Here is a 144,179-nt window from a genome sequence, read left to right as displayed (position 1 = left end):
GTGATATGGGATATACTGGAGAGATGAACCCTTCATGGAGAGAGGATTAGGCTCACATGGCATTTCAAGTGGATACTCATAACCCTTGAGCTCACTGCAATAGCAACCAGATGTGGCTACAAAATTCTTCGAGTAGTACAATAGCTAGCAGAGTTAATTTTATGCAGTCCTGATTTGATGCTGCATCTTGACATTTGTTTACATTCCTCTAGACTGGGAATGGGGCCATACATGGTTTGTAAGTGTGTGGGTAAGTTTAGTATGTCATAGATTTGTGCATATTTTATGGTAGTATATGATAAAACAGACATCCACATGCATGTTATGGATTCACAACATTCCTAACTTTGTCTTAGAATTTCAGTATTTCTAGGCTACATGGTTAGTCTGCAAGTTTTCTCAAATATTGCAAATCTCCAACAATTTAAAAATTATATTTATTTTTTAAAATCCACATATAAGTGAACCCACATAGTTCAAACTCACGTTATTCAAAGGTTAACTGTATCATTAAATTAAACTTACCATAATGGAGACTAGTAAACAAACATTATTTATACATGTATGATTATCATTTCTTTTCTTTATACACATATGGTTTTCTAAGTAGAAACTAAACTTTAAAAATTACTAAAACCCCTGTGGTGATTTCTGCTTGTGGCACCTGGAAAAAGAAAACAAAACTAGAAACGCTGGATAAAATATCACAAACTTCTCTGTAGTGCATTGTCAAGTTCCCATTAAACTAAGGGGAAAATACAGAAGCCAAAATTTTTTTTCAAAACCTGGAAATCAGAATGATAAGCTTACTTTGAGGCTGTGGTTGTCCCGAGGAATTTGACAAAGTCTATAGCCTATGGCCTTGCATTTTAATGCTAATTATGAGGACAAGAGGCTAATTCTTGGGTCTTCCAAAAGAGAGGAATTAGACTTGAGATCTGCATACAAACCAGGGATCTATTACTATTTCAATACAACTGAAAATGTGGACCAGAAATATCCACTTGGGGTGCCTGGGTGGCTCAGTGGCTTAAAGCCTCTGCCTTCAGCTCAGGTCATGGTCCCAGGGTCCTTGGATTGAGCCCCACGTCATCGCATCATCGGGCCCTCTGCTCAGCGGGAAGCCTGCTTCCTCCTCCTCTCTCTCTCTCTCTCTCTGCCTGCATCTCCACCTACTTGAGATCTCTGTCAAATAAATAAATAAAATCTTAAAAAAAAAAAAAAAGAAATATCCACTTATCAGCAGAGAGGCTGCAGAAAGGCTCATCTGTCTTGGCCTAAGATCTAGGTTTTAAAAAAAGAGCAACAACAAAAAAACCCATTTCTAACACTTTTAAATGAGGCCTCCCTGAATGTAGGTTTGAGCGTCAAAATTATATTACCTATGTGGTTACAGAAAATTGAAATCATGAAACTAACTTGTGCCAGACAGGTAGTGTCACAGGCCCAAGGTATGTAGCAGGAGGAAAAAAACGTCCTCTTTGGAGTGAGTACCCTTGAACACTGGGAATTTTTCCCCATAAAACCCAGGCAAATGTAAACTTACAATCTGTATGACAAATACTGGGAAATAAGCATCAATAAGAATCCATCAACAGAATCAGCAAGCTAAAGAATCCTGTTACTGAAAATTTTAGATACTGCAATTTTGTTTATACAATTTAAATAAGACTTTTTATAATATTTGATGAAATAAAATAATCAAAAATACACTGGCAAGAAACAAGATGTTATATGAAAAGACTAAATAGATCATTTCCCTCAGGAAGGTTGCAGGGAGTGTGTCATCCTTCTCCATATGTTTATAATCCAACACACAATTAGTAGATAGAGATGTTCAGTAAGAGTTTGTGGTTGATATAGCTTTCCCAATATAGCCGAAGACAGAAGTTTGCAAGACAATTTATGAAAACAAAATTAAGAAGCAATCTATAGAGTATTGTTTTATTTAACTTACCTTGGTGGACTGCAGGATAGAACAACTATTTCAGAGTATTCAAACTTGATAAAGAAGACAAACTTACGCCTTTGTAGACATTGAGTGTTAATGAATACTATCTAGAAAAAGTTTTTGGATGGAAAAGCCATTTTAGGGCTCTAAGAATGGCAAGAGAAACCAAGAAGACAAAATGAGAAGAGTTTGACGATCAGAACAGTGACAGTCTGTGGCCTTTTGGCCTGGGACACTCCTTTCCTTCCTTCCTATCTTGACTGGTAAGAACTATAGCTTTATCAGCATAGCAGTGGCAACAATCCTAGCAGTTTTGCTGCCAGAGTGGGAGGCTCAGTTTTGGGCAGGGGTTACATTTGGTAGCTTTGTCAACTTGAAATGGAACACTCAATAGGAAATGAATGGGAAACACCTGCAACTGTGCAATTCCTAGACTGAAGTCCCAAGTTGTGAAAAGCAATCATGCAGAAATTAATGTGAGATTCTGGAAAGGTGAGAGCCATAGAGGTGCTGAGATAAGTTCTCTCTATCTACCTAGGTGGCTAGGAAACTACATACAGGAGCAATCCAGCAAAAAGTAAAAGGCAAGGGAGATGTGGGCATTGGCTCTGAAGTTGAATGTATTACCCAAACCACAAAGATATCTAAATGCATAGGATGGCAGCCTTATGAGCTTCAGGTGTTTGGATATAAGCTCTTTCCAAATCACCTCGCTAACCACTAACCTATGTAGACATGTAGGGGTAAACCCTAGGCAACCAGACTAGAACATAAAATAGAAAAATCAAAAATTAAAAAGAAATATCACTTGCACTGAGTGGGAGACAGACTTCGTGGTTTCATTCTAGGCAAGATATTCAAAACAAAACAATGAAAAAAAAAAAAAAAGAAAAGAACCCAGGACATTATTTTAAATGTCCAATTTTTAAACAAAAATTATGAGCCACCTAAAGAAACAGGGAAGTGTGACCTATCTTTAGCAAAAAAGATAGTCATGGAAATTCACTGGGCCAAGACATTGGATTTAGTAGAGAAACCTTTTAACAGTTTTTTGTACAGTAATTGTACTCAAAGAAAAGAAGATCCATGGAATCTATCTGAAAAAAATTTTTTTTAAAACCAGATAAAATGAACAATTTCAGGGCTCTGAAATTAAAATATAATGAATTGACTCAGTAAAAAAATAAAAAAATAAAAAAATAAAAAAATAAAAAAATTGACTCAGTAAAGAGGCAACCAAATGCCGAAGGAGAAATAGAAACCATAAAAAACACTAGAAATATAGCTGGGACGATAAAATTTTAAGACATGTGGGGTGACCCAATTGGGTGAAGGGTGCGGCACAGGTAGGTGGTAAAAGGCTTCACCCAAGACAGAACAAAGGAGATAGAAGCAGGTAGGACAGCAAAGTAGAGACTATCTACCAGGAGGCAGTGGTGGGGAGCTGTAGTTAATGGGGAGAAGGTGAAGAGGTATGGGAACATATGGAATTTTCCTTTTTGGTACCAGTGCAGAGTTATAAGTAGCCCATTGATTAGCTAGGGCTTGTGGATATTTTGAGGTGGGTCACCTAAGGGACCTATTTGCATTCAGCCTGGTAGTCACTGTGGGCCCTTTTTTTACCTTACCAGGATTTCCATTGCTCAAGCCTGTTACCTAAGAGTATCCTCTACAAGACAGAGAATTAATGAAATGTCCAAAATAAGTTTATCAGTAATTACTTTAAAATTTGCAAATGGATCTAACCTCCTAATCAAAACACCTAGCCTGGTGGAATGGATATAAAAACAAAATCCAACTATCTGCTGTCTACAAGTCTCACTTTATATCTAAGAATGGAGCTAAGTTGGAAATACAAGGATGACAAGGAAATTCATGCAAATAATAATCAAAAGAGATTAGGGGTAGCAATAATAAAATCAGACAAAGTAGACTAAGTCAAAAACTGTTACAAGAGACAAAGAAGAACATTATATGTTGATTAAAGAGTCAATTCACCAAGAAGCTATAACAATTATAAACATATATGCACCAAATATCAGAGCTCCAAAGTATACGAAGCAGACATTGACAGAATTTGAGGGAGAAATAAACAGCTGTACAATAACATAGGATACTTCAAAACCCCATTTACATTAATCAATAGAGCAACCAGAGAGAAGATAAATAAGGAAATAGAAGACATGAACACTATGGACCACCTGAACCTAACAAACATATACAGAGCACTCCACCCGAAAACAGCAGAATATACATATTTCTCTTCTGCACATATAACACCCTCCAGGATAGACCATAGATAAGGTCAGAAACAATTTTAATCCTTTACAAAGATTAATATCATACAAAGTATCATTTCTGATTACACTGGAATAAAACTAGAAATCAATAGCAGAGTTGCAAATATTTGGAAATTAAATATGTCACTCAATGGGTCAAAGAAAAAATCATACATGAAATTAGAAGCTATTTTGAGACAAAGGAAAATAAAAACCTATACCAAAACTTATAAGATGCAGCCAAAGCAGTTTTAAGAGGGAAATTTATAGTTGTTATGTTAACATAGATTATAGCAGGGAGAGAAAAAATTGATAACATATAATAAAGATTAGAGAAAACAGTGAAACCAAGACTTAGTTTTTCAAAAAGATCAACAAAACTGACAAACCTTTAGTCAAATTGACTAAGAAAAAAAGAGAAAAACTCAAATAACTAGAGCCAGAAATGAAAGTGAGGACATTTTAACGAATTATACAGGAATAACAAAGGATTATAAGAGAGTGCTATGAACTATTGTTCGCCATAAATTTATATAACTTACATGAAATGAACATATTCATTAAAAAAAAACAACCCTATAATCTACCAAGGCTGAATCATGAAGAAGTAGAAAATCGGAATAGACTTCCATATAAGAAGGAGATGGAATCTGTAATTTAAAGCCTCTTGGGGCACCTGGGTGGCTCAGTGGGTTAAGCCTCTGCCTTTGGTTCAGGTCGTGATCTCCGGGTCCTGGGGTCGAGCCCCACATTGGGCTCTCTGCTCAGACGGGAGCCTGCTTCCCCCTGTCTCTCTGCCTACTTGTGATTTCTCTCTCTATCAAATAAATAAATAAAATCTTAAAAAAATAAAAAATAAAGCCTCTCAACAAAAAAAAGTCTAGTTACCAGTTGGCTTCATCGGTAAAGTCTACCAAATATTTAAAGAAAAATTAACACCGAACCTTCTGTAATACCTCCAAAAGAATAGAAAATGAGGGAATGCTTCCTAACTCATTCTCTGACAGCATTATTCTGTAGAAGTAGTAGCCAAACAAAGACATTGTAAGAAAAATATATTTTTTAGTTTGGTGTAGTCCCACTTGTTTATTTTTGCTTTTGCTACTTGTGTTTTAGATGTTATGTTCAAAAACTTGTTGCCAAGACCAGAATCAAGGAAATTTCCCCTGTATTTTCTTCTAGGAGTTTTATGGTTTCAGGTCTTACATTTAAGTCTTTAGTCTATTTCAACTTAATTTTTGTGAGTGCTTTAGGATGGGGTCTAGTTTCATTCTTTTACTTGTGAATATTCATTTTTTTTTTCAGTACCGTTTTTTGAAGAGACTGTCTTCTCCACTGAGTATTCTTGGCTCCCTTGTCAAATATTAGTTGACAGTATATGCTTGAGATTATTTCTGGACTCTTGATCTGTTCTAGGTCTGTTTTTTATGCTAATACCTTACTGTTTTGATAACTATAACTTGGTAGTATACTTTAAATTGGAAGTGTGATACTTTCAGTATTAGTTCTTTTTTCTCAAGATTGCTTTGGTTATTTGGGATCTTTTGTGGTCCCACGCAATTTTAGGATTTTTCTTTTCTATCTGCAAAAGATCCTATTGGAATCTTGATTAAGAGTTGCGACAAGAATATGGGTGGTTTTGGGTAGTATGGAGATTTTAATAATATCAATATCGATTCTTCCAGTTATATAAACACACATTTATTTGTGTCTTTTCATTTCTTCCATGAGTGCTTTATAGTTTTCTGTGTACAGATCTTATAGACCCTTGGTTTATTTTTGATATTTTATTATTTTATAGTATTATAACGGGGATTATTTTATTTATTCCTTTTACACATAATTGTAGTTAGTGTATAGAAATGCTACTGATTTTTTATGTGATTTTTGTATTCTGAAATTCACTGAACTTGTTGATCATATTAAATAGTTTTTTAGTAGAATCTTCAGGATTTTCTCTATATAAAATTGTGTCAGCTGCAAACAAGGATAATTTTACTTCTTCCTTTATTAGTTGGATGACTTTTACTTCTTTTTATTGCTTGATTGCTCTGGGGACTTCCAGTGCTATGTTGAATAGGAATGGTGAGAGTGAACACCTTTGATGTGTTCTTGATCTTAGAGGAAAAGCTTTCAACCTTTTTCCATTGAGTATGATATTAACCATGAACTTGTCATATATGATCTTTATTATGTTGAGGTATGTTCTTCCAGTACCCAGTTTATTCAGAGTTTTTATCATTATTTGATTTTGAATTTTCTCAAAATTTTTTTGTTCCTATTAAGATGACCACATTATTTTTATTTTTAATTCTATGCATTAATATAATGAACTAAAAAGCTTTTGCACAGCAAAAGAAATAACAAAATGAAAAGACAACCTATGGATGGGAGAATATTTTGCAAACTACATATCTGATAAGGGTTTAATATTAAAATTATAAGGAATTTATATAACTCAACAGCCAAAAATTAAACGATCTTATTAAAAATGGGCAAAGGACCTAGCCAGAGATGAAACCTTTTTTATTTTTTAAATCTTTACTTCAACAACTAGCATTTCCTTACAAGCCCTAAGAAGCAACTACATCTTTCCTGACTAGCAAAAAACAATTATTTAGATATTTAAAAGTATGAATATTCACAGGATCCATCACATGACAAAATTTCACAGGTAAATTCCAAACTACAAAAAGCTTGAAGTATGGAGTCAGCCCCCTTAACCAAAATGAGAAAGAGTATGGCTGATACATAATTTACATTTTTATTAAAACTCATTTGAAACATGGCATTTCATTTATTTTTTGTAAATAACATTGTTCTATTGGCAAAAATATAAAGTTTGAAGCTGTGTCATTGGGTAAGTTACCCCAACCCTTGGACTTCTGGTCCTTCTACTAGAGATAAAACAATGCCTTGGTTCCATTGTTGTAAAGGGAGTTACTTCTTTGCAAGTATGAACTCTCTTTGCCTATGGAATCATGAGACAGCTCCATTGTCTGTCAAATGTGATGATGATGATAAAAAAAAAAAAAAGATTTATTTATTTATTTTAGAAAAAGATAGATAGAAAGTAGAAGCATGGGGGTGGGGGTTTGGGGGAAGAGGAAAGAGGGAATCTCACGTGGTTTCCCCAATGAATGTGGAGCCCAACACAGGACTGAATCCCATGACCCCAAGATCACAACCTGAGCTGAAACCAAGAGTCAAATACCCAACCAACTGAGCCACTCGGGCACCCCATGATGATGATGATTTTGATAATGATTGCATCATAAAGAAAGATAGGGTATTTCTGAATATTGACACTTAATTTTATTTATTTTATTTTTTTAAGATTTTATTTATGTATTTGACAGAGAGAGAGAGAGACAGCGAGAGGGGGAATACAAGCAGGGGGAGTCAGAAAGGGAGAAGCAGGCTTCCCTCTGACCAGGGAGCTGGATGTGGGGCTCAATCTCAGGACCCTGGATTCATGACCTGAGCCGAAGGTAGACGCTCAATGACTGAGCCACCCAGGCACCCCTTAAGTTATAAGTTTTAAGTTAACTTAAAACAGTTTTATTGTATATTGCTCAAGTGTTCTGTCAAAGAATGAACACACCGTTCATCATAACACTAACTTGGCCACAGTCAATGTTGCTCTTGCTGCATTACAGAAAAGCAGGTTTGACAATTTAACCAATTCGTTTTTTATTTATTCTTAACACAAGGCAGGCAGTGTCCCTATCATCTAGGGGTTCTTACAAAAATCATGACACAAACAAAACGTACACAGAAAGAAATACAAACAAGGCGGAATTTCAAGTACTAAGAAACAAGTCAGAGCATAGCCACCTGGTAAAAATAAATTAAATGAATTGTATTATGCGTAAGCATTTGTGTAAGAGGATTCTGTTTCTTGAAAAGTGTGAACTGCAAATCACAAAACAAGAGAAGGAAGGATAGTTCGGTGTTGCTTGTGAAAATGACCTGCTCATTTCAGATTTTCACTTACCATGCTACAGATAAGGGAAAAGAGGTGATTCTTTTTTTTTTTTTTTTTAAGATTTTATTTATTTATTTGACAGACAGAGATCACAAGCACCAAAGAGGCAGGCAGCGAGAGAGAGGGGGAAGCAGGCTCTCTGCTGAGCAGAGAGCCTGATGTGGGGCTCGATCTCAGGACCCTGAGATCATGATCCGAGCAGAAGGCAGAGGCTTTAACCCACTGAGCCACCCAGGCGCCCCAAAACAGGTGTTTCTTTACTGACACCTTGGAAGAGGCTTTTAGGATTGAAATAGAAAAATACTCTCAGCACAGAGTACATACAGTTTGAGGAAAAGCACTAGCACGGCATGGGAAAGACTGCACTAAACATCTATCTACTTTAAACTAATACAATTGTTTTTAACTGTGAACAAATATGACATTCCTTGAGTATACCACATCTGCTTGGTGGTGTTTTTTCTCCCTGAATGTAGTTATTTAATTACTAGCATGTTAGTAAATGATGCAAAGCATTCCAAGGTGCTCAGTTACAGAATCGAGCAACCCAGTAAGAATGCAAGGCAACTACTGGCTCTCAGAAAGTCATTATATGTATGCACAAGTGTGTATGTGTACAATAAGTAGACACATATATATTTCCATATATATATATATAATGAATGTGTATATATATGTATATGCCTGGGCTATGAAATTCATAGATTCATCCATTCATATATATATTATTATGTATATGAGAGAAGAAAATTATATCTAGACTCTTTCTTCCCCCTCACATTTTAGACACAGAGGAAGGAGCCAACTTGGCCTTATTGGAGTAATTTCTTGAGTTAGGACTTAGAGTAATAAGAGCTATAAAATATCCACACTGATATTTATCATTGATATCACTGATATTTATCATTTAGCACTGGCTTTCTGCCTTGGTACCACCTGATATTTTTGGTGTATGCCCCTTCACAGTGCTGTTACAGGGATCCAAACAAGACATGAGAACAGAGCTCTGCCAAAATATTTCTTGAATGTGTGTGACTCTCTAGTGAATAGTCACAATTACTGGTGCAAAACTTGTGAAAATGGTAAGTAAGCCACGGGCTGTGGCGATTGGAGCTGAGTTGAGTGGTGGTATCGCTGCTAAAAAGATCTGCCTTTTGGTTGGGTGATGGACATTGGGGAAGGTATGTGCTATGGTGTGTTGGGAAGTGTGTAAAACTGGCGATTCACAGACCTGTACCCCTAGGGCTAAAAATACATTATATGTTAATAAAAAATAAAGAATTAAAAAAAATATTAAGAAGAAAAATATTCAAAAAAGAATATTCATAAAAAATTTTAAAAATTTAAATAATAAAGGGAAAGAATATTCATGATCCCACCACCTGGAGAAATCCACTAGAAACACCTTAAAGGATAGCTTCTCATTTTTTCTGTGCAAAAATGTAAATATATTAGTATTTTATAAAGGTGTGATTATAACCTCCCCCCCCACCCCCGCAAAGAAAAAAGATCTGCCTTTTGGTTATCATGGGGGTTTCTCCAGCTTGTGTTTCGGTGATGTGGGAGTGGCTGCACCTTGTCTGAATTCAGGTAACCTCTCCTTGTTAGTGCTTTGGATTCAGGTGGTTCCATGGAAAAATATCTGTCCCTTACATTCAGAGAAAGCCATGTAGGTTCGGAGAGTGTCATGTTGGGAAACCACAGATACAATGGCAGCCCACATGCTTCTTTCATTGTGTGATAGAGGTAGGTGGAATTCAAAGACAATGGACCTTGTTGCAACACTTGATATATTTTTTAAAGATTTATTTATTTATTTTAGAGAGAGAGAGCAGGGGGAGGGACAGAGGGAGAGGGAGAGAGAGGATCCCAAGCAGACTCCCTGCTGAGCACAGAGCCCCACGTGGACCCAGAGATGGTGACTTGAGCCGAAATCCACATCTGGCTGCTTAACCGACTAAGCCACCCTGTAACACTTAATATTTAAACACCAATTTAAGCACTATTTGTGCTTCCTGAACAATCAAACCACGCATAACTGATATTAGCAGAATCTGGAAGAATTGAAGATTTGGTAACCTGAAGTTTATTTACATTTCAGAAGCTGTTTGGAATGTAAGTCAAGACCCTCATTTGAATAAATAAGTAAAAATAGATGACTACAAGAGACAAAACATTAGTGACACCATATGCACAGGGTCTGGTGTTGGGTACTCCAAAGCAACATCATAAGATGAATGAGAACTTCTTGCAACAATTACAGATCAGCTTGATGACTCAACTGAATTTGTAGCTGAGTCAGGGGTACGCGTTAGTGCCATAGGAAAGGAGAAAGGATGATTCTGTGAGTCATTACAACTAGCTGAAAGGGGAATCAACATATTCGCTCTCTTCAGAAAGTGTTTTTTTTTTTTTTTAATTAAGATACAACTTAGCATATAAGGATAGATTTTTACTGGCTGTGCTGGTTAAAAAAAAAAAAATTCAGATTAAGTGCCTACGGGGGAAAAATCGTTTTCATGAGCGTATATTATATCTTGTACCACCAAGAACCTGCCACAATGATTTTGCCTAGAAATTAAAAGACTTTCTTCTGTTGTTTTCAACAGTATGAACAGTATCAGAGGCAATGTTCAAAATGGTCATGCTGTTTCTGTGATTTTTGTGACATGTTTGCTACTGTATAGGGTGGACATTTGTGTTGGAAACCCCTACATGACCAAGAGCTGTTTTGTTTTCTTTTTTCGTAACCAATGGAACCAAGAATGGCCGGCTCTTCGTGCACAGCACCTGCTTACCTTGTTGGTCTCCCACTGCAAGTCCTTTCCCTCATTTCACACCACCTGGTCATTTCTCCACTCTGCCTTTCATCTGACCAGGCTGTACCATATAAAACTTCCACTAACTACCTGAAGGGAGGGCATCCCCTTCTGCGGCTAGCAAATAAATGGTTCTCTTTACTGCTCCAATTTGTGCTCTTGATTTCAAGATCTTTCTTCATTTCTGAGCACACTGTTCCTCTTTTCTATATAGAAATGAGGGGGAATTGCATGACCATAAGAATATACACATTCTTCAATTGAGGAGAGATGGCCTTGGGTTTATATAAGCAGGAGAAAAACAAGGGAATTTTAAATTAGCCCTTTAACTGAATCCACAGGTAGGGACACCTGGAACATGTCTGCTCATTTAGGTGTATTTTTTAGTCTTGTATTCTTTAGTTGACTGGCAGGTCGGCCCACTTTTGGTTTCATGTGCTGAATGCCCCTGCTAACTCAGAGAGAATTTGAACAGATGTTAGCGTCACTTTCTGTGATGCAAGAAGCAAGACTGTTTGAAAATGAACCTGGACTTCCTTCAGGTGGTCTGGACAAGGAGCTAGCTAGTGTGACAGGTTGGGGAGGGGTCTCTCCAAGCTAGAGGGGCTGCCTCAAAGATCAGCTTCTTTTGGGATGCATGGGATCTTTCCTACAGGACGGGAGGCACAGCAAATTTACAGGAGTCCCAGCTTCTGGGCAGCAGGCATTTCCAGGAAGTTCCTGCAAACTGCTGGCAATCATATCTGTGTAGTCTGAAATCCAAGATGTGTAGGTATCCTCACTAATCATGTTGCTTGCATGCTTGCCCTGTAAAGAGGGAGGCAATCAAGTAAGGAGACTGTCCTCAGGAATGCCAACCCACATAGAGTGTCTATGCCCTGAATGCTTTACTGTGGAATCATGTGGGTGAGGGTGTGTAGTTTTTCTTCTCTTAATTACACCAGTGGTGAGGTGGGCCTGATCTTCCTTGAAAATTTGAAAAAATATAGGATGCATATTAGCAGTGTGGATGTGTATGAACATAAAATACACAGGTCTGAAGCCTACAGGCAACTAATTTGTGTTCCCAAATTGCCTCCCTCCAGGTTACAAGCACAGTCTCTCCCTTGTAGGCACGTTGATGCCCTCTGGAAGCTGGAGTCATGAAGACAAGCTGTTGGGATGGTTCACCTTCCCAACAATATGGAATGATGTTGGCTGGGTTACAGAATAAATACATTACAAACATGAAGCAGAAGGGTGCTTTAGTGAGAGTCTCACCTTGAATTCAAAGAAGGCTACATTCCAGTGGACAGAGTGATCCTGAAAAGATGAGATGTAATGAACAAGAAGAACTAATTTGCCAACTGAATTCCACTGGAAACCCATAGTCAACATAGTCTCTTCCAGGTACATCCCATGTCTGCATTTTGTCTCTTATAACAAATTTTCCTGCCCAAGAATGGCTTTCATGTTTCACTTTGACATCATTTAAAGTACCGACTGACTTCGGTTTTAAAACCCTTGACATTTGCAATGCACTTTGACATATATTATTACTTAATGGCACCTGGAATAGTCTTGCAAAGACATTTAAACATTCCCATGTTGTCGTGGAGCAGACAGAGTCCCCTCTGCACTGCCTGCAGTATTAGAGTTTTGAGAGAGAGTGATGCTTACTCTGACACACGGGGGTGGAGTGGCCTCAGCTTAGATGGAGGTGTTCATTTCAACCAAGTATCCTCCCTTTCCCCTTACACTAGTGTACAACCAAGGCTTTCATTTGGTTTTATAAACCCTGCAATACAAAGATCAGCCACATGTTAACTCAAATCTTTGGGCAACAAAATCAATGGATTCAAAATTCAAAAGATTCTGCTCATGGATGCATCCATTCATTTACTTATTTGTCTGTCCATCCATCCATCCCTCTCCTTCCAGTAAATATTGCATGAGAGTCTACCATATGCTAGAGGTTTCAAAGGGACCATGGTAGTGTAACTGTGTTCATAAAGATGAAGTCCTGGGATGCCTGGATGCCTCAATCAGTTAAGCATCTGCCTGTGGCTCAGGTCATGGTCCCAGGGTCCTGGTATCAAGCCCTACATCAGGCTCTCTGCTCAGTGGGAGCCTGCTTCTCCCTCTGCCTGCCACTCCCCCTGCTTGTGCTCTCTTGGTCTTGCTTTTTCTCTCTCTCTCACAAAAAAAAAAAAAAAAAAAAAAAAAAAAGATGAAGTCCTAACAGGGGATACAGAGACAGTAAATAAAGATATGTTTCTTACACAGCTGGGTTTGTGGACTAAAACCATAGCTGCTGTACATATTATTACATAACAACAACAAAAAAATAAAGTCACAATTGTGATCAACAGGGGCATAGGGTACTGTGAGTATATATGAAATGAGGATGTAGTCTGGGATTAGGAAATTCCCAATTAAGGATGAGGGAATTGCTTGTGCAAAGTCTTCGAGGAGAGAAAAAGATTGACAAAAATACAAATAAAATCTGTATGGAGATATATATTTAGATAGATGATAGATAGATAGATACAGATATGGAGCTATAAATATACATATAAATTTTTTTTTCTTTTTTAAAGTAATCTCTATACCCAACATGGGTGTTGAACTCACAACTCTGAGATCAAGAGTTGCATGCTCCAACTGAGCCAATCAGGTGTCCATGTTTGGAGCATGATGAACTAAGTTATAAAGAGCTAAAACTTGGGGCGCCTGGGTGGCTCAGTGGGTTAAGCCTCTGCCTTTAGCTCAGGTCATGAACTCGGGGTCCTGGGATCGAGCCCCGCATTGGGCTCTCTGCTCAGCAGGGAGCCTGCTTCCCCCTCTCTCTCTGCCTGCCTCTCTGCCTACTTGTGATCTCTCTCTGTCAAATAAATAAATAAATAAATAAATAAATAAATAAAAATTAAAAAAAAAAGAGCTAAAACTTGAGAAGTGGACATGGACTCTCCTACAGGGACTTTTAGGACATGTAAAAATTTTACTCTTTACATTTATACCAATGGGCTACATATGAAGGGTTTTAAGCACGAAAGTGGTGTGATCAGTCATACTGTTCTTCACTTTCTCTTCTAAACTCTAGTTTTATTATTATAGGATTGTATTTTTTGGAAAGTGTAATACTGTCTCATAGTCAAACTTTAAAAGATATAAAAAACATTATACAGTGAAAAATCTCCCTTCCACTATATTTTCCTACCCTCTGGTGACCCCTACTAGAGGAAAACAATTTTTTGTATTTTCTTTGAATCCTTCCAGAGACACCATTAGTGTGGACTTAATTTGATAAAACTTTTTATTGTAGAAAATAGTAAGCATCTTTAAAAGTACTGATAACAGTATAATAAACCTCCATACACCCACTGTATAACTTTACCAGTTATCAAGTCACAGGCAATCTTGTATGTCTCTAATGTTACCTACTTTGCCAGCAACTCATACATTAATTTGAAACAAATTGCAGACATCATATAATTTTATCTATAAAGGTTTTAGAAAGCATCTCTAAAAGGACTTCTTTATAAAATAGAACATCAACCTGTGGAAAGAGCCAAGATGCCCTTCAACAGACAAATGGATAAAGAAGATACGGTCCATATATACAATGGAATATTACACCTCCATCAGAAAGGATGAATACCCAACTTTCCTTATCAACATGGACAGGACTGGAAGAGATTATGCTGAGTGAAATAAGTCAAGCAGAGAGAGTCAATTATCATATGGTTTTACTTACCTGTGGAGCGTAAGGAATAACACGGAGGACATTGGGAGATGGGGAGGAGAAGTGAGTAGGGGGAAATCAGAGGGGGAGACAAAGCATGAGAGACTGTGGACTCTGAGAAATAAACCGAGGGTTTTGAAAGGGAGAAGAGTGGGGGGATAGGTAAGCCTGGTGGTGGATATTTAAGGAGGGCACACATTGTACAGAGCACTGGATGTGGTGCATAAAAACGAATCTTGGAACACTGAAAAATAAAATTAAATAAAAAAAGTAGAACATCAACCTATAATCATACTCCAGAAAAATAAGTTATTACTGTAAAATTCCCAGTGTCTCAGTCTAAGTCACCCAAATTAGTGAACCCTAAGACAAAGATTTGGATGCCATTATAAACTACCTTGGAAGGTGATACCCAGAAGACTTTCCAAGGGGGAGGAAGTGGGCAAGTTGAGGAAATAGAAGTGAAAAAAATAGCATGTTAATGGAGAAGTGCTGTTGTGGGCAAGTGGGATCCAATCCCCTTGGAGACCCTTGGAGACCTGGTGTGGGGCACATGTCAGAATCATCCCACAGAAGGTCAAGGAGACTGGGTATTTATCCTCTGTCACATCTCACTGGTTGAGAGTTATGTCCTGGGACTTTTGGCCTGATTCTGAGGCCAGAAAATGTCATCAGAGAGATGCAGGAAGAGTCTGGCAGGCCCAAGAATCATTGCCTCTGACATCTGGAACAGACAGGGAATGTTCCTGTGGTGCAGTCAGCATTAGATAAATCACTCACTTGTCACAAATTCTACTCTTTGCTTATAGAACTGGGATCCAAACAAGTTCCATGCACTGTGACTAGCATATCCTTTAAGTGTCTTCTCCATCTTTCTTTTTTCTTGCATTTTTTTTTCTTCCTGATATAGAATTCAGTCATTTTTCCTGTAGAATTCATTGCAGACTGTTATGGAGGTTGTTATGTTATGGAGGTCATATATATAATGTTAACATGCTCTGTTCTCTGTCTCTCATGCACCCTGGTAATCATCATATTTAAGTTAGATTGTTTTTTTCCAGAATACTTTATATAGGTGGTGGGGTGTCCTTCCCATAAGGGGTACCTAATTTCCAGTTTTCTCTGTTGTTATGATAGTAGTAGTTATTGAAAATCACTAATTAGATGAATTAGTTCATTGGAGGTTATAGAAGGGTAATATTCCATCATTCTTTCTTCAATCATTACTGTGAATACTTCTATAAAGAGAAATCTGTCTTCATCAACTCTTTGGTTGCCCTAAGGTATCGTCGTCAAAGGTTTAATGCTTGGTTATTTTCTTCCATTTATGAGCTTTCAAAATAGTGAGACTTAATATTTTCCAAAGGTGATGACTGACTTTTTAGGTATAATTATGAACTTATGGATTTAAATAGTTTAATATTTTTCAAGCTGCTGTGGTCATTACCTTAATTGATGTTCAAATTGTCTCATCTTTGATCAGTGAGAACCTGTTTAAGTTGGTTCCTAAGTTCTTTTGGCACAGTGTAGTTGTGTCAGGTAACTCCCCTGCTTTCTGGTGTAGAAATGCTCATCCTGTTTCTTCCATAATCCTAATGCTTTCCCAGGTACCCTGTCTTTGATTATTCTGAGAAGACACATTTTTTTTCCTGGTAACACCTATGTCTTCAAAGACTCCTGGTTCTTCCCAGTTGGTGATGGCATATCAACACAATGACTGGGCAAAAGGGGTATTATTCATTATTTTTAGGTCTTCCTAGAGAACAAAACTGGAAAACATACATTTAAAAGACCCAAAATGCATTGTGAATTTATACTGATATTTCCATTTAAAAATCAAGACTAAAGAGATTTTACTTAGTATCAGGATTTTACTTATCCCATGCCCCAAATCTTAGTTCTCAGTAACATCAATGTAATTACTCATTTCGTTTATCTCATAGACACAACAGTCTCATAGCAATAATACAACATTACCACCAATAATATGATTACTGAAAACAGCTACATTTTTTCTTTTGTAATTTGTTTCCCTTGGGATCTATTCCACTGTGGACATGCAGCCAAATTATTCTGTTTTAGAGTCCCTTGAAATATTTCCTTTCTGACTGGCCATGCCAAAAATTGAATTACACAGTTATTATTTATTTCATTTTATTTTTTATTTCTAGGATCATTTTTTAAATTTACATTTTGTTTTATAATTATATAATGCATGTACGTGATTTCAAATTCTAATTTAGAAAACAAACTACAGTCAAAGAAGTTTGACTTGAGTTGTTGTTCCCTTTACCCTACCCCCCCATAGGTGTTCTTAACAATGTAAGCAAACGTACATATCACGTGTATATGTACACACACACACACATATTTATGCACACACACACATTGTATTCCCTTTCTCCCTTAGCTGAATCATAGCAAACCATACATACTTTTCTATGTTTCTGAGGATGCTGTTTTAATTGGAACTGAGACCATATTTAAGAAGACAACTTGTCAGTCCAGAGGCTCCTCTGTGATGAGAGCAGGGAATGTGTAGATGTGAGGTATCTGTGAAAAGGGAAATCCTTTACACTAGGAAATCCTAGTGAACATTTGTATTGTTTTATGGCTTTTCCTAAGGAAATTCTTAATTGCCATTTAAATGTTCTTCTTTGTTTGTGCTTGGTTTTGCCAGATAAAAATGTGTCTTTGACTTGCCTGGGTTAAAGATTATGGCTTTTGAACTCTTTTTTTCTTTTTTTAAAGGATTGCACTTATTTTTTTTTTTTTTTAAGATTTTATTTATTTGACAGACAGAGATCACAAGCAGGCAGAGAGGCAGGCAGAGAGAGGAAGGGAAGCAGGCTCCCCGCTGAGCAGAGAACCCGATTCAGGGCTCTATCCCAGGACCCCGAGATCATGACCTGAGCCGAAGGCAGAGGCTTAACCCACTGAGCCACCCAGGTGCCCTGGCCTTTGAATTCTGATAGAGTTTCACACAGGTTTTTGTTTTGTTTTGTTTTGTTTTTTTGTAAGAACAGGCTGCAAAATTCCCATTTGACACATGTGCCTTATGCTACATGCATACCTTGTGCTGGAAGACGTTGGCTTTCCAATGTATTAGCAATTTAGAAATACTGTTTGCTCCTTTGTTATTTTCAATTTAATGTACTACTTTTGCATTTAACAGAGTCAGTAATAAGTGAAGCAAGATTAGTCAATTTCACTATGGATTACTCTTCAATTTCAGTCAGTTTTCTCTTGCTGGCCCTCTGGAATTAGCATAATGAAGTAAGCTTTGGCATCGAGAGGAAAACAAAGACCATTTTGCAGGTTATATGTTCTTTGTTATTTTTAAAACACATTTTCTTTCAGTTGTTTCAGGAAAATTAGTGATCCCTTATTACTTCAGACAAAATGCAATTTCAGATTCTTTTTTCTTCACATCAAGTCTGGAAAATGGAGGTGGCATTAACTAGAGGAAGCAAGTACTTATGGATGAATTTATTGCTACAATAATAAACATTCTCAGAACCGGTGGGGGTGTGGGGGGAGAGGATCTAAGAAGAGGCCCTGGGATAGGTGTTTAAGGAGCTTCTGTGAGTAGGCGCTATGTAATGTGGAATTGGGCGGTCAGATTTTAATGTGTGAGTTGGTGCCCGGGAATGGGGGTGTGGACATTTTGTGAAGCCCTGTGTAAATTTAGAAATACACAAACCTTTTTTTAAATAACAGAATCAAAAAGTAATACTCTTATTAAATTCTCATTTCAAAAAATCAGAATCATTTCATCTAACATTACTTTAACAAAATTGAAACTATCAAAACCTGCAACATAAGAGACAAATAAATTAAGAGATAAATATCATTTGCTTAAAAAAAGAGTCTTTTTTGATTTCCCTTAAATAGTGAGCTTCCCTAATATTCTCAATTCACCAACATTTGACTTAGTGACATTTGACTTAGTGACAACATTATACAGAACAGTTAAGTGAAAGTAGGTATATTAATGATGATAATTTTTTATAGCTTTGTCCACATGAGATCATTGGTGACCTTGGGAAGTTAACTGCAAATATTTATGTGATAAGTAGAAAAGGGTGAGAAAGTGGAGAAAGTTGATATAATTTACTCAAGCTTTTATTACAATAATGTGTATTACACTTTTAAGAAGTCTGCATATATATTAAAAGGAAGTCAGGTGGTAATGTGAAGGGACAACAGAATCAAAGGACAGTTTTCTGATGAAATTTTACTATTGGAATGTAATTTCTCTTATTTCTAAACATTTTATTTTAAATTTTTATTTTGAATAAAAATTACATTTTTACAGGTAATATATTCATTTTGGTTAAAAAAAACAAAAACAAAAACCAGTGCACCTGGGCAGCTCAGTGGGTTAAGCTTCTGCCTTTGGCTCGGGTCATGGTCTCAGGATCCTGGGATTGAGCCCCTCATCGGGCTCGCTGCTCAGTGGGGAGCCTGCTTCCCCCTCTCTCTGCCTGCCTCTCTGCCTACTTGTGATCTCTCTCTCTCTCTCTGTCAAATAAATAAAATCTTAAAAAAAAAAATCAAACCAAGAGAAAAGTGTAATGTCAAGATGAGTCTCCATTTACTGGTTTTGCCAGTTGGCCTTTAATAGGCCACTACGTGAATCATATTCTTGAATCTCTTTCTTAATTTTTCTTTATGCAAATACAAGCTGGTATGAATATATGTTATCCATTGTGTTTACTGCTGTCAGTGGGCTCTTAGTGATGTAGTAGTGAAGGGTGGGGGAAGGGGGAGCATTCAGTAATGCTGTAGTCAGGGCTCAATCTTTTTTTTAGGGGGTGGAGGGGCAGAGGAAGAGGGAGAGAGAGAATCTTAAGCAGCCTCCATGCCCAGCGCAGAGCATACCCAGGCTCCATCTCACAACCCTGAGGTCATGACCTGAGCCAAAATCAAGAGTCCGATGTTCAACCAACTGAGCCACCCAGGTGTCCCAGGGCTCAGACTTTTAGTGAGCCCATGCCTTCCAAGTGTTTCTCAGGGTGTCTTCTCTTCCCCTGGGTAGTGGGGGATGGCTGGAGTGGCTTCATGTTGGGTATTTCCCTTCCCCCAAGTCAGTTAGGCTCCAGTTAGCTCATTTTTCCCAAGAGTAGGCTCCACTGTGTTTACTATTCGCTTTTTAAAAATTGTACATCCTCTGATATTTAAAAAGTTTGCATTTTCAGGTGATTACCATTATAATCATAACTATTAATTTCCTTTCCATGAGCATTAGAAAAATCAGTTGATGCCCTTCATGTACTCTCCATCCACCTTCCTTTCTCTTTCTCTCTTTTCTATATCCTCCTCCCTCAAAGTACTTTCCCTTCGTGTTCACCATGTAATTTGTAAACCTGCTTATATTTCTGTTATTTGACTTGCCAGTTTTCAGTGCTACCTCTTGCCTCTCGGCTACCAACAATGAGGCATTAGCAAATTTATTTTACAGGCACCCTCTAACTTGTGAATCTCTGTAAACTCCCTGAACATTGCAGTCTCTATTTGAGGGGACTAAAACTTTATCTAGCCTTTTGAAACCAAAACCACCTTGAACTACTGAGCTGGGCAAGGGCAGATGACTGAACACAAAGCATTACACCCACATTCTTGATAAAAGTTTGATACTGAAAAACCTGTTTTCCTAGTTACTGTCATAATGTACACAGAAAACCAATAAATGATAAAATGTCATTGGATCTTCTGGTCATAATTTTTGGAAACCAATTTGTGTATGTTTCCTAACACTTCTGCCATTTGCTAATAAAGGCTTTAAAAAAATTATTTATTTTAGAGAGAGTAGAGATGGGAGGAACAGAAGGGGAGGGAGGGAGACTCTAAAGCAGATTGTGTGCTGAATGTGGAGCCTGACGCAGGGCTCAATCCCAGGACCCCGCAAACACGACCCGAGCCGAAACCAAGAGTCTGTTGCCTAACTGACTCAGTCACCCAGGTGCCCCGATAATAAAGTCTTTTGGGATGCTACCCAAATCTGTGCTCTTGAATTGCAGTTCTAAGACCTAAAATAAAGGCTTCAGTTTTGTTTTAGTGGTTCCTCTTTTCTAGGTCTATATTCTTCTCTTCTTCTTTTTGAAAGCTGTTTTCTTTGTATGTTACCAAGCCATCTTGTATTTCCATATGATGCTGTTACCCTTACCCCCACACTTGTCTTAATTGTCGTTGTAGCAAAACATATTCATAGTTTATCCCGCAGCCTGTTGCTAAACTTTTCTGCAGTTATCTCTTCACTGAGTGAAATTCTTGAATCATTTCTTCAAGTAGAGCTTGTAGAAAAAGTATTCTTGGAATTTTTCCATTTTAAACTGCCTATAGCTATCATATATGGCTTTTAATATCTTATATGCTTAAAGGATAGCTTAGCTAGATATAAAATTTTGACTCATAATCTATGTGCCTTTTGTATTTTTTTTAAGTGCAACTTCACTGTCTTTCATCTTCTGGTGTTGGATGTTGTGGTAGAAAGACACGTCTGATGTTACCTTGATTATAGAGAAGTTTTTTCCTTTAGGACTTTTGTTTTGTTTTGTTTTACATCTGGAAGATTCTTTTATTATTCTTGACATTCAGTAACTTTACTAGCATTCATCATAGAGTTGACTATTCTTGTCCGTATTTTCTGGAACACAATGTAGGCTGACTTTCTCTACTTTTAGAAAAGTTTCTTGAATTACATTTTAAAACATTTGTTTCATTCTATTGCTTTTGTTGTTGGATTTTAAGGATTCCAAATATGAATATGTTTCTTGCACCTTTGCCTTTCTCCTTTACACTTCTTAGAAAGAGTTCATCCATTTTATTTCTTTTCTTTTATCATTTCTACTGTCCCCTTGGGGCTACTGATAGCCACAATAACTCTTCTGTGCTCTTTTCAACAATCTTCATTTGTGCTATCCTTTTGTCTTCTGTCTCTTCCTTCTCTGAGTGTTGTCAGCTCTTGTTTCATTTGTCTGCATTGCGTGGCCATTTCCCACATGCTCTTGTTTTCCTGCTTTGTGGTCCTCCCTCTTGCTGTGATTGCTTCATAACTCATTTTAATGGTGGGATCTTTGGCTAAATCTTCAGCTACAACTTGACAATATTTTTCCGGTGACTGTTCTCCTGTTGGAAAGTTTTACTGTTCCTTTACACATTTTTAATAGTAGTTTTGAATGGGTTCTGTGCCACTGTTCTTTTATGACTCAAGGTCAACTGGGTTAAAATTTTCCGGATCAGCTATTCGCAGGGAGGGACTGGGAAAGTGCGGGGCAAGGAAAAGGCCACACAACTCAAGCGTCTGTCTTCTGCTGCCAGAGGAACAGGCTGTTTACTGCAGCATGACACTTCTTTTTTTTTTAAAGATTTATTTATTTGACAGACAGAGATCACAAGGAGGCAGAGAGAGAGGAGGAAGCAGGCTTCCTGCTGAGCAGTGAGCCTGATGTGGGGCTCGATCCCAGGAGCCTGGGATCATGACCTGAGCTGAAGGTAGAGGCTTTAACCCACTGAGCCACTCAGGCACCCTAGCATGACACTTCTGTGTGCTTCTCTCTATGACTTGTGAATAGGCCTCCACCCTTTTCTGAAATTAATTTGGTCCAGGAGGGCTTCTGCTACCAAGCTCTGGGCTGGCAAGGGCTGTTTTCATGCGATGTATTTCAGGGGTATTTCACTAAATGCTTTCTTAATCAGCCACTTCTTGTCCATGCTTTGTTACCATTTTTCTTGCCATCTCTGTGCATTGAGTCTCCTGGATAATCCCTACCTCTGTTCTCAACATTCCTAGACAGCTTTTGGACCTTAGGATATGACCTTTATCTTAGGAATTATTTTTGCCAGGGCGTTCTGGGGACTCCCGCATTGAGGTACTTTCATTTCATTCATAGCTCACTGCTGCTCTTGATGCCAAATATCACACCAATTCCCTGACAACCCTGCCCCTGCCCTAGCAGCTTTCTCTATTCTTGTTTCATTTTAAACGGAGTGTGTGCATCTTTTTGTGGGCACTTATTTTTTTCATTATTTCTTTCTGTGTTTTCCTAGAGGACAAGGGGAAGATTCTGATTTAAATTCTTGCCATTACATACCAGGGTGCTCTTTATTTGTTAGCTTTTAGTTATTTTTACACATGAGGAGACTTGCACACAGAGAAAAACAAAAGGGAAAAAGCCAATGGAAAGCCACAAAATAGAATTGTGAAGAAAAAGAAATATGAAGACGTTCTCTAGAGACACAGTAGACTATAGTGTCAGTAACACAGAGAGATGTCTTGTTCTTCATGATAGGAGGAAAGAGAGCATAGTGCAACATTCAGGGGAACCCTGAGATGATGGGAAACAACGATGAGGTAAAACAGAGATGGAACCAGGAATTAAGGCTGGATGAGCTAGCATTTCTCAAATAGGTAAGGAATAAGAAGAAAGGCCACCCCTTGGGAGTTAGGGATGTGGAGATGACAGATACTGGGCATCCAAATACTACGAAAGGGGTGTAGAATCACCTGCTGTGGGCTATTAAAGGAAATAAGAGATGATAAATAAAATTTTTTCTGGATAGTACAGGCAGTCTAATTGAGTTGGGACAGATGAGTTAAGAGATAACAGAGAATACATTTTCATGACTTGTCTCTTCATGTTCAGCCACTAGGAGTTAAAAGATTGGGAGAGCACAGGATGGAAGGCTTAGGAATTGGTACAGAAATGAAAGAAGCTCGTGGGGTGATGAGAGATTCTACAATTTTCCACAAGGTGTACAGAAATGGTAACCACAAGGTCTGTGCCTGCTGATCACCCCAGCCTCTACCCGAGGCTCCCTCCCTCACACACAGGTCACCTCAGCTCTGTTCAGCCAGCCCTGCACCATGATAAGCAAGAAGGCTTAACACCAGGTAAGGACAAATTAACTTCTCTGCCTCTTTTTCATACTTATGAGCATCCACATAAATATTATCTAAAGTCTAAAATTCTGTGTAAGAGATTATGGCCAATAACATTCAATTCATTACTTAGTTAAGGGCTTTGATTTATCTCAATAGGAAAATCATTTCAGGTATATAAAAACCAGTTAAAACATGCTTCACCAAAATAATCACTTTTTTTGAGAGGCGTATTCTAGGCCTTTCCATTTTAGCTTGAATAAAGCCAAACTATTTTTGTGAGGGTGAATTTTTGTATATATCAATTTAGGTTGTCTTGTGTGTGTGTGCACACGGATATGTGTTTAAGTCAGAAATTCACTTTTAAAGATTTTATTTATTTATTTGAGAGAGACAGAGATAGTGAGAGAGAGCACGAGGAGGGAGGAGAGGGAGAAGCAGACTCCTGCTGAGCAGGGAGTTGATGCGGGGCTTCTTCTCAGAGCCCTGAGATCATGACAGATGCTTAACCGACTGAGCCACCCAGGCACCCCTTAAATCAGAAACTTCTAAGTAGTCTGTTTTTATTCACAGAAGCACACAAACCTTCATTTCCTAACGTGTATCTCAAATAAACTTGATGAAATCTTTACCTTGAAGTCCTAATATATCCCAAATCAGATACCACAGAACAAAACCAATATTCACCTAGCTCATAAACCAACTCTGAGAGTGAATAAGCAAAATATTCTAAGATGAAAGGGAACAGACATTCAAAATCTGACCAAATTCTGTAGAGAAACTTGTCGCCAAAGCAGAAACTCTTAGGAGGTGCTGAATTTTCCATAGAGTAGGTACAAACATGGGATTCTGGTCACAAGTACATAATCAGATTCAAGCTCTTGAATCATCGGATTCGGTTATTTAAAGAAGTGGCATAAATCCTTATAATACTTTACTTGTTCTGTAACTGAGAGAAATTATCCCTACTTGATATTCTCTTGACTTAATTGTGTCATGATCCAGGTTCAGGGGAAGAAGCTAGTCATTAACTACTTGCTTGCTTCTAATTTTAAGTACCTCTGATATGCGTAGAACAAGAGTCCAACTCCGTCTCTACCCGAAGGAGTGCCACCTCTGTGACAAATTCTCTTAACGCAAAGGTCCGTATCTTCTCATATTGCCTAATTAGCACATAGAAAAGTCTTCAAGAAACATCTGCCTCTGGTTCTTATGGGAGACCTTTAAGGCAGGCTAACCATCACCGCTTGACAAACAGAGGAGACACGGAAGCCCAGCAAGAAGACAATGCTGACTCCTGGCTGCTGTGATTGCTTGTTTGCTGCTAGAAATTGGACTAGAAAGTTAGCAAAGAGTAGTTCAGGATGCCAATTAAAACATTAGAACCCCAAACTTTTTCTCATTCCGTCAAAATTAATATTTCTCCAGGTACTTGTTACTGAAAACTGTCTAGAGTTTTAAAAGTGAGAAGGGAGACGTGGCAATTGTGGTAGGATTAAAAAGAAATCGGTAATATCTTATACTTGCTTAAGAAAATAAAAGAAATCAAATCAGCAGAGTAATTTCTGCCTCTCAGAGAGGCAATTTAGCAGCTTGCCTATATGGAAAATCGTGGGTTTAGGGGAAAACATTTCAGATTCAAACATTACAGCAAAGTTACCCAAGACGGTCTTTAAAACATCTTACACATTGTTGTGCACAGCACTGCATAGTGTAAAATAGGGCTTTTTAAGTGCAAAAAGCTACGGAGCCTCTATAGGAGAGAGCAGGATAGAGAGATTATACCTAACACAGAAGATGTGGGGAAAGAAATAAACTAGGATTTTACTAAATAATTCTTCGTGTATCTATTCCCCCCCCTTCTATCAGTTGAAATCGCTTTTACACACTCATGGGCTATCGTATTTGTTCAATAAACGAATGCCTTATGTTACAAGTAATCACAACCACCAGCCCTACTGAGATGTAGGAAAGGAAATAAAGTAAGGGAAGAAGAAAGCTGTGACAAGAAAGATGGTTGATCAGTGAGTCATCTGTCATCTGAACATAGTGGTTACAAGTAAAGATGGAAATTTGAACCCCCCAGGCTCAAACCCTGATTTTACTATCTCTTCTTGTCTGTCACTCGGCAAGCCATTAAACTCTCTTAACTTAATTACCTCATCTACATAATAGGGATACTTCCCCAGCATCTACCTCATGGAGCTGTTATGAGATTGAATGTTATAAGCCATATTAAGTACTTAGTGTATTACTCACCTATAGTAAGGACAAAGAAATATTAGTTGCCATCCTTATGTTATTAATAAAACATTATGTAGTCCTGCTTGTTTATTTTTGCTTTTATTGCTTTTAGGTATCCTATTTAAAAAAAAATCATTGTCAAGACCATTGTCAAGGAGCTTTTCCCCTATTTTCTTCTAGGAGCTTTGTGGTTTCAGGTCTTACATTTAAATATTTAATCTATTTTGAGTTAATTGTGAATGGTGCAAGATAGGAATCTAATTTCATTCTTTTGCATGTGAATACCCAATTTTTCCAGCATCATTTACTGAAGAGACTGTCTTTTCTCCATTGAGAATTTCTCCATTGAGTATTCTTAGCTTCTTTGTCAAATATTAGTTCACTGTATATATGTGAGTTTGTGGATAATGATACTGTACTGTGTATTTGAAATTTGCGAAGATAGTAGATATTAAAAACTTTCATCACAAGAAAAAATATTTGAACTATGTGAGGTGATGGGTGTTAACTAAACTTACTGTGGTGATCATTTCGTAATATATACATGTGTCAAATCATTAGGTTGTACACCTTAAACTTATACAACACTGTATGTCCGTTATATATGGACATTACATATATATATATGTCAATAAATATAATTTACTGGAAAAACAAACAGAAAACAGGTTATGGTGGTATAAGCTGTTTTGCATGGAGGGAATCACCTCAAACCCTGTTATTTCAAGATCATTTAAACCGTGGAATATCTTTTGATTTGGACCTCAGACAAGGAATATTAACTTAGCAAAATAAAAGATAAAAAAGTTACTAAGTGCATTTATATGGCCTATGTTAAAAAAAAAGTGTGAGAAAGCAATGGTGCAGTGCCGACTGACCCGCCTCCCCCGCCCGAAAACATACACAGTTAAACAACCCTGGGGAAGAGGAATCAGCTGAAGACCATCTCTGGGGATATGAAAGCCACTCATTGAACTTACAAAAAGGATCTCTTGAAGTGTTAATGACTGCTGAGATTGGTAAGTGAAAGGAGGAAGAGAAAAATGTCTTCCTCTGTCCACTGAAGCCTAGTTGGGTGGGTGAAGGTAGAAGGGTAATGGAATGAAACATTGGGGTCCAGCTGCTTCTATCCAGTGCTTCTGAATCATCTTGTTCTTATTATAATCAAAAATTACATTAAAGTCCCATGAGCACAAAATCTCAACCACCAGACTGTGAGAGCCGGCCAGTCCAGTGGGAATAGAAATGCAAGACTTCACTTGCCCCATCAAGTCTTATAAGTGAAACTCTTAATGGCGTATCGATGTTGACATATGATTAACAGCATGTGAAGAGCTCCATCCTAAGGAAACCGCATGCTGACCAGATGGAAGAAAACCTCTCTAGCAGATCCAGACTGCACCACTAACCTAGCATGAGTTTTCTTCCCTTTTTTTTTTTAATAGGAAATCAACCATCTAAGCTTGCAAAAATTACCCAAGAATACCTCTCAGAGTTTAAATAACATAAAGAATGTACAGCCTGTGATATGTTGGTACAAGAAGCCCAAATGTTTCTCTCTTACTACCTACCCCCATAGGCAGAATGGTGCACATTATGGATGGAATGTTTCTCTCCCCTAAAATTCTTATGTGGAAGCCCTAACCTCAATGTGACTGTATTTGGAAATAAGGTTTATAAGGAAGTAATAAAGGTTAAGTGAGGTCATAAGCAAGGGAACCTTGCCTGATAAGGCTTATCAGTGTAGGAAGAGATACCAGAGCTCTCTCCCTGTGTCATGTGTAAGTGCAATAGAATATTATTCAGCCTTAAAAAAGAAGGAAATCCTGCCACATGCAACAATATAGATGAACCTTAAGGGCATTATGTGAAGTGAAATAAGCCAGTGAGGTATAAATACTGCATTTCTACGAGGTATCTAATGTAGTCAAACTCCTAGAAACAGGCAGTAGAATGATGGTTGCCAAGGGGTTGAGGGAGAGTGAAACCGGAAGTTGTTGTTCCTTATGTATAAAGTTTCAGTTATGTAAGACGAAAAAGGTCTAGATAAATCTGTATATCATTTCCCTTATAGTTAACAATACTTACAGTATTGCTTTTGATTTGTGGAGGACAGATCTCCTGTTGTATTTTTTATCATGATAAAAAAATGAGGGGCGCCTTGGTGGCTCAGTGGGTTAAAGCCTCTGCCTTCAGCTCAGGTCATGTTCCCAGGGTCCTGGGATCGAGCCCCACATAGGCCTCTCTGCTCAGCAGGGAGCCTGCTTCCTCTTCTCTCTCTCTGCCTGCCTCTCCATCTACTTGTGATCTCTATCTGTCAAATAAATAAATAAAATCTTTTAAAAAAAAAATGAGCGTGACTCCCAAGAAGGTTAAGAAGGAATTACTGTCCACACTGTTAACATGGATAATGCTGCTTCCTCCCTCAGAGGACGAAGCTGGCCATCAGTTGAAACATTGGTGGAAAACTTATGTAACCCTGCCTTTGTGTCCTCAATATCTGAGAAGTATTTACATTGTTCCATCACCCAAAGACTCTGCTTTTACTGGTAGCCAATTAGGAACAGATGCTGTGCTCAGGCAGTGATATAACTATCGTCTTCCTTTCTCTTGGGTCTCCATTCAATCAGTGACAAGTTCACCTCCCAAAAAGGCAGCTCTGTGTACCCCCTGCCTAGTTGAGACAACCACCCTCCTTTTCTACTGCTGTTCCTAGGATCCTCACTTAAAACAAACTAGTCTCCAGAAATTCTCATCTCCTGCCTTGGATACTCACCTCCTTAAGTGCGGAGCATTTTACAAGGCAATGAAAATTTTCTCTTGCTGCTATTGGCTGTCTTTCAAATGGTCCCCTCCTTTTAGTAATAAGGAACAAAAGGAGTGAAATGGGGAAGAAAATCCCACATGCTCATATACATGGAAATGTTTATTAAAATGCAAAGTGAAATAGGAATTTTCACATCATCACCGTGGGTAGTCTGTGTTGTAGGCACAATATTAAATGTCATTGGTGGATTAGCTCATTTAATCATTATGACAACTCTATGAGAGAGGACAATTATTTCCCTTGTTTTGGAGATGACAAAGGAGGATTACAGAGGACAGGTAATTTGAGGGTTGGGTGGAAGGGCTCACCTGATCACAGGTAACAGAAAACAGAGTATGAAACTCAATCTCTTACAAGTCAACAGTAAGACTACTGACCTAAGCCTCAGTTTTTATTTTCAGGTATTTAGAACATTTGTTTTGGGGCCACTTTGGAATATATATATCAAATAATATATTATCTATGTATCAAACAGATTTTTTGTGGAATTGGGCTCATGAATGCTAACAATTTTCAGTGACAAACAAAAAAACTAAATTCCAAGTTTTTCTAGCTGATTTTGTGATTCAGAATAGCTCATCATTAGCCCAATCTTTTTTTTTTTTTAAGATTTTATTTATTTATTTATTTGAGAGAGAGAGAGAATGAGAGGGAAAGAGAGATCAGCGGAAGAAGCAGAATTCCTCCCGAGCAGGGAGCCTGATGTGGGACTCGATCCCGGGACACCTGAGCCGAAGGCAGGCACTTAACCAACTGAGCCACCCAGGTGCCCTAACCCAATCTTTTACGCAAGATGATGAGTAAATGAGGAAGAGCATGTATGAAAATGCAGACACCAACCCAAGTGCTACCAAAAGACACCAGTGCCTAAGCGAGAGGAAGCAGGGATTTCTCACTCATCACTTACGTTGTGGATGGTGTTTGCCCTGACTGAAGACATTTCACTGGGCTTTGACCTACTCATCGCTTTGAAGTCATTAGGCATGCAAATTCTATTTCCTCCTAGTCAGCCAGAATATTGAGACCTGCTACCATATGGGCTGACGTTTGTCCAATACTGGAGTTTGGAAAACTGCCTCCTTCTGTCATTAACTCACTTCCTTCTGGGTAGAAAGAGCCTATAATGTAGCACAACCTGAAATCAACGAAGAAACTGAAAGTGATTTCCTATTTCTTATAAACAACTGTCCCAGGAACACTGGATACCCCTGGTCACTAAGAAGCTGAATTATTCCAGACTCACATGACCTGTGCACCCACAGTGGCTCGATGCGGTCATCGAGCAAGGAGAGACTTATCGCGGGTCTGGATCTAGCTGGAACTTCCTCCCCAAGTTGGCAGAGACCTTTCTGGTAGGAGGGCGCACATTCATCACCTAAGCCAATAGGAAATATAAGACTGGCGCTGAATCTGGGTTATGCACAGGTACAAGGAGGAAGATTCTGGCGGGTGAAGTGGAATTAAGCACAAGAAAAATAACTTAAAGAGGCTGTATCAGCGCTCTTCATATGCTGACAAGACAGCCACAGAGGGCGGGGGGTAGGCATGCTTGATGCCGCTGGCGGACTTCCTTAATTTCATAGCATAGGCAAGATACCCTCCTTATTAGCTACAAAGGGAAGAGCTTCATCAGGTTTTCTGCGGCAGCAGGTAATATCAGAATTTGTGGCAGTGGGGATAATGGTACCAGATGTCCCTAGCTGGGTATTGTTTGTGGGTGAAGAGGGGTTATGACTGTCATGATTTCTTTCTCGTGAAGTGCTTACTACAAACTAGGTGCCATATGGGATGGTAAGTTAGTTTCCATCCTGCCAGGGCCAAAAGTGATTGTGCATGGACGAAGCCGACTGGAGATTCTCCCTGGGGTGGTTCAGGCCAGCAAATAGCTTTGATGCGTTTCAGGCTGACAATGTGATTTTCAGCCATTCGCCGTGATGCCTCACAGCCACTTCAAATCTTTGTCAGATGCCAACCCAGTGGGGACAAGCTGACTTTGGTCTCTTTATTTCTCCCTTTGGGAAGCTCAGAATTCAATCCCCCTGGAATATTTGCTGGAAATTCAAATCTATATTGGCATGAAGGGAAGGGCAAGAAATAAGGAGCAGACATCCTACGGGTTTCTTGAATTAAATGGCACCGCTGGTCTCCCAGTGTTAGAAACTGAAAACATTGGTCATAAGATAATAATAAATGACATCGATCAGACCATTGTGTCGCAGGCATGGTTACAGCACATCACAGACGTTATCCTGTTTAATCCACAAGCCTGTATAGATGTCTTGTTATGACTTCCATTAGACAAGGTAAGGAGGGGGTCTAAGTAGCCCAACTGTCCCTTGGGTTACGGTAAGCTGCAGAGGCAAGCTTTGAATCCCATCCTTCCAGCTGGTTCCAGAGTCCACCAGATAATTTGTGGTTTCAGCAGGCTTTGAACATTTTGGAGGCTATATTTTTGTTGCTGAATTAATAGGAGCTCAATTTCATAAATAGTTTCCAATTAAATAATGAATTTTCACCATGCTCTCCGCAATAAATTTCTTGTCATGATGTAAGAAAATTCAGAAACCCTCCTGTTTCAATAGTGGATCTGGCCCTATTACAGAGCTATTGCTCATATTCTTTTTAAAAGCCGTTCTATTTCTCCACAGACATCACAATCGGTATTTGCGAGGCAGTCTGAAAGAGCCTTATTAATGCGGCATGTTGCTGACAAGTAATGCACGATTGCCATCTATTGTAATGGAGACTAAGTTGATTTACAGCAAAGGAGAGTGAGCTAATAGGAAACATTCCATATGCAGTCGGGAACCTCAATTCATTGTTCTCCTCTGTCCAGGAGCACCTCTCAACAGCTCAGGGCAAGCCACGGGCCTTGCTCTGGGGACAGGACTTGCCCCGGGAGAAGCCAAAAATCTCTGTCCCTCTGGGGTCATGAATCCCATTCACTGATGAGGAAGGCTGAGCAGGATGAAGCAGTTCTTTGGCTCTTTTTCTTGCAGCCCAACAAGAAACCTTAGAACCATCTCCTGCAAAAGTGGCATTTTTGCAGAAGATCTAATTCAAAGAGCATTGGAACAAGTGAGGCTGGGACTAAGCTCCCACCAGCTTCACAGCACGACACTGAAGGAAATGCCCTCCTGTCCTTTCATGTGGGTACCATCTCCTACTCCCCAAGGAGATGGAAATGATGGTTCGCTGATTTTGGAGGACGTTCTGCTGAGTCCCTTTGCCTTGCCTTCCAAGCTCATCAGAGAGCCTTAGGAGGGCCCTGATACTTACTTGGTTTCCTCTTGCCTTAAATAAACTGGTGATCTGCTGATAGGCTCTGGGACCCTTCACAGGGGCAGCCATCATCCCACGCTTTCTCACGTCTGATCTGCTGTGGTGCAGACCAGAGTACGCAGCTGATCTCTGGAAGGCACAGCTAGGCAGCCAGCACTCACTATCTATTCAGCCCATGGCTGTTTAAAATCTGGCACATCCAAACAAGTCTCAAATAGTGTCAGTTCTTCTAGGAAATTAACTTGAATTCCTTTCCATTTATGCTTAAGCTCTTTGGCTTGCTGTCTTTTCTCCTGTGCCAGGAGAGCACACCCTTTTCGTGTGGTATCACTCCATTCTGTCTGCTTGCTGGATTCAGGGCTTCTCTGGCGATCATCAGAAACCCCCCACTCCAGCCCTGACACCTGTGGCAACCTTCTGGTGGCATCGGTTTCTACCTCTTTCCTCTTGGGTCTTCCCACGCTCCTAAGGGAAGTGGGACGGATTCAATGACTTGTTAGAACCTCCCCATTCTGTTTTCAGTAGCAGTTTTGGATCTTAAAAAAGTGAAAAAAATAAATGGAGTTGAGTTTCTGGGAGGCAGCGTGGAGTTAATCTGGAGAAAATTCCTGCACAAGCACTCCTTTTCCGAGAGTTGTGGAAGACGCCGGTGGCATCTGGGATGCCCAGCTCCCTTGTTAGCCTCATCAAGTTCCTGTTTCATCCCATTCTTCTGTGCAACAAATGCAACTGAGCTCAAACTACCAGTCAGGCCTGGAGCTGGGCACGGAGGTGCAAGGATGTGAGAAGAAATGATCTTTATTCTCAGCGAGCTGACGGAACCAGATATATTACATGGACGCCTCTGACAGACTAGTTCAGGGATGTGATAGAAGTGCGCATGGCGTGGAATGGGGCTTTGGACAGTTTCCTGGAGGGGAAAACACCTGAGCTGAAACTTGTAGCTAAGGCACGTGAAGAATGATGGCAAGGGACGTGGACAAGCCCCAGAGCCTGAGCTGGGTAGGAAGCCGGCTGCGGGAGTTTGTATTGCTTGAGTACAAGGTGTGCAAGCAAGAGGTGCTGACTTGCAAAGGAAATATCATTGTGGGCAAACACCACCCTCGCTGCCAGGAAGGATCTGATTGTCTTGCCTACATTCCTGCCTTCAGGACCGGAGAGTTTCCATGCCTTGACAGAATCGTTGGGATACTCTTTTTACCAAACCGAGAGACTCTGGATGGTACCACAGAAGTCTTAAAAATGTGTACGTCCAGGAAAGGGAAGCATCATGAGAGGCGACAAAAAAAAAAAAAGGTCTGGACACCACTTGTCCAGGCTTGCCCTGGACAATCTTATTCCCCTCAGCTCCTGCTCTGGCCACAGCGAATTCTGTAACTCCAGCTTGCAGACCCATCAAAGGGCTGCACTGCCTAATTTGTCATAGGCTCCCTTTACTTGATTTGGGCAATTTTATCAGCAGGAAGATGAATCGGCGGCAGGTCTCCTCTGAGCATGCGTCATTTCTCTCCCTTGGTATGGAGTCTGTATTTGCTGGCACCCACCCTGGTTGGAGCTCTCACGAGGCGGGCGGGGTGCGGTAGGAAGCGAGTCAGCAGAAGCTGAAGCTCTAAACTTGCTACTAACACATCCAATAGGCACAAAGCAGAGTTTGAAGAGCATTTTAGAGTCGTACAAATCCTCGCTCGCTCTCTGCACTCTCTCTGCGACGAGGAGAGAAAATACTCTTGCGATGTAGCGTTGTGATCGTCATTCTCCCCATAAAGAAAAGTACAACTGCCTCTTCTAATGAACTAGTCTTTTCCTCCTGCTTTCATCAGCGGATCGGACGCTCTTTTAGGCTTAAATAATAATGGCCATATAATTTAATAGGGTAAAAAGGAAATCAGCAAAACTATCTAGATGACCAAGAGTTATTATCCAAGCCACTTGGAGAAAATGGTATCTGCTCTGCCTTTTACAGTTCTGGAATTTTAATATCTATGTGAGGGAAAAAGACAATGTATACCTTGTTGAATTATCTTCAGTTTGTGAACAAAACTTTGTGGCACTTAGATCACTTATTCTAAGAAAGCTCCTCAGAAATACTATTTCATAGGGAATTCTCCCGTGCTGTACTCCTAGTGTACTTGTTATCTGTATTTTAATTTAGCGATTAATCATACCGGATTCATGTGCCTTGTGTATTGAGCTGTTATTTGTCTCTTGTAGTGCCATTTAATTTTTCATGGTTTTATGAGTACTGGTTCAGCATAGGAGAAAGGATATGGGTTCTAGGGAGAGAAGAGCTTGGATTTAAATTGGACAAAACAACTAGATCAGACAACCTGGAGAGCCTACCTTGCAGCAATGTGGACCGACCCAGTTAGGTAACAATTCTGAATCTCAGTTTCTGCGTCTTTAAAATAGAAATAATACTCATTTTGCAAGATTATTAGGAGAATAAAATAAAAGATATTCATAACACCTGGCATAGAAACAGGTGCTCATTAAAATATTACTACTGTTGGAGCACCTGGGTGGCTCGGTTGGTTAAGTGATCGATTCTTGGTTCCCGCTCAGGTCGTGATTGCAGGGGCGTTGGGCTCCCGGCTCAGTGGAGAGCCGGCCTGAGGATTCTCTCTCCCCGTCTCAACTCCCGCTCCTCCCCCTTCTCATGCTCTCTTTTCCAAATAAATAACTCTTTAAAATATTACTATTGTTTCATTTTATCTCCTAAAATGATTTTAAGCTCCTGGTGCACTTGGTTAGGGGAAGCCAGTTGCCATGGTGAGAAGTTCAATGACTGTGAGGCTGCCGTGCCATGAAGGAACCCATGCTGAAAGGCTGTATGGAGAGAAGCTGTGAGGGTGAGAAAGACATGCCCAAGCAGATACCCTGACGTCCCACGCAGGCACCACACATGAGTGAGAAAGCCTCCAGATGACTCTGGCTTCATGACTATCTAACTGCGGTGGGGTGGGAGGCCCCTAAGTGACACCACCCTCATGGACCCGGTCGACTCTTAGAACTTAGAGGGAGAATATTGAATTTTTGTGTGAAGCCATGGAAAATAATGGTGATTTCCTTTAAGCAAGTATTATTTATGTCATCTTTTGTACTTTCCAAGATCTAGCGTCCTACCTTATATAACAATCACTATTTACAGGCAGACTGTTGTTCTGTATCTTTATTAAGCTAAAATACTGATATACTATATCAGTGGATATCTGTAACAATACGCAGATTTAAAAGCATCTGATTTTCTCTCCATGCATTTTCACAAAGGGACTCTCTTTTTTCAAACATATGTAGGGGGCATCATTGTAACGTAAAGTAGTGCTTATTTACTCAGCACATATGGTATGCAAGTACTATATCCAACTTATCTATAAATCATAAGAACAAAAAATCAGAAAAATCTCACAATAAAAAAATATATTTGGGGGGTTGTTTTCATGTTGCTCTTAAGTTCCCAAAAGAGATGTGTGGCTTCACAGAAAATGGAATAAAAATTCTCATAGAAACTTGGATAATGCAATAGTTATCCTCACATGTCATATTTAGTCAGAGCTTCTAGATAGCCAGTCCCTAGATAGACAGTTAGATAAGAAAAGGTATATTGCCTTTCACAGCCTGAAAAAAAACATATATTTCATTTAGAAGAGACAATGTCTGACACTGAATTCTGTACAGAACAACTTAATATAGGTCCTCATGTTAGAGTTCCTGATTAATAACAAATGAGTCCTTCAAAAGAAAATTTCCTAGAAGATGCAAATCTTACTTCATGAACACACTTATCTCTCTCTATTTAAAAAAATATTTTATTTATTTTTAAGTAATCTCTATACCCAACATGGGGTTCAACCTCATAACCCCAAGATCAAGAGTTGCAAGCTCTACCGACCTAGTCAGCCAGGTGCCCCATGAATGTATTTCTTATCATGATCCTATATAAAACTTAGGATGTCATGTTAGATTTTAATTCAGTCAGAGTATTTTACTATATCTCACGTGGTACCAACCGAGGTGAAAGTTTGCTGAAGAAACGGCAAATTTATCTTATTAATTCTCTGTAATTAAGTAAAAACAGAGTTGAACACTGCAATGATGGAATATATAAGAGAAGATAAAAGCCATTCAAGAGAGAGAAACCAGAGCTAGAGACAAGAAACTATTACCCGGCATCGATAATTCAAAAACCAGGTTGAGCTGATCAAAGAAAGAGGTACAGGAAAGATGTAGACCTCAAATGTCATTGGATGTCCCAAGCCCCTAGACAATCTAGAGTAATTTTTATAAGGCCAGGCTAGTGTTTGCGATGCCTCAAAGGTGTTCCCTGGCACCCGATAAATTGGTGCGAAGTGAAGCAATACATCCTAGATTATGTGTTCTCTTTACCAGTGAACTTCGTATAAAATAAACTCAAGGAGGGGTGCCTGGGTGGCTCAGTGGGTTAAAGCCTCTGCCTCCGGCTCAGGTCATGATCCCAGGGTCCTGGGATCGAGCCCCGCATCGGGCTCTCTGCTCAGCAGGGAGCCTGCTTCCTCCTCTCTCTCTGCCTGCCTCTCTGCCTCCTTGTGATCTCTGTCTGTCAAATAAATAAATAAAATCTTTAAAAAAAAAAAAAACCAACAAAACTCAAGAAAGCCTGTAAGAATGGATGAATAGCATTTTCCTTATACTGCCCTTAGCATATTCCAATCATTCGGAGTTTTCTTTTCACATGAGTTGAATAGGAGCTCTCCCAGATTAAGCTCTGACAAGAATCTGGAGTCCAGACTGTTGGTACATTAAGGCTTTACAAACTTGTTGTCTAGATGGCAAAGCTAACATTTTCAGATAATGACATGAAGTCCTCCCTCAATAAAAGATTACATACCACGTCTCAGAGATGGATAGAGGTGCTTGCTTGTGGGCAAAGATTCCTGATAATAGCTACAACAGTAATAAAAATATTAGTAACTTACACTTATTAAGTGCTTAGTCTGTGCTGGGCGCTCTGCCAAGCACTCATTTCCTTTCATCTTTATGGCAATATGATGCCAGTATGCAATAATATGCCTATTATTATCATCGTTTTACCAACGGGGAAACTGAGGCCTACAAAGGCCTCAGAGCTGATAAGGAGCAACTTTTAATCTTCTGTGAAAGTTCATAGGAACTTGTGCCTATATATGTCCATGTTTTCTTACATACCACATTATATAACTCGATATATATAAAATGATTTTTCACTTTTATCATGCTGAACAGAAACATAATCACAGAGTTTATTCAAGCATATGAATTTACCAGTTCAGCGACTTATACAATCTGTTGCTGCAATGCGTTCAGGAAAGATCCTTAATGAAACTAAATCCCACAAAAACTGATCAGTAGTTATAGGTCATGCATAGATCAATGATTGGCAAACTTCTTCTGTAAAGGGCTAAATTGTAGAAAGTTTAGGCTTTGCAGGCCAGACTGCCTCTATTACAAGTACTCAGCTCTGCATTGTGTGTGCATGAAAGCAGCTACAGATAATATATCAACAAATGAGTGTGGCTGTGTTCCAATAAAACTTTATTTACAAAAAGGGGCAGGATGTGGCCCTTGGGTGTGGTTTGCCAACCCCTGATACAAAAGTATCTCGTAACTTACAAGTCACAAGAAGTTACTTGTAAGTTACAAGTAAATACGTGTGTATAATGTGTGTGTATTTAGTGTATAATGCGTGTGTATACATAATAAACATACATTCACACATACACATTATACATTATATATATGTGTAGATACATAAGCAGTATACACACATACACATTATACATTAAAACCAGATATATGCAATATATAACTATTTCTTTTCTACTTTCTATAAATTTATTTCTAATACTGGTGCAATATTCAGCTGGTCTTTGTTATAGTATTCTGGTAATTACCTTCCATGAAAAGTAATTATAATTACAAAATTCATAAACAAATGAGAATTCAACTAGATGTTGTGTATTCATTGCTATATGGATTTTCATGTATATGATTCCTCAAGTTTCTTCCTCTACCACACACATTTTAATTCATAATCAATAAATTGAGTTGCATAAATTAGATTTTTAAGGGTACAATGCTAACATTGTATTTAAATTTGTAGAGGGAAGTGATTCTTTACCTGTTGATCTAGGTATACTTGTAAATGCCTTACACAAAGAGTTAAAAACGCTTTGTGCTCTTGTTACTAACATAAGATAGATTTCTTTCCCCCAGAGGAAAAAGAAGATTTCTCATCATTCACTGTGTGCTTTTATATTCCATTCAGCTTGGGTAATTAAAGGGGCAGATTCTTTCTATTAGGTTTCTGGCTTTCAGCACTGCCATTTTCCCTTTCTTGGCATTTTAAAAAAAGGTCTAGAAGATGCTTAAAGAGAGGTAAAACTTTTCCTATTTTTCTTGGAATTAAACATATATATTTATTAGTTTCTGAAGACTATTTTACATTAACTCATTTCTCCTAGTGCTCGTTAAAAAAAAATCTTATGACATTAATATTAAAAACTGAAGCTGAAGGACTTAATGATTTTTTATTGGAGAGGCAAGGAAATAAAAAATGCCCAGTTTGAGACTTCCTGGACCCTTTCTGCTAGATCTCACAAGCCCATTTAGTGACCTTGGGGAGGGTACCCTGTTGGCAGAGGGAAGGTAGGCTCAGCAGTAACAGAAGCCTGGTTTTGGGTCCTACCTCTCAGCTGAGCTGTGTGTGAATCACTCCCAGGCTCCTTATTTGCACCTTGAGATCAGTGATGCCTGGAATATGCTTATTACAAAGAAAAAGCCTTACGGCATATGATAAAGGATGGGTGTGGTCCAGCTCTCCTCTCTTCCTTTTCAAGGTAGTATTTTCCTTATTCTGGAAGTCACTTTTTCATTTTACAGTGAATCATTCTTTAAAAACAAGCATGTGAGTAAAGTGAAAGCCACCCCAGAAAGGAAAGCAAGGTGGCCACGGATGAGAGGGCACACTCTGGAAGACACATTTGAGAGCAAATTGCCTGGAGAGGGAGAATACCACTTCTGCTCACTTTCAGGAATCTTTTAGCCCAAGATAGATTTCAGAGTTAAAAGAGGGTCGTTACTGATTATTTTTAAGGGGATTGTAATGAGCTGAGATTAAAAAAAAAAAAAAAACAAAAACATCACATTTCAAAGCTTGGAACTCCTTTTTTTTTTTTTTTCAAGCAAAGGAAATTATTTCATTGAGCAGTATTTGAGATTGTTCAGGTCAGACTCAGGCATGATGTCTAGAGGGAGACTGAAGACAAAGTCTTCTTGAATGCAGAATCTTGCCTGTATTTGTTGACACATCAAGGAGGAGAAAAGGGAAGGTATATGCCTAAGACAGGAAAAGATCATTTTATCCAAAGAACTGGACATCATAAGTCCTCAACAGGGGGAGCTTTCAAGAACATCAGCTGGCTGCTTCTCAGGTTTGCAGCAGAAATTGAAGTCAAAGAGGGGAATTTTTCATCTGCAGAGTTCCTAATTCACAAGGAAAGCAAGACTTTCTTTGTAAATTGATTTTTGAGTTTCTCATCTGAGGTGCGAAAGAAACCATGGTATTGTTTTCCTATTAAAATTTTTTGTTTGACGGTTTTTTCTTTCTTTCTTTTTTTTTTTTTTTTCCTTTACAAAGAGTAAAATCCCTTAACCTTATCAGACTTTAACTCTGAGACTTTTTGATGCCAGAGAATGATTTCTTAGAAAAGGCAGTTGGGGATCCAGAAATGTCACACCATCCCTCTCTGCTAGGTGCAATTATTTTCCTCAGCAATTTCTCATTCTGTGTATCTATTTATCTAATGTCAAGCCATCATGTCAGGACAGCCAGTAACAAGTTTAGCTGGTGAAGGGACTGGGTAGATACCAACTCACCATGGTCAATGCTCGCTCAATTTCTCTGTTGGGGACTGAAATCAGGCTTCCCGCTGATCACCCCGATGGTTCTTCCAGGAAAAGCTTTCCCAGAGTTTCTTCGAGATGCAGGAGGCTCCCTCTGCAACTTTCCTGAGAAGCGTATCCTTCTATTGATCATGAGCTGAAAGGGAGAAAATTTCTGTGAGTCAATGTGTGCGTGTGTGTGTGTGTGTGTGTGTGTGTGTGAGATGGCGACAGAGAAAGAGCATCCTTTCTTGTTGAAATGAAACAGAATTTATGAGTAGAAGCAGACAGTGTTTGCTCCTGCTTGGCACCATGCATAAAAAAGAGGCCCGTGTCTCAGGTTTCTTAGGGACTCAGCTCCAGTGAGTTTCAGGTGTGTGTGTGTGTGCGCCAAGTAAAGAGGATTTGAGAGCATGGGGTGAGCGAAAAGGACCATGCAGGCAAATTCATCAGTACCGAGGAGTGAGGAAAAAATCTATATTGAAGCACTGTCCCTTTCCCTGCAGAACATGGGGTGTCCACAGGCTAAAAACCCCCTCTCCAAAGACGTGTTTGAATCTCCAGAGTGATGCCAAAGTCTGAATGCAGCATCGTGCTGCTCTGTAAAGATGGTACTTCCAGGACAGGGCCAAGGTACCAGGCAGGCAGGGAGGCTATGGTGAGGGCTCTGGGTTATAATTACCTGGGTTTTCTCTTGGCCTCTGGAACTCTGGCCAGGATTCCTCACTGACAACAAATTCACATTCTAGTGCACCATTACTTTCTGCATGGATTAAGGGGCTTTTTTTTTTTTTTTTTTTTTCTCTCCTTGCTGGATCCAACCACACTGTGAGTCTAAGGTTTTAACGTTAACATTCTGTATTTTCAGTTTAATTAAGTCCATATCCTAGAAAGTGTTTTCCTGCCAACCCCTACAATAAGACTCTTGTCAGGCAGACTAATCTTCAGTGCTTTCTGGACTAGCCCATAATTACTTTTAAGAACAAAACTAGAATTATTAAAAATTATCTATATTTGATCACATTTGGGGGTGCAAAGTATATACTCCCTTCCCAGGGTTCATTTGTCACTGACTGTTCAGATCTGTGCCTGGAATTTGATGAAGACACCTCAAAGCCATCAAGGGTCCCTCCCTGCCTCCCCTCAGTAATTTGTTGCCAGCGAGATCTTGGCTCAAACAGCAGTGAATTCCTAAGAGACAGAGTTTTCATGGACACATTTTTACACTTTTCACGACTAGCAGGAAAGAAAGAATCTTCCTCTCCAAAAGCAGACAATTATTTCTAGGCTTGATTCTCTGTGATGAAAGCAAATGGTGTGTGTCAGTCTGTGTGGGGTGTTGGGGTGTGTGTGTGTGTGTGTGTGTGTGTGTGTGTAAGTGCTGATTGCAACGAGGAGGGGCAATGTGTGTTTGCATTTGGATGGCGGGATTGCTACCTGGAAGCACCTTGCCCGTAGCATTTAATGATTGTCAATGAAACAAAGACAGTGATGGGAATTAGCTTCCATGCTGTATCTGTAGTAGCTCCTATCATTAATTGAACTTCAGCTAAGTAGCATGCTAGGCCCCCTAGAGGACTAGCTTTGTATTTCTCCCATAAAATGTCCAAGTGGCAAAGATGCTACACACTAAAGAAGACCACAGAGGGCTCTTGAGTGCTGCGGGAAGCCTTCGATGAGGATTATGGGGATGTGAAAATACACGATGTCACAGTCACTCCAGGCAGACTCCTTAACTAAAATAAATGTTAAATCATGTAGAAAACACTACTAGCATTTCCAGAAAAGAGCTCAAATCCCTCATGCACAAAGATGGCAAGACGTCTGGGTAGGGACCTCCTTGTGAGAAGAAATAGGGCTCTTTGATGGACAACTGTATAAACTGTATAAACTGTATAAAAACATAGTGATCCGGGGAAGGTCATGTCATATCAAGTGTTGTAGTGCATTAATAACAGTCAATCAGACTCAAAGGTCTTAATTTTTCTATCTAACCTCCCTCTGAGACACTGACAGAAACAGATGTTTTATCAACTGTTTGGACCACTAATGGAGTCACTGATAGCTGAAAAAACATCCTAAACCAAATCACAACAAGCACCATGTCTTTACCAGTCACAAGTTGATGAGATAATGTCTGGATTATTTTAAGGAAGTCGCCCTTTTATCTAAGAATAAGGATAAAGATATTTTCGTTTAGAAAAATGAATATTGCAAGCAATTAAATCCAATGGCCTATACTGCAAAACCATTATTTATACAAGAAGGGAGCCCTGTTGACTCTGCCGACCTGAGGTTTAGCTGGACTGGCTCATTCCCGGCAACCCCCACCCAGCTGTGCCCTTCCTGGCTCTAACTCTGCTCATGCTACGCCTTCCTCCTACTTTCTCCATGTCCGAATCCCAACCACTCTGTGACACCCCATTCCTTATCTGCTCATTCGAGCTCAGAGTGATGTCCTTTCTCAATGTTGGTCTTCACTACTCATTTGGCAGGTATCATTAATCAACTTGTTCTTCTTTTTAAAGTTGTATTTTGAAATGATGTTAGATCTACAGAAGTGTTGTAAACTTCTCTCTGTAGAGAGTCCTGGATGCCCTCCATACAGTTTCCCATCATGTTCACGTCTTATATAATCATGGCACACTTATCTAAACTAAGACATTCGCTTGGTATGGTACTATTAACTAAACTGTAGAGTTGATTTGGATTTCCCTCTTTTTTTCCAATATGACCTTTTTCCTGTGCCAGGATCCAATCCAGGATTCCACACTGCATTCAATCATCACATCATCTTGTCCTCACCAATATGTGACAGTTTCTTAGACTCTGTGTGTGTGTGACCTTGACATTTTTGATGGGCACTAAACAAGTGTTCTGTAGTCTGTACCTCCATCTGTGTTTGTCTTGGGTTTTCTCATGACAAGATGGAGGTTATGGATTTTGAAGAAGAATACTGAAGAGATGAAGTGTCCTCAACGTCACGTTATACCAGAGGGCACGTGATGCCACTGTGACTTATCACTGGCAATGTTAGCCTTACACACTTTATTAAGTTTTGTCTGTTAGGTTTCTCTACTAAGTTATTATTTTTTTCCCTTTCATATTCTATTCATTAGAAGTGAGTCACTAAGTGTAGCTAGCCCACATCAGAGGAGGGAAATTAAAGTGTACCTTTTGTAGGAAGGAGTATGAAAGGATTTCTGGAAATATAGTAAAGATGATGATGGCAATTATTAAGTGTTTTGGGAGACATACTTTGAGGCTATTCATTTGTCCTATTTCTTCTTAACATTTGCTTATTAACTTTAGCACCTATCAGTAAATCTTGCAAAAAAGTAGTTATTACTATGATGGCCTAAAGGTGCTTTTCTATTTCCCTCACTTCTTCTGTCTTAATCATTTGGGATTCTTCTATATGGAATATTTGTCCATTTGCACATTTATTCATTTACTCAGTTGCTTATTTATGTTAGTATGTCATAGATGTTTATTTATATTATTATTTGAGTTATAATCTAATATTCTCTTTATTTTGTTCCAGTATTGGCCTTTAGAAGCTCGTGTCTTTTTGACAAGCCTCCTTTTTTTTTTTTTTTAAAGTAGGCACCACACCAAATGTGGAGCCCAATGTGGGACTTGAACTCAGGACCATGACGTCAAGACCTAAGCTGAGATCAAGAGTCAGATACTTAACCAACTGAGCCACACAGGGGCCTCCATTTATTTTTTTTGAACTCTTCTTTAATTTCTGGAATTTCAAGATGTTCTAATATTACCTTGTATTTCCTGAACCATAGAATCAACTATTTTCCCAAGAAGTCTCGGTGTCTATGATCAGAGAAAGGAATTTAGAAACCAAGGCCTGGGCACTAGCTCTGTGTGCTTGCTGCTACTAGCCTGTCATTGCTGTATAATCCTCTCACTGCGCAGAACTAGGAAATTTATTTGTATAGACATTATCCTGTGGATATACTCATATCTACATTTCAGCACCCTCCCTCCCTTTTCCCACTTGTCTCTCTCTGCATATGCACACACACACACACACACACACGCACGCACGCACACACATGCACACAGACACACACCATCTCTTACTGTAACCCACTTCTTACTTTGGCAGTGAGAGATTTGGCTTCCATTATTTACAAGTCATTTACTGAGTGTTAAACTCACTAGAGTACACACAAAGTCGCTTCAGAATTGCTGAACTGTATCCCTGAAAAACAAAGTTACCGACCATAGTACGGTGCTGAGGTCAAGTTCTTATTTGTCTTCAGTCCTACGTTTTTCAGTTAAACCACTGCATGCCAAATTTACTTAGGTCATCTCATTTTTTACTCCATGCGTTTCAGAGTGACTTTCTCACATATCTGTAATATAGTTAGATTTCTTAGTCATAGTCTGCATTCCATCTGGGATTCCCAACATGCTCTGTTTATTTGTTTGTTTAATTAGTATGTACTAAATGGGTTTTGACAAATGCACAGTCATTTATACTTCCCAGTGCCACGCAGACCTGTTCTATCACCTCATAAATTCCCGTAGATGCCCCCGTGCATCAATCACTCTTCCTCCTTGAGTCCCTCAAACAAATATTTACTGTTTTCCTCTGCTATAGCTTTGCCTTCTCAAGAATGTCACATAAATGGACCATACACTACATGTAACTCTTGGGGCCTGGTTTCTTTTACTTAAATTGAAAAATGAATTTAAATTTCATTAAGAGCTCATTCCTTTTTATTTTTGAGTAATACTCCATTGTATGGATAGACCACAGTTCACGTATCCATTTACCTATAAAAGGACACCATGGCTATTTCCAATTTCAGCTCCATTGTGGATAAATTTTCTATGAACACCTGAGTACAGATTTTTTTGTGGGTGTAAATTTTCAAGTCACTTAAGTAAATACCTAGAAGTGGGGTTGCTGGGTCCCACATATGCTGGCAAGTGTGTTTAAATGGGTCTTCTGAAATGATGCTTTGGAAATATGTTGTTCAAAGGAAATTTAATAAACTATAATCTTCCATTAAATTTCTGGTTCTAAAATCTCTTGCTTGCATAGCAAGTGGACAAGGATCTCCTGAAGTAGGCTCAGCATCTATTTTTTTGTTTGCTTTTTAAAATGTTATTTGGTGAATAAAAAGTAGGGAAGCAGAGTGGGAGAGAGACCAGAAATAGAGGGAATTTCTCGATAGTCATCTAAGATAGACCCTTCATTGACTAAGTTGACTTAAAGAATGTTTTCACTATCAAGGAGAAATAATTCAATTGTGTTGCAAGTATTCTATCTTTAGAAATGGAAGATACAATATATCTTTTTAAAGAAAATTATGAATTAATTTAAAAGAGCATCTGGAGAGACATAGAGTATCATGCATGGAAGCAGGAACAAACTTAATGCTTCGCTGTAGGAGGTTTAGCAATTGGTTTTCATAATATTGGATTTATGGTTCAATAATTTTCTATTTGGATGGAGGTCAGGGTGTCAGAGATGTTTCCCTGATACTGTCACAATTCTCTTATAAAGAAATGCATTATTACCTAACATAGAAGAGACAGAGTTCCTGAAACCAGATATTTTAAAATATTAATCATGGAACTTTCGCCAATGGGATATCCTAAGAATGTCCAGAAACCTATAATTGTGCAAGATGCACTGAACACTGAGCTGAATGTGCTAAACTCATTTCTGGGGAAGATGACCCTTGTTACAAAGGCTGAGCTCGGCAGGGCGAATGAGACTTCACTGGTGATGCACCTGGAGTTGAGAACAAGTGAGTTCCAGGGACTTGAGTGTGAACCGTTTCTATTGGTATCTGCTTTGGCCTTGGGATACTACTATCCTCCCTGTTCTTCCAAGCTTAGGAAATGACATTTGCCTGTTCTCACTTAATGATGTGGCTTTTGGAGACAGTTTCATTTGGTAGCCTCCTGGCGAAGGGAGTGATGTAAGGGGAAGTTATATTGGGTATCAGTGGAAATCAATGCTTTGCCAGAATTACGAGCAAAAGAATTCAGAACCAATTTTGAAAGGCTTAGGTCATTTTTCTACAAAGCAAAAAATTCAGAGATGTCTTGGGAGTTTGGAAGAGTTTGTATAGGTCCACATGACATTCTTTGTGGGATCAATATTCTCTGATGCAGAGCCCCAATATCACTCACCAACTAATGACCAATGGTGACAACTAATGGTCAATGGTGACAACTAATGTCACCAATTGTGACAGAAAGATGGACAAGCATAAGGCTGGGAGGACCACTGGCCGGCCTTACCTTGTACTTCCTTGCAGCTTCTCTTTACATGATCAGCAAACTCATTTCAGATGTATAGGAGTTACCTGTCGTTATTTTAACCTGACTTTATGCATGTCATTTTAATAAAATGACTACATTTTCTCTGTCAAGATATGAAAAGGCATTGATGAATAAAACATGGATGAATTTTGTAGGAAAGATAAACATACATACATATATACACATAGATTTGTATGTATAAATATGGGTATATGTGTGTGTATATCTTCTTTGATCCCGTTTTGTTTTTCCTTCCTTGTCTCTGACAGATTTCTGAAGTCAGAGCTTCTGTTCTTGTCCATGGCCCATGGCACAATTAAACGCTATTTTCCTCAAAGCTGAGGATGGCAGCGTCAGGTAAGGGAAGAAAGGGGAGAAAAAAAAAAAAAAAAGGAAAAACTTGTTCCTCATACTTAAAACTGACAACAATACTCTAACCGGACTTGCTGAGGGAATTGTAATGCAATGAATATGTAAAATATTTTAATGAGGTAAACTATAGTTAAGCTCATTTAAAGCAAAGAATCCAAAAATGATGAAAGGAGAGCCTAGATTTATTTAAATATAGGTCAAAGTTTGGGTCCTTTGCAGATATGCTATTTTAGTTTGTGGATGATCCCCCGCTTAATGAATAAATACCGTTTTTGGCGGTGGAATTGAGGCCGGTCCCTCTGCTGTTGGGGCGTACTGGAGCGCAGATGCTCCAGCGCCCACAGGTCTCTGCCGCTGTCTGTCTAGCACAATCCCTTAGGCACGGGCTGTGTATATATTGATCTGCTTTGCAGCAGCTCCACCTATTGGTAACAAAGGGCAGGGGACAGACCAATGCAAATTGACTTTGAGGCAGATTGCATTAAGTTGGGCTGTAGTTTTCCTTCCACTGGGGAACAGAAGGCAACCGGACGTGGGGCCGCCATTTTGAACCTGACACTGCCTGCTCCCCAAACTGAGCTGAAGGGGAAGCTGTCACTGTGTGTTATTTTAGTGCCGGTTCTGGGAATTAACTCTGTTCTACATAAAAAGGACAGTGAGGCATTTGCAGAAGAAATGAAGAGAAATACTGTCTGAGGATTTCGGGCTTCATGTTATTAACAAATATGAACCGAGATTTTCATCCCGCAGACGCCCTGACAGTAGATTTTCCCTCTTTCCCATCTGTCAGGTGGTCTCGGGGAAGAAAGTTCAGATGTCCATAGACGTAATGAGCTTTGAACATTCGATTAAGGATTTTCTTTCTGCAAGCAGACGTTCTGGCTCAGGGGTTCCAGAGGCCTTGAACAGCAGGTTGTATCCTGACATTCCAACATCTAAAAACTGTCCATCCTCCACAACCCAGCAGGGTGCTGCGAGGTGAATAGATGGTTTTTTCAGTGGATGCTTCCCTGGCCAGGCATTATGGCCGCGTTGAGGTCAGAATGGAGCTGCCCTGCAGAAAATTCAGAAAAACACCGAACACCAATATAGCCTTATCTTCCTATTCCAAATGTAAATGGAGTCACTTGAAATTTCTTGTTGCTGTTGTCGTTAGGGGGAGAAGAGAAAGAGGGATACTTAGCAACACTGGTGTTCTAATTTTCTTATAATTACCTTTAATTCTGCCCCTGCTTCCGACTGCTTCCTCTCTCTTTCTCCCTAGTGCAGAATGGAGGGTGAAGGAAGACAGATGGGTCACTTTGGGGTTTATTTCTTAATTAAATAGCCTTGAGGACCCAGTTGCAAGCCCTCATTTGCTTTCGATTCTCCCTCACTCAAATAACATATGAAAAGGAATCTGAGGCAAGTACATAGCCATTAAGGAGGCAAATTCTTTCCTGACAGTATGTATAGTAAACAAAAACAATGAAATGAGTAAAGCAATAGTTGACAGTCCCAGGGCCCATGGGAGTGAAAACTGAGTGCAAATCAGTCTTGGCATTTAAACTCCACTGTTATTAACACAGACTGAATCTTGTCCTCTCCTTTTTGTCATTTCTCAAAACCAATCCTAGAATCATGTACACTTAAACACTCATGTCCTGAGCAAAATAATATGAATCACAAATGATTTCCCTTAATACCATCCCACCAAATAGCTCCTCTCCAATCAAAATCCACCAAGTGAACTTTGCTGGAATCAAGTGCCTTGATCACCATTACTCAAGTAAGGGATAGCAAAGGCCAAACATGGAAAATAAAGTTAAATTAACCAAACGAAGCCAAAGAAATGTGCCCCCTTCTCCAAATAAAACACAAAAAGCATGAATATTTCACTGTGTTCTAACGATTAAAACAAAACAAAAATCCAGTTATTATTTGAATAAGTCATAGAGGAGACCACTCACTTCCAAGGAAATTTTGTGGTTCAAGAGTTTAAAATCTAGCAGAGATCAGGTGTGTGCTTTTTCATATTAAATAGCATAATAATAGCAGTAAGCAACAATAGAGGATGTTACAAAGGCAGCAATTAATTAGCAAATGAGTGGTATATCGTGTTCTATGTGTTCATAGGAGGTGGTCACTGATGGTCTAGAGAAGCAAAGGGGGCTTCTTCTGGCTTTGAAAAATGGGTAAATTAAAATGATTATATGGTAATATGACTACCGTTTTCTAATTCTTAAGTGTACTTTCCAGAGACTTTGATCTCTTATGCATTTCCTAAGGTAAGTGGTTTTATGCTTCTTAATTCAAGAAAACCTAAAATATGTCATAAAAAAATGAAAAAAAGAAGTTAAAAGGCAGCTTTGAACTCCAACCTCTTCAAAGAGTTGAGATAAATGAACAACTATAAAAAACAATAACAGATATTTGATGAGTTGGAATATACAGACAGAGACCATTAGACCTTGTTTTGAAAGCAGACAGTATATCATGAACCATTTTAATAAATACTGGTACCTAGCAATGCAGTCTACAAGGGCAATATGTTTGATATTGCGTTTGTACATATATTTATTTCTTCAAAAATTTGCTGAATCTTTATTGGGTACTTACTTTAAGTATAAAGCCTAGTCTAGAAAATAAATACTTGGAACCAGAAAATAAACACTGGGAAAAGACACTGATATTTGGCTATAAGAATCTCTCAAAGGAGTGAAGAGACAAGTGTATTCAGAACTAAGGTGAACAATGTGATAGTACAGTTACACAAAGGGTATAGTAGTCATTTCTGACCTTGGGGTTAGAGAAAATACCATAGAGATTATGATTTCAATCCTTGATGAATTTTGACAGTGGAGAAAAAAAAGAATTATAATTTTTTATAATTATGTACTTAAAAATAGAATAAAAAATTGATGGAATAGGGGTGTGAGTAGTTCAAGTAAAATGCTAAATAATTTGAAGCAGTAAAAGAATAGAAAAGAAAACTGTCAACAAACTTGTGCCAAGATAAAGTTTGGCCTTCACCCTGGTAACAATGATTTAAAACCACGGAATGATTTTAAGACTTGATATTTTAGATGTTGACTTGTGTTAGCAAATGAATTTGGCCAGATATTTGTAGCAAAGGACAATGGAGAATAAAGTGCCTTAGTTCTGGTAAAAGATACGAAAGCATGAAATAAATGGGAACAATTACACTGGGATAATAGTGGTAAAAATAGAGAGATTAAAAAAATGATAGGAAGAAGTAATGGGAATTGGGAATGATTCTGTCAAAGAACTAAAAGTACAGGATGATTGATGATTAAAGTTACTTATTTAGGTGATGCTCTTAGGGTAAGCTAATTTCTGTGACAACCCCCACATGGTGCTGAACTCAATAAAAATGTGTTTTCTTTACTTACATTCTAATGAGAGTTGACAGAGGAGTGACCATGACCGGCTCTGTTCTATGAAGTAATTCAGAGACCCAGGCTCCTTCCATTCTGAGCTCCACAACCTTGTCAGAACTTGAATTCCTACACTGAAGCCTCTGCATTGAGCCAACAGATGAGGTAAGAGAGAAAGACAGAGTGGAATATTTTATAAGGCCTTAGGATCAGACTCAGAAAGGCTTCACACCACTTCCACCCAGATTCCATTAAGTCACATGATCCATTTAACCTCAAGGAATTCAGGAAGTGGGTGGCATTAAGGAATAGAACAACAAGACTGGTGAACAATGGGCCAGTTTCTGCTACAATGATCCATAGATGGTTGATGATATGGAACCAAAAATTTTAAAAAGCAAGTTTGATGGAAAGTAAAGAAAATGAGTTCAAGGTTGGACATGGTTAGTGTTACATGTGTTAACTTCATGCTGGTTGAAATATTCTGCAGGTAGTGTTAAATTTGAGTACGAGCATTGGGATGGAGTTTCTAATGTGGGAATTATTAGGATGGGGTGGTAGTATAAACAAAGTTGTGATTGAGATAAAGGGAATACCATGGACTAATCATGAGCAGCCACCTATTGTAAGACATGGTAGAGGAATATAAACAAGCAAAGGAGTTTGAAAAAGACAGTCAGGGGCACCTGGGTGGCTCAGTGGGTTAAAGCCTCTGCCTTCAGCTCAGGTCATGATCCCAGGGTCCTGGGATCAAGCCCCAAGTCGGGCTCTCTGCCCGGCGGGGAGCCTGCTTTCCTTCCTCTCTCTCTCTGCCTGTCTCTCTGCCTACCTGTGATCTCTGTCTGTCAAATAAATAAATAAAAATCTTAAAAGAAAAGAAAAAGACAGTCAGATTTGTGCAAAGAAAATAGGGAGACAAAACAGTCAAGGGAGCCAAAGCAGACTAGCGCAAAATGAAGGGGAGTTCAAAACAGCATAAACTGCCGGAGAAGGGCAGAGGAGAGGAAAGACAGAGACATGAGAATTGGTAAAGACAGAAATAATTGCTGAAAAGTGCAGGAAAAGTAAAGGGGCAGGAGACTAGGTAAAGGATGGCATTAGCAATGAATTAAAGCATTGGCAAAGCGTGTTTTTTGTTGAGGTGAATTATACCGTAGATTGTGGATTCTAGAAATGTGAAAAGAACATAGACTTGAATTTGCATTATGGCTTCTAATTTAGCTCTGCTTAGCCCTGACACCTTGGGCTAAACATCTAATCTCACTTAGTTTCCCCACATGTGAAATGAAGCAACTGGACTCAATGTTCTCTAAGTCCCTTCTCTCTACAAATTTGAATCAAATTATTAGTTAAGGCAATGCGGTGTAATCATGAAGAAATGAGCTCTGCCTTAGTATCATCCCTATGATGCAGCTTTGATCAAACCGTTAAAATTCTCTAACCTTCATTTCCTCATCCCTAAAAATGAAAATGATATATACCCCCTAGGAGTGTTTTAAGGTTTAAAAAAAAGTCACTGATTATAAAATGCATAGCACAATGTCAGCTATCTAGTAAGTAATTCTAAATGTGAGTGCTGGCAGGACACGAGCACAACAGGCCATTGGGATGGATGAGATAGAGAGTGAATTCAGAGAAGGCTCTTGGTGTGAAATTTTGGAAGGAGAAGAACAGCTTGTGGCATCTAGGAATTGCTTGATTCTTACTGATTATACAAAGAGAACATGTGTGGGCACAAAGAGGTTAAAAAAGAAGAATGGAAATTTATGTATGCATTCAAAACAGACATTCACAAGGACTTATAACCTATTCAGGCTCTGTTCTTGGTGCAGGGAGAAGAGAAGTAGATAAACAAAAGTCTGGTTTCCATATTTAGCCTGTGTAAATGACTAACTTACCTCTCTTTGTAGCCTACCTGGCCTTAAAACAATGAAGAGTGATCTCGTTCCTTTTTGTGTAACCTGAAGTGGGCAGCCTACAAAAGACAGCCGTGAGCACTTGAAATCCCCACTTTTAAGTGTCTCCGGTAATTTTTCACACAAAAAAGGCACTCTTGTTTATTTGAGTAGCAGAACGGAAAAAATATATGCACCAGAAGCAAGATAGATCAACATTCTCGCTGGAGTAGAATTAGTTGGCTGCAGACAGTGTTTTATGGGTTGTTTCACTACCACTTTAATTAACTTCAAACAAGGAATACATTCTAGCTTCGCTCTTTTTCCAGTGTGTGAAGCTAGATTCCATATGTGTGATGATTATAACATTGAATTCTACCCTTTGGGAAATCAACCTGACATTGCTCTGAATTGCCCATTGAGTATACAAGGCATTCAGCTCCTTTAAATTATAAAGGACAATGTGAAGAGAGTCTTGCCTTCCGTGTCCTGATTGGCTGTTACCTTTTTCCTCTGAGCCAATAGCGTTAACAAGTCCAATTAGAAGGGCTAACACTGGAGCTGGGGTTTAGGATTTAGCAGATTGAGGAGCTGGAAAGAGGACTAGGGATATAGTATGATAGCTACAAGCAGGACTTTTAAAATTATTAAACTTCAGAAAGACTTTTATAAAAGAAATAGAATTCAGTTTTGACTTACATCTTTAGCAGTTTTCTTTCTCCTTTAGTTTTTTCCCCCCTTAGTGTGTGAGATGTATTCCTTATTTTTCTTTGAGGTATACATATAATCCTATGCTCTCTGTAGAGTTACTGTTTATTAAACACTTGCTATGTGCTAGGCAATGTGCTAAGTGCTTTTTATATTGTACTCTTATACACTTCATGATCACCCTAGAAGTTAGTTGTCATTATGCCCACTAAACAGATGGAAAAAGCGAGGCTAAAAATTGGTAAAGCTGGCATTTGAACACAAACTCTTATATCCTAAGACAGCCTGCTTATTATAAAGCAAGGCTATAGAGCTTACCAGTCACCACAGAAGAAAGTGGAAAAAAAAAAAAAAAAAGGATTAATCTTGGACAGACTGAGACTAAGGGTGGTGGGCTGGTGGGCTGAACCTTGTTATCTTGTGCCGATAATTAGCTGAGTTTGTCCTTGGGAATCTCGTAAGATCTGTAGAGAACTGCTTTTTCTTAAGTTTTAAGGGGATTAGAAAAACGGTTTTTTTATGTGCAACTTAGCTGAAAAATTCTCCCCCAGTCCAGGCGGAAGACAGGAAGGTGAATAGGGACCCTCTTATGAGCTAGAAGCAATTTTTTTTTAAGATTTTATTTATTTATTTGACAGACAGAGATCACAACTAGGCAGAGAGGCAGGCAGAGAGAGAGGGGGAAGCAGGCTTCCCGCTGAGCAGAGAGCCCGATGCGGGGCTCAATCCCAGGACCCTGGCTGGTATCATGACCTCAGCCGAAAGCAGAGGCTTCAACCCACTGAGCCACCCAGGTTCCCGAGCTAGAAGCAATTTTTATCACTTCTCAGCTATGAGGTAGATCATCTGACCTTGTGGAGTTAGTTCTTTTCTCCTTTATACCACCTGGTCTGTGGTCGTCTTGTGAAATGGAGAAATGGAGATTTTTCAGGTTGGGTTTGGCTGAAGCTGGAAACCTACTCAGCCAGGAAAGGAAAAGATTTGTCTCCTAAAAAAGCCAGCTTTTCCTAACCCTGGAATATTGTATGAGAACCTCAAAGTGGTAATGGTCTGCCAAATTTCTGCTTTAAAATCAAAGTCTCTTTGCCCTTCTTACGGTCCAGAGAGTTACTATTAATTCTCACTGTGATTTTTCTATGGTGAAGCATGGATGCATACAAACCCAATAGTATGTGTGGTTTTGGAAGCAGTTAGTAATTGTCCCACATGACAGGAATCACTCAAAAATATGAATTCTTTTGGCTCTTGTTTTTTTTTTTTTTTAAGATTTATTTATTTATTTGAGAGAGAGACACACACACACAGCAGTGGGTGGTGGGCGTGGGGGAAGAGGGAGAAGAGGGAGAAAGAGAATCTCCAGGGAACTGTGCCGAGTGTGGAGCCTGACCTGGCGCTTGATCTCATAACCTTGAGATCATGACTTGAGCCAAAATCAAGAGTCCAGTGCTTAACCAACTGAGCCACCCAGGAGCCCATTGGCTCTCTCTCTCTTTCTTTTTTTTTTTTTTAAGGTTTTATTTATTTATTTATTTAACAGATAGAGAGAGATAGAGATCACAAGTAGGCAGACAGGCAGGCAGAGAGAGAGGGGGGATGCAGGCTCCCTGCTGAGCAGAGAGCCCGATGCGGGGCTCGATCCCAGGACCTTGAGATCACGACCTGAACTGAAGGCAGAGGCTTAACCCATTGAGCCACCCAGGCACCCCTCTCTCTTTCTTTTTAAGGGCTCCTTGTGAGCATAAATTTATCAGTGTTCCTTCATTCTCCATGGATACAGACAATTGTCACATGGCTGGACTCCTGTCTCTGGAAAAGTCCTTCCCCCGTTAGGGATCCAGGGTGATGTGTGAGCTCATCTGAGTGTGTGTCGGTGGGTCTGTGTACATTATGCTGAGAGAATTTGTGATACAGAGGAAGGAGAAGTGGCAGCTTGTTCAGCACCGATCCTCTCTGACCTTTCACTGTCATTTCAGTGAACCACCTCCTTGACTCTGGAGAATAGAGGAAGAACTCCTCTACCATGAGATTTGAAAACTGGGTTAGAATTCCAGCTGCTCCAATATGTGTATGCCCTGGGTGGCCACCTGACTATTCTGAGCCTTAGTTCCCTTTGCTATGAAATTAGTGCTGTCATGCTTACCTCACAGATTTCTTGTCAGGATGAAAACGAGGTGATGTAAAGGAAAAAGAAATGTGACAAAAAGAGCCTCATACAGCTCCAGTGTGGTATTATTTCCATTGCCTTTGGGTAGGTGTGCTGAGTCCTGCTTTTCCCTTGCCATGACCACTTACCTGGACAGGGATGACATGCATGTGGTGCAAGGAGAGAGGGGGAAGGGAGGGAGCCAAGGCTGATCTGACAGCTGCTAAAACAAGCCAGGGCTTAAACCTGCAGGTATCTCCTCAGCTTTCCTATAATACAAAAACCAATCCTTAGTTTGGGGAATTACCTTTTCCCCTTAGACCTCTAAGGCTAAAAAGTTTTGTAACTTATAACTTTTGGTGCTCTTTTGGGTTTATTTAGAGCAGACCTTATGTACACATTAAGGGATGGAGGGCACCTGGGTGGTTCAGGGGGTTAAAGCCTCTGCCTTTGGCTCAGGTCATGATCCCTGGTCCTGGGATTGAGCCCCGCATTGGGCTCTCTGCTTGGCAGGGAGCCTGCTTCCCCCCATCTCTCTCTGCCTACTTGTGATCTCTGTCTGTCAAATAAACAAATAAAATCTTTAAAAAGGGGGGGTATGGAATGAGGTGGAAAGGAGATCAAAAAAATTAAAATTTCCTTTGACCTTATACTTTTTAGGGATATACTTTGGGCCCTATGTCAATTTAAGACATCCTTAGGGATAAGATAAATCAAAGACTATGATATTTCATTCCATTCCCTTTCCTTCCTCCCTCCCTTCCTTTTTTCCTTCCTTCCTTCCTTTTATGGGTCTCTCTCTTTTCTTTTCTTTTTTTTTTTTTTGAGAGCTTCCTTCATTTTAAATAAAAAAGATAAGGCTAAGTTCACTGGAGCATTCTTCTTTTTATTCTACATGGATGTAACTAAAGAGATTCTGATTATGAATTAGTCATGGAGAGCTTGGCATTACTGCTGGTAGGTATATTTCTATATTGACATTTCACTTGGATAAGCCAAAGGTTGGTAAGAGATCGAGTAATAAAATAGGTAAAGATCTTTTGTTTACAAGTAACTTATTTTTGTGTGCATGGATTCCAGATGTTTCACTGAAAGGGAGTCAAAATATGCTCCCTTAAAATAAGACTGGAATTGATGTCAGAAAGTGACTCATACTTATTAACCCAAAGAAGAACACAGATTGTATATATTCAACTCCAATATGCCAGAGTACAAATCTAAAGAGACTCATCATCCATTTTTGTTGTTTTAGAATTTATATTGTTCCTTCTTCAGCACCGAGAAGTGTCCCTTGCAAAAAGCACTTCCCCATTAGTCCACAACCAGCAGGGAAAGAGTCTTCTTCAGTCACTGAGACCATAGAGAACATCTGGTTGATTAACAGATGTTAATGCCAGAATAGCTTTGGTTTGATCAATGATGTAATCAATCATGAAAGTTATAATTTTAGCAAGATTTAGACTGTTCCATTAAATAAAGATGGAACATGTCTGATGTTCCAGATTTTCAGAAAAAAATTATATTTCTCTAAAACCAGTATTTGTGGAACATCTGCATACATACAATTTTAGATGTCATTTTTAACATGTCCATATGGCAACTACCTTACGTAAAAATGAGACAGTGGGGAAACGTAAAGATTAATTTTTACCCTGTAGTTGAGGGAAGGATATGAATTTAGTTTGATTTTATGGATTAAAGAGACAATAGAAAAACATGGGCTGAAAAGCCAACTGAGATCCAGTTAATTTATTTGGGAGGAAATTGTTTAATGAATTATTTTATGTTTTAGATATTCATATTATGAATCTGAATGTGATTTTTAGTTTTACTTTCTTTCATTAAACAAAAGGAACAACAATGCAACTAAATGAAAAGTGAAAATGAGAAAGAAAAACCAAAGTAAAATGAATAGTTATAGTAGGAAGTTATGATGCAAAAGCAAAAATAAAAACAAAAAAGAGATGTAATCTAATAGCAAAGAAAGAATGCAACTCATTAGGGATATGGCAAAGGACAGAGATTGAAGATGGATGAACAAGGAAAAATATTCAAGTGTTTCATGGAAAATTTTTTTGAAATGAATTTGAAGAGGAATTATTTGCCTATAAATTGTTGCTAAAATAGCAGAAGGGCATGGTTTTCAGAAAATTTCTCAGAAGGATACCTTCTATCCAGGAGAGCTGATTAATTGCTATCGCCATCAGAAGTAGGAGGCCTCCCATCAAAGGGCCACATCCAGAAATGAAGTCATAAGTCATGACACGGGAAACTCCATTACGTGGATTTACACAGCTCATGTTCAATTAGCCAAAATGCCCAAATGGAGGCATCAAATAAAACTTGTGAAATCAAATTATTAGTTACAAGTTCCTGTTTGTTACATTGAACTCAGATGTGCCTCTTAGTTTCCACTAGTTTTACATGTAAACACAATCAGAAATATAAACTAGAACTTCTCCAACTATACACAAAGACCACATGGCTTGAGTGTTTCTTACATTCTAAGGGGTTTATACACATTAAATGCATTTAAGCAGCACAAAACTTTTGGAAAGATACAATTATTTTTCTCTCTGTAGAGATGAGAAACAGAAGCTCAGAGAACTTAAAACTCACTCCAGATTACATGGTTAAAATGGTGGCAAAATTAAAATTCAGACTCAGACACAGTTGTAACCACCATGATGTCTTGCAGTTTTGAATTAAAGCATGACTCAAAAGGAAATTTAAACATTTTAGAATTTTTTTTTGTCACATAGTTTTGCTAAATGCAAAACAGAGATGGCCAAACTCGATTCCTGCTTGTAAGAAACAGTGTTCTTCACCCAGATTAAAAATTTACTTCTCCCCACCCCTAAGGTTCAAGCATATTTAATAATATGCTCTGACATAAGCCTATTTTTCCTACTTATGTTATTTTGGGACAAAGAAAAAAACTTTTGAGAATAAATTTTAAGCCCAGTGTTTCAAACACTTTGATTAAAAAACCAATTTTCCAAATGTCATCCAAGGGTAGTACTCTCTAAGACCACTCTGTAAAAGATACTCAAGAGCCTATACTAGCAAAGAGAAACATTTAAGTCTATGAAATATACCACTGTGAGAAGTGTTACATAATCTTCTGTTGTGAGTCCAAATTAGGAAATATTTTCCTTCTTAGAAACATGCATTCTTAAAAATAACTGAATAAATAAGTTTCTCGGTTCACTGATACCAAATTTAGTTTAAGAAGGAGGGGAATGACAACCAATAACAAATTTTAACTTGCCTTCATATTATTTTGGAACATTGTTTTCCTAGTAGTATTCAGCGTTAGGTATATTTCTCAGTCAGGGTTCTCCGGAGAAACAGAACCAATAAAATGTATATAGACATATATAAGTAACCCATGTATATATCTTACCATATATGCATTACATGTTAATGAGAAAGACAGGAACATGAGGGAGATTTATTTTAGGGACTTGGCTCATGTGATTGTGGAGGCTGGCAGGTCCAAAATTTTTAGGGCAAGCTGGCAGGCTAGAGACTCGATTGATGTTTCAGCTCAAGTCTGAAGACAGACAGAAGGCAAAAACCTTCTTCCTTGGGGACAGCCATCTTTCTCTTAAGACCTTCAGCTAATTCAGTGAGGCCCTCCTACATTATGGAGGGTAATCTGCTTTACTCAAAGTCTACTGATTTCCATGTTAATCTTATTTAAAAAATACTTTGACTATACCATCTAGACTAATATTTGTTCAAATATCTGGGTACCATAGCCTAGCCAAGTTGACAGATAAAATTAACCATTACCTAATGAGAACCTTTCTTCTAAGCATTTGTTTTTGGCAAAGAGAAACAGATCTCTTATACCTAAATCCAGGGCCAATAAATGAATATTGAAGATGCAACATCTGATTTCACAATGTATTTCTATTGCATATAGAGAAGTACAATTTGTCAGTTACATATCGCTCATTGGAGATGGCTAGAGAGAATGTTGTTACTCAAAGGAGCAGAGAGCAAGATTTTTCTGTTACAGTCAAATGTTATATTCTGTGCCATTTGATGTCTGTCCATGTGTGGGATGGCAGCATATATGTGAGATCACTTTATTATAAAGATTTTTGGATTACTGTAGAAACAGACCATGGAAGAAGTCCAGGATCAATGAGCCATATCCTGCATATCATTGTTGAGTGGTGCGTACCATTATGAGGGATGGGTAGGGAGCACTTCATTTTGAGGCATTCCTTTTACTGCTTGTGGTGTTTTAGAAGTTAACATCCAACCTTCGATCTTTTATTATTTTTATGTGACTTTAAAAAGCTGCATTTCTGTGGAGCTGCAGGGCTTTTGAAAATGAATTCAGCTGACACATTGAATTGGGATGTATCAAGATGGATGGCAGATTCATATTCCAGTATATCACATGACTTGCATCAATTTAGTGTGTCAGCTAAAAAGTTTAAGGAGAGAAAAAAAAAATCAGTTAAAGAAATTTCATTTCTGGTAAAACTGGATTTAGGAAACCTGTGGTTATTAAAGAAACTTTATATTGTGAGTCGTCATAGAGGTTTTAAGGACTGTAAATATCGTGATATTTCCTTTTAAATTTGGATGTCAACATAGTCCATGGCAAAGATTTTGGACAGCATTTTTAAGTCCAAAGAAAAAAGCAGGGAAGCATGCACAAAAAGTGATAGATATCAGGGGGAAAATGAGGCTTGCCCATAATTTAAGATAGGAATATCTGGGTGATATTAATTGGAGAAATAGAACCGCAACAATTTTACATGGCAGAGAGTTCAGCTCAATCGATATGGAAAGTAAAATTTTCTAGATTTTCTAATATTTAGGTAATATTTTTAAAATTAAAGAATAAATACACTTATGGGTGAATCAATATGTATTTATTACCTACTATGTACCAGACACCGTTCCAGGTACTTAGAATACAATCCACAAACAAAGCGGACAATCTTGGAGCTTGCATTTTGACAGGGAGAGGTAAAAATGAGCCATGAATATAATAAACAAGTAAATTGTGTAGTGTGCTAAAAGATAGTTAGTGCTATGGAATAATAAAAAGAAATTTATCAGGATTTCAGAGATTGAGAGTGTCAGTGGGGTCAGGGGAGGGCTGGTTGCTCAGGTAGGACTCACTGAAAATGTGACATTCAAGAAAGAATATGCGATAGGTGTAGAAGTTCACCCCTTTGCTGCCTGGAGAAGGACACCCCAGGAAGAAGGAACGTCAAGGCCAAAGCCCAATGATGGAAGGAGGATAATGTAAGGATATGAAGTCACTGGAAGCCAAATTAGTAGAGTCCTAAAGATCAGTGGATTAAATTTGACCTTTATTCAGAGTGATATGAGAGCCAAGATGGTTTTGAGAAGGGAAGTGAAATAATCTGACTTATGTTCTAAAAAGGTGGTTATGGTTACTTTGCTGGGAATAGAGTATAGAGGGCAAAGGTAGAAGCAAGGAGACTTAGAAGATAAATAAATGCAAAAACCCAGAAGAAAGAAGGTGGTGATTAGCACTAAGCTAAGAGTGGGGTGGGGGGCAAGGAAAGTTGATTGGATTCTATATATATTTTGAAGGTAGAACCAACAGGAATGAATTATTTATTTATTTATTTATTTATTTATTTATTTATTTATTTATTTTTGGCAGCTTGCATTTGGGGAACAGGAAAAAGAGAGCAAAGATGACTCAGAGATTTTTGGTTTGGGCAATGAAAAGATGAAATCACTATCAATTTAGAGCTAGCATGAAAAGGAGTAGGTTGGTGGAAATGAGCAGGAGTTCAGTCATGACAGTTTAGGGTGAGATATCTATTAGATAGCCAAGGGAAATACTGAGTAGGCATTTGGCTATATTGACTGGGATTTAGAAGATATATCTGGGCTGAGAGTTGACACCATGTAGATGGGATAGAAGTTAAACCATATATGACTGAAAATGCTTGATGATTTTTGAGTGCAAATAACAGCAATTTCATGTGGTTCAACCTAATAAAAATCTTTGGAACTGGAAGTGATCACCAAGGTTGAGACAGAGAGAGAAGTGTACCAAGGATGGGGACTTGAGACAGTCCCTTTTAGGATGTTGGAGGAAAGATGAAAAACTAACCAAGGAGATGAAAAGTGGAGAAGAAGAAAGAAACTGTGTTGTCCAGGCAACCAACCTAAAAGAAAAGAAAGAAAAAAGAACCAGAGGATACAATCACCAAATTAGATGCTAGTGATAGATTGATGAGGATTGATCATTGAATTTAACAAAAAAGAGGATTTCAGTGATCTTGATAAAATTTTTTTGGATAGAATGTGGGAGTGTATGTATAACTGGAGTAATTTTAAACAAAATGGAAGGGAAGAGAATTAGAGATGCCACAGATAGAAAACTCAACAAAATTTGTTGCAAAAAGAAGCTGGTAAATGAGGTATTTGGTGAAAGAGGACTTCACATAACATAACATTTTTTTTTAATATGGGAAAAGTTCATATACTAATTGGAATAAATCTACAGAGAAGAGAAATTTTGTGATGTGGTAGAAGTAGGGAACAATTATTAGAGTTATGTTTTGGGGTAGGCAAAAAGGGAATGGAATTCAGTGTACAGGTAGATCTATATCATCATTGTGTGGTTTTACAAAGCCGCAGAAAGAGTTTAACTCTCCAAACAACAGAATGGAAGTTAGGCCATATGGACACAAATGGAGGTGACATAGAAGTTGTACTGATAGGAGCATGTGAACTTTTTTTTTTTTTTTGATAATTGTTTGTACTTTCTTAATTTAAAAAAAGTAACATCATAAGTTGAAAATGAGGAGAAAGGGAAAAAGCATTAGAGGCTGCAACAAATGTATGAAGTAGTGACTAGGTGATTTGGAAATTGAATGGAATGGGGAAAGAAGTAGGATCATCCCATGGTACCGAGGGCCCTCTGAAGATGGTTGTCGTGAATTAGGGTGAGGATAGTCAGCAGGATGTATGCTTTTCTCCAACCACGTTCTGCTACATGGATACTGGTATAAGTAGAAAGAGAACTGAATTTAATCAGGGTTCAATTTCTGAGCAAGTAGGATCAATGGAGAGAAGGGCAACTGAGTTGAATATATCTATACAAAAGAATAATCACCAATATAAGGAGAACCTAGTACCTAAACTGTGTACGGAAACCGATGAGGATGTAAAGAGTGTGGTGGAAAGTGAAAAGAGATTATAAGATCTAAGGACTTTAGGGCTTTTGGAGCTGGGATTTTAAGGGCAGTGAACTGGAAAGATGGGAGATGGTGCTTGAAATTGATATAGAAGAGATGTAATCCTTGGCACAAGAAGCCTAAGATATGATTATAGGAGTGAATAAATTAGGTGGGAGGAAGGTAAGACCACTGGAGGAGAAGAGGTTAAGTAACTGAAAGCCTCATCAATTGGAAGCATTGTCAATGCAAAACTTTGGAATGATCAGGAATTAAGCCAGTAGGCTCATTTCATTCTTGGACAAGAAGATTGATTGTTTTATGAATGTCAACTTACTTTATATGTTTAAACACAAATGAATTGAAAAATCTCAAAAGGTCTCTTTTTTTGGAATTTGAAAGCATGAATACATAATTCTGTAAAAATAAAATGACTGGGAACCCTGCAAAATGTTTGATTAAAGATTCAAAAATTAAAATGGAAAATTTTGAATATTAAAAGTAATAAGGGAAGATTTCTTACCAGGTAATATAATACACTATAAATCAAAACAAAAACAAGACAACAAAATAAAATTAACAGAGAGACCAACTTAAGATTTTATGTGTGTGTGTGTGTGTATCTGTAAATCATTGTTTTAACATATATTTCCCTAATGGCTAATGGTGTTGACCGTATTTTCATGTGTTTATTTCCAACTGTATATCATATGTGTGAAATATTTATCCAAATCCTTTGCCATTAAAAAAATTGAGTTGCAAATCCAGCTGACTCTGGCCATCCTGTTCCATCTAAGGAAAGGAGAAACTAGAAAGAATTGGTGAAGTTCACATTTCAGAGGCAAACTCTTACTAAAGGAATGAAACCTAATCATAGGACTATGAAATACTTCCCCTATCTTAACACCTTATCAACATAATTAAAAATATATTTACAAAAGTTTCTTCTAGTTAGTACTTCTCATGCTTGCCTACCAAGAAGAAACTGTAAGTCATAATGAAAGGCAAAAAAATCCATTTTAAGAGACAGGAAAAGCATCAAAATCAGACTCAGATGTGGTGGGCATGTTGAAATTGATGGACCTGGAATTAAAACACCTAGATTAATACTAAGACTTTCATGGATAAAGTAAATAGGATGTAAGAACAGACAGAAAATATAAGCAGAGGGAAATTATGAGAGAAAAGAGAAAAAGAAATACTAAAGATAAAAAAAACGTAACAGAAATTAAGAATGCTTTTGATGGGCTTAATAATAGTTTGACCATGGCTGAGAAAAGAATCTCTGAGCTTGAGTCTATCTCAATAGAAACTGCCAAAACTAAAAAGCAAAGAGAAAATAGACCAGAACAGACAATGCTAGAATTGTGGGGTAGCTTCAGAAGGGATACTACACACGTACACACACACACACACACACACACACACACACACAAATATAAGTGAAATGAATAACAGCAATGGCACATGGCATAAGAGATGGGAGGGAGGAATTAGGATAATTTTGTTGTTATAAGAATTTAGCACAACCTATGAAGTATAGTGTTATTTGAAAATGGAGTTGGAGCGGCGCCTAGGTGGCTCAGTAGGTTGAAGCCTCTGCCTTCGGCTCAGGTCATGGTCTCAGGGTCCTGGGATTGAGCCCCGCATCGGGCTCTCTGCTCAGCGGGGAACCTGCTTCCTCCTCTCTCTCTGCCTGCCTCTCTGCCTACTTGTAATCTCTGTCTATCAAATAAATAAATAAAATCTTTAAAAAAAAAAGAAAATGGAGCTGGATTAGTTGTTAATGTATTCTGCAAACTGTAGGGTAACCACTAAAAAGAGGAAAGCAAAAAAGTATGAATGATATGCTAAGAAAGGAGGAAAAACGGAAACATATAAAATGCTGAATTAAAATTATAAAAGGCAGAAAAAGACCAAGGGACAAAAATAGCAACAAAAAACAGGACAATGAATAAAAAAATATAATGAATAAAAAATATGTAGATTAAAAAACATACCTCTTAATAGCACACAGGGCAAAGAAGAAATTTCAGGTGAAATTTAAAGGTATTTTGAACTAAATGAGGGTAAAAGTATAACTTATTAAAATTTGTGGAATTTGCCAGAAGCAGTGTTTAGAGGCAAATTCAAAGCATTGAGTAAATAAAAGAAGAAATATCTAAAATCAAACATTTAAGCTTTCACTTTAGGAAACTAGGAAAAAAGAGCAAATTGAAACTAGTGGGAGAAGAAGAAAAAGTAGAAGAAGGAGGAGGAAGAGGAGGAGGAGGAGGGGGAGAAAAAGTAGTAGCAGCAGCAGCAGCCAGAGGAGGAGGAGAAGAAAGTGAGAGCAGAAATCTACAAAATTGAAAATTGGAAACCAGTGTAGAAAATTAATGAAACCCAAAACTAGTTCTTTGAACAGTCAATAAAATTGATAAATCTCTAGCCAGGCTAACTAAGGATAAAAGAGTACACATATGAATACCAGAAATGAAAGGGGAGACATCACTCTAAACCCACAGACATTAAAAAGGATAGTAAAGCAATACTATGAACCACAAATTTGATAATTACAATGAAGCAGACCAATTCCTTAAAAGACACAATATACCAAAACTCATAGAAGAAGAAATAGATATTCTGAATGGGCCTGTTATCTACTAGAGAAATTGAGTCTGTGAAACTCAAAGTTAGCATCATACCAATGACAAAATGTTGAAACAAGGTCAGGACTAAGAAAAGGATGCTCACTCTTGCCACTTTTATTCAACATACTACTGGAAGTCCTAGCCATAAAAATTAGGCAAGAAAAAAAAAAGCATCCAAATTAGAAAAGAAGAAGTAAATCTGTCACTATTTCCAGATGATATACTGTATCACCAAGGAGGTGAAAGACCAGTACAATGCACATTAAGATACTGAAAGAAATTGCAGAAGACATAAATAAATGGGAAGATATTCCATGCTCATGGATTGGAAAAATTAATATTGTTAAAATGACCATGATACCAAAACCAATATACAGATTCAGTTCAATCCCTGTCAAAATTGCAATGACATTTTTCACAGAGGTAGAACCAACAATCCTAAATTTCTATGGAACCATCAAAGACAAGTGGGACCACATAAAACTAAAAAGCTCTTGAACAACAAAGGAAACCATCACCAAACTGAAAAGGCAACTTACTGAAGGAGGAAATATTTGCAAATCATATACCTGATAAGAGTCTAATGTCCAAAATATATAAATAACTCATACAACTCAATAGCATAACTCAAAAAACCAAAACAACAAAAACAATCTAATTTAAAAAATAAGCTGAGGATCTGAATAGATATTTTTCTTAAAGAAGACATTCAGGTGGCCAACAGGTACATGAAAATAGGTTCAACATCACAAATCATCAGAGAAATACAAATCAAAACCACATGACATATTGTCTCATTCCTGTTAGAATGAGTATTATCAAAAAGAAATAACAAGTCTTGACAAGGGTTGCTGGCAGGACTGTAAATAGATGCAGCCACTATGGAAAACAGTATGGAGGTTTCTCAAAAAATTAAAAAGAGAACTACCATATGATCCAGCCATTCTACTTCTGAGTACTTATTCAAAGAAAACAAAACACTAACTCAAAAGATACATGCACTCCCATGTTTATCACAGCATTATTTACAGTAGTTAAGATATGGAAGCTACCTAAGTGTCCATCAAAGGATAAATGGATAAAGAAAATGTGGCATATATATATGACAGTTTATTGTTGAACCACATAAAAGAAAGAAACCTTGCCATTTGCAACAACATGAATGGACCTTGAAGACAATATGCTAAGTGAAAAAGGCAGACAGTGAAAGACAAATACCCTAACATCTCACTTGTATATGAAATCTAAAAGAGAAAAAAAAATACAGAAATACAATAGAGTAGTGGTTACCTGAGGCAGGCTGGGAGGTGGGATTGGGGGCAAAATGGGTGGAGTCTAAAGGTACAATCTTCCAGTTATAAAATAATACATGGGAATATAAATTACAGCCTGGTGCCCATTACTAATACTATTGTATTGTATATTTGAAAGTTGCTGAGAGATCTTAAAATTCTCACCACAAGAGAAGAATTGTAAAGATGTGTGGTAATGCATGAATACTAGATTTATTGTGGTGATCATTTTGCAATATATACAAATATTGAATCAGTATGTAGTACACCTGAAGGAATATATTATATGTCATTTTTATGTCAATAAAAATAATAATAAAAAAGAATTGGATCTAACAAATGAACTTCCATAACAGAAAGCACCAGACCCAGAAGGATTCCCTGTTGAATCTAACAAAAATTAAGGAAGGAATTATACCAACTCTCTAATATTTTTTTTAGAAATTAGAAGTAGAGGGGCACCTGGGTGGCTCAGTGGGTTAAGCCTCTGCCTTCAGCTCAGGTCATGATCTCAGGGTCCTGGGATCAAGCCCCTCATCAGGCTCTCTGCTCAGCAGGGGGCCTGCTTCCCCCCTCTCTCTCTGCCTGCTGCTCTGCCTACTTGTGATCTCTCTCTCTGTCAAATAACTAAATAAAAATAAAAAAAAAGAAAGAAAGAAAAAGAAAATAGAAGTAATAGAAGTAGAGGGAAACTTCCTAAATCATTCTGTGAGAGAAGAATTACTCTAATACCAAAACCAGAAAAAGACATTACAACAAAGGAAAACTATGGACCAATATCTCTCGTGAACATAGATGAAAAACCCTCAACAAAATATTAGCAAGTTAGATCCAGCAATGTATAAATAGAATTACATGTCATGAAAACATGAGGTTTATCTGAGGTATGCAAGATTATTCAACATTCAAATGTCAATTAATATAATCCATCACATAATAGGCTAAAGAGGAAAATCACATGATTATATCAATAGATTCAGAAAAAGTATATGACAAAATCCAACACCGATTTATGACAAACTCTTGGTAGTAAGGAACAGACAGAATTTCCTCAATTTGATAAAGAATATCTACAAAAACCTGTAGCTAACACCATAGTTAATAATGAGAAACCTGAAGCTTCCCCACTAACTTGGTAAAATACAAGGATGTCTCCTGTCACCACCTCTTTCAACATTATACTAGAAGTCTTAGTTATTGCAGTAAGACAAGAAAAGGGCTCAAAGTACAGATTGTGAAGGAAATAATAAAATTATCTTTGCATATATACATATCTCTATATATCTATATATATATCCTTAAAAATAAACAAAAAAGTTACTGGAACTAATAAGAATAAGCAATAATAGCAAGTTTACATGATACTAAGAAAATATACCAAAGTAAATATTTGCAAGTGGGTTCAAAATTAAAAACATAGTAACATTTACATTAGCATCCCTAAAGTGAAATACTTAGCCATAAATCTAACCACAATGGTATAGATAGAAACCAAAACAGGTGTAAAGTTGAAAAATTCACAAATATGTGGAAATTAAATAACACTCTTCTGAACAATCAATGGGTCAAGAAGAAATCAAAAGGAAAGTTTAAAAAAATCTTGAAACCAATGAAAATGGAAACACAATATATGAAATCTTACAAAATGTAGTAAAAGCAGGGCTAAGAGAGAAGTTCATACTGATTTCCACCTCAAGGAACTAGAAAAAAAGGAACAAACTAGGCCAAAGTTAACAGAGAGAAGGGAATAACAAAGTTAAGGGTAGAAATAAATAGAGACCGGAAAAACAATAAAATAGATAAACTAAGAATTTGTTTTTTGAAAAGATAAACAAAATGGAAAAAACTTTACCTAGGGGTGCCTGGGTGGCTCAGTGGGTTAAGCCTCTGCCTTCAGCTCAGGTCATGATCCCAGGGTCCTGGGATCAAGCCCCGCGTTGGGCTCTCTGCTCAGCATGGAGCCTGCTTCTCCCCCCTCCTCTCTGCCTGCCTCTCTGCCTACTTGTGATCTCTGTCTATCAAATAAATTAATAAAATCTTTAAAAAAAAAAAAAGAAAAAAGAAAAAAAAAAACTTTACCTAGACCTACCAATAAAAAAATAGAGGACTTAAATAAATAGTTATAAATGAAAGAAGAGACATAGATTGCACAGAAATACAAAGGACTGTAGAAGATCGCTATAAAGAATTATATGTCAAAAAATTGAATAACCTAGGATAAATGGATAGATATTAAAAAACATAATCTACCAGGACTGAATCATGAAGAAACAGAAAATCTGAATGGACCGATTAATAATAAGGAGACTGAAACTTTAATCCAGTGTCTTGCAATGACAACAAAAAAGGCCAGAGATATATGGCCTTATTGGTGAAGTCTATCAAACATTTAAATAATTATGACCAATCCTTCTCAAACTCTACAAAACAATTGAGGAGGAGGGAATACTTACAAAACTTATTTTGTGAGACCAGCATTACCCTGATACAAAAGCTACATAAGTATACTACAGGAAATGAAAACTACAGGTCAATATTTCTGATGAATACAGATGTAAAAATTCTGAAAGAAATACTAGCAAACCAAATTTAATACCACATTAAAAGGATCACATACCATGATCAAATAGGATTTATCCCTGGAATACAAGGATGGTTCAACATATGCAAATCAATAAATGTGAAATACCACATTAATAGGATAAAAAAACAAAAATCATATGACCATCTTAACAGATGCAGAGAAAACATTTGATAAAATAAAACATATATTTATTATGAAAATGGTCAAGGAATTGGGTATAGAAAGAACATACCTCAACACAATAGAGACCATATATGACAAAACCATGCTTAGTATCCCAACAAATAATAAGAGGCTGAAAGCTTTCCCTCTAAGATTAGGAGGAAGACAAGTGTACCCACACTTCCCATTCCTATTCAACATAGTACTGGAATCTCTATTCCAAGCAAGCAGAAATCTCTATTCCAATCTCTATTCCAAGAAATCAAGAAAACAAAAAAGGTATCCAAATCAGAAAGAAAGAAGTAAAATTGTCTATGTTCACTGATGACATGATGTTGTATATAGGAAATCCTAAAGGCTGCCAAAAAACTGTTAGGACTAAGAACACAATCAGTAGTTTCAGGATATAAAATCAGCATACAAAATCAGTTTTGTTTTTATATACTAATAATGAACTATCTGAAAAAGAAATAAATAAAAAAATCCCATTTATAATAACATCAGAAATTAAAATACTCAGGAATAAATTTAACCAAGGAAGTAAGCAATCACACTGAAAACTGTAAGTCATTGATGATGAGACAAAAATAAATGCAATGATATCCCTTTTTCATGGATCCGAAGAGTTAATATTGTTAAAATGTCTTTAATGCAATCCTATCAAAATTCCTATTTTTCACAGAAATGGGAAAAAATCCTAAAATTCATATGGAACCACGTAAGACCCTGTACTGCCAAAGCAATCTTGAGAAAGAACAAAGCTGGAAGCATCACACTTCCTGATTCAAACTATATGCTCAGAATTAAAGACACACATACATGGTTAACTAATATCTGACAAGGGAGCAAAGAATACTTAATGGGTAAAGGATAATCTCTTTATAAATGATGTTGGGAAAACTGGATATTCATATGCAAAAGAATGATATTGGCTCCTATATTATATCACTTACAAAAATTAATCCAAAATGGATTAAAGACTTTGAACATAAGACCTGCAACTAAAACTCCTAGAAGAATGGATATGGTTATATGGATAAAGCTTTTCTGACATTTGTCTTGGTAATGATTTTTGTGGATATAATACCAAAAGCACAAGCATCAAAAGCAAAAATCAACAAATGGGACTACATGAAACTGAAATCTTCTGCACTGCAAAGGAAATAAACAACAAAATAAAAATGCAATTGTGGAATGGGAGGAAATATTTTACACCATTTATATGATTAGGGTTTAATATCCAAAATATTTAAAGAACGTATACAACTCAACTGCAACCCAAAAGAAAAAAAAGCAACCTCCCCAAACCAAAAGGAAACAACAAAACCCCACGAATAATCCAATTAAAACACGGGCAGAGGGCTTGAATAAATATTTCTCGAACAAAAATACACCAATAGCCAAGTGTATAAAAAGATGCCCAATGTCACTAATATTCAGGTAATGCAAATCATAACAACAATAAGATATCACCTCACCCCTGTTAGAATAGCTATCATCATATACACAAGCAATAACAAACATTGGTGAGGATATGGAGAAAAGGGACACTTGGCATACTGTCTTGGGAATGTAAATTGGTATAGCCACTATGGAAAACAGTATGGAAGTTCCACTAAAAATTAAAAATTGAACTGCCATATGACCCAGCTAATCCCACTTCTAGGTATATGCCCTCCCCTCCCCCCAAAAAACTGACTTAAAGAGGTTATCTGTGCCCCTATGTTCACTACAACATTCTTCACAATAGCCAAGGAAAAAATTTGAGTGTCTATTGATAGATAGATGAGTAAAAAAACGTGATCTGTATTTATATAATGGGATATTATTTAGCCATAAGAAAGGAAATCCTACATTTGTGACAATATGGATGGACCTTGACAGCATTATAGTTAGTGAAATGAGTAATACAGAGAAAGAAAAGTATTGTATGATCCTACTTAAATGTGGACTCTAAATATATCAAACTCATAGAAACATAGAATAGAATGATTGTTTCCAGGGGCTGAGGAATGGAAAGTGAGATCTTTGGTCATGGGGTACGAACTTTCAGTATTAGATGAATAAGTTCTGAGGATCTAAGGTACAACATCAGCTATAGTTGACGATATGACATTGTTTATTTGAAAGTTGCTTTGTGAGTGGAACGTTAGTGTTCTAACCATAGTACCAACAAGAATAAAATTATAATTATGCAGGGTGAAGGATGTATTAACTAATCTTATTGGAGTAAACATTTCACAATATATATATGTAAATTGTATGTGAATAAAGCTGGGAAAAAGTGAAAGATAACCCACACGATGGGAGAAAATATTTGCCAATTATATATTGGAATTATATATAAAACATAAAATAACAGAGTTATATATAAAATATAAAATATCTTTATAACTCAATGTTTAAAAGGCAAATAACCCAATTAAAAATGGGTTTATAAAGGGATTTATATAGTCATTTTCCCAGTGAAGACATATAAATGAACAATAAATATATATAAAGATGTTTAACATCATTAAGTACTTGGAAAATGCAAATCAAAACCAAAATGAGATACCATTTCTCATCAAGTAGAATGGTTGCAATCTAAAAGACTGTTAATGGGCTCTCTGCTCAGCAGGGACCCTGCTTGCCTCTCTCTCTCTGCCTGCTTCTTTGCCTACTTGTGATCTCTCTCTGTCAAATAAATAAATTAAAAAAAAATCTTAAAAAAATAAAAGACTGGTAATATATTTTGGCAAGGTTGTAGATAAATTAGAACCCACATACACTACTGATGGAAATGGAAATAATGCAGGAGAATTTATAGAAAATAGTTTGGCAGTTCCTCAAAAAAATTAAATGCAGAATTACCATATAACTCAGTGAATCCATGCCTATGTATCTACAGCCCACAAAACAACATATATCCACACAAAAGTTGTATGTGAGGGGCACCTGCGTGGCTCAGTCAGTTAAGCATCCACCTTTGGCTCAGGTCATGATCCCAGAGTCCTGGGATCAAGCTCCATGTCAGTCTCCCTGCTTCAGTGGGGAGTCTGCTTCTCTCTCTCCCTCTGCTCCTCCCCCCTCCTCTCATGCTTTCTCGCCCATAAATACATAAATAAATAAATAAATAAATAAAATCTTTAAGAAATTATATGTGAACATTCATAGCAGCATTATTTATGATAGGCTTAAAAGTGAGAACAACTCTTACGTTCACCAAATGATGAAATGATACACAAAATGTGCTAAATATATTTATTGGCTGTAAGTAGTAATGAAGTACTGAAACATGCTGTGACATAGATGAACCTTGAAAACATGCTGAAAGTAGTCAGTCTCAAAAGGTTGCAATTAATAATCAAATTATGTGATTCTGTTTATACAGAACATCCAGAATTGGCAAATTCACAGAGGCAAAAAGTAAATTAATGGTCATCTTAGATTTGGTGGTGGGGGTCATTGAGATGGAAGAGTTGGGATATCTAATTGGTATGGGGTTTCTTTTTGGGGAGATAAAAATGTTTTAAAATCGATTCTGCTGATGGCTGCACAAAACAATAAATGTAGTAAAAATAATTAAATTGTACACTTTAAGTTGATGAATTGTGTATGTGTGAGCTGTATTTCAATAAAGCTGTTACTAAAAAAGTCCTCAAGTGTTCACTATTATTGCCTTGGGCTTAGGGAGGTAGCTGTGGTGCCAGAGGGCTTTTCTTGGTGTTTGTGTTCTACTTTTACCTTCTAACCTACCCACGCTTGTACACAGGAAGGTCTGTCTCTAAGTTCTGCTCCCTTCCCCATTGCTAGACTATGGTTCTCAGTGCTTTGCCAGGCGAGTCTTGATATTAGCCCCTTAGGCTGGCTCCGCATGCTTGGGTCTTTGGGTGGGACTTTCTTGTCATGCTGGTGTCTCCTCTCCATGGCAACCAAAGCTTTCTTTGCATCTGGAAAATCTTGTGTAGAAGAGATTTTCTGATTTACTCTCCAGGGGTAAGAAACATATAATGGCATTAATAGGGGGTTTAGGACCCATTATTATTATTATTATTATTATTATTATTATTATTTGCTTTTCCATCAGTAGTTGAATTGTTTTGTTTTTTCTTCTATCCTTCCACCAGCTACCGTGGGTCTTGATGTGTACCCTACAGGTAACAGCATTTTAAAGACCTTTTTAGAAGCTTAAGGCTTTGGTTTGAAATGAGAAAAACGTCTGTGGTAGGGGATTAAGGGTGGTGAGGCTCTGTGCCCTTCCCACTGTGGCTCCTAATCCCCTCCTGCATATCTGCACTACAAAGCAGACGTGTGAGGGGAGTATGTTCTGTTCTCCTGTCCTGTCATCAGGATTTCTTGTGAGTGCCTGATGAGGTTCTGTGCAAAACAGCCTCCAAATGAACCCATGGGGATAGCTTGGATAGCCAGCTCCTCTCCCTGTGCTCTGTCACAAACTAGTCAGCCTATTTTGTCTCTCCTGGGATGGGCCTGTCCATCTCTGGTTACTCCAACTTCTCTAATGGGGTTAAGAAAAGGTGTAATTTTTAGTTGTTCCAGGTTTTTCTTACTGTTCATGGAATCTATGCTTTTCTTTAAAAAATAATTTTAAAAATGTTTATTTAAATGTAATTAACATACAGTGTTGTAGTAGTTTAAGGTATATAATACAATGATTCAACAATTCTACATGCTACTCCCTGCTCATCAAGGTAAATGTACTCTTTTTTTTTCTCATTAAACTTTTGTTTTAATGGGTCTCAAAATTCTATGACAGATTTTTAGTCAAGTTGTTTCCATTAAAAAGTATGACTTTAAAAACTAATAAATTAAGGCTGCCACACACACAAAAAACAAATGGTCCACAAAACATTCTGCTTTCCTTCTGAAGGTTTTCTGATGCATTCTTATCATTAACCAGTCTTTTACTATTAAACTTATATGGCCAATTGGTACAAACAGTTCTGAGATCATTCTCCCACCACCGATTAAGATTAGGGTGGCAGGTGTTGGGGATAATATTCACAAAATTTATTTATTTATTTATTTTATTCATATAAATTATATCATAATATTATGAATCATAACATTCATAATATTAATTTCTGAGCTTTCTGGGCAAACTTGGTGACCTTGCCGACTCCAGCTGCCTTGCTGCCTTCTTGTCCTTCTTGTTCATGTCTCAAGACATGAACATGTCCTCTTGTCATGAACAGCAAAACAGCCCAGAGGAGGATATTGTGAGAAGCTCTCCACACACATAGGCTTGTCAGGAACCATGTAGCATCACCAGATTCCAAGAACTTGGGACCATCTTTCAGCTTTTTTCCAGAACGACGATCTATCTTCTCTTTCAGCTCAGCAAACTTGCAAGCAACTTGAGCTGTGCGACAATGCAGTATAGTTGCGTATCCCGCACTGATTTGGCTCGGATGGTTCAGGATAATCACCTCAGCCATGAGTCCAGCTGCTTCCATGGGTAGGTCTTTTTTTTTTTTTTTTTTTTTTTTTTGTCACCAGCCACACTGTCATAACAAACATCTTTGACAGATACATTCTTGACATTGAAGCCCACACTGTCCCCAGGAAGGGCCTCACAAAGCTTAATGGTGCATTTCAACAGACTTTACTTCAGGTGTAACATTGACTAGAGCAAAGCTGACCACCATGCCAAGTTTAAGAACACCAGTTTCCACTCAGCCCACAAGGACAGTACCAATAACACCAATTTTGTAGATGTCCTGGAGAGACAGATGAAAGAGCTTGTCAGTTAGATGTGTTGGTGGCAGAATGCAATCCAGAGCTTCCAGCAGTGTGGTTCCACTGGCGTTCCCATCTTTCGAGTGACCTTCCATCCCTTGAACCAAGGCATGTTAGCACTTGGCTCCAGAACGTTGTCATCATTCCAACCAGAAATTGGCACAAATGCTACTTTGTTGGGGGTGGTAGCCAATCTTCTTAATGTAGGTGCTGACTTCCTTAATGATTTCCTCATATCTCTTCTGACTATAGGGTGGTTCAGGGAATCCATTTTGTTAACACCAACAACTAGTTGTTGTTCTATACCCAATGTGTAAATCAGAAGGGCCTGCACATGGGTCTGCCCATTCATGGAAATACCTGCTTCAAATTCACCAAAATCAGCAGCAACAATCAGGATAGCACAGTCAGCCCGAGATGATTTTAATAAAGTCTCTGTGTCCTGGGGCATCAAGGATGGTCATATAACACTTACTGGTCTTGAATTCCCACAGGGAGATATCAATGATGATACCATGTTGACGTTCAGCTTTCAGTTAATCTAAGACCCAGGCATACTTGAAGGAGCCCTTTCCCATCTCAGCAGCCTCCTCAAATTTTTCACAGTTCTTTCGTTGATCCCACTACATTTGTAGGTTAGATGACCAGTAGTGGTAGACTTGCCCGAATCTACATGTCCAATAATGACAATGTTGATGTCTTTTCTTTTCCCATTTTGGTTTATGTTTAGTGGAGGTTTTCACGACACCTGTGTTCTGGTGGCAAACCCGTTATGAAAAAAAGGATAAATATACCTTTTTTTTAAAAAAAAATTATTTATTTATTTGACAGAAAAGAGAGAGAGACAGTGAGAGAGGGAATACAAGCAGGGGAAGCAGGAGAGGGAGAAGCAGGCTTCCCTCGGAACAGGGACCTGATGTGGGGCTCGATCCCACAACACTAGGATCATGACCTGAGCCGAAGGCAGACGCTGAATGACTGAGCCACCCAATCACCCCGGATAAGTATACTCTTAATCCTCTTCTTTTTCCATCTTTCTACTTCCCAGTGAAAGAGAAACTCTTTTGCCACTACAAATAATTTCATATTAATCATCTATATGCATACATTCATATTAACTGATGATTTTTTTCGATGGAAAGTACGACCAAAACCAGTGTCAAATGGTATGAGTATATTTACATTTTGGGGGGGTTATGTTTACTTTTATTTATTTTTATTTTTTATTTTTTTAAAAAGATTTTGTTTATTTGACAGAGAAAGAGCACAAGCAGGGAGAGCAGGAGAGGGAGAAACAGACTCCCTGCTGAGCAGGGAGCCCAATGTGGGGCCCAATCCCAGGATCCTGGGATTGTGACCTGAAGGAAAAGCAGACACCCAACCAACAGCCACCCAGGCATCCTGGTATGTTTACTTTTAATTGCTCCTGCCAGATTTTTTCCTAAGTTCTACAAAGATGGTAACAATTTATGTTTTCATCTCCTATCTCTGCTAGTAATAAATACTGTTTAAAAATATTTGCCAATCTTAGTGGTATAAAATTATATTTGATAGTTATGTTAAAGGTGAAATTACCTAATTAGTATTAATTTTTGCCATTAAAATTTTCTATGCCATGAATTGCCTTTTCCCACTTTTCTGCCTTTCCTATAGGGTTGTTTGTATTTTTCTTGTATTCTAAACAATCCTTGTGTATTTCAAATAAAAGCACTTATTTTGTCATCTGCATTATTTTTTTCAAAGCCAGTCATTTTTTTTATTATGCATTTTGGCATACAAAAGTTTACATATTTACATGTTTTAAGTTTACTTGTAGGTTTTGTTTTCTTGTTTGGTTTAGAATGTCTTCTCTTCTTTAAATTTTTAACATGTACTCTTCTATATTTTCTGCTAAGGGTTTTATTGTCTTGCTAAAAGATAAATTGAAGTGTATAATCTATTTGTATTTTTGTATATGGTATGAAGAAGGGATATAATTTTGTTTTCTTTTTAATGTACAACCATTGTCTATGTATCTGTTAAAAAATATATCATCCTTCCCCACTGAATTCAAATACCCTTTTGTCACCTGTTAAATTATTATCTTTCCTTGGATTTACTTTTAGATTTTCTGTTTGGTTCCCACAATCTACTCGTCTCTTCCTATGCTTTATCACACTGATCATATTAAAGTGAATTTTTAGTATATTTTGATATTTGGTAAGGCAAATTCCTATACTACCTTTACTCCTTTTATTTTGTTTCATGACATTCTTGTTTTTTCTTAAGAATTTATTACTCAATATAAACCTTAAGATACTTTTATACAATATCAAGTCATATGATTTTACTTTTCTTCTATTTTGGTTAAATTTCTACAATGAGCATGAATTTGTTATTTATAACTAGCAAAAGATACATAATATAAAAGACAAAAAAAAAGTGAGAATATTGAGGGTAAATTTCCTGGTACTTATTCTGAGCTACAAAACTAGATTAGATAATCAGATTGTAGAATACAAGTGTTGAGGTAGATTAGGAGAATAAAGGAAAACATTCTGTGCTTCTCAAAGTTATAAGAGCATAAAACTGTGCACCTTAAGTGGCAAATAATACCAGATTTATATCCAATGGAACATTCTGCAACATGAAAGGGGAAGTAATTTTTGGTTTCACACAGGGATTCCACAAATTGTGGTTTGCATGTCATCCTTGTGCAGGCACCATGCTAATCTTCTCTATATTGTCCCAATTTAAAAATATGTGATGCTGAAGTAAGTATGAATTGTGGTTTGATACTGCAGCCTGACTAGAGTGCCCAGGGTTTTGTTCCCAAGTTATGTTTCAAGGAACACTAGAATCTCTCTTTTGATGCATAGATAATGTGCTTTGCTCAAATGTACATGGCAAATGCAGCTCATTTTGCTAAGATCTTTGAAGAAGATATACATGTAGCTTCATTTCGCTCTATATTTCTTGAATTTAACTTTACATGGAATCTTTTTAGCTGAGTTTCTTGTTTTGTTTTGTTTTGTTTTGTTTTGAGGCATATCTTGAATCTTTAGTGGGACTTTCAGAAGATGCTTTAGATGTTGGTCCTGGAAGAGGTAGAATGGGTACTGTCAGGTCAAAGAAACTCATTAAGCAATGGTTAAGGTAGAGTATGTCACTAGAGTCAAACTACATTTATGTTAATTACTTACGGTTAACAGAAAATAATTGTTTTATAGTGCCTGGGTGGCTCAGTTGGTTGAGCATCTGCCTTCAGCTCGGGTAATGATCCTGGGTTCCTGGGATCGAGTCCCATATGGGGGCTCCCTCCTCAGTGGGGAGCCTGCTTCTCCCTCTCCCTCTGCTGCTCCCCCTGCTTGTTCTCTCTCTCTCTATCAAATAAATAAATAAAATCTTTAAAAAAAAGAAAAAAATTTAAATTTCAGAAACATAAATTTGATCTGAATTCTTGCTAGATTAATCTTTGGCCATAGATTATGCCTTGATTTTGAAAGCAGAACAACTTTTAAGTGGTATAGTTAAAATTCTCAGTGCCCTTTTTAATAATGTCCTGATTAAGTCATCATTCATTTTTATTTCTGTCTTGCATATTATTTTCCTTTGAGGCTGACAGTTGGTGTTTAGATCACTTAAAAACAAATCTCTTCCATGCTTTTCCCCCTTGTCAAGTCTTATTCTTCTCTAGAAAGATGCTCAGCATTATCTGAAAAGAGAAAATGCTCTCTGTGTCTCATCTTCCTGAGGCAATTACTAGTTAACTATCTTTGCTTTTAGCAGAGGTAGGAATACACATGGAGGTAGAAAAACTGTATGTACTTGGCTTCTTCTCTAACATTATCATTTCCTTGCATATGCATAGTTGTTCTTCTGAGGAAATCAAAGTATTTGTGTAACTATTTTACACTTGCGTTTTTAAAAATGTATATAGATTATGTTTATAATACTATATACATACATTCACATGTAGACTGATCATTTAGCATTTATTCCAGTTTAAATTCCTGGGAGCGCAGACAAGGCAGGTTTTATGTGTAACAGCTATGAGGTGGAGTAGATCTCTTGATATGAGGGTTGAAAATTGGTATGTACCTGGTTGTGCTGTTAATAGAGCTATACCGCTGAATCTATAAGATCTTTTCCACCTCTGAGATTTTTATCCTTCCAGGGAGAAAAGAATAATTTGTCAAGTGAAGGCAATTGCCTATACACGTTAAAAAAAAAAAAATGAGGCATGGCAGAATTAGCCCTTGAACTCTGGTATTTTATTCCCTGTCTACAGTCTACAGTTGTTCCATCAAAACATGCCTTTTTATTTAGCTTCTTTCCTTGTGGGTTGGGCTTTGGAGATTGGATAGATGAGAAATTGTTATTGTTCTGAGATTTTTGAATTCAGATGGAATGGGTAATCAGCTAGTGACCAGAGGCTTCTGGAGCACCAGGAAGACTGGCACTGCCAATGTCCCTGAGGCTTGCCCACCTTCTGCTTGAGCAGATGGTAGGCAGCAACAACATCTTGAAAAGTTGAAGAAAGCCAAACTGGAAATGGTCCCTGGAAGGCAGTTTCAGAATATAGTGGGGCCATTCACTACACCTCTTGTGTTAGTTTGTGATATTTTCTACTTTTCCTCCTGCCCTTCATTGCCTAGAACACCCTCATTTCATGCTTTGTGGGCTGACTTCTTTTCATGCCTTCGACGCTTAGCTTAATTATGAACTCTTCAGTGTATCCTTCCTTAATGACTCAACTTTCTAGGTTGCTTTACCCTGTTATATTCTGCTATTCTATGTTTTAAAGTCATTCGTAACATTCACCACAACATGTAGTTACTGTATATTTTTGTTTGCTTACTTGTTTATCTCTTTCTCCTTCTCCTACCAGATTGCAAAATCCGTGGAGACTGAGAAGTCTGTTTATTTTTCTATGTAGTCAGTATGTTTTATGAATATATTTTATGAGGACAACCTGGATGGCTTAGTTAGTTAAGTGGCAGACTCATGATTTTGGCTTAGGGTCCATGATTTTGATCTCAGGGTCCTGAGATTGAGCCCTGCATCAGGCTCCACAATCAGTGTGTAGTCTGCTTGATGCGGAGCCTGCTTGAGATTCTCTTTCTCTTTCTCTCTCTATCCCTTCCCCTGCTCACATATGCTCTTTCTAAAATAAATAAATTCTTTAAAAATATGTTTTATGAATAAATAACTCTAAAACCTATATTCATATCATTCTAAAATTAACAATAGTAGAATCACTGGCAAAACACATTTCACTTGGTAAAATTCATAGTGGACACTAACTAAATTGTAGTGTAAAATGAGAAATTATTTTTAAGAATTAAAAATTATAGCAAGTAGGATTGAAAATATGCAAGCCTCTAAGAATGGTAGGAATAATGAGCACAAGTTAAAATTACATTAGAAACTAGAAGACCATAAAAGGAATAAGTCTGCTGCCCAGAGGTGTGAGGGAAGTTGTCAATATGTTGTATTGATATACAATAAAGAAAGTACACTTAATTTTAATTTTTTTTTCTTTTCCTTCTCTATTTTGGATATTGACCTTGGGTTAAATTTAGGAGAAGAGATAACCAAGTTTAGCAAACAGACTTAAGAAAGTATCAAGCTTCTGTACAAATGTTATGTTCTCTTGGCTATAATATATTTTATTCCAGGGAACAAGAAGTTTCAAAAAGGAACCTAAAGAAATTTGACTTTAGGAAGATGGAACACATGTACTTTTTCCTATTCCTCTCACCAGGTACAACTAAATGTGTTGAACATTATGTATAAAACAACCACGAGATTCAGACAGATTGGAAGGAAAAAAAAAAATAGAATGGCTAGGAATCTCATGTTAAGGAACAATACTTGGTGAGTCCCCTAGGTTTTCAGTTTGCCTCATATGTCCCAAGCTAGAAGCAGCAACTTAAAAATGGGCACAGATCGAAAAGACAAAAAACAAATAGAAAACCCCAGCCTTAACAGAAACTTGCTCAGTCTAAGTTGAAGGATCAGAAAAGGTGTAGCATAAGACAATGAACACTTTTAAGGCAATAATTACTCTTCTTCAGCCAAACACCACAGAATATATTTCAACTTCACCCAAGTCAACAACGGCCAAATTAGAAGTCTAGACTTCCATTCTCACCAGGGTGAAATGAGGCACCTTAACACCTTACCACTATGGTGGTGTCAGAGAAGGTTGAGTACAAAAGCTAAGAGTTTTATCCCTCTTAGATGGTGAAGTTATCCCCTCTTGGACTCCTATGGTATGACCAGAGACAATGTGGGGGGCCTAGACATCTTCTCCTTACTCACCCATCTGGCAATAATGAGGAAACCTACTCATTTCCTGTTGGAATGGTATTAGAAGAGGCCTACTGGAGTCAGAACTTTCACCACCATCCAGCATTAACAAAGCTGCCTTCCTTAGGGGAAGGAGCTTGGAGCTTAGTGGAGCTGCATGGGAAGCAGTAATAAAGCACCCCTTCCTGTCCTAGCTGGTATTCCCACCTCTGCCCAGCAGTGATGAGGAGCCACCCACCCATAATTGGATGTCAGTGAAGGCCAATGAAGGATCATAGACTTCTATCTGATATGGCAGCAACAATGCAGCACTCTCCCACACCCTTCTTCTTTGTCAGAGCAGTGTCATAGAAAGCAGATTAAAAAAAGAAGTTTTAAATAAATCCGAAGTGTTATAAAAGTGTCCAGGTTTCAACTGGCAGCTGTTCATTATAAAAAGAACAAGGAAAGGGGCACCTGGGTGGCTCAGTGAGTTAAGGCCTCTACCTTCGGCTCAGGTCATGATCCCAGGGTCCTGGATTGAGCTCCACGTCGGGCTCTCTGCTCAGCAGGGAGCCTGCTTCCCCCCACCCCTGCCTACTTGTGATCTCTATCTGTCAAATAAATAAATAATCTTTAAAAAATAAAAAGAACAAGGAAAATCTCAACTTGGACAAAAAAAGGACAAAGATAATCAATAGACACCAACATTGAGATGACAGAGTTAGAATTATCCTACATTGATAGAGCAACCATCACAAAAGTGTGTCAGTGAGTAATTAATACATTCAGAAGATATAAAAAGAATCAAATGATGAAATTTAGAACTGACATATTTATTTACTAAAATAAAAATATCGGTGGATTAGCAGAACAGCAGAATGGTGAGGAGGAAAGAAGAATCAGTAAATATGAAGATAAAACAATAGAAACTTTCTGAAAAGAAGAGAGAAAATATTCCAAAAAAAAAAAAAAAGGACAAATCTTCAGCAACCTATGGTATTGTAACTAAAGAATTACATCACTGGAATCTCAGAAGGGCAAAAAGTGAGGCAGAAAAAGTAATTAAAGAAATAATGGCTGAAAACATCTATATTTGGCAAAGGCATAAACCTACAGATTCAAGGAGTTGAAAAAACCCAACATGATGAATTCAAAGATATTCACATCAAAACACAGTGCAGCCAAAATTCTGAAAACTAAAGACAAAGTCTTGAAAACAATGAGAAAGGAATAATACCTTACCACTTACAGAGAAAACAATTCAACTGACAGAAGATTTCTCACCGGAGAACATGAAGGCCAAGAAGAAGCAACACATCATTTTAAAGTGTGAAAAGAAAAGGAATTTCAGCCCCAAATTCTACATCCAGTGAAAATGTTCTTTAGGAATGCAGTAGAAATCAAGACATTCACAGATTAAGGAAAACTAAGGGAACTATTGCCAGTAAACCTGCTCTAAAAAATGGCTAACAGAAGTCCCTTAAACAGGAAATGGCAAAAGAAGAAAACATCAAAAAGAAAGAATGAACAATAGAAATGGTAAAAATCTTTCACCACAGGGTGGTATCAGTGAACATACATAAATTCAATAGGTTATTGTCATGTTGAGCATCTTAAATTATGCTTGATGACTGAAGCAAAAGTTATAGCACTCTTAAATGATATGCATTTAAATAAACATAGAGGGCATATTTGAGCATTATATTATAAAAGGGGAGAGGTAAATTAAGGCATGGTTTCTACATTTCATTCAGATTGGTAAAATGTCAACATCCATAGATTGTGTTATGTTTTGTATATAAAATGTAATATATGAAGCAACTACTAAATATCTATAGAAAACATCCATTCAGAAACCATATAGATATATCAAAAAGAAATACTAAAGAACATTCAAATATCTCATAGGAACACACAGAAAAGAAAACAAAAATGAAAAACAGAGATCACAAAATGAAAAATAGCAGACTTAAGCTTTAACACATTAATAATTCCATTAAATAGAAGTGGTGTAAATACAGCCAATTAAAGACAGAGATTGTCAGGATGAATTAAAAGACATAGCCTATTCTGCCTACAGGAGACACATTTTAGATTCATCTGTGCAAACATGTTGAGAATAAAGGGATAAGGAAAGATATATGACACGAAAACCAACCATAAGAAATCCATACATTTTTAATTCCAAAAGTGTTATATAAATGGAATCATACTGTGTATAATTTTCAGACTTTGTTTTTTCCATATACATAATTATCTGGAGATTCACCCAGGTTGTTTATATCATATAGTTTGCTCCTTTTTGATCACTGGGTAGTATTCAATGTAGTGTATGTACTATAGTTTAGGTCTTTCCCTATTAAAGAACATCTGAGATGTTTCCAGTTTTTGTCTATCATGAATAAATCTGCTACAGAAACTCCTATATAGGTTTTTGTGTGAACACAAATCTTCACTTCTCTGGGATAAACACTTAAGTCTGCCTTCTAATTTTTGTTTTCTGTTTGTTCTCTGTTTCTCTGTTTGTTCGTTTTTTTTTTTTTTCTTTCTCTAAAGTTACTTTCTCTAAGTTACTTGAATATTTTTTAGAATTTTGATTTGTTTTATCTATAGTGTTTTTGACTATCGTTTTTTATAGCTTTTTTTTAGTGACCGCTCTGGGTATTACATTACACATACATAACTTATCACAGTGTATTAATGTCAACATTTTACCAATTTAAGTGAAGTGCAGAAAGCACACTTTATTTTATGTCCCTTTACCTTTCCTGTTTTTATAAGATGATCATCTTAAATATTTTATCTCTGCCCATGTAGATCTGCATCTGACAGTGCTGTAATTTGTGCTTCCATCATCAAATATAATCTGCAATACTCAGGAGGGAATGCCTTCTGTATTAACCTACATTTTTGTTTACTGTGTTCTACCTTTCTGATACTGCAAATTCCTTCTTATGTCATTTCATTTCTGTTTAGTCATTCTTTTAGTGTAGGTCTGCTGACGACAAATTATTTTTGTTTTCCTCACCTGAGATTATCATGATGATCCCATTCATTCCTGAAAGATACTACCTAGATAGAGGAATCTGGGTTGTCAGTTGTTTTCTTTCAATATTGTGACATTCGCTTCTGGCCTCCAAGACCTCTCTGACAAGGATACACTGTCATTCTAATTGTCTTTCCTCTACAGATATGGTGTCATTTTTTGGTGCTGCTTTCAAGATTTTTTTCTTTTTCTTTAGTTTCCAAAAGCTTACTTATGATGTGTCTTAGCATGGATTTATTTGGTTTTATGCTGTTTAGTAAGTTTCCCTCACATCTTTTATTTGCAGGTTTGTGTTTTTTGCCAAACATGGAAAGTTTTGTGCAAAGAATTATTTGAATTCCTTTTCAGCCTTGCCTTTCTTCTCATATTCCTCCAAGACTCAATGGCACGAATATTAAATCTTCTGTTACAGTCTCACCTGTCTTTCAGGTTCTCACGTTATTTATTTAGCTCATAATCTCTCTGTGGTTCAAACTGGATAATTTCTATTCCTATATATTCTAGCTTATTGACTCTTTTCTCTAACCACTTCATTTTGTTGTTGAGCCCATTCATTTTTATTTTGATTACTCTATTTTTCAGTTCTAAAGTGTCCTTTTGCATTTTCTCTCTGTCTTCTATTTCTTTGATGAGACTTCTTTTTTTATTTCCAGCATTTTTTGTAATTGTTTATTGTGGTATTATTATAATAGCTGCTTTAAAATTTATGTCAGGTAGTAACATCTTTGTTATCTGTGTTGATATATATTGGCTGTCTTTTTAAAAAAAATTCTAATTGAGTACCTTGTGACATATAATGAATGATTTTCCATTTAAACTCAGACATGTTCATATTATATTATAAAACTCTGGTTCTGGGATGCCTGGGTAGCTCAGTCATTAAGTGCCTGCCTTTGGCTTAGGTCATGATCCTGGGGTCCTAGGATCAAGTCCCACTTCAGGCTCCTTGCTCAGCAGGGAGCCTGCTTCTTTCACTGCCTGCTGTTCTCCCTGCTTGTGCTCACTCTCTTATTCTTTCTCTCTCTCTGACAAATAAATAAATAAAATCTTAAAAAAAAAAGACTCTGGTTCTTATTTAAATCTTCTATTTTAGCTGGTTCTGTCTGATACTGCTTTGGCAGTGAAGTTGGGGGTGGCTGGGTCCTGCCTTCTTACTGTGTGGAGTCAGAAGTCTATGGATGGTCCCCACTCACTGTTTATTGACAGCTGAGGGTGGAGGAACCCCCTTGTGGGCAATGGTGGAAGTCCTGACTCTTTACTAGGCCTCCTCTGATGCCACTCTAGCAGAAACAAATTGAGGCACCTTGTCAGTGTTGGGTGGGTATTGAAATTCAGGCTTCTTATGTAGTCTCATCTGATATTTCATGGGTGTGGTACTTGTTACTAGACAAAAGGATTCAAAGTCAAGCTTCCATTTGGTCATCTCTGATGCCACCCTGGCAGAGGTACCAAGATACCTGCCTATAGTATCTTGAGAGTGGAACTCTAGGTTTCTCTTTTGGCTTTTTCTGATGTGGATGGGGGTTTGGTCACAGTTCCCCCCCTCCCGCTTGGTGTTTGACTGAAATAGAATGGTTATTTCCTAAAAGTTTTCTGTCTTTCCTGGTCCTCTGAGGAAAGAGGACAGTCTTTTGTGGGCTCTTTTTCTTTGTATATGTTGGTATTTCTGTGTTACGGTCTGTTTCAACTCTACATATGGAATGTATGAAGCAAAAAGAAAACTCAGGGAAATCATTACTGTACTGTTTCTTATGTTCCAAGATCCCCAGCCAATCTATCTTCTCTCTGTCTTTCGGAGTCTTCTTATATTTATTTTATTTATAACGTCCAAGTTTTAGTTGTACTTAGTGGGAAGAATAGGGAAATAGGAATACTCCATCTTCTTAGAATTGTAATTTCCCACACTGATTTTTAATATTCCATCTTATTTGTTTCTATCTGTTTTACTTGCTTTTGGTACATCTTGATTCTTCTTTTTCCCTATCTGCTAGAGTTTATTATTTTTCCCATGTACCACTGCTGATTTAACATTGTATATTCTTTCTTTTTTTATATGTATCCTTAGTTTTTTTTAACATGCATACTTGACTTTTTGTATTCAACAATTAATATGCAGTATATCTCTCCTCTTGAGAAAGATACAAAGATCTTAGGGTACTTTAATTCCAATATCCCTTACTCTCATTTATAGTAGAGGATTTCCTTATATGTTTTATACTTTGTTTCATGAAATGATTTATTGCTGAGATTTTTGGAGAGATTTCTAGGTTGCTTCAAGACGTGTGAGAGGTGTTTTATGCTAGTTCCCCAGAGTTGTCATTGGTCAAGTATTATTTTTTTTAATTAGCTTGGGGTTGGGTGCTCTTTAATGCTTCAGGTATAATAAGTTAAATCTCAAATCCATATAATATAAATTCTGAATGAGAGGGTTCTTTCCAAGCACAGAAACTAAGCCATAATAAAACAAAGAATTGAAGACCCTAAACAAACTTCTGTGATTCTTCTTAGTTTGGTATGCAGATAATTTTCTAGTGTATCTATGTGCTAAGTCTGTACTTCTACAGAGGTTCTGATTTTATATGGTAATTTCAGTTTCACTTTTGTATCCTTTTGTAACCTTATCTCATACCTTTTTATGCATGTTTATAATCTAGTCCCCATACAGCTTTGAAACTAGCATCTCCTTGAGCTGCTTAAGGTAGTAAGTTATCTATTGCTGGAGCTGTTCGAGCATCAGTTAAAAAGGGATTCTACAAGACCCCTGCAACTTTAAGATGATTTGATACTGCATAAATATTATCTAAGTCTGTTATACTTTTATTGTTTATAAGATCATTATCTCATGAACATTGAGTATAAAATGTTCAATGACCATATTATATGTTTAGTGACACAGCATGGTAACATGATATGGATACCAAGCAAATATATAAAAAGCACAATGAGAAAGCACTATACGAGAAAAGAAGTACAACATGGGAAACAATCATATCTTTTCCTTAGAGATTATAAGCAAATGCTTTCAAGTCTTGAACACATGACCGACTGTGTTCTTTTAGAGATGATGATAAATATAGATGTTCTGTTCCTATCATTAATGACTCAATAAATAAAATCCCAAGATACTTTTCAAGAGTACAGTCTGATATCTACTGTTACAGGCAGCTGTGCCTCCTAGTGATGTGTGGAAAATTTGATAAAATGCCTCAAATGTCCTGAAGATCAAAAGTGCCATGTACCATAAATGATGAGTGATGATTGTAGTGGTAGAGAATGGCCACAGGAATAGAGACTCTATTGTTACCTGGAAAAAGCTTTTTTTTTTTTTTTTTTAAACACAGTAACATTCCCCCACATTCCCCCCTTTTTTTAAATAAAGGACTCTATTTAAATTTAATAAGGATCTGGTTCTCTTGAAGTTGAAAATTTTCTAGACTCAATACACTTTTCAGAGAGAATTTAGTCCACTCTCTGCCTCTCTTAAGTTAATATCAGGATACTGTCCTGTTAAGCCATACCAGGGTAACATCTTATATCCTTATATGGGTATCATTTAGCACATTAGACAACTTAACCTAGTCCTCTGTTGTCCTTCAAATTCATGTGTACTGGTTAACTACTTTCATGAAAGAACAACATAGGCATAAAAGATGAGAGAGAGTAGAATAATTGACATTTTAATTCTATATTTGCCAGGACATTCTATTGGCTAAAGAACAATTTATTTTGTCCATGTGAAGTTTGAAGGGTTATAAAAGTAGGAGTTAATGTGGTTGATCCAGCAGTGGATTATGCCAATGTATGTAAATGCTTTTATGTTCTGCTTAATAATGTAAGCAGTTGGTGATACAGGGTGACTCATCAGGCTTTTTAAATTTAGGATGGAATGCATTAGTAAAATTACTGTGAGCAATGATTCAGCTTGCACAGCTGGATTACCTTCAAAAATGCTGTTCTTGGGCACATTTGTATAGTAGGAGGCTGTTATGATCTGGAGGCCTACCCTACCACCTTCTTCCTTGGGCTTGGAGTTATACAGCAACATTATTTCCCCTGGAAAAAAACCAGTGTTATGCTAGGTGAAGGGTGGATAAGAGAAGATGCTATAGGTGTTCACAGCTAAAGGTATTGATGCCTAATTGGCTCTAAAAAGTCCAGAAAAGAGGGAGTGCCACTAAAAATACATTTCACATAATAAAGTGTGATCCACAAACTTAGCAAATCTGCAATGAATATAAAATATTTCTATACTCCTAGCACTTTGATCATAGATCTTCAGCACACAGGAGCAGGTGTCCTATAAAAATATCAGATCTGGCTGTTAATTTAAATGAGTTTCCAACTCTCTTGATTCTCACTGACTCACTTAGGTTTACTGCTTCGGTTGGCAATATTCCAAAAAGACAACAAACATCCACTTTCTCTAAAGCCTGTTTTTAAAATTTTGAATGCAACTTCAAATAGAAAGAATTGTTAGGCCAAATGGCCATACTTAAGATTCATTCATAGTCCCAAAGATGAAAAAGATTAAATATTTTGGAGGTACATATTGGAGGCTATGTTATTTTTTTCCACTGTCTCATCTCAAAATAGTCCCATGTGTTGGCAAGTCTAGAGTAGAGAAACTAAAGTTTGTTCAGTTCAATCTCACTTTCAGAAGATACTAAATCACGTTTTCAGATTTAAGTTTCTATTTTCTGGGAAACTGATACAAAAAAAGCACTTCATTGTTATGTTTGAGAATAGCTAAATAATAACATGTTATTTAATATTTGTTCATAAGAACAATTTTTATTGCACATTCTGGATCACAAAATTACCAAATTGCCTATCCTTTATTTAAGAGCTATTCAGAACGTGACATGAATGAACAAAGTGTTTCCTTAAACACTGGACCTTTACCACATTTCACATTCCCTTTCCCCAATCTTTACTAAGCTCTGAGAAAATACATAAATATTAAGAAGAAATAAAGAAAGATGAGAAAAAGATACGGAGAAAAGGAGATAAAAAGTTGAGGAGTAAGAAACTGAATATACATAAGGACAATGGCCAGATCATACAGGAAAACAAAAATCTGACCCACAGTCTGCAGCAATTTGCTCAGGAAAACCAACCCCTTTATCTACAGTGAATAGCCCAGGAAGCCAGCCTTCTCTAAATCAGACTTATAGGAAGCCAGATTGGTATCTAATAACAATCCAAGAAGGGGAACAATAGCTTCTATAACAATTGGTCCCAAATGGCAAGGACTTGATGACTAACTGACAACTTCTCTAAATTTTGTCCCTGCTTCCAACTTTGGACCAACCATAAAAAGTCAAATATGCACTCATACTTAAGCATATAGAGTGCTCCGCTTCCAGTTTGCCTGCCTACAGCCTCCCATGCCAACAATCTCCACTCAGGGCCCACCTGAGACTTCCTTTTTTTTTTTTTTTTTTTCTAATTACCACTCTAAAGATGTCTCTTTCTTCTGACTGCCTTTGCATTTCTGCCAGAACCCAGGTGATGGTGGTTGACTCTCTTGCTATAGTAAACTCTGATTCAGTAAAATCTTCCCATTTCATTTGATTGTTTTCATTTATTTTGACAGGAGAAATAAAGAAAAGGAAAAAGGAAGAGCAAGAAAAAAAAAAGGATAAGGACAAGGAGGTTTACAAAACAAAACTAAACAAAAAAGAGAAAACCCTGTCATACTATTGCCAAGCCCACGATCCCTACACATGTCTCTGGAAACCACATGTCTGATCCCTTTTTCTATGAGCTTGGTGTGTATGTATGTGTGTATGTATGTATAAATTCCACACATAAGTGAGATCATAAGGCCTGAGTTATGTCTATGTCTGAGTTATTATTTTTAGCATAATGTCTTCAAGTTCTAGCCATGCTGCCACGAATGGTACGGTTTTCTCATTTTTATGGCTGAGTAATATTCCAGTGCATCTATCTGTCTGTCTATCTCTATCTATATCATCTATTTATAGCATCTGTCACCTCTCTATCATCTATCTAGCTACCTATCATCTATCCATCTATCATTCATCCATCTGTCTATCTATCATCTATCCGTCTATCTATATCTATCTATATCATCCATCATCTACCTACCTATTTATCTACCTATCATCTATGCATCTATCCATCTGTCTATCATCTATTATCTACCCCACAATTTCTTTATCCATTAACCTATCAGTGAACACTTAGGTTTTTTTCCCCATGTCTTGGTTATGGTAAATAATGCTGCTGTGAACAGTGTGTGTGCTCGTGAGTGTGTGTGCAGATATCTTATGTTTTTATTTCCTTTGGATATATTCCAGAAGTGGAATTGCTGGGGCATGTGATAATTCTATTTTTAATTTTTTTGAGGACCCTCCATACTGTTTTCCATAGTGGCTATACCAGTTTACAATCCCACCAATCATACACAAGAATTCCTTTTCTTCACATCCATGCTAGCTTTTGTTATCTCTTGCTTTTTTGATAATGGCCATTCTAATAGGCATAAAATGATATCTTGTTGTAGTTTTGATTTATATTTCCTTAATGCCTTGCTGGCCTTTCATACATCTTTTTTTAAGAAAATGTCTATTTAGGTCCTTTGTGCACTATTTAATTGCATAGTTTGAGAGAGAGGGAGAGAGAGAACATGAGCAGGGAGAAGGACAGAGGGAGAGAGAAAAGCAGACACTCCACTTAGTGGGGAACACAACATGTGGTAGTTTCTTTTTGGTATTGAGTTGTATGAGTTCCTTATGTATATTGGATATTACCCCCTTATTAGATATACAGTTAGCAAATATTTATTCCCATACATAGGTTGGCTTTTCACTTTGTTGATGGTTTCTTTTGCTATACAAAAATTTATTAGTTTGATGTAGTCCCACTTGTTTTGTTTTGATTTTGTTGCTAGTGCTTTAGGTGTTACATCTAAAAAACCATTGCCAAGACCCATGTCAAAAAGTGTATTCCTATGTGTTCTCCCAGGAGTTTCATGGTTTCAGATCTTATGTTTAAATCTTTAATGCATTCAATCCATTGAGTATATTGTAAGTGGTGGAAGACACAGGTCCAGCCACAATTTTTTTGCGTGGGAATATCCATCATCTCGGTAACATTTATTGAAGAGACTGTATTTCTCTACTGAGTATTTTTGGCACCCTGGTCAACTCTTACTTGACCATATGTGCCTAGGTTTATTTCTGGGCTCTTAATTGTGTCCTATTGGTCTATTTTTCTGTTTTTATGATGTACTGTTCTGATTAGTTTACCTTGAAATCAGAAAGTGTGATGCCTCCTCTCCTTTGTTCTTCTTTCTCATGATTTCTTTGGCTATTCTGAGTCCGTATAAATTTTAAGAGTGTATTGTTCACTTCTGTAAAAGTTCCATTGAAAATGTAATAGAGATTTTACTGAATCTATAGATGGCTTTTGGTAGTATTGACACCTCAACACTATTAGTATTTCTAATCCATGAATATATATATCCATTTACTTGTATCTTCTTTAATCTCATCAATGTCTTTTAGTTTTCAGAGTAAAGATCTTTTACTTCCTTGGTTAAATTTATTCCTAAATGTATTATAGTTTTTGATGTTATTGTAAATGAAATCAAATTTTTTCTTTTTCAGAAAATTTATTGTTAGTATATAGACACTACTGATTTTTGTGTGTTAATTTTTTTTTAAGATTTTATTTATTTATTTGACAGAGAGAGATCACAAGTAGGCAGAGAGGCAGGCAGAGCGAGAGCGGGGAAGCAGGCTCACCGCTGAGCAAAGCCCCCAATGTGGGGCTGGAGCCCAGGACCCTGGGATCATGACCCGAGCCAAAGGCAGAGGCTTTAACCCACTGAGCCACCCAGGCGCCCCTTGTGTGTTAATTTTGTATCCTGCAACTTTACTGAATTCACTGATTAGATCTGACATTTTTTGGTTGAGTTGTTAGGAATTTCTACATATAAAATCATGTTATCTGCAAATGGAGATAATTTTACTTCTTTCTTTCCAATTCTAATACTTTTTTAAAAAAACATTTTTTATTTATTTGAGAGAGAGAGAGAGATCACAAGTAGGCAGAGAGGAGGCAGCAGAGAGAGGGCAGAGAAGAGGCAGCAGAGAGCAGAGAGCCTGATGTGGGGCTCAATCCCAGGACCCTGATATCATGAACTGGGCCGAAGGCAGAGGCTTAACCCACTGAGTCACCCAGGTGCCGCAAATTCTAATACTTTTTTTTTCTTTTCCTTGCCTGATTGTTCCAGCTAGGACTTCCAGTACTATATTGAATAGGAGTGGTAAAAGTGGGCATTCTTGTGTCTTAGCAATCTTATAGGAAAAAATTCCAACCTTTCACCACTGAGTACAATATTAGATGTGGGCTTGTCATATATGGCCTGCCTGCATTATGTTAAGATATGTTTCTGTTATGCCTTATTTGTTAAAAGTTTTTTTTTTAATCATGAACAGATGCTGAATTTTGTCCAGTGCTTTTTCTGCATCTATTGAGATCATACAATTTTTTTTTCATTCTATTAACATGATGTATTGTGTTGATTAATTTGCATATGCTGAACCATCTTTGCACACCAAGGATAAATCCCCCTTGATCATGGTGAATGATTCTTCAAATATGCTATTGAGGGGCACCTGGGTGGCTCAGTGGGTTAAGCCTCTGCCTTTGGCTCAGGTCATGATCTCAGGGTCCTGGGATCGAGCTCTGCATTGGGCTCTCTGCTTGGCAGCCGGCCTGCTTCCTCCTCTCTCCCTCTCTGCCTGCCTCTCTGCCTACTTGTGATATATGCCTGTCAAATAAATAAAATTAAAAAAAAACAAAACAAAACAAATACGCTGTTGAAATTGGTTTGCTAGTGTTTATTCAGAATTTTTACATCTACATTCACCAGAGAACTTGGCCTGTAGTTTTCTTTTTTAGCAATGTTTTTTTTTGTTGTTTATTTGTTTGTTTTAGTATTAGGATAATGCTGGCATTGCAAAAGCAGTTTGGCAGTGTTCCCTCCTCTAAATTTTTGAAAAATTTTGAGAATTGGTGTTGATTCTCCCTTAAATGTTTGGTAAAATTCACCAGTAAAGCCCTCTGGTCATGAGGTTGTTTCATTGAGAAACTTTTTTTTTTTTTTTTTTTGATTACTGATTTAATCTCCTTACTAGTAATTGATCTATATAGATTTTCTATTTCTTTCTGATTCAGTTCTGGTAAGTTATATTTCTCCAAGAATTTTTCCATTTCTTCTAGGTTGTCCAATTTGTTGGTATATAGTTGTTGTAGTAGCCTCTTAGGATCTTTTGTACTTCTGCTAGTCATTGTAATGTTTTCTTTTTCATTTTGTTGTTGTTGTTGTTGTTGTTGTTAGGGTACTTTTATATCTCGGTTAGTCTAGCTAAAGGTTTTCAATTTTATTATTTCAAAGAACAACTAGTTTGGTTAATATTTTCTATTGTTTTCTTTTTCTGTTATTTTATTAATTTCTTTTCTAATCTTTATATTTCCCCTTTTCTGTCAACTTTGGGCTTGGATTATTCTTCTTTTTCCAATTACTAAAAGCAGATTCAGTTTGTTGGAATCTTTCTTGCTTCTTAATGTAGATGTCTATTGCTATTAACTTCCCTTTTAGGGTTTATTTGCTCCATCCCAAAAGTTGTGGTATGTTGTATTTCCATTTTCTTTTGTCTTAAGAAACTTTGTTATTTCTCTTTTAATTTCTTCTTTAATCCATTAGTTGTTCAGCAGAGTGTTGTTATCTTCCAGTGTTCTCCCCCTGCCCTTTATAAAAGATTTTATTTTTTGAGAGAGAGTGAGAGAGACAGAGAGAGAACATGAGTAGGGGAGGGACAGAGGGAATGGAAGAAGCAGACGCTCCACTTAGTGGGGAGCCCAAAATGGGGCTCAATTCCAGGACCCCAAGGTCATGACCCAAGAGGAAGGCAGATGCCTACCTGACTGAGCCATCCAGGTATGCTCTAATGATCCTTTTGTTATTAATTTCTAGTTTTCATGTGCTTGTGAATCTTCCAGTTTTCCTTTTGTTAACTTCTTATTTCATACTGTGTGGTCAGAGAATACATTTTAATCTTCAATTTGCTAATATTTGTTTTGTGGCATAAGATATTGCTTATCCTAGGAAATGATCCATGTGCTATTGATAAGAATGTTTATTCTTCTGTTGTTGGAGAGAATGTTCTGTATATAGGTCCTTTTGGTCTATTGTGCTGTTCAAATCTGCTGTTTCATTTTTGATTCTCTGTCTGGGTGATCTATCCATCATCAAGAGTGGGATTTTGAAGTCCCCAACTCTTAGAGCATTATTTTTTATTTCTCCTTTTATCTCTTGTTATTGTGTTATATAGTTAGGTGTTCTGATCTTGGGAAGCATAAATATTTATAATTGTTTTGTTTTCTTGATGGATGAAACCCTTTATCATAATGTAATGACCTTCTTTGTTTTTTCTTTCTTTTTTTCCCCCTACTTTTAGTTTAAAGTCTATTTTGTGTGATGTAAATACAGCTAACCCTGTTTTTTTTTGTTGTTGTTATTTTTCTTACTATTTGTTTGAAATGAATTTTTCCATCCATTCATTTTTGCTGTATGTGTGTCTTTAAGACTAAAGTAAGCCTCTGTAGGCTGCATATCATTGTATTTTTTTTATGCCAGTCTATGTCTCTGAAGAGTTTAATATGTTTACATTTAAAATAATTTTTTAAAAGTAATTATTGATGGGTAAAGACTTACTATTGCCATTTTGTTAATTGCTCTTTGGTTGTTTTGTAGATTCCTTATTGTTTATTTCTTACCTTGCTACCTTTTTTTTTTTTTTTTTGGCTGCTTTAATGTCCTTCAATATCAGTATACATTGACTTCTTTACCATGTTCTTTTGCATAATTGCCACAGGATTTTCCCTTGTGGTTACCATTAGGTTTACATAAAATATCAAAATTTATAAACCTCTATTATAAGGTGATAACAACTTAACTTCAATAGAATCCCCAAACTTTACACTTCTACTTCTCCTCTACTCTCCTCTAGTTTCTAGAGTATGTATCCATCACCTCTTTGGTTAGGTTTATTCCAAGGTGTCTTATGGGTTTTGGTGCTACTGTAAATGGAATTGATTCCCTAATTTCTCTTTCTACTATTACATTGTTAGTGTATAGGAAAGCAACTGATTTCTGTGCATTGATTTTGTATCCTGCCACATTACTGAATTGCTGTATGAGTTCTAGTAATTTGAGGGTGGAGTCTTTTGGGTTTTCCACATAAAGTATCATGTCTTCTCTAAAGAGAGAGAGTTTGACATCTCTTTTGACAATTTGAATACCTCTTATTTCTTTTTGTTGTCTGATTGCTGTTGTTAGGGCTTCTCACACTATGTTAAGCAATAGTGGTGAAAGTGAGCATCCTTGTCATGTTCCTGATCTTAAGGGAAAGGCTCTCAGCTTTTTCACTGATATTCGCTGTGGGTTTTTCATAGACGGTTTTTGTGAAACTGAGAAATGTTCCCTCTATCCTTACACTCTGAAGAGTTTTAATCAGGAAAGGATCCTGTATTTTGTCAAAAACTTTTTCTGCATCAACTGAGAGGACCATATGGTTCTTCTCTCTCCTCTTATTAATGTGTTCTATCACACTTATTGATTTGTGAATGTTGAACCCCCTTGCATCCCAGAGATTAATCCCACCTGGTCATGATGGATAATCTTTTTAATGTACTGTTGGATCTTATTAGCTAGGATCTTGTTGAGAATTTTGGCATCCATATTCATCAGGGATATTGGTCTGAAATTCTCCTTTTTAATGGGGTCTTTGTCTGGTTTAGGGATCAAGGTAATGCTGGTCTCATAGAATGAGTCTAGAAGTTTTCTTTTGGTTTCCACTTTTTGAAACAGCTTCAGAAGAATAGGTATTATTCTTCTTTGAATGTTTGGTAGAACTTCCCAGGGAATCCATTTGGCCCTGGACTCTTGTTTTTTGGGAGGTTCTTGACCACTGCTTCAATCTTGTTACTGGTTATTGGTCTATTCAGTTTGTCAATTTCTTCCTGTTTCAGACTTGTAGTTTATAGGTTTCCAGGAAGGCATCCATTTATTCTAGGTTTCTTAATTTTTTGGCATATAGTTGTTGATAATAATTTCTAATAATTGTTCTTATTTCCTTTGGGTTAGTCATGATCTCTCCCCTTTCATTCATTATCTTATTAATTTGAGTTGTTTTCTTTTCTTTTCTTTTGGATAAGTCTGGCCAGTGGTTTATCAATCTTACTAATTTTTTCAAAGAACAAGTTTCTAGTTTTGTTGAACTGCTCTACAGCATTTCTGATTTCTAATTTATTGATCTCTGCTCTAATCTTAATTATTTTTCTTCTAATGCATTGCTTAGGCTTTATTTGTTGTTCTTTCTCCAGTTCTTTATGGTGTAAAGTTAATTGGGATTTTTCTGTGTGTGTGTGTGTGTGTGTGTGTGTGTGTGTGTTTGAGTGAGGCTTGGGTGGCTATGTATCTTCCCCTTAGGACTGCCTTTGTGATATCCCATAGGTTCTGTTTTTTTTTTTTTTAAAGATTTTATTTATTTGACACAGAGAGAGAAACAGCGAGAGAGGGAACACAAGCAGGGGGTCTGGGAGAGGGAGAAGCAGGCTTTCCGCTGAGCAAGGAGCCCAATGCGGGGCTCGATCCCAGAATCCTGGGACCATGACCCGAGCCGAAGGCAGATGCTTAATGACTGAGCCACCCAGGTGCCCCTCCCATAGGTTTTGGAATGAAGTTTTTCATTCTCATTTCCATGAAATGTTTAAGTTTTTTGATTTCCAGGTTGACCCAAACATTCTTGAGTAGGATGATCTTTAGCTTTAAAGTGTTTGAATTTCTTCCAAATGTTTTCTTGTGATTGAGTTCCAGTCTTAAAGCATTGTGGTCTGAGAATATGCAGGGAATAATCTCAATCATTTGTTATTGGTTCAGACCTGATTTGTGACCCAATATGTGATCTATTCTGGACCATGTTCCATGTGCATTTGAGTAGAATGAATATCCTGTTGTTTTAGGGTGGAACGTTCTGTATTTATCTATTAGGTTCATCTGGTCCAGTGTGTCATTCAAAGCTCTTGTTTCTTTGTTGATTTTCTGCTTAGATGATCAGCGTATGTTGAGGTCTGATGTTGAGGTCTCCTACTATTAGCATATTATTATCAATATGTCTCTTTATTTTGGTTAACAGTTGGGTTATGTAGTTGGCTGCTCCCATTGGGGGCATAGATATTTACAATTGTTAGATCCTCTTGTTGGATAGACCCTTTATGCATGATATAGTGTCTTTCTGTATCTCTAACTACAGTCTTTAGCTTAAAATCTAATTTGTCTGATATGAGAATTGCTGCCCCAGCTTTCTTTCGAGGTCCATTGGCATGAAAAATTTTTCTCCATCCCTTCATTTTCAGTCTGGATGTATCTTTAGGTTCAAAATGAGTCTCTAGTAGATAGCATATGGATGAATCATGTCTTTTTATCCAATCTGCAAACCCTGTGCTGTTTCAGAGGAGAATTTAGGCCAGTCACATTGAGAGTGATTATGAAAAGATACGATTTTATTGTTATCATGTTGCCTTTGAAGTTCTTGCTTCTATAGATTGTCTCTGTAAATTTCTGTTCTATATCACTCTTGGGGTCTTTCTCCTTTTATTGAACCCCCCTTAATATTTCTTGTAGTGCTGGCTTGGTGGTCATATATTCTTTCAATTTCTGCCAGTCTTGGAAACTCTTTGTCTCTCCATCCATTCTGAATGACAGCCTTGCTGGATAAAGTATCCTTGGCTGCTTGTTCTTCTCATTTAGTACCCTGAATATGTCTTGCCAGCCCTTTCTGGCTTGCCAGGTCTATGTGGACAGGTCTGACTTTTTCTGATGTTTCTCCCTCTATATGTAAGAAATCTCTTCCCTCTTGCCACTTTCAAGATGGTTTCCTTGGATCTAAGATTCGCAAATTGTACTATGATATGTCATGGTGTGGGTTTCTTCTCATTGATCTTGGGAGGGGTCCTCTCTGCCTCTTGTCTCCTTCCCCAGATTAGGGAAGTTCTCAACTATGATTTGCCCAAATACATCTTCTAGACCTCTCTCTCTCCCGATATAATTCCCCAATAATTCTGATATTAGAACATTTTGTTCTGTCACTAATCTCTCTCAGTTTGATTCCTTGGATTTTAATTTGTTTTTCCCATGCCACCTCAATTTCCATCTTTTCTATCATCTGTAGGCCTGATTAGATGTCATAGTTAGATATCATAGTTAGGCCTGATTAGATCCCATTTCTGCCTTTAGAGATTCTATATTGTTGTTAATATTTTTCTTAAGCCTAGATATCACCTTGATAATTGTCATTCTGAAGTCAATTTCTGACATCTTGGTTATATCCATATCCAGAAGTTCTGTGGCAGAAGCCACATTCTCTGAATCTTTCCTTTGTTGGGGGTTTCCCTCCTAGTCATTCTGTTGAGGGGTGGCTGAGGGAATGTACAGAGTCCAAATTATTGACCACAACCCAAGCAAGATGCATCTGTTTCATAGGGACATTAGGGTTGTTGGCTTCTTGTTCTTCCAGCCTATCTTCTGGGGGAGTGTCCTGTCACACTATTAACCAGGCAACCCTGTTAGGACAAAGATGCTGTGGTCCCTATGGCAGGGGTGGGGGAGATGACGGGCTCAGTGAAAACCATTTTTGTGTGTGTGTGTGTGGCTTTTGTTCTCTGGTGGCTTTCCCTGGTAGCTTTCTGCAACTTCTGAGAGTCAGAGCAGAAATGACTGTATCCAAACCTCTGTCTCAGAATAGAGATATCACAGTCTGATCTTCATTGAGCTCTCCAGGCCACACTGTCTCCATTTCTGTGCTGTTAAAAACCACAGTGTCCTGGGTTGTACACACCCCAGAGCATCACTCCCAGCCCTTGGTTCTAGGTCTGGGCATGTCTCTGCCCTTTGTGCTTCCAAAATTGAAAGCCACTCCTGGTTCACATATATGCCCTCAAAGCTCCAGGTTTTGGGGGCTGACCTAAAGTCCCTTCTCCATGCTACTGGTCTGCAAATCTGTGCCTGGTCCCAGCATGGGAAGCTTTTGTGTGCTCCTGTGTGATTTCACCTTCCTGGCTCAGGCTTTTATGGCAGCTCCCTCCCCTTTCTATTTATCTTCTTTTTTCTGCCTGAGGAATCATGGCTTCCCACTTCACACCTCAAGACCAGCCACCAGAGATATTCTGTTTGTGGAGACCCTGGTATATCTTCTTACATCTCTGGCTGATTTCGTGGATGTTCAGAATGGTCTGGTAGATACAGCTCAATTCAGGGGACTGGTTGAAATAGGGTTCCCTATTCCTTCACCATCTTCTTTTTTCTGTCAGGCTTTTTTTTTTTTTTTTTTTTTTTTTTTTAGAGAGAGAAAGAGTGAGTAGGGTGTGAGGAGGGACAGAAGAAGAGGGAGAGAATCTTAAGAAGACACTGTACTGACTACAGAGCATGGCATGGGTCATATCTCAGGACCCTCAGATCATGACCTGAGCCAAAATCAAGAGTTGGGTGATTAATCTCCAGAGCCACCCAGGCACCCCTGTAGTATTTTCATAGGGATTGCCATGAATCTGTCAATTGTTTTAAGTAGTATGAATATTTAACAATATTAATTATTCTGGTCCATTAGCATGGTGTATCTTTCCATTTATTTGTATCACATTTAATTTCTTTCATCACATCTTATAGTTTTCTGAGTACAGGTCTTTCACCCCTTCAGTTGAATTTATTTCTAAGTCAATTATTCTTTTTTATGTGAATTATAAATAGGATTGTTTTCTTAATTAAATTTTCTCCTACTTTGTTATTACTGTATAGATATACAACAGATTTTTGTATATTGATTTTATAACCTGAGACCCTACTAAATTTATTTATTACTTTTAATAGTTCCTACTTTTTCAGACTATCAGTCCTACCTTTAATACTGACCTTAGTTACCACCTATATGCCTGTCACTCCCTTATTTATATCTCCAGCCATGAATTCTCCCTGGAATAGGTCCAGTCCTTCTCAAAGAAATAACAAACTCAGAGTAGACAAATCAGAGTTCTTGGTAACACTTTAAGCCTGCCCAATCTTCTGCTTTACCATTTTCTTACTTCACAGGTGATTAAACTAAGAACTAAGAAAATAACCAAATTATCCAATCTAACAAATTGTCCAAATTGTCACATGATTAGTAGTGGCACAGGTACAGTATGAACCAAGGCAGTAGAGCTCCTGAGGATAAGTTCTTACCTATAATAATCTAGTACCCCCATGTCAATTTAAATGATTTAGATTTTATCTTCCAAACATGCTTATGAAGAAAAATTTAATTTTTTAAGAATATTTTTAATGTCAGAAAGATTAAGTTACTAGCCCAAAGTCACCAGCTATTTTTTTGTACGTCCAAGATGCAATTTTGGGAATGTTTTTCTCTGTATTGCTTGGATATAGGTTATTTGTTTGTTATTCCCTCTCTCCCATAGATTTTGGTTCTTTGACTCAAGTTCCTTAAAGATATACCAGTACTTCAGTGCCCCTATCATGGGAGCAGTCAACTATATAAACCAATTAATAACAAAACCAAAGAAACACATCAACAATAATACAATAATAGTAGGGGACTTTAAGACCCCCCCTCACTGAAATGGACAGATCATCCAAGCAAAAGATCAACAGAGAAATAAAAGCCTTAAATGACACACTGGACCAGATGGACATCAGATATATTCAGAACATTCCATCCCAAAGCAACAGAATACGCATTCTTCTCTAGTTCACGTGGGACATTCTCCAGAATAGATCACATCCTGGGTCACAAATCAGGTCTCAACTGGTACCAAAAGATGGGGATCATTCCCTGCATATTTTTAGACCACAATGTTCTGATGCTAGAACTCAATCACAAGAGGAAATTTGGAAAGAACCCAAATATACGGAGGCTAAGGAGTATCCTTCTAAAGAATGAATGGGTCAACCAGGAAATTAAAGAATTGAAAAAATAAATGAAACAAATGATAATGAAAACACAATGGTTCAAAATCTGTGGGACACAGCAAAGGCAGTGCTAAGAGGAAAATTGCTTAGTGATACAAGCCTTTCTCAAGAAACAAAAAAGGTCTCAAATACACAACCCAACCCTACATCTAAAGGAGCTGGAGAAAGAACAGCAAAGAAAGCCTAAACCCTACAGGAGAAGAGAAATCATAAAAGTCAAGCAGAAATCAATGAAATAGAAACAAACACACAAAAAACAGTAGAACGAATCAACAAAACTAGAGGCTGGTTCTTTGAAGGAATTAATAAGATTGATAAACCCATGGACAGACTTATCAAAAAGAAAAGAAAAAGGACCCAAATAAATAAAATCATGAATGAAAGAGGAGAAATCACAACCAACACCAAAGAAATATAAACAATTATAAGAATATATTATGAGCAACTCTATGCCAACAAATTTGACAATCTGGAAGAAATGGATGCATTCCTAGAGACATATAAACTACCAAACACTGAACCAGGGAAGAAATAGAAAACCTGAACAGACCCATAACCAGTAAGGAGATTGAAGTAGTCATCAAAAATCTTCCAACAAACAAGAGCCCAGGGCCACACAGCTTCCCAGGGGAATTCTACTGAACATTTAAAGAAGAATTAATACCTATTCTCCAAAAACTGTTCCAGAAAACAGGAATGGAAGGAAAACTTCCAAACTCATTTTATGGGGCCAGCATTACCTTGATCCCAAAACCAGACAAAGATCACATCAAAAAAAGAGAATTACAGACCAATATCTTTGATGAACACAGATGCAAAAATTCTCACCAAAATACTAGCTAATAGGATCCAACAGTACATTAAAAGGATTATTCACTCCTGTACCTCTGGGGATAAAAATACATTATATGTTTATTAAAATAAAAAAATTAAAAAAAAAAAGGATTATTCACCATGACCGAGTGGGATTTATTCCAAGGCTGCAAGTTTGGTTCAACATCCACAAATCAAGCATTGTGATACAATACATTAATAAAAGAAAGAACAAGAACCACATGATACTTTCAATAGATGCTGAAAAAGCATTTGACAAAGTACAGCATCCTTTCTTGATCAAAACTCTTCAACGCGTAGGGACAGAGGGTACATACCTTCATATCATCAAAGCCATCTATGAAAAACCCACCACCAATATCATTCTCAATGGAGAAAAATGAGAGCTTTTCTGCTAAGGTCACGAACAAGGAAGGGATGTCCATTATCACCACTGCTATTCAACATAGCACTAGAAGTCCTAGCCGCAGCATTCAGAAAACAAAAAGAAATTAAACGCATCCAATTCGGAAAAGAAGAAGTCAAACTCTCCCTCTTTGCACATGATATGATACTTTACGTGGAAAACCCAAAAGACTCCACTCCAAATCTGCTAGAACTTGTACAGGAATTCAGTAAAGTGTCAGGATGTAAAATCAATGCGCAGAAATCAGTTGCATTTCTTTACACCAACAACAAGACAGAAGAAAGAGAAATTAAGGAGTCAATCCCATTTATAATTGCACCCAAAACCATAAGATACCTAGGAATGAACCTAACCAAAGAGGCAAAGAATCTGTACTCAGAAAACTATAAAGTACTCAAGAAAGAAATTGAGGAAGACACAAAGAACTGGAAAAATGTTCCATGCTCATGGATTGGAAGAACAAATATTATGAAAATGTCTATGCTATCTAAAGCAATCTACATGTTTAATGCAATCCCTATCAAAATCCCATCCATTTTTTTTCAAGGAAATGGAACAAATAATCCTAAAATTTATGTGGAACCAGAAAAGACCTCGAATAGCCAGAAGAATGTTGAAACTGAAAGCCAAAGTTGGTGGCATCACAATTCTAGACTTCAAGCTCTATTACAAAGCTGTCATTATCAAGACAGTATGGTACTGGCACAAAAACAGACACATAGATCAATGGAATGGAATAGTGAGCCCAGAAATGGACCCTCAACTCTATGGTCAACTAATCTTTGACAAAGCAGGAAGGAATGTCCAATGGAAAAAAGACGGTCTCTTCAACAAATGATGTTGGGAGAACTGGGCAGCCACATGCCAAAGAATGAAACTCGACCATTTCCTTACACTGCACACAAAAATAGACTAAAAATGGATGAAGGACCTCAATGTGAGAAAGGAATCCATCAAAATCCTTGAGGAGAACACAGGCAGCAACCTCTTCGACCTCAGCCGCAGCAACTTCTTCCTAGAAACATCATCAAAGGCAAGGGAAGCAAGGGCAAAAATGAACTATTGAGACGTCATCAAGATCAAAAGCTTTTGCACAGCAAAGGAAACAGTCAACAAAACCGAAAGACAACTGACAGAATGGGAGAGGATATTTGCAAGTGACATATCCGATAAAGGGCTAGTATCCAAAATCTATAAAGAGCTTATCAAACTCAACACCCAAAGAAAAAATAATCCAATCAAGAAACGGGCAGAGGACATGAACAGACATTTCTGCAAAGAAGACATCAAGATGGCCAAAAGACACATGAAAAGGTGCTCCACATCACTCGGCATCAGGGAAATAGAAATCAAATCCATAATGAGATACTACCTCACACCAGTCAGAATGGCTAAAATTAACCAGTCAGGAAATGACAGATGCTGGCGAGGATGTGGAGAAAGGGGAACCCTCCTACACTGTTGGTGGGAATGCAAGCTGGTGCAGCCATTCTGAAAAGCAGCATGAAGGTTCCTCAAAAAGTTGAAAATAGAGCTACCCTATGACCCAACAATCACATTACTGGGTATTTACCCTAAAGATACAAATATAGTGATCCAAAGGGGCACATGCACCCGAATGTTTATAGCAGCAATGTCCACAATAGCCAAACTATGGAAAGAACCTAGATGTCCATTAACAGTCGAATGGATAAAGAAGAAGTGGTATATATATACAATAGAATACTATGCAGCCATAAAAAGAAATGAAATCTTGCCTTTTGCGATGATGTGGATGGAACTAGAGGGTATTATGCTGGGTGAAATAAGTCAATCAGAGAAAGACAATTATATGATCTCCCTGATATGAGAAAGTTGAGAGGCAATGTGGGGGGTGGTGGTGGGGGGGTAGGAAAGGAATAAATGAAACAAGATGGGATTGGGAGGGACCCATACCATAATCAACTTTAATCTCACAAAACAAACTGAGGGTTGCTGAGGGGAGGGGGGTAGGGAGAGGGTGATTGGGTTATGGACACTGGGGAAGGTATGTGCTATGGTGAGTGCTGTGAAGTGTGTAAACCTGGCAATTCAAAGACCTGTACCCCTGGCGCTAATAATACATTATATGTTAATAAAAAAAAGATATACTAGTACTTCATTCAATTTCTATCTTTTTACTCCAGCAAAATTTTTATACATGCTAGATGTTCACAGAATATGATCCTTTTAATGTGCTGTTGAATTAAGTTCACTAATATTTTGTTGAGAATTTTTACACTGATACTCATCAGTGGCATTATACTATAATTTACTTTTCTTCTGGTGATCTTATCTGTTTTTTGTATCAGGGTTAAATGGGAGTTATTCCTGGGATGAAAAGATAGCTCAACATAAGCAAATCAATAAATGTGATAGACCATAGTAATAGAATAAAAGATAGAAGTCATATGATCATCTTAACAGATGCAGAAAAAGCATTTGACAGAATAAAACATCCTTTTATAATAAAAATGCTAAATGAATTGAATATGGAAGTAACATTCCTCAATACAATACAGCCACATATCAAACCCACATCCAGGACAACCACGGAATAAAAAAATAATGAAAGTCATCCACATTGAAAAGAAAAAAGTAAAACTATTTTTGTTTGCAGATGATATGATCTTATATATAGGAAATCTTAGATTCCACCAAAAAATTGTTAAAATTAACAAATTTAGTAAAATTGTAAAATATAAAATAGTCATATAGAAATCAGTTGTGTTTCTAAACACCAACAACAAAACATCTGAAAAAGAAATAAAGAAAGCAATCTTATTTGCAAATACAGTAAAAACAATAAAATACTTAGGAATAAATTTAACTCAAGGAAGTAGAAGATCTGTACATTGAATACAACAGGGCTTTGACCATACCATATGAATTCACTTATATGTGGAATCAAAAAACAAAATGAGTGATCAAACAAGCAAACAAAATCAGAAATAAACTCATAAATAGAATGAACAGACTGGTGGATGCCAGAGAAGAGAGGGATGGGGGGATTGGGTCAAATAACTGAAGGGATTAAGAGGTACAAACTTCCAGTTATAAAATAAGTAAATCACAAGATGAAAAAGGACAGCATAAGGCATATAGTCAATAATATTATAATAAACTTATGTGGTGATTAGATAGTAACTATAACTTACTCCGGTGAGCATTTCATAATGTAAATGATCATTGAATCACTGTGTTGTACAATGAAGCTAATATAATATTGCATGTCAGCTATATTTCAATAAAAATTAAAAAAGAACTGATCATTAAATAATAATACAAGTGATCATAAAAAATAAAGGGAATTGATGAAGACCCAAACAAATGGCAGATAGCTCATGTTCATGGATTAGAAGGATTAATATTGTTTAAATATCCATATTAGGGGCACCTGAGTGGCTCAGTTGTTAAGTATCTGCCTTTGGCTCACTTTGTGATCCCTGGATCCTGGGATCGAGCCCTGCACTGGGCTCCCTGCTCCAGCAGGAAGCATGCTTTTCCCTCTCCTTCTGCCCTTGCTTGTGTTCCCTCTCTCACTGCGTCTCTCTCTGTCAAATAAATAAAATCTTTTAAAAAATAAATATCCATATTACTCAGAACCATCTATAGATTCAATGCAGTCCTTATCAAAATTTCAATGGCATTATGTTACATAAATAGAAAAAAAAAGTCCTGAAATTTTTTGGAATCACAAAAGACCCTGAACCCAAAGCAATCCTGAGAAAGAAGAACAAACCTGAAGGCATCACATATCCTGACTTCAAACTATATTACCAAGCTATGGTAATCAAAGCAGTATGATACTGACATACAAATAGACACATAGATCAACAAAAACAGAATTGGGAACTTAGAAACAAACCCTCATGTATATTGTCAACTAATAGTTGAAAAGGGAGCCAAGAATATTCACTGAGGAAAGGATAGTCTTGGGGCACCTGGGTGGCTCAGTGGGTTAAGCCTCTGCTTTCGGCTCCGGTCATGATCTCAGGGTCCTGGGATCGAGTCCTCCATCGGGCTCTCTGCTCGGCAGGGAGTCTGCTTCCTCCTCTCTCTCTCTCTGCCTGCCTCTCTGTCTACTTGTGATCTCTCTCGGCCAAATAAATAAATAATAAAACCTTTAAAAATAAAAAGAAAAAGAAAGGTAGTCTTTTTAATAAATGAACCTGGGAAAACTGTATAACCACATGTTTGCATGAATCATGGGCAGCACTGTACTTCAACAATCTCACTTCTGTCTTCTCTGTCACATAAGGGATGACTAGAGTTTCCTGGGTCCACCAGCTAGTCAAATGGTTTTAGAACCATCATTGAGATTGGGGACATAGTGAATACATTGACCTACCCAGAGAAACTATTGGTCATCTGTCACCTGAAGCATCTCGGTGGTGTATAGAAAGATATGTCATTATATTTCATTTACAAATTAGTAATAACCACCCTTGTTTGATGTATATTTTAAGTTGCTTTTTTTTATAGTTTTATCACATTGATAACATGCCTAATCCAAATTAGTCCTTATCATACTGGATTGTGGTTATTTCTGAGACCTTAGCACAGTTCATCTTGGATTGTCCTGGGATTTTCTAGGAAAGTCCAGGTATCCATGGAAGGGAGAGCTTGTATTTATCTTATACTTCAGCACATGGGAAGATCAAGCTTTGATTCCTGACACTGGATGGATACTGTGTTGATAGATGAAAAAAAAAAAAAAGCCTGTTTTTTTATTTATATGATCTTCAGAAACATATCTCAAACATGTCATTTTCTTTGCCTATAATTAGAGGGTAATATCTCTCTTGGTCACCTCACAGAGCTATAATGACTCAGCTGAGATAATGTTAGAAACAAAATCCTGGAAATTATGTAGTGTCAACTTAGCGAGAAAGACAGGAGAGAAGTAACCTCTACAAAATGTCATATTTTACAAACAACCTCATTTAATTTTTATAATAATTCTTTTAGGAAGGGGGGATTCAGATACATGGATTAGATTTTCAGGTAGACATTTCAGATTAGCTGAATAATTTCACAAATAGATAGTAGGAGAACGAGCATTTTAACCCTATGCTATGTAAGTCCTTATGGGTCCTGCTGTTTTTTTTCTCTTTTCTATAAAGATGGGATCCAGTGTTATTTTAAAAAAAATGTATCTGGCTAAATCTTTTCAACACTTTATACCTTTTCCAGATGTATCCTGATAAAAAGAGAAACATAACAGACACAGCCAATTCTTCTACAATCTCTGAGCCAACCTAACAAAGTAGAAATAGTATTAGGTGGACAGAGTTTAAAAATAAAAACAAAAACAAACCAGTGACCCTTTTCATGGCTACTTGTATGAACTTGAGCAAGTTACTCTGATTTTTTTTTTTTTTTAAAGAAACTTCTCTGTGCAACACATTGTAGTTGGAACTGAGACTAGAAAGACAATGAAGGCACTGGCCCTAAAGACATGGGTGGGCAGCCAATAATTTAAAAAATATTGTTAGCAGTGTATCCTAAGAACAATGTCCTATGGACTTGCAGCACTGAGTTGCTGCTTAGAGTGTGTAGAAGCTGGTGTCATGGAAGAAAGCCAGCTGGAATTTCCAGGCAGAGATAGAAAAGTGAGTCACAAGAAAATGGGATGTACTGGGAGAGCCGAGACACACCTCTCCGGACCTCACTTCCTTCATCTGTAAAATGAGAGTCGACATCATCATCTCTAAACCCTTATTACACTTTACTATTCCAAGATTTTGTTTTTATATCTGTGAATTCTGCTTCTTGTGTTCCCGTACTTGTGTCGAAGAAAGCCAAGTGCATGAAGTAACCCACTCTTCTGTAAAAATAATACAATTAAATTTTAATATGAGCAATTTGCTGACAGGTTTATTTACGCTGAGCAGCAAGCTTTTGAAAAATATTAAAAACAGGTTACTTGAAGACAAAGTCTTCTTTTAAGAAGGAGCGATTTCATCCCTGAGCACATTTGATTCTTCCATAGGCACTGAAACAGCAGGGGCTGGTATTTCCACTGAATTGTAAAAGGGTTAAGTGTCAGACATGAGGTATTTCTCGGGAATGTCATTGAAAATGGACCAGGCCACTGCCCTTACTGTAAGGCTCATTATTAGCCATCAAAGAAATAGCTCTGACATTCAGTCACCTCACTATTCTTTAAGGGGAAGGATCACTTTGGGCAAATAGAAAGCAACTTGTAAGTACTTATTTTAAGAAATTGCTCCCATGGATCCTAATGGATACCTTCTGTAAATGTTGGTTAAGCAGTTAATCAATTCAGAAGCCAGAAATATTCCCCATTTTGATTTATCTTGGATTCCAAAAGAAAGAGGAGCTGGTGGTTAAGAAGAACCAAAACATCATCTTGCTAATTCACAGAGGCAGGCAAGGGTTGAAAGTTTAACTAATTACAAGGTCCACTTCTTTATTTTTTTATTCTTTGGCTAAGATTAATGTGTTTATTTTATTAATTTAGTTATTTAGTTATGTTAGTCACCATACAGTACATCAACAAGGTCCACTTCTTTTTTTAAAAGAGTTTCAAAAATGGTTTGGTTCTCCTAACTACCAGTATCAGAGGACTTTGTTTAGTGGGTTGCGTAAACTGGTTTATTAAAGTGTTTGGGAAAATAGAATTTTTTTAAAACTGGTATTTTGTTCATAATGCAATAGTTCTACTCATCCATTTTACCATGAAACATTTATAGAATATCAATTTCACATTTGATTTTTTGCAGTAGGTCTTTTTTTTTTTATACATGCATGAGTATGTGGGGTAGAGAATAAATTCAGCCACATGATATACAGTTATTTAGCAATGGACTGAAGTATCACAGGTTTCCTCTTGGGACTTAGACCTCAGGCTGGTCAAAGTGGAACTTTAGGGGACTCGACAGCGGTGACACCGAAACTATATCAAAATGTATTGGTATGCGTTTCCTTAAGTAAAGAAGAGAATCAGTGAGCAACATGCACCTATGGGATTTCCAGGCCACAATCAGAGAGGAGCAAAGCTACCATCTTGAGACTGCAGATCTCAATGAGAAGACAGATCATTTTACCTTCCAGAACGATCTTGGTTACTGGAAATGGGTAAGATTCTGACCACTAGAATGAATGGATCTATGATATTAGGAAACTCCATTGTCCTAGCAACTTGCTCTTGAGTTCTTTTTTTAGTCATCAAAAACTAGACTTACAAGGCGCCTGGGTGGCTTGGTTGGTTAAGTGAGTACCTTTGGCTTGAGTCATGATCATAGAATCCTGGGATGGAGTCCTGCGCCGGACTCCCTGCTTGGCAGGGAGTCTGCTTCTCCCTCTGACCCACCCCCCCCTTCTCATGCTCTCTCTCTCTCTCATTCTCTCTCTCTCTCAAATAAATAAATAAAATCTTAAAAAAAAAAAAAGCAAAAGAAACAAAACAAAAAACTAGACTTGCTTCTCACTGTAGGGATAGCAAGCACATGCACTGGAGATAGATGCATCATGGGCTGGGGGTAAACTTTCCTGTTCATCTATCTTTCCTTCTCCAGCTCTCCTCTGAATCTAATTGCAAATTGGTATTCAGCAGATCCCTAGCCACGGTTATTCCTAAGCAATGGGCTCTGTAGACTTGGTGATTCATGGGAGGTGTTTCTCAAAGTGTGGTCCTTGGAGCATCTGCATAGGAATCAGCTGAGTCATTGTTAAAAATTTACACTTCCGGACCCCACCCAAAACTACTGGGAGTGATCCCAGCCATTGGTATAAAAGTATTATCTCTCCAAGGGATTCTTTTATTAAAATGTTTGGGAATCCCTAACCTAGATTAATGATGGAAGAGCCTAATAGATAAGGAAATTGCAGATTATAAAACCTCCTGAGATGATACATCTGCTCCCCTCCCCATGAAAGTGATGGATAATCCTCTAAAACTGCTAGAAAAAAAATGCCAAATTGATGAAAAGGGGCTATTACTGCAGCAGTTAAAGGCTCCCAACAAGGGCTATGACACTTAGGAAATTCCCAAATTCTAGTACAAGGTTTGTAGTCTCCCGGAGCTGCAACTTTCAGGTACAGGGAGTGACACATTGTTCCACAAGTAGCCTGTCCAGAATTTCAGTCTCCAAATTTGTCAAAAGCATTTTGACTTCTTCGGTAAAAGGAAAGAAAAGTGAATCACATAGCCGAGTAGCCTCCATCTGGGAACATTTTTTATGGATCTATTAGTTAACACTGTCTCCTTTATTCCAGCCCGGATACTAAACTTTATGTTCACCTGTTAGTAGTAAAGTATTCTCGATATCCTGCAATGATTTTGACTCATCTGCTTAACACTTCTAGATGTAAGAGCCAGAACAATCATGAGCATTTCTCCCTGCAGGGTCACTGATTTGTTTCCTACTGCTTAGAATGTAGGAAATTTTGTTTTGCCTTTATGTGACGTGGGAGCCTGGAAGTACTGCCAAGGCTCAACGCTTAGCTACTGGGCACTTGCCATGTCCTCATACAACCATTTATTCCAGATGATTTTCCTTCTGCTTCCTTATTACTTCTGCCCCTTTAAATCTGATCATTTTTATTTTACCTCTTACACAGCCCAAGGTAATGAGCACCAGCAGGTACCATGAGTCATGCTGAGTGTTTCCCATGAAGGAATGGAGTATGATTGAGGTAACAAAAGGTGCTTTGTTTAACACAGTGGATAAAAATCAGCCACACTTCATAATATACTTGATGTCTCTTGTCAAGGGGAAGGAAGTGAGAAGCATGACTTGTGGCAGGATCTTTGCAGAAATCTGTTCAGGTAGCAGAATGCTTTGCCTAGCTTAGTGCTGGTAATGAAGCAGCAGGGTCTAATTCAGTTGTTGGAGTTACCTGATTATTAACATAATCGTTAAGTTTTTGCCAGTCACTACAGAACTGAATTTATCAGCAATAGAAAGGATATAGTTCAAAACATGGAAATCAATTATCTTTCAGGAAAGGTAAAAACTTACCAAACTAGTCACCCAGCGAATGATTCATGTATATAATAAAGCTGATGCTTTAGTATATAAATTCTTAGGGGGCTATACAGCAATAGCAGAAGCATTCCTCTTACCACCACCAGGCATATCTTTCATACTCCACATCCACCATGGCTCCAGGCAAGGATTTCAACAAACTTCTCAGGCAATTACTGGAGTGTTCTGATTACTGTATATTTGTCCCTGGCATCTCCAGAACCGAAACTCTCTCAGATTCCCAAAGCTTTCCCAGACATCTTAAACTAGAGGTTCTCTACTTTGGAACTTCTCAGACCCACCATTTTCTGCCTTCAGAATTAGTAAGTACAAACCCAAGCAGAGAGACACCAAGCACCATTGCCTACCAGACCATTATAACACAGTTGTGAAAGCACATGCTCTTGAGTCAGATTTCATAGGTTCGAATCCTGGCTCTGCCACTTAGTATCTCTGTGATTTTGCCAGGTGATTTCAGCTTTCTTTGCTTTTGTTTCTTTACATAAATTGGGAATAATACTAGTGACTATCTTGGGCAGTTGTGAGGATTAAAAGTATTAATACATGAAAAGCACTTAGCTGGGGCGCCTGGGTGGCTCAGTGGGTTAAAGCCTCTGCCTTCAGCTCAGGTCATGATCCCAGGGTTCTGGGATCGAGGCCCGCATCGGGCTCTCTGCTTGGCAGGGAGTCTGCTTCCTCCCTTCTCTCTCTGCCTGCCTCTCTGCCTACTTGTGATCTGTCTGTCAAATAAATAAATAAAATCTTAAAAAAAAAAGCACATAGAATAGTGTCTGAAACAGTAAATTCTCAAAATTTTTACCTGCCATTGTGACTATTATTATCTAAGCATATGCCTTGTGTCTTCATCATGGATAATTTGGTTATAAAGAGATATAAAGGTTTAAAAACTACCTTAAGCAAAGCAAACACATGAAACATTTTTTCCCCAAAGTTAAAGTAATGATTTTCTGGAAGCCAGAGAGGGAAGTGGAGCTAGTTTTCAGGGTGCTCCTCAGCCAGATTCAGAAAGTGCTCAGAATTTCCAAGGTAGACACTGTGTCTCTCACTTTCTTGAGAGTCAGATTACCCCTTGTCCTTGGTCTGGTCGTCTGTGGGGAAAGTTTCAGAATCATGAGTCCTACTTTTCTACTTAGTAATTATTGTAGGAATCTACTATATGAGAAAGAGTCTATAGAGGATATAGATACGTTGATTATTTATTAGCCACTAATTTTAGAGTGAAGCATGTTAAGAAAATGCCCAGTATGAATTGGCAGGCTTTTAGTAAATGTGTCCATCTCTTCATATGTAAAATACAAATCAAGGACAGTGAAGAGGTGCATTGTAAGACGCAACTTCAGGAAAACCTCAAAGCATAGATCCAGAGAGCCTATCTTAGGCTTACTAATTTTCCATAAATTTTGGATAATTTTGCCATGTGGATGATGAGAAATTCAAACTTTTTGCATGTGAATTTATTCTTTCCTATTTCCCTTTTTTAATAGTACTGCTAGGAGCCTTTATTTACTGTAGCACAGAACTACATGCTGGGTAAGAATTTTAGTTTTATATTATTATAATATGTAATTTAGCACAACAAATATCTATATTGGATAAGTGATTTTTGGATTCTACATGATTTTACAGGCCAAAAACTAAAAAAACAAAAACCCAAGACCAAAGTTCAAACAGAAGAACCCAATTCCATAAATAATAAAAACTGCCAGAATTTGAAAATACGGAGAATTAAATCCACGGGCATTTGTGATTTAAGGTTCAAAAATCTCAGATATTCTTTATAACCATTTACAAAGCAACTGGTTTCCCTTAGCTAATGGTTAAACTGAGATATGTGTACCTGTGTATTACTATACACATTTTAATAGCATGTTAATGTAAGTATGCTTAGAATATTGAATTATTTCTAGCTATTATCAGCACTTAGAGTGGGGAAAAATGGAACCTAAATGCCACTTTTCCATTGCATAATTGGTATTTCAAATATTCCGCATTGACCAATTCTCTCTTTAGGAGAATAGAGGATTGCACTTCCCAACCCCCTGAAATTCTACAAAGCCACAGACCTCTTTGGCCTATATAATGAGAGTAAAAAGCACCGCATGTCACCTTCTTGTAAGGCATTTCATTTTCAGTGCTTGACTATCTAGTCACCCAGGACTTGATTGTGTGTGCTGGGGGAGAGGCACTGTGAAATCCAAGTTGCCTGGAATGCTGAGCTTTCACAAGGAAAAAAGTTAATCTGGGATTCATAGTGGACTTGGTATGAATGACTAACATCTTCATTTTTATGGAGTTATAATTGACAAATAAAAATTATATACTTTTGGGGCATCTGGGTGGCTCAGTGGGTTAAAGCCTCTGCCTTTGGCTCAGGTCATGATCTCAGGGTCCTGGGATCGAGCCCTGCATTGGGCTCTCTGCTTAGCGGGGAGCCTGCTTCCCCCTCTCTCTCTGCCTGCTTTTCTGCCTACTTGTGATCTCTGTCTGTCAAATGAATAAATAAAATCTTTTTAAAAAATTGTATACTTTTAAAGTGTATGACTTGATGTTTTGATGATATTCATATACATTGTGAAATGTTTGCCACGATCAAACTAATTAACATAGACATCACCTCACAAAGTTAGCTTTTTCTTTTCTTTTGTGGCAAGACTACTTAGGATATGCCCTCTTACCAGACTTCCAGTACACAATATGTTATGGTTAACCACAGTCATATTGCTGCACATTTGATATCCAGAACTTACTGGTCCTGCATAACTGAAACTTTGTGCCCCTTTGGATATAAATTGCAATTTGGGGGACGCCTGGGTGGCTCGTTGGTTAAGCTGCTGCCTTCCACTTGGGTCATGATCCCAGTGTCCTGGGATCAAGTCCCGCATCGGGCTCTTTGCTTGCAAGGAGCCTGCTTCTCTCTCTTGCCTCTGCCTGCCACACTGCCAGCTTGTGTGCTCTCACTCTGTCTCTGACAAATAAATAAAAACATTTTAAAAAATTGCAATTTGGGGGTTATTTGTTACTGCAGCATGATATTAGTGTAGATTCTGTCTGCTACACATTTCAGAATGAAACAGTCTTTTGAGCCCATAGAGATTGGGGGAAAATCTTGACACTTCCTGGAGAAAGGGAAGAGAGAATAGGAAAGATGAAGGCTTTCATAGAAAATTCTTATATATATATATATATAAAAGAAAATTCTTATATATACTTTTATGACTTGAGGAACAGTGTAGTACAACTTCTTCATTTCACACAGAAATGACTTAGTGTCCCAGGAAGAAGAACTGACTTGATATAGTTCAAACATTTGTCAGTAGCAAAGTCTGTTAATGTTTTACATACTATTTCACAGGGAAATAATATAAGAAATAAAAGGGAAAGCACAGGCTAAAATGAAAACCCTGTAGCTGTGTGCAATTTTAATAAAATAAGATTTTGACAAAAGTTGTCAGTGGAAATGTGAGAATCTTGAAATCAGCTTTAAAGTCTATCTTGCCATTCTGCTTGAGAAAAGAAATGAAGCCCTATGCAGTATTGCTAGTGTATGGTGTCAGGTTGAGGTCACCCTACCACCAAGAGACATAGGGAGATTCAAGCACTCTGTCTTTTTTTGTGTGACTTACATGTAAAAGAAAGATAAGAGAAAAGGAGCAAGTAGTGATTAAAAACAAAGCAAAAAGCTCATAACAGCAGAGATGGGGCAAAAATACAAGTCTGTTTGACTGACAGTTAATTAGGGGCAGATGGTTAAAAGACGTGAATTCTAGTTCCAAGCTGAGAAAGTTGAGACAGGTTATTTTACTTCATTAAATTCACTTTCTGTGCTGTGAGAATTGATTGAATTCTAAATTTATTTCTCACATTACTTTTTACCACCAACCTTTAATGATTTATTTTTCAATATTAAAGTACTATCCTTAAGTAGTAATGTGAAAGTATAAGGAATTTAGCAAAGAATTGTTGAGTAGAGCTAACATCTCTTGTTCTCCAACAACACTCCCTTCATGCCAAGTACCAACACTTGCTGTTGCAGGAGCAAATACTTTTCCTTCCTGTCTTTGTCACTCCCACTTCTTTTCAGGTTCGACTTTTCTTGCCTTAGCAGCACTCCATATTTCCCATCTCCTCTCTTGTATGGAAACTGTGGTACTGTAAGCAAGGAAATTTCCCTCTGATCTGAGACTTTTCTGTTTGTTCTCTTTCTATCTCTTAGCTTTAACTGAAAATTGGCTTTCTCCAATGGCTTCCTTTTCTTGAATTCCTTTTTTTTTTTTTAAATTTCTTTTCACTGTAACAGAATTCATTGTGTATGCACCACACCCAATACTCCATGCAATACGTACCCTCCATAGTACCCAACACCAGGCTCACCCAACCTCCCACCCCTCTCCCCTCCAAAACCCTCAGGTTGTTTTTCAGAGTCCATAGTCTCTCATGGTTCATCTCCCCTTCCAATTTCCCTCAACTCCCTTCTCCTCTCCATCTCCCCATGTCCTCCATGTTATTTGTTATGCTCCACAAATAAGTGAAACCATATGATAATTGACTCTCTCTGCTTGACTTATTTCACTCAGCATAATTTCTTCCAGTCCCATCCATTGATACAAAAGTTGGGTATTCATACTTTCTGATGGAGGTGTAATACTCCATAGTGTATATGGACCACATCTTCCTTATCCCTTCATCTGCTGAAGATCATCTTGGTTCTTTCCACAGTTTGGCGACCGTGGCCATTGCTGCTATGAACATTGGGGTACAGATGGCCCTTCTTTTCACTACATCTGTATCTTTGGGGTAAATACCCAGTAGTGTAATTGCAGGGTCATAGGGAAGCTCTATTTTTAATTGAATTCCTTACCAAATTCTTTGTTCTCTTGCTTTGACAATTCTTGAGACAAGTTGATGGAGTCAGAATTTTTTTTTTTTAACCTGTTTCATGCTGTGACTACTTCCAGACTATGGCTTTACTGAATAACTTGTTTACTTTTGAAGTTTATGCCATTTTCTTTAGCATCCTTTAGGTGACTGAAGACATTCACCACATTCCTCTATCAACATCCATGATGTTGCCCTATCTTTCACAATGGGCATAGCATCTCGCTTACACATTTCCACTTTTTTGGTGATTGTCTTGACCTTTATATTCCTTCTATTTCATAACACATACCTAACAGAAAGGATGCTTAATAGACCTCATTTTCATTCAGTTTGGGATCTCTGGGATGCTTTTATTTGTTTATTTATTGGTGACTATCATCTTTTTAAAAGGCCCTTTTTCTAATTCTTTATTCTTCTGACATACTTTTTACCTGCTTCATAAATGTGAATTCCTGAAACTTTCCCAGTTCTTATAGTTTGACAATTCTCTCTGAATCCACTTGCCTTCCCTAAAGCCTGAAACCTATGGTCGGACAATTCAATGACATCTCATTAACATCTTAGAATTCTCTACCACCACTCCCAACCTTCTGTCTAGTTTAGTTTATAGATCCCTAACCCAGGATAACCCCATCAAGCTTTCCCATCTCCTTCTGCTGAGCTGCCAGCAGTAGACAAAGGAAGTCACAAAACTAAAATAATTGGGTCCACTGCAATTTCATGCTAAGTAAACACAGTCAGGCCTTCCATGCTGCTCAGTAATCCTTGATCTATTTATTTATATGTGAGGGATGCAACAAAGCATCTCCCACAGTCACTGGTCCACATTATTCCGCATTATTAATTTCCTTAGGTTGCCACCCCTACACATGTCCCTTAAAGGTCCTAACTACAGTTACGATACTGGCAGAACTGAAAACTTCTGACTTGAGTTTCTTCACTTGCTTTAACATCTCAATCCATATCAGTGTCCTACTTGTTCTTCTCTCTATTATGGCATAAAACTATATTCCTCATTTTTGCCAACATTTTCTCCTATCCACTTGTCTTTGGAATCAGTTCTAGTGGATTAACCCTCTCTTTGAGCATCTCCCTGCCTACGATTTCCTTTCTTTTATTGTGTCAAAGAGCAGAGGCCAGACTCCTTATTCTGGAAAAGGTAGAGTTTTCTTGATTACTCTCTACAATGCCAAAATTATTCTACTGTAATATTTGGATAAAATTATGGTCTCTTTTGTCTCTGCCTGGCATTTGAGTTCTTGATCATTGATATTTGCACTTACTTTGGATGCCCTCCCTGAATTTCTGGTAAGTCAAGGACAATATTTGAATATTAAATTGAGTCATAATGATATTTGGAGCTAATATTGACTGGAGTTTCTTAGTGTGTCAGTCTTGGATACAGAGATTCATGGAACATTATAGCAAGCTTCTAGGGAAGATAAAGAAGGCAGGAATAGTCTGTATTAACAGTAAACTGAAGGGATGATCCCAAGGTGGTTTGCCAGTTATTCAAATCACAGTGTCCAAACTTTTGGAAAACACGCATTGTGGATCAGTACCCAAGGAGCCCAAGATGATCTTTGGTATGGTAGCAAGAATTTTGGGTCAGCAAAAGAAAGTGGCCCCAGGAGGAGATGTGTGGAACCAATCAATAAATAGATATAGGACCAGGATTAGTAAGAAGCTTGGTGATCAGTTTCCCATTTTAGAGGAGTTCCTTGGGATCAAGGTCCGTGTATTTCTTAGATTTCTATTTTCATGTACTAGTGAGTTTTCAATCAGTATTTGTCCCTGTGGTCCCGTGATTTAACAGAATTCAATGCACAGAGTACGATTTAGTGACCATTCACGGAAGTTCATTGAAATGTAATCAGACAATTCAGAAAACCAAATCTTAGGACTAGGCAAACTGTTTAGAGATGGGTAATGGGAAGCTACACTCAGTGACTACATGTGTTCAAAGTTGACACCAAATTTAATGCAGAAAGAAATTTCAGGCTTACTGCTCTTTGATAGTGGGAAGTTATCTCTTGATATACTGCTACTCATTGTCAGAGTTGGTTCATAATTCAGTCTGTAAGTGATCCTCTCAATGTATGATACTGAAAAAGCCTAGTGAAGGCAAGTTTCCAATTCTCATTCTCTTTTGGTAAGATTCTTTTCCTCTAAGGAAGACTAAGCTCTTTCATTCTTGGATATATCACCCATTCCATCATCAACTGAGCTAAACTCAGACTGCTTACAGAAATAACTCATACTCTCTTTGTAGCTTTCTGTTGTAACTTTTATGTAAATCTCTACAATCTGTAGATGTACCTAGAAACACACAGATGTCAGAAAATGGAATTCCAGATGGCAAGAAAATGTTCAGGATTCACTTTGTGAAGGGGATGATAAAAGCGTCTCATATAGGTCCTACTGTGTTGAGTGACTTCTAATATATAGCAGTAAAGGTCTGGTTTCAAACAAAAGGAGTTTGTCATGAAATTACTTGATCAATATTGGTGAGAAGAAATGCTTCCTGCTTTATTGACATAGCAAAATTTTCACCCAAACACAGTGCCATTTGAGCCCTGATGAGCAGTGCGTGAGGCTAGAGAGACAGATAAATGTCTTTCCTGGTCCCTAGATGGAACACTAGCTTTCTTCTTCCACAGACCCAACACTATATGGACCATGAAAGTGGGGATTTTAGGAGAACCAATAAGAGAAATATGAAGCAAAGTAGGTACTTTGCTTAACATAGCTGAAGTTCTGGTGGTGATTTCTACTTTCTCAGGAAGGTATACAAATAGGCATGTTTTTTGTTTGAAGTAGACATTTGACCTTTAATGTATTTTTGAATAGTTTTATTGAGGTATAATTGATGTTTGATAAACTCCCATATTTAAAGTTTATACTTTGATAAGTTTGACATCTATACACTTTCTAATCAAGATAATGAACATATCTATTACCCTCCAAAATTGTCCTATGCCTCTTTGTAACTCCTTTCTCTGTCTTCCTCCTCTGCAACCTGACAACAACTGATACGATTTCTGTCACTTGAGTTCTATTTGCTTTTTCTAGAATTTTATCTTATATAAATGAAAACATACAGTATGAACCCTATTTAGTTTATTTAATCAGCATAACTATTTAAGATAAATTCATAGTGTTGTGTATATCAATAACTTATGCCTTGTCAACTAATATCCCATTGTATGGATATACTGTAAGTTGTTTATTCATTCATATATAGATGGACACCTTGTTTCCAGTTTTTCTATTACAAATAAAGATGCTGTGGACATTCATGTACATATCGTTGTTTAGACATATATTTTCATTTCTTTTGGGTAAATATCTAAAGTTGATTATCTGTCTTATATTTTATGCCTATGATTAGCTTTTTAAGAAACTGTTAAACATTTTCCAGAGTAGTTGAATAATTTTACATCCCCACCAGCAGTGAATGTGAGTTCTAATTGTCCCACATTCTCACCAACAACTGATAAGATTGTTATTTTTAACTTCAGACATTCAGTGGGTATGTAGTAATATCTAGTTGCAAGAAGAATTTGTGCTTTCCTAATGACTGATGATTTGAACATCTTTTCTCATACTAATTTGCCATTCACAATTTTGTGGCCTATGTAAAAAATTTGGGTTGCTTATCTTCTTAACACTGAGTTATAAATATTCTGTAGACTGAAATACTCTAGACTCAAAGCCTTTCTCAGATAAATGTTTGCAAGTATTTTCTCAGTTTCTGGATTGTTACTTCACTATTATCAGAGTATCTCTTGAAGAGCAAGTTTTTCAAATTTTGATGGAGTCCAAATTATTGATTTTTGCATTTATAGTTCATAATTTTTATGCCCTATTTAAAAAATTATTGTCAACCCCAATGTCTCTAATATTTTCTCCTCTGTTTTCTTTTAGGAAATTTAGATTTTAAATTCTAAAATTAAAAGTTAAGCCAATGTTCAATTTTGATTCAATTTTTGTTTAAGCTGTGAGGTTAAGGTTCGTTTCCTGCATGTAGGTATCCAATTGTTCCAGCACCATTTGTGGAAAGCTTTTCACATAAATTCTCTTGGTATCTTAATGAAAAAAACAATTTACCATATGAGCGTGAGTTTATTTTTGGATATCCTATTCACTTTCATCATTCTCTAGTTTCCTATCTTGATGTCAATACTACACTGTCTTTATTACTAAAGTCTTGAAGTCGGATATAAACTTTCAACTTCTTACTTTTAAGAGATGTTTTCTATGATCATTTCTACATTCTAAAGAATGCATACAAATGGACATCATTTTTCAAAAACAATTCTAAGGATTTATAAGAAGAAAATAACATGATATCCTCCAGAAAAACTAGAATTGTTCTTTTCTTCTGTTTTGTGAGTTCAGAACACAAACATCTGGGAGTTCAGAACACAAACATTTCCCTCATCATAAAATAGGGGTCCTACTATCGAAGGCCAACAGTCTAAGACTCTGAAGCAATATTTCACAAGGTTTGGCCTATAATGTTCCATTAGCTGATCCAAAACTTCTTGTAATCATTCACTGTGCATAAAGGATATAGTAATGTACGTAATTTTACATATTTACTTTAATTAATATACCAATAATCTTTCTCAAATTTATAAAGTGCTTTACAGTTACAAAGAATTTACCTTTCGTAAATTTCACCTGAACCTCACAACAGTTTTGTAGGGGTCTTATAGGCATTATTAGTAGTATAGTCATTACAACATGTATATTATAAAACTCGCAGCAGATACTGTTGTATACCCATTATGTATGTGCTATGGTACATTATATACAACCATAAAGGTTATAATCCATTGCTTGCAAAAATAATAAGTTGATAAAACAGGAGTATTTACATGTATGTTATGAATATGTGTATTATATTCTATATTTATATAAATTATTATAAATTATAAATTTAATGCTAAGTAGGATATAATTAACTAATAGTGGAGATAGATAGTATATCCAATAGGAATTAGAAAGGAGTGAAGCATTAGTAAGACTGAATTACCCAGGAAGGGGTTCCCAGACTAACAGGGACTCAGGTGTTTTTTCTCTTTAAAAAATTTTATTTATTCATTTGAGTGAGAGAGAGAGAGAGAGAGAGAAAGAGAAAGAGCACAAGCAGAGGGACGGGCAGAGTGAAAGGGAGAGGCAGACTCCCTGCTAAGCAGGGAGCCAGATGTGGGGCTTGACCCCAGGACCCAGAGATGATGACCTGAGCCGAAGGCAGACACTTAACTGTTTGAGCCACCCAGGTGCCCCGAGGACTCAGATTTAATTTAAAGATTAAATTTAATAACATTTTAATGTTATTAAAAATAACATGCTGGGCATCAAGAAAGAGGAAGAGGACCTTTCAGGAAAATGCAATAGGATTAACATGGACATGGGGGTAGAAATGCACAAAACTTGTGTTGAGATAGTAAAAAGAATGTGCTCTCTATAGGAAAAGAATTGATTAGAAAAATACCATAAATGGTGCTAGGATTGTAGGTTGAGATGGGTTGGTAAGAACCTTGAATGCTTTCTCATGTAAAGACACAGCTGCTCTTAGTGCCAGTCTGGTGATGAGTCTTACAACCAAGTTTGCAGACCAGAATCCTTTCCTGGATTACAGACACATATGGGTGCCAATGCCTAGGGAATACCACATATAACTCAAAATAAACATGGTGAAATCAGAATGCTATCTTTTCCACCCAAGCTCGTGCATCCTCACATATTGTTGATTTTATTAAAGACAATCTAAGCTGCCCAGAAGCCCATCAGAAACCAGGGAATCCCTCTAGTCTTCTTTTCATCTTTTTGTATGACTCAATTAGGTCTATTTTCATTTCCAGTATCTCTTCAACCTCTTTCCTCTTCATAATTAACACCATTGCCTTTGCAAAGGCTTTTATCTTCTCTTCTCACAGCTATTGGGGTGACTTTCCTACTAGTTTCCTTGACTTGGTTCTTACTTAAACTGTCACATAATTTCCTTAACAAAATTCTTCTTTAGTAGCTTCCCATCAGTGAAATAATCTTTTATTATGGCCTATGCTCAACCTACATTTTAAAAAAAAATTTTAGTTTCAATTATTGTAATTGCTGCCCTTCCTCTACGTACCTTGCACTGTTGACATCACAACAAATACATCCTTGGAGGTACCATTTCCTTTTATGCTATTGTGCATTCAGGTTGTTCTCTCCATGGGCATGTGTTTCCTACTGTTCATTTATTGTGCCAAAGCGCAAACTCTACGCATCTGTGATGTTTTTGCTGGTGACCCTACAGAAATTGGGTATTCTTTCTTCTATGCTCTACTACATTAGGTGCAGACTTTGATTTGTTTATCTGAATGCGCCCCAGAAAGACTGTGTGAGCCTCTTAGGAAAAGTTTCAAATGCTATTTCACTTTTGTCGTTGTTGTTGTTAATACTCATCATGATAAGTATAGTTACCATCTGTCACCACACAACATCATTACAATATTATTGACTCTATATTCCCTATACTGTACCTTTTATCTTTGTGACTGGTTTTATAACTGAAAGTTTGTACCTTTAATTCCCCTTCTCTCTTTTGCCCATCACCCCTCCACCTTCCCTCTGGCAACCACCAATTTGTTCTCTGGATTTAAGAGTCTGGATTCTGTTTGTTCATTTGTTTTGTTTTTCAGATTCCACATAAAAGTGAAGTCATATGGTATTTGTCCTTCTCTGTCTTCTTCGTCGTCTTCTTCTTCTTCTTCTTCTTCTCTCTCTCTCTCTCTTTTTTTTTTTTTTTTTGGTTACTTAATACCTTCTAGGTCCATCCGTGTTGTCACAACTGGCAAGATCTCATTTTTCTTTATGGCAGAGGAAGATTCCAATGTATATATACCACATCTTTATTGATTCATCTATTGACGGGCACTTGAATTGCTTCCATATCTTGACTATTGCAAATAATGCTGCAATAAACACAGGGGTGCATGTATCTTTTTGAATTAGTGTTTATGGGTTTGTTTGTTTGTTTGTTTGTTTTTGCTGAATACCCAGTAGTGGAATTACTGGATTATGTGGTATTTCTATTTTTAATTTTTTTGAGGAACCTCCTTAGTGTTTTCCACAGTGGTTGTACCAATTTATATTCCCAACAGTGCAAGAGCATCCCCTTTCTCCACATCTGTAACAACACTTGCTATTTCTTGTCTTTTTGATACTAGACATTCTGACAGGTGTAAAATGATATCTCACTGTGGTTTTGATTTGCATTTCCCTGATGATTTGTGATGCTAAGCATCTTTTCATATGTCTGTTGGCCATCTGTATGTCTTCTTTGGAAAAATGTCTATTTAGGTCCTTTGCCCATTTTAAAATTAGGTTATTTTTGGTGTTGAGTGGTGTGAGTTCTTTATATATATGATATATTAAAAATATATTGTATATATTTATATATTGTTTTAACTCTTTATTGGATATTTCATTTGCAAATATTTTCTTCCTCACCAGGTTGCCTTTGTTTTATTGATGGTTTCCTTTTCTGTGCACAGGCTTTTTATTTCAGCATAGTTCCAATAGTTTATTTTTGCTTTTGCTGCCCTTTCCAGACATATTCATAAATATGTTGCTAAGGGCGATGTCTAAGAGATTGCTGTCTATGTTTTCCTTTAGGAATTTTATGTATTCAGGTCTCATATTTAGGTCTTTTTTTTTCATATTTAGGTCTTTAATCCATTTTGAGTTTATTTTTGTGTATGGTGGAAAAAGGGGTCTAGTTTCAATCTTTTGCATATTGTTGTCTAGTTTTCCCAGCATCATTTGTTGAAAAGACTATTTTCTCCCCAATGCATATTCTATTTTTTTTTACCAAAGTATAATTAATGCACAATGTTATATTAGTTTCAGGTGTACAACATACTGTTCTGACAATTCTATACTTTACTCAACATTCATCACAATAAGAGTAGCCATAATCTATCACCATACAACATAATTACAATATTATTGACTATATTCTCTATGCTATACTTTTCATCTTTGTGACTTATTTATGCTATAACTGGAAGTTTGTACCTCTTTATCCCCTTCATCTATTTCACCCATACACCCCCATCTCCCCTCTGGCAACAATTAGTTCTCTGTATTTAAGAGTCTGTTTTGTTTGTTTGTTCCTTTTTTTTTCTTTTTTAGATTTCCCATATAAGTGAAATGATATGGTATTTGGGTATTTACCTTCCTCTGACTTATTTCACTTAGCATAATACATTATAATTTTTTTCTTATTTAAAGATATAATTTATTTATTTCAGAGAGAGAGAGGAAGAGAGCGTGTGAGTGCCCGAGTGGGGGGAAGGGCAGAGGTAAAGGGAGAAGGAGAGGCAGGCTCCCTGATGAGCAGGGAGCCCCAGCAGGGCTTGATCCCAGGACACTGGGGTCATGACCTGAGCTGAAAGAAGACACTTAACTTCCTAAGGTGTCCCCCACCTTCTAATTTCTTTAAATCATTTTCTCTAACATGATAACTGGCTTAGAGGGGGTATTAAGTATGTTTATTTTTAAATGATTGAAATGAATAAATAATACCAAGACTTAAAAATATAAACTTGGTGAATTAGAACAGAATGGGTGGGGGTGGTGACTGATGCTGGATAGTCTGATATCTGAAAAGCTTTAGAATAGGAGTATGGTGGTGAGTACCTGCCCTTTGCACTTTGGACTTAATCTGGATATCAGTTTTTATTCTTCCCTACTACATCTCCCATTTATGAGTCATTTCTACCTCATTTACCCAATTACCCACACTGATTTTTTCAGTCTATTATGAGTCCGAATCAGAGAATTGGGTGGCTGAAAGTCTCAGGGCTGAAATTGCTAATAGGAAGATAAACCAGGACAGAAAATTCAAGCACCTGGTTTTCAAATAATAATTATAATTTTTGAAGGCTTACATCTGCTTCAATGGTAAAAAAAAAGACTTAGGAAACATATGAGAGGCCTTATTTGCCCCCCAAAAGAAAGGTGATGATGCAGATAAGCAACACAATAAACTGCTTAAAGAACTCTATTAGTATATTTTTGGGAAAAGTAATTGACCATTGGCAGGACTGACATTTTAATCACATTTTCTCTTCCATTCACTTACATTCTTTAAATCCAGCTTGCTGCTCATTGAATTGGAACACTGTCCTGTCTAACCTTGTTACTTTACTGAGGTTCACCTGGTGATTAAATATTTTCAATGCCTTTAACTTTCTATAAAATGTATAATTAAATGATGCTTAGCACTTGACACAATTAACATTTTCTTCACTTTTAAGAGTGAAGATAGTCAAGGTACCAAATATAGTTGTGGTCACAGAACAGAATAACAAAAGCAAGGGCAAGAGCAAATGTTCAAAAGAGGTAATGTTAGTGCTGGGGGAAGGACGAGTCAAATAAAGTTTTTATGGCAACTGCCTTCTTTTTTTTCTTGTTGGTGTTTGTATAAACCAGATTTTCACAGACTTGCCATTTTATACCAAGGCAACTAGAATATATGTACTATACCACCAAAAATATCTCCAGTGAGTGGTTTTTTTGGGAGGTGGTAGTGGTGGTGAGGGGATGGCAGCAGTGAAAGTCAACATGAAGAAGAGTGAAACATGGACAGTAACATTTGGTGAATGCTGATGAGAAACATATGTCACACAGTAAAGCAATGGGAAAGTCACGATTAGTACCTCTGGGATATTGGAAATTCCAGCTGTGACAGAGAGCTTTCTCAATTCCCAGGTTCACCGCCCACTATAAAATATGTTTTCACAACTAACCAATCCATCAATCATAACTACTCACTGTGCTGGATGTTATGTAGAATCAACCATAAATTAAGCATAAAATAGTACGTACTTACTAAGAGCTTATGGTTTTTCTAGGAAGGCAAGACATGATAGCATTTTCTCTAAAGAGGAAGTAGAAGTATCCAGTTGCTTTTTTTGTGTCTGTGTGGTCCATGGAGTATTCTGGAAAAGAAGCAGAATAGAAGAGTTCACTGAAAATTGGTAGGAAGTTGGCTCAGAAGCTTGGATGCCTGAACTTTAAAAAAAAATAAAAGCTTCAGAGAAACCTTTGACACTCAAGGGGCATGAAAGAGGGAAGACGTGGCCATTCTGTTCTCCCCGTGGAGATTTTCTATGAAGCCGTTACCTAATAATGATTATAATGTTATTAGTAACAATAATGAAATGGTTACAACCTAATTAACTGCTATTATCGAATAAGGTTACACATTAAAAATTTTTCAGGTTGCAACTGTCTCGAATCTCTATTTGCTAATAGGGCAGAATTGTCCATGCAATTAGGGATGCTTACTCTGCTCCAGTGTATCACGGCAAAACAGTGTAGGACATAGCAAGTCTGCTAGAGGGCTGCTTCATTACTGCTGCTTATACTCTTAGCAATCAGAGAAGTATGGGTCCAACCAGTTTAAAGCTGATTACTGTTCACTGGTACGATGATGTTTTTTTCTGTTCCAAACACTCATAGAAGCCTTGGTGGTTTTCAGTAAGAGACATCCACTTGCCCATTGATATTCTTTAGCTTGCCTTCTTGTCCAAAGCTCATCAACTAAATGTAACTGGCCTTCCTCAGCCTACATAAAAAAAATCTGATCACAGTCTTTTTCCCTGGGTCATTGGGTACACAGGAGTCTTACATTTGTATAGTAATAGGATTCCACTCAAATGATTCTTCCTTGAACCAAATATAGTCCAAGGTAACACATGATCTCTATTTGGACAACTTTCAATGACAACTTGTCTTAAAAATAGAAATATAATATTCAAGCACTGGATTCCTTAGCTATAATTTATTGAATGCCCACTACATACTGACTTTGAATTGGACCATAATATCTCTTTTAATGTATGATTCCAGTCTGTAGACACAGGCCATGGAAGTGCTCAAGTAACTTTCCAAATAGAACTATAATTTCCAATTATAGTCTTTCTGATTTTAAACAGTATGTTCTTTGCTCCACATCAGAATGCTTCAAGCTGATAGTACACTAAAAACAACTGGAATTTCTTTTCTTTCTTAAGATTTAAAAAAAAAATATTTTATTTTTCAGTGTTCCAAGATTCATTGTTTATGTACCACACCCAGTGCTCCATGCAATATGCACCCTCCTTAATACCCACCACCTGGTCTTCCCAACCCCCCACCCCCTCCCTTCCCAAACCCTCAGTTTGTTTCTCAGAGTCCACAGTCTCTCATGGTTCATCTCCCCCTCCGATTTCTCCCGACTCACTTCTCCTCTCCATCTCTCAATGTCCTCTGTGTTATTCCTTATGCTCCACAAGCGAAACCATATGATAATTGACTCTCTCTGCTTGACTTATTTCACTCAGCATAATCTCCTCCAGTCCCAACCATGTTGATACAAAGGTTGGGTCTTCATCCTTTCTGATGGAGGCATAATACTCCATAGTGTATATGGACCACATCTTACTTATCCATTCGTCCATTGAAGGGCATCTTGGTTCTTTCCAGTTTGGCGACTGTGGCCATTGCAGGATAAGCATTTTTTCTCTAAGCATTTTTCTCTAAGCATTTTTTTCCCTAAGCATTTTTCTTCTCTAAGAAGGCACAGGGAGTCTTTGAAAGAGTAATGTGTTGGCTTTATAATGGAGCTAACCTCAGTTTTGTGAACTAGTCTCCCAGGAAGGTACACCTCCTCTTTCTCTGAGATACATTTAAGGAAGAAACTTATTTAGTTCTGAGACAAGAATAAACCAACTAAATTGAGGCAAAAGAAAAGAGATCAGTTATAATTTGGTATGAGTCCTAGACATAAGCCTTAAGGAAGAAATAAGTCATTTAAGTAGAAAGGGGTCACTTGCCCTGCGAAGGGGCTTGGATTCCCAGGTCTGACTGGATCTTTGAAAACGGACTCCACTTTATTTACTAAAACTTCACTTTTGAAGTGAAAACAAACAAAGCTTGCCTGTCCTTTCTTAATTCTAGTTCTTTAATCAGGACTGGGCCTTGCTTGGGCTGTGCTCAAAAAAGGGATTTCACTGGCCCACTTTACCAACAGGAGTCAACACTCCTAATCAGCATTTCACTTAATCTGGCTCATTAAACATTCAAGGCAATCAGAAGGTTAAATTACACAGAACAAACACCAGTGACTGGTGTACGTGTAAGAGAAGGAGGAGGTGTCCCTGGAGGGCAGAGAGTGGCAGGGCTGGTAATTTTGTGAATTGTATCATTAATAAAATATATTTTATTCTATTTGATGCTGACTTTAGGAAGGTTCCTGTGTGATGATTACATTTTTAAGCAGGCAATTTTTTTTATGGCTTTACCCAAGGCTAAAGGGAAATCTAATACAAAATTCAGAAAGACTTTGCTGAAATGCCCATTAAAATTTTATTTGTGTCCTTTTAGGAGTTTTTAAGAGCCGTAAATTCAAAGCTGCCCATGACAGAAAAAATGTAACTTTAACAATTGCACAACTCATGATGGGGAGCCTATCAAAGTGTGATGGTTCTATAATTTTAATTCAAAAACACGTTAGAAGATTTCATTTGCCTGATTAATAATATTTAAAGAAAGTTTATGTTTAGGGGGAGAGAACCATCTTAATGGCAATTAGATTTTTTTCAAGTTAATTGAAAGACAAATTTACTTATATCATCTTTTTATATATCACAAAGCTAGAAGAGTGCTTTGCCATTAATTAATTATGAAGTATTTAACCTGCATAATTACAGTTTTATGGACATCGACCCCTTCTATTTCTATGAATGATGCAGGAAACTGTATGCTCCACAACGTTTGAGAGAAGATAAACTTGACAACATTCAGAGACAGTATTGCTTCTATCTCCTAGTATGCAATAGATCATAAGGATTAACTGAAAGGAAAAGGACAGAAATTGGACAGCTTCCCTGTGTTTCTAGAATCAAACCTCCATAAGCAAAGTTACTATTTAAATTTCATCAGTCAGGGCTGCCTGGGTGGCTCAGTGGGTTAAAGCCTCTGTCTTCGGCTCAGGTCATGATCCCAGGGTCCTGGGATCGAGCCCCACATCAGGCTCTCTGCTCAGTGGGGAGCCTGCTTCCTCCTCTCTGCCTGCCTCTCTGCCTACTTGTGATCTCTCTCTGTCAAATAAATAAATAAAATCTTAAAAAAAAATAAATTTCATCAGTCATCAAACAGCCATGCATTGGTTTTATTTCTTAAGCCAACATTTAATGAGCTCCTTCCTGCTCTGAACCCTATATACAAAGTTGACTAAGATAGGATCTGATCTCTCACTGGCAGAGTGTAATTTATGGGAGAAATAAACAATATTTGTTTACAAATATCCCATACAAAGCAACCCAAAGGCAAAACTCAGGAAGAATCCCTGGTAGAAAGGCAGACCCATGTCAGATGTTAGTGTGGTGGCTGAGAGTATGGGTTCTAGAATCAGAATACCTGGGTTCAAATATTAACCTTACCATAACCTTGTTTGGTAATCATCATCTCTTGCTTTAGTTTCCTTGCCTAAAATTTGGGAAAAAACAATTTTACCTAAGTGGATGGCTGTGATGATTAAGTGAGATACTATGAGTATAGCTCTTAATCTAGAGGTTGACATATTATAAATTCTCAATACATAAAGGTTACTTTAATTATTCAACACTTAAAATTATTTCATTATTCACACTTCAGACCTATCTTCCACCGGTTAGAAAAATTAATATTTGGCCATAGATATTTATTTATTTTAATTGTGTGATTAGAATAAACAAACATATATCCACAAATAGAACCAAGAGAGGTGAAGACAAAAAAATAAATAAATAGATAGATACATGTAGCACAGTAGGAGTGGTTTAGTTCCAAAATAAAGAAGGAAGTTAGAGAGGTTGAAAGATTCCAGTTATAAATAAGACGATCATGGAAGACCTCATTGATAATAGATTTAAGTAAAAATCTGAAGGAGGAAAAGAAACAAGGCACACAACTATCTGAAGAAGACATTCCAGGAAATAGGAACATTTTATCAAAAAGTCCTAACTGTGTATAAAATGTGGGACACACACACACACACATACCAAGAGAGCCAGTGTTGCTAGAACAGAATAAGTAAACAGAGGTGGTAGGAGATGACATTTGAGAAGTAATGGATGAGGCTGATTGTGTAGGACCATACAGGCTCTTGAAAGATTTCTGAACTTAACTTTAAATTGGGTGGAAAGCCATCAGAGGGTTTGGAGCAGAGAAGTAAGAGGATCTAGCCTACTTGGTTGCATGCTGAGGTCTGGCAAAGAGAAAAAATAAAGACAAGTAATAAAAATATGTAGATAATTCAGGAAAGAGCAAATGATGCTTTGGCAAGGGGCTTATAGTAGGGATTGTGATAATGGAGGGTTCTGAATATATACTGTGGTGGAGACAGGAAGTTTTCTTAACCAACTTCCTGATAGATTTTCCTAAGCTATCTCAAGTGGTGCACGCTTGTCACTAACTAATGTAGAATGTGGGTGGAGTATATTTAGAGGAGAAGGTCATACACTCAATTTGAAATGAGTTTTTACTAATGGGTGTGCTGAGTGTAATAGCTGGTAGTTGGAATTACAAGTCTGGAATTCATAGGAGAAGATCAGGCTGCCCCACAAATTTGGGAGACATCAGCATACAGATGCTATTTAAAGCTAGGCTCCTGGGTAAGATCAGAAAAAGAGAAGAGTAAATGCAAAAGGGTAGAAGTCCACAGAGTGAGTCCTAGATTACCTAGAAGGCAAGGAGATGAGGGAAAACCAGATGAAGAAACTGAGAAGTATCCCTCAGCGAAGGGGAAGAAAAAAACAGAGTATGATATCCTTCAGGTCAAGTAGAGGAAATATTTCCAAGAGGAAGGAGTGATTGATTATGCAAAGTATTAGTGTTACATCAAGTAAGATAACTAAGAATTATTCATCAGACCTACCATCATGGAGGGCTTATATGAATTTGATAAGAGTGATTTCTGCAAAGTGTTACTGTGAAAGCCCTATTGGCATGAACCCAGGGGAAATGGGAGACTAGTTGACTGCAATGAGGATGTCTCTTTACTCTTGAAACAAGTTTTCTTGTAAAGGGGAAGAGAGAAATGATTGCTGAAAGGGATATTGAGTTAAGGGAATGACAGCATGTGTGACCAGGAGTGGGAATGATGCATTAAAACAGGAAATTATGAATTACGATTTCTGCTTCCACAGGTAAGAAGCTTGGTGATTGCCACTTCATCCTAATAACAAGTGTAACTCTGAACAGACTGAAAAATCAGCAACTCCTCTAGGACCTATAAAAGAGGAGGACACCAGATAAACCACTGAACCCAATATTGGAGAGATACGGAAATACAGAGAATAACGACTCACTGGAGCAGAGACTCACACAGGAAAACCACTGCAGGAATCAGTGCCAGGGTAGAGAAACCTCAAAATGTAATTGAACAACCAGAGACTTAGTATGGACAATTCTAACAGTTAAAAACTCTAGCAGCGACCTAGTCATAGAGAGGGCCCCCCAATACTGTGAAATTTACCTACAGGAACTCAACCAGATTCCCACAGTAAATAATAAAGAAACATCCCTTCAAGCATCTGTCCAGGAGGAGAAAAGGAAGCACTTTGAAATAACAGGAGCACTCTTCTTCTTAACAAGGTCGGCCCTCAAGGGAAACTAATTAACCAGAACCTAATCTGTTGGTGTTTTATCAGAGCCTAATTGACCTGGGGGAAGGGAAATACCCAACTCCAGCCCACTCTATCCATCCTCTCCCACCTGAGGGGAGAGACAATAAACTGAGAAACACTCGTAAAGTTCATAGTCCAGAGTCACAGCCTCACTAAAAGACTGAGACCTATCATAGAACTATATAAAGCTTCCTCTCTCCTCACACCTCACCTCCACATTACTAAAGTCCTACTTACAGCAGTTTCTTTTGCCCAGAACATCATGCCTGGCTATCAAAAAAAAAAAAAAAATTATAAGACATACCCAAATGCAAAAAAACCCCGAACAAAACCAAACAAAACCAAAACCCCACATGTTGAAGAGACAGAACAATCCTGAAAACCAGACACAACGGGGATATTGGAAGTATGAGACGAGGAATTGAAACAAGTATGCTAAAGGCTAGAATGGAAAAAGTAGACAACATGCAAGAACAGAGGGGCAATGTGTGCCGAGATATGGAAATTTTAAGAACCAAAAAGAAATTCTAGAGATGAAAAAAATACCATAACAGAAATAAAGAATGTCTTTGAAAGGCTTAGAAGCAGAGCAGAGAAGAGAATCTCTTAGCTTGAAGATATCTCAATAGAAACTTCAAATACTGAAATGCAAAAAGACAAAAGACTAAAAAACAGACAAACAAAAAACCCAGAACAGAATATCCAAGGACTGTGGGACAACTCCATAAGGTGGAGCATATACACAGTGGGAGCATCAGAAGGAGAAGGAAGAGAAAAAGGAACAGAAGAAATGTTCGAAATAATAATGACTGAGAAATATCCCAAATTAATGTCAGACACCAAACCAGAGATCCCGGAAGCTTAGAGAACACAGAGCAGGATAAATGCTAAATGCAAAATGCAAAACAAAACAAAACAAGACACCACCACCAACAACAACAACAACAAATTCTACACCTAAATCTATAATTTTCAAATTACAAAAAAACAAAGCTAAACATAAAAGTTCTGAAAGAGGTTAGAGGGAAGAAAAAACACCTTACCCATAGAAGAACAAAGATAAATACATCTTTCTCAGAAACTATGCAAGCAAGAAGAGAATAAACTAAAATAGTAAAAGTATTGAGAGAAAAAAACCCCCACCAATCTAGAATTCTGTATCCTAAAAAATTATCCTTTAAAAGTGAAGAAGATTATCTCAGACAAAAAATGAGGGAATCTGTTGTCAGCAGACTTGCCTTGCAAGAAAGTTAAAAGTATTTTATTTATTTATATAAAGTATATAAAACTTGGATCAACACAAAGAAAGGAAGGGCATCAAGGAAAGATTAAGGGTAAATGAAAAAACTTATTTTTCTTATTATTAATTGATCTAATAGTTAAATTTTGTTCAAAATAACAACAGTAACAATATACTCTGGGTATGCGTATGTGTTCATCATATCTGTATACTTACATATATATATATAAATGAAATGAATGGCAACAATGATACAAGAGGAGGAAAAAAGAGGATTGTTTTGGTATTATAGGGTACTCAGACTACCTGGGAAGTGGTATTTTTTATTTTATTTTAATTTGTTTACTTTTAATTTAATTTAAGTTCTAGTATAGTAAACATGTAGTGTTTATATTAATTTCAGGTGTACAATATAGTGATTCAATGATTTCATATGACAACTAATACCCATCAGGACAAATCCCCATCACCTATTTCACTAATTTACTCATCCCCCTAACCCCCTCCTCTGTGGTAACAATCATCAGTTTGTTCTCTATAGTTAAGAGTCTACTTCTTGGTTTGCCCCTCCCCTTTTTCTGTTTTGCTCTTCTGTTTTGTTTCTTAAATTCCACATATGAATGAGATTATACAGCATTTGTCTTTCTTTGACTGACTTATTTTGCCTAACATAATACTCACTAGCTCTGTCCATGTTGTTGTGAATGGCAACATTTCATTCTTTTTTGTTGCTGAATAATATCCCATTGTCTATATATACCACCTCTTCTTTATCCATTCATATGGTGGAATATTATTTGAAGGGTTTGTATTATTTGTAATGTATATTGTAAACTCTAAGGCAATTACTAAAAAAATTTTTAAAAAAAGCATAACCGATATGCTAAGAAAGGAAAGAAAATGGAAATATAAAATGTTCAATTAAAATCACAGAAGGCAGAAAAAGAGTAGGAGATGGAAACAAAGAATGGAGCAACAGATAGAAAACAGTAACAAATAAAGCAGATATTAATCTAACAATATTAGTAACCAGTGTGAACATTAACAGTCTAAATACACCTATTAAAAGACAGAGATTGTCATGTAACAGGTTCAATTTTTCAACAATCCTTAATGTGTATGCATCTAACAACAGAGCATCAAACTACACATGGAAAAAAAAAGATAGAACTGCAAAGAGAAATAGATAAATTCACTAGTATAACTGGGTATGTCGACATTGCTCTATCAGAAATGGACAAATCCAGCAGGCAAATAATCAGTTAGGACATAGTTGAACTCAACAATCCCAGTCATCCAGTGGATATGACATTTACACACTACTTTATCTAACAATACACATCTTTTCCAATTCATGTGGAACATTCACCAATGTAGGTGATATTGCAGGCCACAAAACATGCCTTAACAAATTTAAAAGAAGAGAAATCATATAATATCTGTTCTCAAATCATAATGAAATTAAACTAGAAATCCAACACAGAAAGATAACTGAAAAATCCCCCAAGTATGTGGAGATTAAATAAGACACTTCTAAATAAGACATGGGTTAAAAAAAAAAATCAGAGAAATTTAAAAAATATTTTGAACTAAAGGAAATTGAAAGCACAACTTACCAAAACTTGTAGTGAAAACATTGCTTAGATGGAAATATGTAGCACTGAATGCACATATTAGAAAAAAGATCTAAAATCAACCATTCAAGCTTCCACATTAGGAAACTAGAAAAAGAGGATCAAATTAAATCCAGAGCAAGCAGAAGAAAATAAATAAGAACTAATGCTGAAATCAATTAAATTAAAAATAGGAAATCAATAGCAAAAATCAATGAAACTAAAAGCTAGCCCTTGAAAAGATCAATAAAATCCCTAAGCCACTAGCCAGACTGACAAAGAAAAACAGAGGACATAAACTACTAACATCAGAAATGAAAGAGGGAACATCAGTACACATTCCATAGAAATTATGAGAAAAATGAAGGAATACTGTGAACAACTTTATGTCCATAAATTTAATAACTTAAATAAAATGAACATTTCTTGAAAAACACAATTTGCAAAAACTCACTCTATAAGCACTAGACAATTTAATTAGGCCCCCTATCTGTTAAAGAATTTGAACCAACAATTAATAACTTTGCCAAAAGCAAAACACTAGGCTCAGAAGGATTTACTAGTGAATTCTACCAAATATTTAAGGACACAATTATGCTGATAATATATAATCTCTTTCAGAGCACAGAAACAGGGGGAATACTTTCTAACTCATTCTATGAGGCCACCATTATTCTACTATAAACAAAGAAAACTCAAACCAGTATCTTTGATGAATACAGATATAAAAAGCCTCAACAAAATATTATTGAAATATTAAATCCAACATTAAGGAAAAAGAATTATACAACATGACTAAATTTTTCTCATGACCAGCTTTATCTCAAGTATGCAAGGCTGGTTCAACATTCAAAAAACAATGTACTCCATCACATCAACAGGCTATAGAAGAAAACTCACATGATTATATCAATAGATGTAGAAAAACATTTGATAAAATTCAACACCCATTCTTAATAAAACCTCTCTGCAATCTAACAACAGAAGGGAGCTTTCTTAACTAGATAAAGAATGTCTACAAAAGTCCTATAGCAAACATCATGATTAATGGTGAGAAACTCAAAGCTTTCCATTAACATCAGGCATAAGATAAGAATATCCCTTCTCACCACTCTTTTTCAACATGTTACTAGAAGTTCTTGCCAATGGCAATAAAAGAAAATAAAAAGGATACAAATCTGAAGAGAATAAGTAAAAAAAAAAAATCCTTGTTTACAAATGACATAATCATTTATTTAGAAAATCTGAAAGAACTGAGAAACAAAAACCCAAAAAACCTCGTGGAACTGGCAAACAATTATAGCCACATCACTAAAAAACCAATATACAAAAGTCAATTGCTTTCCTATGTACCAGCAATTAACAAGTTAATGCTGAAATTGAAAACAAGATATCACCGAGGCACTTGGGTGACTTGGTCAGTTAAGCATCTGACTCTTGGGTTTGGCTCAGGTCATAATGTCAGGGTTGTGCGATTGAGCCCTACTTCTGGCTCCATACACATGAGGGAGTCTCCTTGAAAATTCTCTCCCTCTGCCCCAAACCTGACTCTCCCTCTCTTAAATAAAGAAATAAATCTTTTTAAAAAACCCACAATACCGTTTATATTAACATCCAAAAATTAAATTCTTTTGTATAAATCTAACAAAATATGTACAAGTTCTGTATGAGGGGAACTACAACACTATGGTGAATGAAATCAAAGAATAGCTTAATAAATGGAGAGATATTCCATGTTTATGAGTGGGGATACCCTAATTGTAAGGTTGTCTCTACTTCCTAACTTGATCTATATATTCAATACATTCTAACCAAATTTCATCAAGTTACTTGTAGATTTTGACAAGCTTATTCTAAACTTTATTATGGAGTGGCAAAAGACCCAGGATAGCCCACGCAATATTGAAGGAGAAGAAGAAAGTTGGAAGATCTCTGAAAATGGAGCAAAGGTGCTACAATGGAGCAAAGACAGACTTTTGAACAAATGGGTCTGAAACAACCGGACATCCACAAGCAAAACAAAACCAAAGTAAAAACAAAAGTAAACTCATCCTTACACTCCTTACAAAATTAACTCAAAATGGATCACAGACCTATATGTGAAAGGCAAAGCTATAAAACTCATGGAAGATAACAGGTGAAAACCTAGATGACCCTGGGTATAGCAATAGTTTTTTAGATATAACACAAAAGGCACAATTCATGAAAGAAAGAATTGATGAGCAGGACTTCATTAAAATTGAAAACTTCTGCTCTGTGAAAGTGTCAAGGGAATGAGAAGATGAGCCACAGACTGGGCAAAAATATTTGTGTAACACACATCTGATAAAGGATTGTCATACAAAATATATGAAGAATTCTTAAAACTCCACAATAAGAAAGCAAAAAAAATTTGATTAAAATTTGGGCCAGGGGCACCTGGGTGGCTCAGTGGGTTGAGGCCTCTGCCTTCCGCTCGGGTCATGATCCCAGGGTCCTGGGATCGAGCCCCGCATCGGGCTCTCTGCTCAGCGGGGAGCCTGCTTTCCCCTCTCTCTCTCTGCCTGCCTCTCTGCCTACTTGTGATCTCTCTCTCTGTGTCAAATGAATAAATAAAATCTAAAAAAAAAAAAAAAAATTAAAAAAAAAATTTGGGCCAAAGTCCTTAACAAATACCTCATCAAAGAAAATATACAGATGCTAAATAAGCATATAAGCCATGCTCCATATCACACGTCATCAGGAAATGCAAATTAAAACAATAAGATACCATTACGCACCTATTAGAATGGTCAAAATCTGGAACATTGAGAACACCAAATGTTTGTGAAGATGTGGAGCAACAGGAACTACCATATATTGCTGCTGGGAGACACAATGGTACAACCACTTTGGAAGACAGCTGGACGCTTTCTTATGAAACTAATCATTCACCTACTATATGACCCAGCAGTCATACTCCTTGGTATTTATCCAAAGATGTTGAAAACTTGGGTCCACACAAAAAACTACACATGGGTGTCTATAGAAGCTTTATTAATAATTGCCAAAACTTGGAGGCAACCAAGATGTCCTTCAATAGGTGAATGGATAGGGACACCTAGGTGGCTCAGTTGTTTAAGTGTCTGCCTTCGGCTCAGGTCATGATCCCAGGGTCATGGGACTGAGTCCCGCATCAGGCTCCTTGCTCAGCGTGGAGCTTGTTTCTCTCTCTGCCTGCTACTCCCCACCCCTGACTTGTGCTCTCTCTCCCTCTCTCTATGACAAATAAATGAAAATCTTAAAAAAAAAAAATAGGTGAATGGATAAATACATTGTGGTACATCCAGACAATGAACTATTATTCAGTGCCCAACAAAATGAATTATCAAGCCTTGAAAAAACATGGAGGAAACTTAAATGCATATTACAAGTGAAAGGAGCCAATCTGAAAAGGTTATATATTATTTAATTTAAACCATATGGCATTCTGTAAATGGGGAAACTACTGAAACAAAGGATCATTGGTAAATAGATGATTGGTTGCCAGGGATTGAGGGGAGGGAGGGATGAAGAGGAAGAACTCAGAGGATTTCTAGGGCAGTGAAAATACTCTGTGTGATACCATTGTGGCTGCTTGATATATACATTCATTGAAACTACAGAATGTTCAGGCACCAAGAGTAAATTGTAATGCCAACTAGGGACTCTTGGTGATGATAATCTGTCAATGTAGTTTCATTGGTTACAACAAGAGCACCACTCTGGTGAGTGATACTGACAATGTGGGAGGCTGTGCATCTGCTGGGGCAGGGGGTAAATCTGTGCCTTCACATTAATTTTTTGGTGAAACTCAAACTGCTCAAAAAAATAAGTTCCTATAAAAAATAAAAGAAGAAGAGGTTAAAAAGAAAGAAATGGAAAAAATATACAACGTTACCAATAAACATAAGGCAGCTGGAGTGGCTATACTGATATCAAGTAAGGCAGAAGTCTAGTTAAAGGGTATTACAGAAGAAGGGAATTTCATAATGGTGAATATGTCATTTTTTCAGCCATATACATACATTCCAATCATAAGTATGTATATGGCTAATAATAGTTTTAAAATACACGATGTGACTATTGAATGAACTGAAAGGAATAATATTAAAATTTATACATTCAGTTGGAAATTTTAACACCCCACTCTAAGTAATTGATAGAACAACCGGACAAAGAATTAGCATGCCCATAAATGCTCTGAACAACACTATACACATCCTTGAACTAATTATAATTTATAGAACTCTATACTAGAATACATATTCTACTCAAGTGTACTTTGTACATTCACCAAGATAGACCATACTCTGGGCTGCAAAAAGTTTTGATATGGCAAAAGTTTTGAATGTTTCAGTATGGCTAAAAGACTGAAATTTTATAGACAATGTTCTCTGTTCATAATGCGATTAAATTATAAATTAGTAATAATATCTATATAACCCCAAGCCAAAGAATAAATAAATCACAGAGAGATTAGAAGTTACTTTTTATCTAATAATAATAAAAAGATAAAAGATCAAAATCAGTGGAATTAAGTGTAAACTTGATAGCATTAAATGCTTATATTTGAAAACAGAAAAGGCCTAATGTCAATGATCCATAGGTATACCTTAAGAAGTTAGAAGGGCAAAGTAAATATAATGTAATTAGAAACAAGGAAGTAATAAAGATTAGAGCAGGTATTCATTAAATAGAAAACAAAAATATAATAGGAAAAAAAAAGCTAAAAATTGTTTTTTTGAAAGTATTAATGGAATTGATGTAACCCTAGGTAGACTGGTATGTGTGTGTATGTGTGTGTGAGAGAGAGAGAGAGAGAGAGAGAGAGAAAGACATAAATTACCAATGAAACAAAGTGTGTCAAAAGATATACAGATATTAAATGGTACTAAGAGAATGTTATGAGCAATTTTCTGCCACTAAATCTGAAAACTCAGACTAAATGGGTAAATTCCTTGAAATTTAAAACTTACCAAAAATTGTACATGATGAAACAAAGTCTGAAGATTCATATGCCCCTTAAAATAATTCAAATTTTATAAAAAATTGTTCCACAAAGAAAATTCCAGGTCCAGATTGTTTCAGTGATGAATTTTACCAAACATTTAAGAATGTAATACCATCAATCTTACACAAATATTTTGAGAAAGTAGAGGAGGAAACACCAAGCTCTTTCATTAGGCCAGCCAAATAGTGATATCAAAGCCTGCCAAAGATATTCCAAAAATAAACATGTTACATGCAAATATTCCTCATGAACATAGACACCAAACTTTAAGAAATATATTTGCAAATAAAATCTAGCAATACATAAAATGACAATATATTATGAGCAAACAGGACTTATTTTCAGAAAAGCAGAATTGGTTTAACATTCAACAAACAATCAATATGTAATCTGACATATTAATAGAATTTTAAAAATCATACTGCCATCTCATTAGATGCAGAATGGTATCTGGCACAATCTGAAACTTATTCCAGTAAAAACTTTCATCAGACTGGGAATAGGAGAAATCTTCCTCATTCTGACACAGGGCATCCACGAAAAAAGCCTACAACATCAGGATAAGGATAAAACATTGAGCACATTATCTTCCAATGTCCAATCCCATCAACTTTATTCTGCATTGAACTGGCTGTCTGAGTCAATGAAATACGGTACACTAGGAAAATGAAAGACATCTATTGGAAAGAAAAAATCTTGCTTTATTCTCAGATGACGTCATCATCTACCAAAAAAAAAAAAAAATCCCAAAGAAGCTACAAAAACGACTAGAAATAAATAAATTTGTTAAAGTCAGAAGATAAAATGTCTATATACAAAAGTCAATTGTATTTCTATATGCTAGTAACAAACTTTGAAATTTAATTTCAAAATTAGTGTTTAAAATAACATAAAAAACCAACATACTTTAGAATATATTTTAAAAGTATAGTGCAAGACTCCTACACAAAAAAACTACAAAACATTACTCAATGTAATTAAATGGACTTATGTACCAACAGCATTTTCACAGAACTAAAACAAACAATCCTAAAATTTGTATGGAAACACAAAAGACCTCTAATGGCGAAAGCAATCTTGAAAAAGAGAAATAAAACTGGAGATATCCCAATTCTAGATTTCAAGTTATATCACAAAGCAGTATTAATTAAAACAGTACGGTACTAGTATAAAAACAGACAAATAGATCAATGGGAAAGAACATAAAACCTGGAAATAAGCCCACAATTATATGGTCAATTAGTCTTCAACAAAACAGGAAAGAATATACAATGGGAAAAAGACAGTTTCTTCAACAAATGGTGTTGGGAAAACTGGATGACCACATGCAAAAGAATTAAACTTATCCACTTTCTTTCACCATATATAAATATAAGCTCAAAATAAAGATGTAAATGTGAGACCTGAAACCATAAGAGTCCTTAAAGAGAGCACAGGCAGTAACCTCTCTGACATTGGCCATAGCAACATCTTTCTAGATAAACCCCCTGAGACAAGGGAAACAAAAGCAAAAATAAACTACTGGAACTACATCAAGATAAAATCTTATGCACAGCAAAGGAAACAATCAAAAAACTATACGGCAACCTACAGAATGGGAGAAGATATTTGCAAAGGACATATCTGATTAAGGGTTAGTATCCAAAATATATAAAGAACCTACAAAATTCAACACCCCCAAAACCAGATAATCCAATTAAAAATGGGCAGAAGACACAAACAGATATTTCTCCAAAGAAGACATCCAGATGGCCAACAGACACACGAAAAGATGCTCATCATCAAGGAAGTGCAAATCAAAACTGCAATGAGCTATCCCCTCACACCTGTCAGAATGGTGAAAATCAACAACACAAGAAACAACAGGTGTTGGCAAGGATATAAAGAAAAAAGGAACACTTGTGCATTGTTGATGGGAATGTAAACTGGTACAGCCAGTGTGGAAAACAGTATAGAGGTTCCTCAAAAAGTTAAAAACAGAACTACCCTATGATCCAGAATTACTGATTATTTACCCAAAGAATACAAAAATATAAATTCAAAGGGATATATGCACCTTGATATATGCAGCATGATCTACAATAGCCAAATTATGGAAACAGCCCGAGTGTCCCCTGGTAGATGAATGGATAAAGAAGTAGTGTGTGTGTGTGTGTGTGTGTGTGTGAGAGAGAGAGAGAGAGAGAGAGAGAGACTATTACTCAGCCATCACAAAGAATGAAATCTTGCCATTGGCAACAACATGGATAAAGCTAAATAGTATAATGCCAAGTGAAATAAGTCAGAGAAAGACAAATATATCATTTCACTCATATGCAGAATTTAAGAAACAAAACAAAAGAGTAAAGGGGGGAAAAAGAGAGAGAGAGAGAGAGGCAAACCAGGAAAAGACTGTCAAAGTACAGAGAACAAACCAATAGTTACCAGATGGGAGGAGGGCAGGGGGTTGGGTGAAATAGGCAATGGGGATTAAAGAGTGCACTTATCATCATGAAAAAATAAAATAAAATGATTAAAAAACCCAAGCTTATGTAAATGGAGAGATATACGTATTTATGGATTGGAAGAGTTAATCATTCAAAGATGTCATTTCTTATCCAATTCATCTATGCATTCAATGACATCCTACTGAACATCATTTAAGCAACCATTTCCCAGAGCTATTCGGCACCAAAATCTGCTTTCCTGGAAGCAAATATTGGCATCTCCCAGGACACGAGTTTGAGAAATGCATTAATATTATGAACATTGCGGATATATTTCTCTAAGAAGAGTTTGAAAACAGGGAAAACAGAATTTGCCAGGAGGGGGTAATCTGACAGAGGAGAAGAGGGGAAGAAAGTCGCTAAGGAGAGGCGGGGAGAACATGAGAGAGAAAAGCTGGCTCCTTAAGAGGGCTTTGCTGGCTTCCAAAGTTCACCTAACGTTAGACCTAGACTTCATTGCATGTTTTCCCCCTTTTCTTTGTTTTTATCCAGTCTGCCTAACTTGGAGGGAGGCAGAACTCAGCATCTTGGCTCCAAGCACTCTCTCATTTCTATGACATGTGATCTGTGTGTGGTCTCGAAGTCTCCCGAGGGCAGACGTCATGCCCATTTTAGTCACCTTCGTATTAGCCAGCATCAGGCACAGTAACCACACGGAAGAAGCTTAACGCATTTCTTCACTCCTTCAACCATTTACTCCTCGCATATTTCACGAGCGCTCACAATTCTAGGTCCCCGGGTAAGAGCAGGGGAGCAAAGTCAAGGGCAGCTTTCCCAGACCTTCAAATATCCGTCGACTTCAAGAAGGCGGGAAAGAGAAAAATACCTCCTGCTGATAAACCTCTCGATTTCTCTAGTTTCCACGCATTCCCGTTTCACCGGGGTGTCCTAACAATGGCACGCGGCGGACAGAGCGCGGTCGCGTTTCTCTGCTGTAGGTGAGACCCTAACGCGCCCCGAGGGGGAGCGGCTAGGAACCCCGCAATGAGGAAGCAAGGACACGCACGCGGGTCTCCAGAGAGGAACTCTCGCTTCCGTTCTTCTTCCCTTCAAAATGGTCCCGGAGAAGGATGAAAATGGAGGAGCCCCACCGCGGAGGATTGATGGAGCCTGCCGCCTCCTCGTCCGAGCCCAGGAACGCTGGGAGCGTGAAGTGCTCGCTCACCGTTCCGCAGGCCGCAGCGGGGGCCGCTAAGGCGGCGACGCTTTGTTACCAGGAGAAAGAAGCGCGGCTGCTTTGACAGACGTTTTCTCTGGCGGCTTGCAGAGGATCAGACATTCATCACGCGCTGTTATTTATTTATCGTGTCTTCGACATGGCCCTCCATAGCACAAATGGGAAAAAGCAGTTTCCCTTTCCCCCCGGGAAGGCCAGGGCTGATGAGTCCGTAATTAAAAAGCGGCTCAGCAGCTGACACTCGTGGCTCCCTGAAAAGCTGCAAAAGGGCAGGGGAAACAAAGAAAAAGTTCTTCTTAGGAAGCCAAAGCAAACTCGGGCAGGGCAGGAGGAGATGTGGGCAAACGGGAGGGAGAAAGACCGAGCGGCCGCGGTGGACCGGTAACCTCCTGGGAGTCCGCCTCGCAGAGCATCCATCAGCCAGCAAGTCCGATGTGAGCGAGGGTCCCTAACCTCCGAAGTGCGAGGACTGGATGCCAGGAGGGCGTTTCACCCTTGAAGAGGACGCAGAGTTCATCTCTGCAACGTGAGCTAAAATTAAAACTGTAAGAGAAGTCTCTGAGACCCACTTCCAAAAAAAAAAAAAAAAAAAAAAAAAAAAGACGACGACGACGACAGGGGGAACAGAAAGATAGATGACCTTACTTGCAAATCTGCAATAAACAACACTGAAACCCAGAAAGGATGATAAACTTTCATTTCCACTGGACACAAGAAGAGGGAGACGAAAAGGCTATGCTGAAGCCCAGGAGTGTTGAAGTAGTCCAAAAAGAGCTAAAAATTTCACTGTTAGTGTTGTTAAACAGCAGCACCCTACATGGAATGAAAGGACCATTTTTCCCCCCTCCATAAAAGGATCTGATGGTGAGCAGGGAGAGCTTGTGTGGATACAGCCCTCACTATTGAATAGAGGTGGAGGGTGGGATGGTGGATGGTGGGACCTTAGAAGGCTCCTCCAAAGCCCTGGATTCTGTTATCATTCTTCTAGTTCCCAAGGAGTCTGGTGCTCACTGGAAAGTGCCAGCCCTGTTGACTTCACTTCCACAGACCTCCAGATGCCAGTGGTAGGGCTGAGTTAATTTAAAATATATCTTTATATGGCTTTTTGTCCTC

The 144,179-nt window shown here is 37.3% G+C and overlaps 1 pseudogene across 1 annotated transcript; it reads right to left on the bottom strand.

The window, feature by feature from the left end:
• Positions 1–73,710: 73,710 nt before the first annotated feature.
• LOC308338235 (elongation factor 1-alpha 1-like) lies at positions 73,711–142,493 on the bottom strand (annotated as a pseudogene). Its single transcript has 3 exons — positions 142,392–142,493; positions 139,826–139,950; positions 73,711–74,999 (listed from the first exon to the last, which is right to left on the bottom strand). The product of its transcript is annotated as an elongation factor 1-alpha 1-like (transcript).
• Between the last annotated feature and the right edge of the window lie 1,686 nt (positions 142,494–144,179).

Source organism: Martes martes (assembly GCF_963455335.1).
Source record: "Martes martes genome assembly, chromosome: 2".
In the NCBI taxonomy this organism is placed as follows: Eukaryota; Metazoa; Chordata; class Mammalia; order Carnivora; family Mustelidae; genus Martes; species Martes martes.
Note: the sequence above shows the minus strand (reverse complement) of the source record. Positions and strands in the feature narration are given on the sequence as shown.